The sequence below is a fragment of the Podarcis filfolensis genome, assembly GCF_964270895.1.
Source record: "Podarcis filfolensis genome assembly, chromosome: 8".
NCBI lineage: Eukaryota > Metazoa > Chordata > Lepidosauria > Squamata > Lacertidae > Podarcis > Podarcis filfolensis.
In genome coordinates, this window is record NC_139611.1 from 72,757,539 (window position 1) to 72,887,993 (window position 130,455).

At 44.8% G+C, this 130,455-nt stretch overlaps 7 protein-coding genes across 12 annotated transcripts; 5 read left to right on the forward strand and 2 right to left on the reverse strand.

The window, feature by feature from the left end:
* The first annotated feature begins 1,180 nt into the window (after nucleotides 1-1,180).
* Nucleotides 1,181-17,819, forward strand: LOC310768834 (neural cell adhesion molecule 2-like). Of its 2 annotated transcripts, none has more exons than XM_083627681.1 (9): nucleotides 1,181-1,306; nucleotides 3,260-3,349; nucleotides 7,314-7,526; nucleotides 8,634-8,780; nucleotides 9,306-9,446; nucleotides 10,067-10,257; nucleotides 13,705-13,798; nucleotides 15,089-15,263; nucleotides 16,590-17,819. In XM_083627681.1, the coding sequence occupies exons 1-9, from the start codon at nucleotides 1,267-1,269 to the stop codon at nucleotides 16,648-16,650; spliced, it is 1,152 nt and encodes a 383-aa protein (XP_083483807.1). In that variant the 5' UTR covers nucleotides 1,181-1,266; the 3' UTR covers nucleotides 16,651-17,819. The 2 variants fall into 2 exon arrangements, 1 of the variants encoding a protein (XP_083483807.1); XR_014551376.1 differs by having other exon boundaries at nucleotides 1,196-1,306; nucleotides 15,089-15,681; nucleotides 15,927-17,819.
* A 2,820-nt stretch (nucleotides 17,820-20,639) lies between these two features.
* Nucleotides 20,640-35,489, forward strand: LOC310768624 (B-cell receptor CD22-like). 2 transcript variants are annotated; one of them, XM_083627107.1, is made up of 10 exons: nucleotides 20,640-20,931; nucleotides 22,877-22,934; nucleotides 24,936-25,349; nucleotides 26,449-26,721; nucleotides 27,638-27,907; nucleotides 28,086-28,493; nucleotides 30,888-31,181; nucleotides 31,631-31,903; nucleotides 33,159-33,428; nucleotides 35,335-35,489. In XM_083627107.1, exons 2-10 carry the CDS (start codon nucleotides 22,901-22,903, stop codon nucleotides 35,337-35,339), a joined length of 2,241 nt encoding a protein of 746 aa, XP_083483233.1. In that variant the 5' UTR covers nucleotides 20,640-20,931; nucleotides 22,877-22,900; the 3' UTR covers nucleotides 35,340-35,489. The 2 variants fall into 2 exon arrangements, with proteins under 2 accessions (XP_083483233.1, XP_083483234.1); XM_083627108.1 differs by lacking the exon at nucleotides 26,449-26,721.
* A 2,727-nt stretch (nucleotides 35,490-38,216) lies between these two features.
* Nucleotides 38,217-52,331, forward strand: LOC310768677 (B-cell receptor CD22-like). Its single transcript, XM_083627292.1, has 10 exons — nucleotides 38,217-38,506; nucleotides 40,946-41,003; nucleotides 41,485-41,898; nucleotides 45,358-45,654; nucleotides 45,996-46,256; nucleotides 47,767-48,027; nucleotides 48,917-49,177; nucleotides 50,146-50,205; nucleotides 50,308-50,499; nucleotides 51,512-52,331. Exons 2-10 carry the CDS (start codon nucleotides 40,970-40,972, stop codon nucleotides 51,613-51,615), a joined length of 1,884 nt encoding a protein of 627 aa, XP_083483418.1. The 5' UTR covers nucleotides 38,217-38,506; nucleotides 40,946-40,969; the 3' UTR covers nucleotides 51,616-52,331.
* A 1,329-nt stretch (nucleotides 52,332-53,660) lies between these two features.
* Nucleotides 53,661-77,699, forward strand: LOC310768585 (B-cell receptor CD22-like). Of its 4 annotated transcripts, none has more exons than XM_083626956.1 (14): nucleotides 53,661-53,912; nucleotides 58,572-58,629; nucleotides 58,915-59,328; nucleotides 60,910-61,206; nucleotides 61,549-61,809; nucleotides 63,475-63,735; nucleotides 65,280-65,540; nucleotides 66,150-66,410; nucleotides 66,978-67,238; nucleotides 67,974-68,073; nucleotides 68,859-68,922; nucleotides 69,509-69,666; nucleotides 70,699-70,771; nucleotides 74,754-77,699. In XM_083626956.1, exons 2-14 carry the CDS (start codon nucleotides 58,596-58,598, stop codon nucleotides 74,916-74,918), a joined length of 2,610 nt encoding a protein of 869 aa, XP_083483082.1. In that variant the 5' UTR covers nucleotides 53,661-53,912; nucleotides 58,572-58,595; the 3' UTR covers nucleotides 74,919-77,699. The 4 variants fall into 4 exon arrangements, with proteins under 4 accessions (XP_083483082.1, XP_083483084.1, XP_083483083.1 ...); XM_083626957.1 differs by lacking the exon at nucleotides 53,661-53,912 and adding an exon at nucleotides 55,627-55,727; XM_083626955.1 differs by lacking the exon at nucleotides 53,661-53,912 and adding an exon at nucleotides 58,056-58,109.
* Nucleotides 77,700-87,863: 10,164 nt separating this feature from the next.
* On the forward strand, nucleotides 87,864-88,814 carry LOC310768101 (G-protein coupled receptor 42-like; the record flags this gene model as incomplete). The annotated part of the gene is made up of 1 exon (XM_083625811.1): nucleotides 87,864-88,814. One exon carries the CDS (start codon nucleotides 87,864-87,866, stop codon nucleotides 88,812-88,814), a length of 951 nt encoding a protein of 316 aa, XP_083481937.1.
* Nucleotides 88,815-96,352: 7,538 nt separating this feature from the next.
* LOC310768868 (free fatty acid receptor 2-like) lies at nucleotides 96,353-99,744 on the reverse strand. Its single transcript, XM_083627748.1, has 2 exons — nucleotides 99,598-99,744; nucleotides 96,353-98,245 (listed from the first exon to the last, which is right to left on the reverse strand). Exon 2 carries the CDS (start codon nucleotides 98,235-98,237, stop codon nucleotides 97,197-97,199), a length of 1,041 nt encoding a protein of 346 aa, XP_083483874.1. The 5' UTR covers nucleotides 98,238-98,245; nucleotides 99,598-99,744; the 3' UTR covers nucleotides 96,353-97,196.
* Nucleotides 99,745-108,616: 8,872 nt separating this feature from the next.
* On the reverse strand, nucleotides 108,617-121,310 carry LOC310768102 (uncharacterized protein). The gene is made up of 5 exons (XM_083625812.1): nucleotides 121,184-121,310; nucleotides 118,809-118,890; nucleotides 116,154-117,475; nucleotides 111,784-111,875; nucleotides 108,617-110,778 (listed from the first exon to the last, which is right to left on the reverse strand). Exons 3-5 carry the CDS (start codon nucleotides 117,266-117,268, stop codon nucleotides 109,721-109,723), a joined length of 2,265 nt encoding a protein of 754 aa, XP_083481938.1. The 5' UTR covers nucleotides 117,269-117,475; nucleotides 118,809-118,890; nucleotides 121,184-121,310; the 3' UTR covers nucleotides 108,617-109,720.
* Between the last annotated feature and the right edge of the window lie 9,145 nt (nucleotides 121,311-130,455).

Genomic DNA, 130,455 nt, shown 5'->3' on the forward strand with positions numbered 1-130,455 from the left:
GGAGAGGAATTTCCCACAGGTATCTGGTTGGCTGCATTGAAAACAGGGTGCTGGGCTGGATGGACCAATGGCCTGATCCAGGACGGGCTGGGTGAGTGATCTCCATAGCGGGTGGCTCTTGAGGAGCAGCACCCCACAAGATTGAATCCTCTGGCTGCTGCTACAGAGTACTGCTCCTCAAGAGTATTCCGTGTATGGCAGGGTCTTGTGATGCAGCGCTTCTTCACCTGATCAGAGCCCCTCTGCTCTCCATCAGGTGGAAGGCTGTATGTTTAACTAGGGTTTAAAAAGCTCTCATTAAACATCAGTCCTTCACCCGACTTGTTTCAGGGATGGATCTGGGGCTGGGCAGGTGTTCCCTGGGGCAACTCGGATTGGGTGCCTGGATTGGGGCCTTGGGATGGATCAAGGTGTGTGTGTGTGTGTGTGTTCACATCCCTACTAGGACTTGTCCTTCCTATTGTATTATTGAATGAGCTTTTAAATGAATTTTGTATTGTACATTTGGCTTTCCTTTTTTTTTTAAAAAATGGTTTTTAATTGATTTTATCTGTCTGCATTTTGTTATTAAGTTGCATCGACACTATTTATTTTTATAAAGCGACTAACAAATGTAACACTTCGCTAGCTAAATAGCAAGTGTGGAGTGCAACAAAATGTTTCAGTGTGTAGTGCTGCTGTTGAGAATTCCAGCTAGGCCACACAGCCCAAGTTTCCTTCGAGTTTATCCCATTCCATTCTGCCACCCCTAATTCCGCCTCCCTCTAGCAAACACCCAGCATTCTGTGGCGATGGATTATGCTCAATCCTCATTGAGATATTCTATTTTGAATTTTTTCTTTCTCTTTCTCCTCCAAATCTTGGAGTTCTGCCACTTGAGCATGCTGGTGCTACCCTCTTGCATCTTAATGGTACTGTTTTGACTAGGTAGCCATCGTAGCTGAGCACCTGAGTTTGCTGAAATATAGGCAAATGCACACTTGGAAATGCATATCCACATGCCTGCACAAGCGTGCATGTACACAAATCTTCCTATTTTCTTTCTCGCCTCCCACCCTGACTTCCTGCTCCAGCCGTTTTCCTCCCCCCCCCCCCATGCCACAGGGGCACACAGCAGGGAGGAAAGAAAAAGGTGGGAGGGAGAGGGAGGGAGGGTGGTGGGTGGGCGAAAAAGCCTTATAAATATCCCAGGACCCAGGAGTCCCTGTTCCAAACTGCTGGTGCTGAAAGGCAAAGGAGCCTAATTCCTATCCCCACCTTTTAAAGATGGAACCAGGGAGATTCCTCATTTTCATGTTTGCAGCAGGTAAGATGAATGAATGAATGAAAGGGCTCCTGTTCCATGAAGGGAGTTTGTGGGTGTCTAGACTGCACCCCCCACAGTCCCTTAGTATTAGCTCTTTGGCTATTTTGTTCCTTCCTCTTTTTCTTTAAGGGAGCAAGTGAGACCTGCAACAAAATATTGCAGTGCGATGTGCCCCTCTTCAAGGTCCTAGCCAGTCTGGCATACCCTCTCCCAGAATACTGCATCCCATTATCCTTCCTCCAATTTTCCTCAGTGCTTTGTGGCCACTGACCACGCATGGTCCTAATCAGATGTCTCTTGCCTTTTAATCTATGATATATTTCCTACCTCTCCAACCCCCTCTCTGCCCCAATGGTACTTCTGCAAACTTTGGGGGATCTCTGAAGCCCAGCAATGCTTCCTTCTTGCATGGGGATATTGTGGGCTGCCTGGGCATTTGGGCTACAAAAGCACAGAGGATGAGTTCGTGATGGGCTGAAGTGCCTCTAGATCAGAAGGCTTCTGCAAGTAATCTCAAATCTAGAAAATCTAGGAATGTACCAAGCCAGCCAGTTTGTCCATCTCACCCAGCAATATCTGCTCTGACTGGCAGAAACTCTCCAGAATCTAAGGCAGAAAAAGGTCTTTCCCCGTTACTTGCTCTCCCTATCCTGCTAACTGGAGATGCCAGCTGAACTGCCATTTGCCCTAGCTCAAACCTGCAAGCAAATGTTTTGCTTAGTTTTTCTAACGGCAAATTACTGCTGCTGCTGCTGCTGCTGTTTTCTGAATGCCTAACAGGATAGTTTTGAACGAGTCAACACCTATTTTGGGTTCTAGTTCATGCTAGACCTATTCAGGGTAAAGTAAAGGGACCCCTGACCATTAGGTCCAGTCGTGACCGACTCTGGGGTTGTGGCGCTCATCTCGCTTTATTGGCTGAGGGAGCCGGCGTACAGCTTCTGGATCATGTGGCCAGCATGACTAAGCCACTTCTGGCGAACCAGAGCAGCACACGGAAACGCCGTTTACCTTCCCGCCAGAGTGGTACCTATTTATCTATTTGCACTTTGACGTGCTTTCGAACTGCTAGGTTGGCAGAGCAGGGACCAAGCAACGGGAGCTCACCCTGTCGCGGGGATTCAAACCACCAACCTTCTGATCAGCAAGTCCTAGGCTCTGTGGTTTAACCCACAGCGCCACCCGCGTCGAAAACCATGACTATGATAAGGGGCATGATACTGTTTTGATTGTATAGTGCAGTTGGAACCACTGAAATTAATAGCCATGACTTAGGTTCCAACTGCACTATACAATCAAAACAATAGTCATGGTTTTCCCCAGCTCCAGATTCCTGGAAAGCATACTTGGTTGAGGATTGTTAAGAGACTCCCCAGAACTACAATTCCCAGATGCCCCTGGGAAGAGGGATTGATAAACCACTCTGAGAAATGTAACTCTGGGGGTGGGGGTGGGGATTGGGAGCCTTTCCTAACAACTCAGCACCTTAACAAACAACAGCTCCTAGAATTCTTTGGGGGAATGTTTATAGTGGTATCATAATGCTTTAAACGTATGGTGTGAGTGGGGTCAAAGAAAGGACACTTTCTCCCCCTTTTGAGTGATTTCCCCTGTATTTACATTTAGCTGACTCACCGGTGTAGTGACTGAAATGTGGATAATCAACCCATTAATTTTACTGGACTCCAAAGTGGTCCAGGGCATGTTTTGTTGTTGTTGCACCATGCAATTATACAGCTGCACCCTGGCGTCACTGTGAGGTTGCTGAGGATCATGAGGGGATGCCTCTTCAATAATCTGCTGCTTAAGTGGTGCCCTGAGCACTATTGCCACTGGCTGTGGCTGCTTGGAGTGCTTGCTTGTGCTGGTTGGCCAGCCCTGACTAGATGCTCTGAGCTAAAAGGACTTTGCCTTGTGCTTGGACCAAACAATGTGCTTCTTTCCTCTTCCTAGGGGCTGTTCACTCCGCCAAGACGTCTCTGGAGATCATTCCTGGCAATGGGGACGTGCAGCTGGGCGAGAAAGCGTACTTCTTGTGCAAAGGTGAAAGCGGATAATGGAGAGCTTGTGCATGAATATGCATCAAAGCAGGAGCCAGCACAGTATTTGGGGACCCTGCAGGGTGATCTGAGTGGCAGAGCACCTGCTTGCATATAGAAGGCCCCAGGTTCAAAACCCCAGCATCTCTTCCCTGTCTGAAACCTGAGAGATTTGCTGCTGCCAGTCAATAGAGACCAGCAGTGGGGAACTGGTTGATTCCCCTTACCCAGACTGTCTGGGATAGCTCAGCCGGTAGAGAATGAGACTCTTCATCTCAAGGTCATGGGTTTGAGGCCCCCCCCCCCGTTGCTTTTTTAAATTGTATTTATGCTTTTCAGATTTATGCTTTTCACTAGTTTTACAATCATTTTAACATTTCAGAACTTGACTTCCTTTCCTCTCTTTCTGCGGTTCCTTAAATTTATTTTTAATACCTTCTTCAAATTAACTTAATTTCCTCATTTAGTCATCTACTTTAAATATATACTCTTATATAAAACTGCAGGTTATTACAACAATACTGCCAGTGTTCTTATTTGTTTACAATTTATCTGTAAATATTCAATAGAACATTTCTTTTATTTAAAAAGTTTGTTATCTTCCGGTAAGTTTCACCATTTCTGTATATTCTGTAAGTTTTTGTATCCATTCTTCCTTTGCTGGGACTTCTGCTTCTTTCCATTTCTGGGAGAGTAACATTCTTGCCGCTGTAGTAGCATACAGGTTTCTATACAGTTTAGGTAGTTCTGTCCCCTATAATTCCCAGCACATTGGGCAAATGATTCCTGCATTTGAAGGGGTTGGACTAGATGACCCCCGGGTTCCCTTCCAACTCTACAATTCTATGATTCTAAAAATATTGTTAGGGGAATTTGCTTACCCAGCCTGCACTAAGGAGGTGTGTCAAGGACGTTTGTGCAGGAAAAGCTCAGCCTTGACCCAGCCTGATAAGAGTGAGCATCCTCTTCTTCCAGCTGGATCAGGCATCCAGCTGTGATGGCGCAGGGTGACTTTCCCTCCGTGAACAGGACTTGGGGCACATCCACAGTCCTGTTTGCCCCGTGATTATCATAGAATTGTAGAGTTGGAAGGGGAAGGAGAGGTTCTTTTTTTTTGTCCCCGGCAAAACCGGCTGCATACTGCTCAATGAGAACAAAGGGTTTGTGGCAGAAGATCAGCATTTGTTTCATTTCAGTGGTAAACAGCAGGTTTTTCCAGGGAAAACAGTGGGACAAAAAACATGAACCTTTTGGACCCATGCCTAGGAATCACGGGACAAATGGAAGGAATTGCTGGAAAAACAGAAGTGTGGGTGAGCCCTTAATTTCTATACATGTGTAAAGCTAAGGTGAGAGAATGCCTCTGTATATACCTATGGGTCTGTGGGACTCACCATGGTGGCTTCTCCAATGCCTTTGCCAAATAAACGTGCACCAGTTCTCACCAGAGTGGTGCATGCTCTAGTTACTGGTATCTCTCGCCTGGACTACTGCAATGCACTCTATGTGGGGCTACCTTTGAAGGTGACCCGGAAACTACAACTAATTCAGAATCCAGCAGCTAGACTGGTGACTGGGAGTGGCCGCCGAGACCACATTAACACCAGTCTTGAAAGACCTACACTGGCTCCCAGTACATTTCCAAGCACAATTCAAAGTGATGGTGCTGATCTTTAAAGCCCTAAACGGCCTCGGTCCAGTATACCTGAAGGAGCGTCTCCACCCCCATCGTTCTGCCCGGACACTGAGGTCCAGAGCCGAGGGCCTTCTGGCAGTTCCCTTGCTGCGAGAAGCAAAGCAACGGGAACCAGGCAGAGGGCCTTCTCGGTAGTGGCACCCGCCCTGTGGAATGCCCTCCCACCAGATGTCAAAGAGAAAAACAACTACCAGACTTTTAGAAGACATCTGAAGGCAGCCCTGTTTAGGGAAGCTTTTAATGTTTAATAGACTATTGTATTTTAATATTTTGTTGGAAGCCGCCCAGAGTGACTGGGGAAACCCAGCCAGATGGGCGGGGTATAAATATTTGTTATGTACTGAGTTGAATAGGATCCAAACTGCAGCAGTCTGATTGGTCCTAGAACAATAGGATCCAAAAGGCAGCAGTCTGATTGGTCCTAGAACAATAGGATTCAGAATGCAGCAGTCTGATTGGTCCTAGAACAATTCAGCAGTATGATTGGTTGGCAGGAACCACCCAATCATGCTCCAGATAGAAGTGAATCCACAACCTGATTGACTTACAGTAGAATTCCGGAATTAGCCAATCATGTACAGCCCATTGTGTAAATAATGTATATAAAGCAGATACCTTGAGGGGACTTTCATTCATTCCTCCTCACCACTATGAGCTGAATAAAGAGCATGAAATCACTTTGCGACTCTGAGTATATTTCATTATTATTATTATTATTATTGGACTCTAGTTCCCATTATCCACAGCCAGCATGGCCAGTAGTCAAGAGATGATGGGCACTGTAGTTCAACAGCATCTGCAAGACCTCAGGCTCCCATTCCCTGAGCTAGACAGTGAAGAGCGAGATAAACCAATGGTCTGTCTCGGTATAAGGAAGCTTCCTGTTGGAAAGGTCCACAGCACAGCGACAGAGCACATCTTTTGCAAACAGGTTCAACCCCCAGCATCTCGAGATAGGGCAGGGAAAGCTCACCCCACATCTGAGTCTCCAGAGAGCTGCTGCCGGTCAGTGTAGGCAGCACTGAGCTAAATAGAGCAATGGTCTGACATGCTCCTTCAGAGGACACACCTGCTTTCCTCCACAGTGGACGTTGCTTGCGTTGCCAGTTTGGCCTCTCTCCCACCCTGCTTCTGGGGGTGTGTGTGGTCTGCCTTTAAAAAACTTGTTTAAAATTATATTTGCTGCTTATGCATTTAAATAACCATGCGGCATCTGGTTTGTTTGTTTTTTAAATTTCAATTGTTTGTGGCGACAGGAAGAGGGCTCAGAGGTGGGACAGGCTCCCAGCCGCTCGCTGTTCTATCTGCACATTTCCTTTTGTTTAAAAGTCACAGAACCTCTTCCTTCCCCACCTGCACTCAAGTTGTGTACACAGCATACATTTAAATCATATTCCCACCCACCTCAAAGAATAATGGGAACTGTTAAGGCAGCTGGGAATTATAGCTCTGTAAGGGGTAATCTCTGTTGCTTCCCGGGATCCTTGGTGGGATTTGTCCAGACTTTAATTGTACATAGCTTCGGTCTTCAAGAGATGATTGGATATGTTTGACAACTATATAGTCACTGCCCTTTCCAGAGCGGAGTGGCTCCTGTTTTTGCGAAAATCTGAGCTTTCTTTAAAACAACAACCCACCCATTCATCTAAGATAGTCTGTATGTGTGTGTACAACCTTTCTCTTATACAACTCTCCACTCATTTGATGGAAGGGTTGCCAACTGGGGGGTGGGGGTGCGCTGTGGACATGTTTGCAAAACAGAGAAACTGCTGTATACACTCCACTCTTCTCTTCTCTTCTCTTCTCTTCTCTTCTCTTCTCTTCTCTTCTCTTCTCTTCTCTTCTCTCTCTCTCTCTCTCTCTCTCTCTCTCTCTCTCTCTCTCTCTCTCTCCTGTGACGGGGGTGAGCTCCTGTTGCCCGGTCCCTGCTCCTGCCAACCTAGCAGTTCGAAAGCACGTCAAAGTGCAAGTAGATAAATAGGTACCGCTCCGGCAGGAAGGTAAACGGTGTTTCCATGCGCTGCTCTGGTTTCGCCAGAAGCGACTTAGTCATGCTGGCCACATGACCCAGAAGCTGTACGCCGGCTCCCTCGGCCAATAAAGCGAGATGAGCACCGCAACCCCAGAGTCATCCGCGACTGGACTTAATGGTCAGGGGTCCCTTTGCCTTTACCTATCAATCAGGTCAGGTTTCTCATCATCCCTCCTTCCCTTGCTACCACCCCACCTGGGTGATCTATTAATTGTGCATTTCAATTCCTCCGCATGTCAGTGAGAGCTGGTGGTGAAGCTACCTTGACCTGGACTGACCCAGAGGATACTGACATCGAGGATTCAGAGCTGTACACATTGCGGCATATCGACGAGCAGTCTAAGGGGCTGGAGATGACTCTTCCTGATCCACAGGCGGGAGGGATCTTCACCTGCAAAGGCGACTTTGAGTCTGGAGACACGGCAACTGCCCAGATCAAAATCCGTGTGGTCCGTAAGTGACATTCTATTGACATTCCTGCAATATGCTAGGGCAGGGACCGAGAAGCTCAGATCCAGGGAGGAGGGGATGGATGCGGCCTCCCAGGCCTCTCGACCTGGCCCTTGGGACCCCCAAGGCCACGCAACCTCAAGGGCTCTCTCCTTACTGAAACGTTCCCTTTAATGATGACAATGTCTCTTGGTTGACTGGCTCATCTACATTTGCCCCATTTCTTGCCTCTGGCCTCGCTTGCCGTGTGGCCCCTGAAAACTTGCCCATTAGGGAATGCATCCCTCATATTGAAAAGGGTCCCCCAGTCCTGGTCTAGAGTGACAATAAATTGGGAGTGTTAGGTGAAACTAACCCACCGTAGGTCACATTTACACCATACGTTTACAGTGCTACGATACCACTTTGAACAGTTCATGGCTTCCCACAAAGAAATCTGGGAGCTGTAGTTTCTTAAGGGTGCAGAGGACTGTTAAGAGGCTCCATTCCCCCCACAGAGCTACAGTTCCCAGATTTTCTTGTGAAGAAGAAGAAGAAGAAGAGTTTGGATTTGATATCCCGCTTTATCACTACCCGACGGAGTCTCAAAGCGGCTAACATTCTCCTTTCCCTTCCTCCCCCACAACAAACACTCTGTGAGGTGAGTGGGGCTGACAGACTTCAGAGAAGTGTGACTAGCCCAAGGTCACCCAGCAGCTGCATGTGGAGGAGCGGAGACGCGAACCCAGTTCCCCAGATTATGAGTCTGTCGCTCTTAACCACTACACCACACTGGCTCTCAAGACGGATGAACTGTTAAACCACTCTCTGTGTCCCCCCATCATATCCTTATAAACAGCAGGCAATTAGGTCAACGCAAAAGATAAGGTTAGGCTCCCTCTGCCCCCTGGTTTGAACACCGTGTACATAGCTCATCATACCATGATGTCACCAAGTGCAGTCCAGTCCACCTGACCCTGACTTTTTACCCCAAGTTGTGATTTGCCTGTGGAAGGTCCCAGGTTCAATTGTTATTGTCTTCAGTTGGGGCCAGAAATCCTGGAGAAGTACTGCCAGTCAGCTAGATGGCTTGGCTCGGTACAAATCAACTTCCCATGTTCCTATCCATAGAGAGACCGAAGTTTGTGACCCCCATGGAGCCCACGAAGGAAGTTGTTGAGGGCACAAGTGTAGCCTTTGATTGTCAAGCCACTGGAATCCCACCACCGACTGTACGATGGACCTTTGGCAACCAGGAAATCAGTAAGATCGGAGATGGTGAGTAGGATATTCTGTTCAGAGGTGCCCCTAGATAGAAAACCCACTCGCACCTCTGCTATTTTGCTTCTCCTGTACTATTAGAGGACAAGGGGTTAATACAACATCTCTTGACCGCTGCCTAAATTATTATTTGACAAAACTTGGGTGGGGGGAAGAGAATGGATGACTAAAATCTTGACCATTGTATGCAGGGTTAAGCTCACACATATGGTTAGAACCAGACAGAGCATAGACAATGTCTTTATGGAGAAATGAAGTCTCTTTCTAATTTATTTTGAAGCAATAAGGTACAGGATAATGCAAACCCATTTGTGTTACTTTGAAATGTGTTATACTGATCTGTCATTGGTTATTTGTTATTGGCTGATCTTGATTTAGGTGCAGGTATTTGTCTTGCTCAATGTTCAGTTCTCGGAATCCCTTTTGCTTTTGGCATTTGTTATGATATTTTGCTAGTATGTACCTGCAAAAAATATATATCCCACTATCACCACTGCTAATTTGCTTCTCCTTTCTGGGCAGGAGGACGAGTCTCCGTGCTTGCAAATGGGACGTTGGTGGTAAAGGACTCCCAACCCTCAGATGCTGGTGTCCACACCTGCGAGGCCAGCATTAAAGAGCGGAATGAAACTGTTGTCATGGACGTCTCCCTCAATATTAAATGTAAGAGATGTTTGGGGTCTCTTAGCACAGGGCTGGGAGATAGGAGCCTTGGTCTCTGTTGGGCTGCCAGGGTTGTAAATTTGGTTGTATGCAGAGTGGATGGACCTAACCATAGGTAAAGTTTAGGAAGCAAGAAGTGGATGGGTCTTTTGATTTGGAAAGAGAAGGGTAGGGCTGAGAGAGATTCCTGCCTGAGGCCTTGGAGAGCTGCTGCCAGTCAGTACAGTGGTACCTCAGGTTACAGATGCTTCAGTTTACAGACTCCACTAACCCAGAATTAGTACCTCGGGTTAAGAACTTTATGTCAGGATGAGAACAGAAATTGCACGGCAGCAGCGGGAAGCCCCATTAGCTAAAGTGGTACCTCAGGTTAAGAACAGTTTCAGGTTAAGAATGGACCTCCAGAACGAATTAAGTTCTTAACCCGAGGTACCACTGTATAGATAATACCCACATTCTTTATTGCGGTCCAAAGACCAGCAAACAATTTTTCAAAAGCAAAGTACATCAGAAATACAGAAAATATATTACTTGGCAGTCACTATGTTTTACCCAGAGGTAAAATAATGGCAAAAGCTAGCTTCCTATGTAACAAATGTCAATCTGCTTTGCTTTCCCAGTCACTCCAAGGATAGAGCTCCTCACAGGTGACTCATTTGCCACCCCGATTGGGACACCTGCCCAATACAACTTCAGCATCTTGGCTTACCCTCCCCCCTCTGTCTCCATTGCTTGGAAGGGGAAGGTTTTCAAAGGTGATGATATCAAGAAAGTGGTGCAGGACCAAGACAGACATACGTATTCCTTTGAGGTAAGGCTGTTTTGAATTACAACTTGCATCGTCCCTGAGCATTGGTCAACAGCCAACTCATTCCCGACAAATTGGTCAGTTTCAGTTTCAGTTTCTCTCAGTTCCTCATCCCCACTTCTCCAATCTTAAATTCAGTTCTGCACTTTCCCTTATCAGTTTGCATTTTTTTAAAAAAAAAATCTTCATGAAAATTCAGCAGCATTTTAGGGAGCAGTTGTCAGAATATATATGAATTTTGGAGTGTTATTTTGCCTAACATAGTATGGGGTGTTAGGGGAGGGGTAGTTCTTCTGGTTGGGGGCACATTGTGCTCCTTCTGGGGTTGTTTGTTCACCTTTGGTCCCCACCTTGCACTCAGCTCTCACATGTGGCTGCTAGAATCTGTCGGCATGCAACAACGGCCAAACCCCAGGAAAGGCTTTGACTGGTCAACTAAACCAGGTGCGGGTAGCCAATGAATCCTTGCTGAGTTAAGATGCTTCCTCTGCATGTGAAGACAGGCTCTGGCAGATTGAGCGGACAAGAGCAATTCTGGGTCCAACAATTAAGCAGGCAATTTCTGCATGTGCTGTAGAGGGAAGTGAGGGGCAGATGGGGCTCCTCAACCTGGAAAGATAGCCCATCTAGAAGAAGGAAAACGCTGATCCTAAACCTCCACTGCTTTGTATGACATCTATGGGAGAAGGAAAGGCTAAGGAGTGAACCCTACACAAATCTGGAGTGGACTCCCTAAGGTGGTTTGATGGCGTCTTGTACGTCTCCTTCCAGCAACTCCTGCAGCCAGGCTGGTGCCAAAGGTATTGCTCTGCTTTCCTTTGGACCACATCAGCAATGGCCAGAGTGGGGCCCAGGACCTGCATACACACAGGACTCAGCTACATTAGTAAAGAAACAGCGATTTGACTGCACTATAGACATGCAACAACAGATGGCGCAAGAGAGCAGGAAATTTTAAAACCCCATTTTCCATAGAGATTTATTTTCTTTTGTTATAACGATCTAATTTCTGACTTAATTATAGTCCCCCCCCCCCCGTGTCTAGATCCACCCACAGTCCAGGCTTGCATCCTAGGGAGGTCACTTTGGTGCTGCTAACTAGCAGTTTGACTCCCCCCCCCCGAGGCACACTCCATTGTCTCTTGAGACAGATGGATGCCAACAGTATATTTTTAACACGGTCATTTCTGCAAACATATGCACATCTATGCATGTTCCCCCCTATTATGGAAGTGTATGCTTTTCATTTGGAGGATTGCATCACAAAATTAGCAGAAGTTTCAGCTCTGAGGGAGAGCTATGCTTCATTTTATATCAAAATAGTCCGGCATGAAAATCCCCAAACTAGGTTCCATGGGTGACTCTGAGTCAACTCCCTGGGATAGTTTATTGTTGCACATTGTTTCTAAATTTCTTGTTGTACATTGTTTTAATTGTCTGTTTTAACCATATTTGCACACCAGTTTCTAATGCTGTGAGTGTCCTCTGTTTCAGAGGCTTCTACTCTGCAGCCTCTTACAGTTGTTTTAACTGCATGTTTTTATTTATTTTTAGTTTTTATCTGTTTTAATTATCAGTTTTTATCCATCCATTATCCGTGTTTAATCTTGTATTTTATTCAGATGTTTTATCCTATGCTTGTTCCTTTGTCCTTATTTGCTCCAACATTTATCAGTTTAAAAAAATCTTAACTGCTATTTTATTTATATGTGGTTTTTTTATCCTGGTCTGTGACCGTAATAAAGTTCATTCATTCATTCATTCATTCATTCATTCATTCAAACTGAACTGGATTTCTCCTCCATCCCTAATGAGGACTGAACATGTTCAGTGGCCATGGAAGACCAACCAATTGTTTCATATGTGTGTGTGTTTGTGTGTGTTGGGATCTAAAACTGGCGGTGGTAGCAAATGGAACATCTTGGAAAGGGATATGACTGACTAGAATGGAATCCTGAACAGGAGCACTCCTCAGTGAAACATTTGTCTTAGGATCCACTTATAAGGACTGACTCATAAGATATAAGCCAGGAAAGCATGTCTGCCATTAATGATTTTTAAATAAATATCTTCATTCAATTCTCTTTTCCAAAATGTGCAACCATAGCAACACCATTATAGAATCATAGAATCATAGAATAGAATCATAGAATCATAGAGTTGGAAGAGACCACAAGGGCCATCGAGTCCAACCCCCTGCCAAGCAGGAAAAACAGCAACATTTTTTTTTACATTGGAACACCCAGAGATGTGGCTAGATCATTTCATACTCTGGACTGAGTGAGCTTACAGGGGTCCCCCTTCAAAGGAACCCCCAAATCCCACTAAACACTTCTTGAAAACTCAGTGATGATCTCAGATGGCCTTTTCTGTAAGTTGGGGAAGCTGTCTACTGTGCCTGGTTTTTTGTTTTTAAAAAAATGAAAATCAAATGAAAATTTTAATGTAAACTTTATGGAGATCAGTGAGTGGGTTTTTTTTTATAAAAAAAGTAAGGTAAAAGGAAGAACTTCATTCAAAAACAAAATAAGTGAGCCCACCAATTGCAGGTGCATAGTAGCCAGCGTTTTCAGTTTCCCATGCTGATATGTTATGCTAACTGCTTCTTCATACACTGCCTTTCAGGCAAGAAGGCCCCCAAGACAGCTCACAAAACATACAGGCAAATACAATAATGTAAAAACAAACACTATAGATTATACCAATTCAAGACATTTCTAAAGTCTTAAAAACCAAACACATCCAAAAGGCAAAGAACATTCCCTGTAAAAATGCAAAGAGATGGCAAGAATGCTTAAGCAGCGCCTCCACCTTATAAGGACCCAGACAGGGAACGTGGGGCAAGGCAGATGGACAAATTGCCCTTGGTGGTTCTAGCAGCTTAACGTTTCCCTTGAGGCATTTGCAGATAAGGAAGTGCTGGCAGCTAGGGAGGCTGAAGAGCATTTGAAGAACATTTAATGAAAGATCTCTCTCTCTCTCTCTCTCTCTCTCTCTCTCTCTCTCTCTCTCACACACACACACACACCAGTTGTTCACTTCACAATGAAAGGGTAAACTCAACCCCACAAGAGTTGGGTGAGGGGCTACTCCATGAAATCACCCCTCCTTGAATTGTTGGGTTAAGTTCATGAATTTTAGACTGGATCACTGTTTCTGCTCAGCCCTAGTAAATGAACAATATCAAGCCACCAATGGTTGCTGAGGACACCTGCAGTGTAAGCCACTCTGCAACCTGGTGCCCTCCAGATGTTTCAGACTATAACCCCATGGTCAGGAATGCTGGGAGTTGTAGTCTAGCAGCATCTGGAGGGCAGCAGGCTCGAGAAGGCAGGTGCAAGTTTTGGAAAAAGAAAACCTCCTAAGTGTTCCTTCACTTGTCATAGCAGAATACTATTCCACTTCACATTTTGATGCATCTTAAATTCTCCTTTTTAATTTTGGTTCTAGTTCACGCCAACATCACAAGAGGATCTCTCAGAACTGCTAATAACAGCTGCCAATGATCAGGGTAGCAGCAAGAAGAAGGTTACTCTTCAAGGAGGTGAGTTGCAAACAATTGGCTTAATGTCAGAATGTTGACACTAACCTGGAGAAGAGAAGACTGAGAGGTGATATTAGATTCAGGTCGGTAGCCTGGTCTCAATAGAGATATTAGATTCTTGTCTCATTGCATGTGCTAAAGCTAGTTTTGGTCATCTGCATACTATCCCCTGCTTTTTCCTGTAGGACTAATTGCTGTTGTCAACAGGTTTACCATACCCATTGAGTCAATCACCCATCTCCTATTACCACTCTTAGAAAAACCCCACCCCACCCTCCCACTATATATAAGGGTCTGGTGACTTCTGTTTCAGTGTATCTGAAGAAGTGTGGATGCACACAAAAACTTATACCCAGAACAAACTTAGTTGGTCTCTAAGGTGCTACTGGACAATTTTTTAATTTATTTTGAGAGGTGGTATGCCAGCTATCTTCAAATATCTGAAGGGTTGGAGCATGGAGCAAGCTTATTTTCTTCTGCTCCAGAGGGTGGGTAGGTAGGACCTGAGGCAATGGATTCAAATGACAAGAAATGAGATTTCAACTAAAAATTAAGAACTTTCTGGTGGTAAGCAAATTAATTAAGTGGCAGATTTATGAATAATTTTTTCAAAATCAACAATCCTTCTGGTCAGCCTGAACACAAGGGATCTCAACTGGCTTCTCTCTTAACTCTCTCCTAGCCATAAGCCCTTGGTGGCTTTAAATACCTAGGAATAGCTCTCATATTTGACTTTAAATAGGATGAAGGAACCATACAAATGTTTCTGAAAGCATGCAACAGGATCTAAAATAAAATAAAATAGAAGCGTACTAACCTAAGCTGGATCAGTTATTGCGGTAATAAAAATGTCTGTATTACTTAGATTCTCATGTCCCTTTCAGGTACTGCCAGTCCCCTCCCCTTCACTAAAAAATGGCAAAATAAACTCAATTACTTTGTGGCACAAAGCAAAAGATCAAGAGCCAGTCATAAAATCTTATATAGGTCCAAAGGAATTGCAGCTTGAGAAATTGCACTCTATCAAAGGTCCTAGAGAACTTTGAGAACCACAGTATGCCTCACTCCCAGCCAACAATCCTGCTGTTGCTCTCAATGGCTGTCTTTCTTACAGCCACAGTACATGCCAGGAGTCTGGGCTGACTTACCTTCACCTCAGCTTTCCCCCTCCGGCTGGTGCCCTTGCTCACAATGGGGGTCATTCTCTGCTCAAGGCTAGCGAAAGGATTCCTGCATTCTGATGTCCTTCCCATCTGCTCTTGCAAATGGATGTCCTTCTCCCCTTTCCAGACACTCAAGGTTTGGGAACTGGCATCCTTGTGCTCATTGTGTTGATCATCCTCTTGGTGGCTTTGCTGGTGATGGATGTCTTCTGCTACTACAAGCGCCAGCGTGGCTTGCTGATGTATTGTAGGAACAATATCCTGGGCAAAAACTCATCCGGAACAGGCACAGAAAACAATGGGTGAGTTCATATGGGGAAGAGAAGAATAGTCATGGTAGGAAACGAGGACCAAATATTGGCATAGCGATGATGGGAATCTCTTCTTAACCTTCTCCAGTGGTGATCTTCCTCCACCAGTCTTTCATCTACTGATCCCATTCCATGTTTCAGTTGACACCCACAGCAGCCTGATTGGGATGGTGGTGATAGTTCGTAGTGATTTCCGTGGTCCATCAGTTATAGACATGTTTTGACCGTTAAGACTTTCTCAGATATGTCCCAATTGGTCCTGAGTCCTTGGCTTAGAAAACCTTCTCCATCTGCTTTGGGGAAGGTGTCCAAATAATTCCACTAGTGTGTCTGTGGCTGAAAAAAGTCTTTTAGCTGAGCACTTTTCCTTTTGTCGAGAGCCTGTTCTCTACAAACACAACCTTATGTTGTATATCACAAATTCTTCGAATCTAGTACAGTGGTACCTCAGGTTACATACGCTTCAGGTTACAGACTCTGTTAACCCAGAAATAGTGCTTCAGGTTAAGCACTTTGCTTCAGGATGAGAACAGAAATTGTGCTCCGGTGGTGCGGCAGCAGCGGGAGACCCCATTAGCTAAAGTGGTGCTTCAGGTTAAGAACAGTTTCAGGTTAAGTACGGACCTCCGGAGTGAATTAAGTAATTAACCTGAGGTACCACTGTAGTTCAGTTAGTCCAAGGACACCGGGCTAATTGGGACATATCTGAAAAAGATTGGCTGGATCTATAACTGGTTGTTCCATAACATTATTGCCCTATTTATATTATTGATCACTGTTCTTTATCACATGTTTCTTTCTTTTTTAGCACAAGTATACTTTCATCTATGTCAGACTTTTTAAAAAACAAAAAAACCCACACAACTAATTTTGAATGGCAATTGTGCCTCTCGCCCGATAGAAATTTAATTATTGTCACATTTATATTTCACCTTTCATTCAAGGAGCCCAAGGTGGCACTCATGGTTCTCCTCCCCGTTTTATCATCACAATCACCCTGTGAGGTAGGCCAGGCTGACATATGGTGACTGGTTCAAGGTCACCCAATGAGCCTCATGGCCAAGTGGGGATTTGAAGCCTGGTCTCTCCCAGGACCTAGGCTGACAATCTTAACCACTACGCCATACTGGCTTCCTCAAAGAGGGTAGGTTAACCTGACTTGTCTTATTTTTTCTCTCTGTATGTTGCTCTGGGAGCTTTTTTTCAGCTGAAGATTGGAATAAAAAAGGATTCAAAAATTGGAATAAAAAAATGCATAAACAAGCATTTTTATCTATGCTCACCCATGCTTTAGCTTTCCATTATTTGTTTCCACAGGAAAATGCTCTCTAAGTCGGGGAAAAGCACAGTGGTGAATGTTTCTGGCATTGAGGCCTGATTAGTCGACAGCGATGACCTTAGATTGTGCAGGGATGGAGATGGGACTCCATGGCCAAGCTTGGATGAGCTCTTCATCAAAAATGGAAACACAAAAGGCGACTTCCCATATGGGAGAGCTGAGAAAACAGTGTCTCTCTTTCTCATCTCACTTTTTCCTTAACACCCTCCTGCCTGTGGCCCAGTGACCTAACTCTCCTTTTCAGAATAGCCAGTGGGAGCGAAACACCCTCCTCATGCAGCCTTCCTCAACTCTATGCTCTCTAGATGTTGTTGGATTCCAACTCCCATAATTCCAAGCCACCATGGCCCAAACGGTCAAGGATAGGGCTGGGGGGAGAAATTTGATTCCGTTCTCATTTAAAAGCAAACTTACCTAATTTGCACTTCCCGAAACAAGATGCAGAACGAAAGCCAGGCATCCTTTGAAATCCGCCTGTCTCCACATTTTGGAAATGCCGTGGCTCAGCTGAGTAGTGGGTACTAGTGTAAAGTGCATACTAGTGAAGATAACATGCAGCTATGTCTTATATTAGGAAAAGCCACTTGTCAAAAATGTTCATGTTAGGCCAAATTGTATACAAAAAAATGTGTATGGGAGAAATTTGCACTAAAATGCTAATGATCTTTCGTGAGTCCTTTTTTTTTTTAAAAAAAATCACCAATTGATGTGGAAATATGGAGGAGTGAACTTTGGATAAATTAGATAAACAAGACACTGAGAGAAACTGACATTGATGTATTTCTCCATCCCTAAGTCAGCGGTGATGGGTTCTGTAGTTTAGCGACATCAGGAAGGCACCAAGTTGAGGAAAACTGCTCCAGTGTAGGGATGGTCAACCTCTGACCCTCCAAATGTTACTGGACTACAACTCCCATCATCCTTGATCACTGGCCATACTAGCTGAGGCTGATAGGAATTAGGGTCTAACAACATCTGGAGGGCCACAGACTCCCCAACCCCACCCTCATGGTTTCTCTATACCAGGAGCAGACTAGAAATCCCCCCCACCTCATTTTGTTTCTCAGAGCCCTTGTTTCAAGCAAAAAAGTTCTGGGATTTCTCCTTAGAATTGTATGGCCATTTAGAGAATAAACTTTTATTCCTCTGATGCTACCTCTTCTCCATCATCCCTGATCCTTAATCTCAATAAAGCTTCAAAATTGGAACCTGGGTTTGACTGCATACTTTAGTAGCCCAAGGATCTGCTCCCTGCATGCCTGATTGATTGCTCATTCTGGCTTTATCTGACATGAGGAACACAGGCCAGCTTGCCTAGTGGGGAATAGGAAGGCGTTATTTGTTAGTTAGATGTTAGATGTAAGTAGCAGTCATGTCTGGGGGGAAATTAAGAGGTGGTGACAGCCATAAGAAATGGAAACACACTGCATCCTGGCCAACCCCAGATTTCATTATTACCAAGGCCCTGGATGTGTATGTTAAATTACAGTTGCACTGTATTATGGACTTTGCAGTTAGGCCCATGAATGTTTTCATACATATGAAAACTTCAACCATACCACGCCACATAGGTGGGTTTTGTAGTATACCACAATTATGGTGCACTGTGACCATGAAACACATACATGTCAAAACATCTGGGGGTTGACTACAAAGCCCATAATGCAGTACAATTGTGATGAATGTGCATGTATGCATGAAAAGCATCAATGGCCTGAAAAACAGGGATCATTAATATACAATTATCAATGGGAGTCGTCATACATTTTATGCAGTGGACACTTATGGTTGATTTCTGCAAAAAAAAAAATTAACTGCAATAATCACCTGGGCTATTGTACTTGTGCATTCCATTTCTTTAAGGAGTTCAAGGCAGCATATATGGCTGCCACCCCCAATGTTATTCTCACTACCAACCTGTAAGGTAGGCTATGGCTGAGAGACTGCCCCAAGGTCACCTAGTGAGGTTCATGGCTGAGTGAGGATTTGAAACCTGGTCTTGGTCTTCCAGATCTGAAGTTCAATGCTCTAAACCACTACCCCCACTGGCAGTGGCATCATCCTGGGAGAATAAAGACACCAGGATCCCCAGACACAGGCTGCATTACAGGTGACAAGGCAGGGGAATCCTAGGACAGTGGCATCCATGGGCACATCCTGGCAGAGGAAACATGAACTGAGCACTCCTGTCTATTTGTTCCAGGAGCTGATTGAGAAAATACATTTCAATTCTGGAGAAATAATAGCAACAATGAGCTTAAGATAACAAAATTACACTGGTCCATGCACCACCCATACAGTAACAACAACAATTAACTAAATTTCTATACTGCCCTTCATCTGAGGAGCAGTAGGGTGGTTTACAATATAAAAGCATAAAAATGCATACCATAATAACAAACAAAAACAATACTCCACCCACAGTTTAAAAGGCCACTGATTCCCTCTAACGCCCATTACTAGATGCTGCTACAATGCAGACAGCACCACCTAGTGTGTATAGAAAGGGAGACCAGCGGCAGAGGAAGCAGCCAGAAGTTCATCTATCGGTTCAGGCTTCATATATCTGCAAGGACAGCAGAGCCATGTTAAGCAAGTGAAATGGTTCTGGGAAAACCATTCCCTGCACTGACATAAGAAGGACTGTGGCTCAGGGGCTTTCTATGCAAAAGGTCTCAGGTTTGGTCCCTGGCATTTCCAGGTAGTGCTGATGGGGGGCGGGGAGCCATGTCCAAAACGAGATGGACAAAATGGTGTTCGACTCACTATAAACAAGGCAGCTTCATAGGACATGAAACCAGCTTGGCTCCATCCATTGGTGATGAAGGAGCAGCTCCTTCAGTGCTTGGTTTCCTCTTAGCTTTCATAGTTAGCTGCCTTGGGTTCAGGAAGGAAAGGTGGGTATAAATGTTTTTAAACAAAAACGAACAATTGAGTCCCACTGTGGCTCTACCATTGCACCTGTGGCACCCTGACTTCACTGCCGCCCTGCCCAGGCAAGTGACAATGAGACTACTGCCAGGTCCAAGGCTGTGTGGTCAGTTCTGCCGCACCAACTTGGCAGCTGCCCCTGCACAGGAGGAGGAGTTTTCATGGGTGTGTTCAGAGCAATTATTTGTCCATTTCAAATGTGAAACAAATAGCATTTTGGGAGACTGGACCCAGTGCACAGCGGATATGTGAATGGCCTAATCTTGCAACCTGTAAACAGAAAATGCCATTTCCACTCTCAAGTGGGGTTAATTTTGCCACATACCCCTTTTCTCAAGCCTCAAGTGGTTTCTCCTGGGGGAGGGACATGTGGGGCTTTTGAGACCAATCAGGATGGGGTGGTGATCAAGCTTTTCACGGTCAAATGGTCCCATGTTCAGGTAAGATAAAGGACCCCTGGACGGTTAAGTCCAGTCAAAGGCAACTATGGGGTTGTGGTGCTCATCTGGCTTTCAGACTGAGGGAGCCAGCATTTGTCCACGGACAGCTTTCCGGGTCATGTGGCCAGCATGACTAAACCGTTTCTGGCGCAACGGGATGCCGTGACGGAAACCAGAGCGCACAGAAATGCCATTTACCTTCCCGCTGCAACGGTACCTATTTATCTGCTTGCACTGGTGTGCTTTTGAACTGCTAGGTTGGCAGGAGCTGGGACAGAGCAACAGGAGCTCGCAGGGATTTGAACCGCTGACCTTCTGATTGGCAAGCCCAAGAGGCTCAGTGGTTTAGACCACAGCGCTACCCACACCCCCATGTTCAACCCCCACCATCTCCAGGTAGGGTTCCCTGCCTGAAACCCTTGGAAGCCACTGCCATTCAGTATGGACAGCACTGAGCAAGATGGTCTAACTCATATCCTTATGTCAGGAAGAGGCTCCACATTGTAGTTCTGGTAACTCACCACACAGGATAGTCTCAGAAAGAGCTGGAGATTTACAGTGGCTTCCAATGCAGAGATTAGGAGCAAAACAGAGATACTTGCCACTGGAAGCCAAAACTGTGAAGACGTGGCTCTCCAATTATTTGCAGCACCCCCCAAAAACAAGTCTGGTTGCACCAGTACAGAAGCTGCTTATTGGAGAAGAGGAAAATAAGAATGTTTGGCCATGCAATTATAATGCAAGCCATTGAGATGCCAGCAACCGTCCTTGACTTATTCCTGGACCAGCCCCAACTCTCTCCACATATACAAACATTTGATCTGGGGGAAAACGCACACACCAAAGGGACAAACTGATGCTTGATTCCTCCATGTGACATACCTCAACTTAGCAACTTCTTCATTTCCAGGCAAGAACAGCTGCCAGTTCTCAGCTTACATATTCACAGGTGAGTTTGCCTTTGCTGTTGTTGCTCAGGATAGCTTGGGTTTGCTTTCTTAAGCATAGAAAGGGGTGGGTTTGCTTTCTTAAGCATAGAAAGGGGGAGAGAAACCAGGCTGCCAAGTTCACCTCCCAATCTACAAGGTCACCAACTTTTAAAGAAATTGGGTTCTGCTCCTAGGCCTCAATCAGAAACTTGAACTGTGGACATTAGCAGGTGATGCTGCTGACCTCCATGCTGTGAAAATGTGGCTATCCTGTTTCCTGTATAAACAGCCATTGTTAAAGGTACAGAAGCAGGTTGGACTGGGGTTTTCTGGTCACTTGGGAACCCCCTGTCTGGATGGACAGATAACATTAGGCTAAGCAATGTCACTTTAAGACCCTGAGCTGCAGGAGAAATGGATGGCTTATTTCTAGAGATGATTGACTCTAAAGGGGTTTTGTTTCCCAATGGATTCTATTAATGATTCACTGGAGAATATTGCATTGGCAATAGTGACCCTTGCGTCCTATGGCTTATCTAGCTGCTGGAGCGGCTCCCATCCCTTCATCTCCATTCTAGGAAGAGTTGCACTTTCTGCGTGAGTCACGGGCAGGGGAACGCTCTTCTCTATGCCTGCCAGAGACGGTCAAAGAACAAACCAGGACAGAGGCACAAGTCAGGAGCAACAAATATACAGGACCATACTTGAGTCGAAGAAGACCACATGGCTTGAGCGAGGCTCACTTGACACAGGAAATTCTTCCTAGATCCCAGAGTTTCCAATCCCCAGACTGGGCTGGTGGACTTAGCCCAGTGCCTGACAATGCTTGCAGTACCATCTGCAGTTCAGCGATTCACCACATGGGACAGATTTCCACAAATCTCAACAACTCCTGACAACTCTTGCTTTGCATGCAGCAGGCCTCCCTAGCTCTCAAAACTGGACTCTAACCATCTACCTGGACAATACCTGTATGCTTAGTGTAAGCATACAGAAGGTGACTTGGAAACTACAATTAATTCAGAATGCGGCTGCTAAACTGGTGACTGAGAATGGCCGTCAGGACCATATAACGCCAGTCTTATAGGATCTACATTGGCTCTCAGTACGTTTCCGAGCACAATTCAAAGTGTTGGTGCTGACCTTTAAAGCTCTAAATGACTTTGGCCCTATATACCTGAAGGAGGCCCTATATACCTGAAGGTCTCCACCACCATTGCTCAGCCCAGATACTGAGATCAAGCACTGAGGGCCTTCTGGCAGTTCCTTAACTGCAAGAAGTGAGGTTAGAGGGAATCAGGCAGAGGGCCTTCTTGGTAGTCAATGCCCTCCCATCAGATGTCAAGGAAATAAACAACTATTTGACTTTTAGAAGGCATTTGAAGGCAGCCCTGTTTTTAAGGGAAAGTTTTTAATGTTTGATGTTTCATCATGTTTTTAATATTCTGTTTGGAGCTGCACAGAGTGGCTGGGGCAACTGAGTCAGATGGGCAACATACAAATATAACAACAACAACAACAACAACAACAACAACTAATGGTGTCTCTTGCAGCTCCCTCTCCTTTTAAAAACAAAAAAAGTATATTTTTCCCTGGGCACCCTGCAAATTATAGTGCTGGGAAGACTCTAGTTACTTGGGACTCAGCTATACAGCTGCAAATGTAACATTTTAAGTGCGTTATACAAATGTGACACTAGATGGTGATGGGGAGCTTATGGAAAAATCAATATATTTTTCAAAACTCTCTTTAAAATGCATTTTCACAGCATTTTCATGTGTCTAGATTCCAACCTGCTGTCTTAATTAGCCTATGATCCCTGATCTCCCAGGTCCTAGTCTGACACCTTAACCACTACACCACACTGGTTCCATTCCATCCTCCTCCTCCTCCCTCCTCCCCTACTGAGAAGCATAATGTGAATGAGTGAAGGCTCTAAGTAATAATCCACTTTTCCTTTCCCAGGGTTTGCGCTTGCATGGACTCATAATGAGGCATTTCCTTTGGCTGCTGTTCCTTGCAGGTAATACATGCAGGTTTCGGTATGTGCTAAGGAAAGCAGTCTGGGATGTCTCAAGCCCCGTTGGTCTCCTGGGTCTGTGGGGTAGCATTTGGAGGAAGGATTGAAGAATATATGAGTGGCTCATGAGAGAGTAAGCAACAATACTTGCATGCATTGACTCTGGAGTCATTCAGATCAAAATCAGTGGGACTTACTCCCAAGCAATAGTCTACATACCATGGTTCCAGAATCCAGCAGCAATCCAAAGAGTTGGAGGCTGCAAAAGAACCAGATACCTCCCTGGCTATGAAATAGAGGAGAAGTGTCCTTTAAGACTTTGAAGTTCTCCACAAGCAAAAGGAGCCCAGAGGAGGTAGACTGGAGACAGGGGCTTAAAAGGCCTCAGTGCTCCCAGCCTTTGTTAGAGTAGCTTAACTCACTTTGAGCTATCCATGGTCCTGAAATGGCTGCCTTCCCGCCTTCCCCATGGGACTGGGCACCAGCCATGACACCGACAAAGGAAGACTCGATAAGAAGAAGTAGCACGTGCAGAAAAGAGAAAAGGCTAAACCCCAAGCTAGAAAGTCACTTTCGGGACTTGAACACACTTAATACGACATTTTTGCTTTGCACAGCAGATGCCCTCCTTTCAAAACTCCTCTCAGATTCCTAAATATCTGGCCATGCAACCATGGGTGGTGGAGAGATGGATGTTTTGCACAGTGGGCATCCAGAGCCTCCTTGCACAGATTAAAATCATGGGGTTCTTTGCATTCTGGCCACTGCATTTAAAAACAATAGAGAGGCATTTATCAGGGAAACAGTGGCCTATGAGCTGGATGGAGCCCATGGCCCCTCTTCATCTGGCCCATAGCACCCTCTTGCCCTGCCCGCCCAGCTCCAGCAATTAGATTTGGGGGAAGTGACGCGCAGCATAAATTAATAACACAGCCTTCTTCAGTAAAAGAATAAAAGCTTTACTGAGTTAAAAATAAACTTGTTTGCAAATAACTGCATAGTGAACAGAAGATTAAACTAGCTTCAGAGCATACACAGAGTTACTGAGTCACACAGAGGCTCCATTGAGCACAGGCTTCACAGAGCACAGGCTCCACCATACTCTGACTCTCTCTCTCTCTCTCTCTCTCTCTCTCTCTCTCTCTCTCTCTCTCTCTCTCTCTCACACACACACACACACACACACACACACACACACACAGACAGAGACAGAGAGAGACTGGGACTGAGACACTGCCTGCAAGCAGATACAATACTTATACAAATAATGAGTCATCCTCAAGATGAGTCACAGTGATTCAGCATGCTGAGTGATTGTGCAGCTTTTCAGCATTTCACAGCATTTCTAGACTCCTTTACTGCTTCTGCTCTCAAATACCTTTGTCACATGACAGGAAGGCCATCTATTAAAGCCTATAGAAGACTTTTTGGGAAGCTTTATTGTACAGGGAGCATGGGGGGGGGAGAGGAAGGCTCACAGCTCTGAAGAGAAGGGTTAATTCTCTCTCTCTGCTGCAACATCTCTGGCAAAAACTACTCCCCTTGACTAGAAGGCATTTTTCCAGCCTGACTACAGCAGGGTAAGAAGGGTAGAACATGAGACTCAAAGTATATGTTTGTGAGAGAATAATGAGTATGGGTATGCGCCTGTATACACGCACAGTGTGAATGGATTTGTGCAGTGTGAGCTAGTGGGTGGTGGCCCCACTCACTGCTCTCTCTGGCCATGGCCACTTTGGTTTTGGCTCCACCCAGTGCTAGAATGTGGCCCTCAGAAAGTTGGCCGTGGGAGAATGCAGCCAGCTACATTTTGTACTTTTGCATAATCTGATGCAAACTTATCCATTGTCTTCATGGGGGATGATAAAAACATTAAGAGGTATTGGTTAATTTCTCAGTTCTTGGAGACAAATTCAGTTTATGGGTGACATCAAGGAGCTGGAAGCGAATTTTCATAGTAAGTGAGTAACTGACCAACCTTTCACATCCGCTTTCCCGTTTCAGGTTATATATATTGCGATTACCCCCTAAGAATAAGCCCTGATACTTTGGTTGCTTGGAAAGGCTCCTGCGTGGTGATTCCATGCCAGATCAGTGAAACACATCATTCTGCTAAGGTCCGTGCCACAGCTGTGGCTTGGTTTTTCCAGCCTGTTTGGGATAACAGTTCATTTGACTATGATGGCAGTCTGTTGTATGACAGTTCCAAAAGGAGGAAAGGCAACGCAATGGCAGTAAGTCCTGCCTTTCAGGACCGGGTGAAGTTCATAGGCAATTTGGGCAACAGAGACTGCAGCCTGATGATTACTCAGCTCCAGACAAAGGACAGTGGCACGTACGGGGCAAGAGTTGTTGCTTCCGTTGGAAACTACAATTGGAGAAACAAATGGTTTCGTAACGCTACGGTCAATGTTATAGGTAAGAGTTTTGTAGAGCAGTTCTAATTTGCCTTCATCACTTATGAAGGATGTGGGACCCAAGCCCTTCTCTTTCAAAGTGTTGACAGCAGCGTTTAATATGGCAAGTTTCAGCCCAGAAATGATGCCTGGAGGTTGCAAACTAGTTAAAGGATATGTGTAGGCTTGTGGCTGTAGGACACCCAAAGATTCTCTTCCTCTTATACAGTGGTACCTTGGGTTACAGACGCTTCAGGTTACAGATGCTTCAGGTTACAGACTCCGCTAACCCAGAAATAGTACCTCGGGTTAAGAACTTTGCTTCAGAATGAGAACAGGAATTGTGCAGCAGCAGTGCGGCAGCAGCGGGAGACCCCATTAGCTAAAGTGGTACCTCAGGTTAAGAACAGTTTCAGGTTAAGAACGGACCTCCAGAATGAATTAAGTTCTTAACCCGAGGTACCACTGCACTTAAGAACTTAAGAAGAGCCTGCTGGGTCAGACCAATGGCCCATCTAGTCCAGCACCCTGTTCTCATAGTGACTTGTGAGAAATCCATCCCAGGATCTGAGCAAAAGAGCACTCTCCCCTCCTGTGGTCCCAGCAGTTGGTATTAGGATGCATTACTGCTTACTCCTAATCCCCTCCCAGAGCTACGGTTCCCAGAGTAGATTAACAATCAATCCCTCTTTGCAGGGAATCCTAGGAATTGTAGCTCTGGGAGGCAAATGGGGTCTCCTAACAACTCTCAGCGCCCGTAATAAACCACAGCTCCCAGAATTCTTTGGGGGAAGCCATGACTGCTCAAAAATGCATAGTGTGAACGTTGCCTTAGATATGTCCATTAGTTTCAGTGGGCCTACTCTGAGTAGGAGTTAGGTGGATATAAGCCTCGACATTGATGTAGGAAAGACGCCAACATTTAGATAATTAAAGATGCACATTAATTGATTGCCCAATGTGCTCAGTCCCTATTTCTAACAGGTAGTTACTTATATGAGTCTCTTTTTTGTTGACTGGTTTTTAGCCACATTCTCCTGTTACCCTGAGTATGCAGGTGCACTGTAATAATGTTGTGATATGTATCATCCAGAAAGAAACATTTTGATCTGATTTTCCAGACAGCCCCAAGGGTGTCCATGTTGGCATTATGAATGACCTGCCCATAAAAGAAGGAGACACGGTTGTGCTGTGCTGCTCTTCAGGCAGAAATTACTCCAGAGACAACTGGTACAATTGGGTCAAGTCAGATCACCATTCAGTTGAGCATAAGTATAGTGCTTCAGAGCTCTTAATCTTCCCTGCGACCTCTGAACCGGTCACATCTTATGAATGTGAAGCATGCAACAATGCTGGCTGTACTTTATCCCAAATGGTCACCGTGGATGTACACTGTGAGTAGCACCACTTTATTTACTAGTTGGGACCCTAAGGCATTCTGCACCGACAAATCCACAAGGACAGGGAGAGCAGCATGTTTGGTCCATCCAAGGTACATAGCATAAATGCACAGTCTACCTATTTGTGCAGCCAATTCAGGGATTGCAGGTTGAATACAAATGGATGAAGTCCAGGTTCCTGCAGACAGAGCTTTCTTCTTCCAGCATCAGGTCCAGCTCTGAGGGCCTTCTGGCAGTTCCCTCACTGTGAGAAGCGAAGTTACAGGGAACCAGGCAGAGGGCCTTCTCGGGAGTGGTGCCCACCCTGTGGAATGCCCTCCCATCAGATGTCAAGGAAATAAACAACTATCTGACTTTTAGAAGACATCTGTAAGACAGCCCTGTTTAGGAAAGTTTCTAATGTTTGATCTTTATTGCCTATTATTATTATTATTATTATTATTATTATTATTATTCTGTTGGGAGCCACCCAGAGTGGCTGGGGAAACTGAGTCAGATGGGCGGGGTATAAATAATAATTTATTTATTATTATTAGCTAGATAATACACTGTGGATGTCAAATATTTGATAGTGTTGTGTTTTATGAAAGTGTGGACCTTTACCCATAGAAACTGTGGACTATTTTTAGTTGTCAGATAGATCCACTGAGGCAAAAACAATTTGGTGATCTTTTTCCATGCTCCTAGAAACTGAGAGCAATGTAAACTGTGAGCATTCACAGTTGGCCCAAGAAAAAAATATGAGTGCCAAGAGTTGCAGGGTTGGTAAATTATGTTGTTTTCCTGACTTCAATGCTGTTTACTTGATATGCAACAGATCCTTAGATGACATGACTTTCCCGGGTTCAGTTGACCAGTTGTGGGGTGTCTTCATATGATGGTTTCTCTTTGTCCTCCTCTCTTCCTGAAGTTGCCCCCAAAGATGTAAAAATAAAAATGACGCCAGCAGGCAAGATCCAGGAAGGGAAGTCTGTTCAGCTGAAGTGTGAAGTCGGAAAGGCCAAACCCCAGAATCTCACATACGCATGGTACAAAGATGGCGAATGGCTGGAGATGGACTCTGCGACTGAAGAGTTGTCCATTCCAGAAGTTACTTTAGCACACTCTGGCAGATACAGGTGTGAAGCCGGGAATAGTGTAGGCACATCGCGGTCCTCACCAGTCACACTCAGTGTTATTGGTGAGTAAGACAAAGAGAGAGAGACATTGAAATTGTACTAATGATAAAATCTTAGAGCTTGACTTCTGTGTTGTAACCTCTTAAATATGACTATTATTACAAATACATCATTCTGTGATATAATGAGGTGGACAGGCGCAAGGTGATGACCATCTTCCTTGAACTTTTCCCATTTCAGGTTTCTTGTCTGATGAAAGTGGACTGAGGAAACATGCTAACTCTTTGGTGGCCTGGAAAGGATCCTGTGTGCTGATTCCATGCGAGATCAGCGGAACATTTAACTTTGCCACCGTCAACGCCACAGCTGTGGCTTGGTACTTTGAGCCTTTTTGGGACCACAATTTGCCAGATTATAATGGTACCTTGTTGTACAACAGCTTCAAATTCACAGAAGGCAATGCAAGAAGTGCTGCCTTTCAGGGTCGGGTGAAATTTTCAGGGGACCTAGGTAATAGAGATTGCAGCTTGATGATCACTCAGCTCCAGAAAAGTGACAGTGGCAGGTATGGGGCAAGAGTCGTTGCTTCTGTTGGAAACTATCCTTGGAGACTCAAGTGGTTCCTTGATGCCACAGTTAATGTTACAGGTAAGAGCTTGGCAGAACAGCTGTGATTTTTTTGCTCCATCCCATATAAAAGCGGTCTTTTAGTTGAGATGCAGAACCCTCCCTTTCAAAGTATCATCAACAGTGTTTGAGTGGTCAACTTTCAGGCCAGAAATCATGCTATATATATATATATATATATATATATATATATATATATATATATATATATATATATATATATATACACACACACACACACATATATATATATAAAATTTCAACATACCAATTATTATACATTCCACAGAACTTCACATCTTATACAATCTTTTTGGACTTCCATCAGCACCTCTGATGATCCACCATTTTTATCATTTCTTCTGCATTTCTTAAATTCCTATTGCCTTTAATTATCTTAACTCACAATCCACCTCTTTAACCATTTTTGCAATAATTCAAATAATTTACCTCACAAAACTTCTTGCAAACCTACAAACGTAATCTGCCCATCAGAATTACTTTTCAAATAGTCCGTAAATTTACACCAGTCTTCTGTGAATCTCTGGGATTCACAGAGAGGCACGAGTGCTGAGTATTAGCAGGCTCGGGGTCAGTTCAAGGTTGGCATAAGTACAAGTGATCTCTAGAAAAAAATACTAAGACAGATTTAGGGAACCTGTGAAGTGAAGGCCCAAGACAGGTGTTGATCATTATGTGAGCTGCGCACAGGTGGTCTGAAGCGAGCGAGCGAGCTACCACCATCCCTGTGGAGCCTCTTTTTATTGAGACAAATATGCAAGCCAGGCAGATACATTTTTGGGCTGTGACCTTTACACATCTTCTGTCCCGAAATCGTGGGGTGGTACAAAGCTATTTTGGCACCTGTTCCACAGCGTCATTTTCCCCTTGCGCAGTGTATGACGTAGGAGACAAACGTCTCATGGAAAAGGGTTACAGACAGGACACCGCAAACTGCTGAGATCGCGAAAGGTCAGGCAGAGGTGGAACGATGTACAGACAGCTGTGGCTTGTCTGGGGGGGGGGTTTCCCTGCACCCCAAGGTCACGCGTGCAGGCAGATTGTGGCTGCCTGCTGGTGGGGAAGTGTGCTCCCTCTGGACCCCACTCCCCACTCCGCGATATCCCTACAAACCTGTGTGACCCCTACCCCCGCAGATGTTGCTGGGCTTGCAGGTGAGAATCCAAAGAGAACTGAGCATGCTCAGTGGCCGTGGAATGCTGATGGAATGTTGATGTCACCTGTTGAATTTCTTCACATCAAACTACTGAAGATGTAATGATAATTCTTCGATTGCATACATTATTTTTTTTTTTAATGAGATGGACTGCCTTAATTTTTCTTTAGCAGTTTCTAGCCATCTGGAGCACCTAGAACATGATGCTGAAAATGGAAGTGGTGGTACATTATGACATGCCGTCCTTTCCTAGATAGTTGTATCAAGAAAGTATGAGTGCAATCTTGTTGGTACAACTGACTGGGCCCCAAGAAAGAGACAAGCAGGTGGGCCCACAGTGTATTGTGTCCAACAGCCCCCCAAGGCCTGAAACTGTGCTAAAACACAGGTGGATACTGATGTTTTGGAGAAACTCTGTAGCTCAGTGGTAGAGCAGCTGCTTTGCATGCAGAAGGTCTCAGCCTCAGTTCCCAGCATCTCCAGTCACAAAAAGCTGTTGGCAATGTGGTGTAGTGGTTAACAGCGGTAGTCTCGTAATCTGGGGAACCGGGTTCGCGTCTCCGCTCCTCCACATGCAGCTGCTGGGTGACCTTGGGCCAGTCACACTTCTCTGAAGTCTCTCAGCCTCACTCACCTCACAGAGTGTTTGTTGGGGGGGAGGAAGGGAAAGGAGGATGTTAGCCGCTTTGAGACTCCTTAAAAGGAGTGAAAGGCGGGATATCAAATCCAAACTCTTCTTCTTCTTCTTGTTACCAGGGCTTTCCCCCCTAGCTGGAACTCACCAGAACTGAGTTCCAGCATCTCTCAGGTGAGCACCATTGCCATTATAAGAGAACAAAGGAGGCGTTCATGGTGGGTTCCGCCAACTCCCCCCACCCTAGAAAAATAGCACTGCTTGTTATGGTTTTGGAAGTAATATCTCCATGAGGTCAGCACCTTTAACAAACCATAGCTCCTATGATTCTCCATGACTGTTAAAGTGGTATAAGGGTGTTTTAAACACATTGTAGGACTGGGTGAGACTCCTGACTCAAATCCTGGAGAGAGCAGCAGCTGTTCAGTGTAGAAAATATTGAGTAGATGGACCAATGGTTTGGCTCAGTAAATGACAGCTTCCTATGTATTGGTGGCCAAGGCATCAGGTTCTCAGCAGTATCAATCAGTTTATCCAGTAACTCTTTATCATCACTTTGCCCTAACTACTGCTATTTTTCTTTTCTTTCCTTCTGTGGATTCAGAGTCACCTCCAGAACCCAGGTTGGAAATAGTCCCTGCGATAGTCCATCAAGGGAGGACTACAGAAGTGGTCTGCTCGGTGCCTTACCATTGCACTGATGTGCTCATACTCTTGACTCTCAGTGGCTTAGAGAAGCATCACTTGTCTCCACAAATAACCATGCTTGAAAATCGAATCATGAAGAAGGTGACGTTTGAACCCACATGGGAGGACAACGGGAAAATGGTGGGCTGCTCGCTGAGCAATCTGGACGGGTCAGAGATATCCCACAGTACCATGAAACTGGATGTGAGATGTGAGTGCACAGTGGGAAAGGATGGGTCTTTTTGTGGATTGAGAAGATGCTGCCTGGTGGGAGCAAAATTCAACTAATGCAGTTAGCCACGTCATCACAAAGGCTGCAATAATATGCACCAGGGGTAGTGAAAAAGGGAATCCTTTCCACGCGAAGGGCTATCTAAGCTCTGCATTTAAACCTCCAAGGAAGGAGAGTCCACTTCCTGATGTTTAGTCAGAATCTCCTTTCTTGTAAGTTGAATCCACTGGTTTGGGTCTTAGCCTCCAGAAAAGCCCTTTAGATATTTGAAGATGGCTGTCATATCTTCTCTCATTCTCCTCTTTACCAGGCTAAACATGCCCAACTGTTCCCCCAACTCATAAGGCTTTGTTTCCAGACCCTTTATCACCTCGGTTTGTTATTATGTATGCAATCCTCAAAAAGGGAAAATTGACCTGATTTTCCAGATCGTCCCGAGGATGTCCAGCTTACCATTATGAATGATTTGCCAATAAAGGAAGGAGATGCCGTCATGCTGAACTGCTCTGTGGGCAGAAGTAACCCTGGAAACAACTGGTACAACTGGGTTAAATCAGATTCACATACAGTTGAACATAAGTATAGTGGCTCAAATGTATTGGCTTTCCCTGCGACACCTGGATCTGAAACGTCTTACACATGTGAAGTGTGCAACTATGTTGGCTGTACCTCATCCCAAGCAGTCACTGTGGATGTTCATTGTAAGTAATGCTACTTAATTTGCTTTCTAGAAGTCCTGGAGCACTCATCATTGACTAATGTACTTGCTCACAGGGAGAGGAAAAGCTTTTGGAGGCAAGTGTATTCATTTAACACATTTAACATGTCCAAGACAGGCACAGCCACTGCACAGCCCATGGAGCAAATTCAGGGGTTACAGCCTGAATGCTCAAGGAACTAAATCCTCTGTCCATTTGTGGACGGCTGGTACACTGTGGATTCCAGGTGCTTTGTAGCCTTGCTTTGAAACATGTCAATGGAAACTGTGGGCCACTGTCAGTTACAATTTATACATAAAGACCAACCAGAGGGGGGAGAATTTGCTTTGGAGAGTTTGAGGATGATGTGAGCAGCAAGCTCTCGCTGATTGCACAAGAAGGTAGTGTGTGCCTGGGGTAGGGCTGCCACATTCTGTATGCATGTGTCTTTGGGGACAGTACAGGAAATTCCTCTCTTGTGCAACTGGCTTTCATGCATGCCATGGCACTGCCAGGCAAGGAATGTCCAGCGTGAGGAATTAACTCTTTATTAGAAGTACACTTGCAAGCTAGGAAAAGGCATGTCCACCAGTTCTACGTCTCTCAGCTACTCCTAGGTGTGCACCTGATGAGGCAGTTGCAGCGACAGAGAGGCCTCAACCTCAGCTTATGTATCTCCCCAGTGCTCCCCCCCTAAAAAAATGTTTAGGGGTACTCTCATTTTGATTCAAGCAAATCACCATTTTATAGTTCAAATCGGGGAAAATAAAAACAATAAATGGACAAAAGTACAAAGGTTCACAAAATGTTTAGGGGTATGCATACCCCCATGTCCCCCCAGAAAAAAAGCACTCTAGCTGTGTGCAAGCAGGCGAGGACTATGTCCGTGTGTAACCTGTTTCTGTGTCTCCCATTTCAGTTCTCTTCTGATCCTGGGAGACAGTGGAGCAGGAGAGGTGGGGGCAGGAGGTGGTGGCAGCGTGGGGGTCCTTGACTTTACACCAGCCTGACCTATCTCTTTCTCCTCCTGCACCTGTTCTTCACTCTCCAACGCTGCAGTTTCTCCTGCCTCTGACTTCAACCCCCCTTTTCCTGGGTCCTCTCCTCAGCATCTAACACCCATTCCTCAGTGTCCAGCCAGTCTCTGACAGTGCAGCAGAACCCTTGGTGCTGCAGTGATGATGATGATGATGATGATTTTGCATTCATTTGCTTGTGTCTTTGTGTGATGCTTTGTATTTGTTCTCCCTTCCTGCAGTTGCTCCCAAGGAAGTATACATTTTGGGAATGACAGAAAAGGTGGTCCATCAGTATAGCCGTTTTCAGGTGACGTGCGAAGTGAGAGCAGCTAACCCTCGAGAACTGAAATACGCATGGTACAAAGATGAGCAGCAGCTGCTGCAGGACTCTGCAGATAATGTGTTGACCATCCGTGAAGTGAAACCAGAGGATTCTGGGACCTACCATTGTGAAGCAAGCAACAGTGCAGGCCCATCACGCTCCCCAGCCATTCTTATAGATGTCCGTTGTGAGTAAGATTGATTGAGCTTATTTATATGTCACCTTTCCACAGTGGGCTGGGCCCAAGGTGTCTTGCAACAAACATCCCTTTATTACCAGAATACAAAGAATTGCAGTGGTGGTTGTGGCTAGGACTGCCTTTTTTCCATTATGGCTGGTTCTCCAGCTACGAACCCTTTCGGATAGAGATGACTCGGTCACTGTACTCCATGGTCTGGTATCTTCCAGATTGGATTACTGCAACACACTCAACATGGGGCTGCCCTTGAAGGCGATTCGGAAGCTGCAGCTGGTCCAAAATGCAGCAGCCAGATTACTGGCTGGTGTTCCATTTAGATATGATACAACCTCTATTTGAAATAGCTGCATTGGGTTGCCAGTTCATTTCTGGGCCCAATTCAAGGTGTTCACACTGGCGTTTAAAACCCTTAAACATCTCAGGCCTCAAATATCTGAAAGACTGCCTCCTTCTCTACAGCCTCACTTGGGTGCTGAGATTGGCCCTATTCGTAGTTCCTCTGCCCTCAGAGGCTGAATGTGGTGAAGGCCTTGGACAGGGCATTCTTTGTGGTGGCCCCTAAACTGTGGAACTCCCTCTCAACAGTGGTACACCTGGCACCTTCATTATACAACTTTCAGAGGATGCTGAAGATGAGCCTCTTTGCCCTCGCATTTAACAGTTGAGGTGTACGCTTTTAGGATCTGCTTTGTTCTTATGGCTTAAAGTTGTTCTAAATTGTTTTTAATACTGTTTTAGTGATGTAGCTTACCCCTGGATCTTAAGGTGAAGGATGGGTAATAATTGACTGACTGATTAATAATAATAATCTCTCCTCCAGAGGAGGTTGAGGGCAGCAAAATGGAAATGCTGTAGAGGATGATGGTGGTAATTCCTCTTCTTCCTGGAAGTTCCAGTTGCTGGTGCTGGTTTTATTGAAATGATGGGTTGTTTGAAGCCTTCACGCTTGATTCCTTTGTTCTAATACCTAGGCACTAATCTTATTGCACCCCACAGCTGAGCACAGAATCCCAACATCTCAGACTCTGAATCTCTGTTGTAGGTACCAGTGGCCTTTTTCTTATGTCATATTTTCAAGCAGAGGTCATGGATGCTCACTCCACCCCAGCTGATAGAAACCAAGTCATTGCTAGTAGAAGGTCACACATCCTTCAGGCAAAAAGCCAGCTTCATTTGCTAATAGGATTGTGGGGCCAAAATGAAATGTTGCCTACATTAAGCATTCCCATATTCAGATTCTGAATTTTGCATCTAGCAATGTTTTCCATTTTGCTTTCCAAAATTTGTCTTGGGGTTTTGAAAGGCATAGAACCTCAAATAACCTAGGAATTAGGTTTGGGGCTGAGTAAACTGCAGAGCTCACCTTCATGTCCACCACATGCAGCACTGTTCCCATGCTGCTGCAGTTCTTCCTCCAAAAACTACATTATTTGTCTTCCTCTCCACTGTGGGAAATTTATGTAGCTTATGCAATATATGTAATTAACTATGGTGTCATTACATTATTCCATCTCATTTATTTCAAAATAAAGGAAACACAGTGCAAATGGGAGCAAAAACAAAACATACGTCATAATAATAATAATAATAATAATAATAATAATAATAATAATAATAATAATTTATTATTTATACCCGCCCATCTGGCTGGGTTTCCAACAAAATATTAAAATACAATAGTCTGTCAAACATTTAAAGCTTCCCTAAACATTTGCAGTCTGAAAGCAACAACAACAACAGCAAAGCAATCATATTCATTGGACTGGGTTATTCAGAATGGCATGGGATGATTAAGTGGACGTAGACAATTTCTTCTCCTGTTTCTGTTTTTGTCAGAATTCTCTGACATCTCCGGAATATGATGCTGAGTATGTTTTCTTTCTTTGCCCCAAAGCCTGATTTGTAGGGATTTCAAAGAACTGAAACAAGCAGTCATCAATATTGTGACCACCTTTTGAGAACAAAGAAGCAGAGCAAAGCCTCAGAGGATATGTCTGGATAAGAGAACCTAGAAGAAACCACAAAAGAGGAGAGGCAAACAAGATCCCATTCCCCAAATCGATGTAAAAATCATTGATGTAAAAAAACAACAAAAAAACCAAAACAAATTGATGTGAAAACTTAACGACTGAAAAACATGAGAAAGAGAGGGAAACCAAAATGGGCAGATTTATCTTACCCTCATGAACATGACTTGCAAAAATGGAACTCACTTTTCAAACTCCCACCATCCCCCCTGGCTATTGATCATCTTTGCTGGGGCTAAAGGGAGCTGTAGTTTAGCAACGTCTGGAGGGCAAAAGGTTACACACTTGTACTATCAAGACAAGGGATGGAGGTCAGGAGATAAAGATGGTAGAATGGCCAGTACCAATGCTTTGTGGACAATATAAATGTATCCCCATGAATTGGTAGGGAGCGCTTCTTCTGTTGATGTCCTGAAGCCATGGCCTACCATGTGGGAAGTCAGGAGGCAAGTCCCTAGTCCAGGGTCAATCCACATGTCCACATGTGTGCTGCATCATGTGACTGATTATGTGTGGTGAGGCTTACCTGGGCCCCCACAGTATTTTATTCAATTTGGCGCCCCTGCACTGTTGTGTTTTCTGAACAGCTGTTGTCTTGATTCTAATGAGTGTGTGTGAAAACCAGCCGACTGTTTGAAACTGAAATTTACATTCATTGCTCCTCCCACTTAATCTCTGGCCCCACCCACCACTGGCGCTCAGAACAGAATGCAGTCCTTGGGATGAGTAAGATTGACCACATCTGTTCTAATCCAACTTTAACCCTCATTTGGTAATTCTGTTCTTAGCTGTTAGTTTCCTCCTGGAGCTTGCTGAGCTGATCAAAGTGTCTTTCAATTACATATTAAACATTAGTGTTGGCATTGCTAACTAAACATGAATACTGCTGTACAAAGCAATTGCTAGTCTGCACGATTTGACTTGTTTTTTGTTTTGCTTTTGTTTTTTAACGGACTGTTGTATTCATCCTTTGGGTTGCTCTGTATGTTTTGTTCTGTTTTCTGAAAAATAATAAAAATTTCAGTTTTAAGAAAGAATTCTTTGGCTAAGTACTGGTAGATTAAGTCTGGACTCTAGGTGCTGACATGGAACTGTAGCGAGAAGTACATCATTTTGAGCCCCTCATTCTATCGCTTTGATAGTCAGTAGGAGGAGCTGTTGCTTTTTCATCAGGCTAGTTTTGGCCAGAGTCACACCACTGCTTTGTCCACATCAGCAACTAGAGTCCCCTTGTTCACAAGAGGTTATTAGGCAAACACACAGAGCTTCCAAGGTAATCTGGGTCACCTGCTGGCTCTGGGAAGGAACTGTAAGTCTCCGTTGCTCAGCAGCATTGAGACACTGTGCGTGAGCCTATAAGTGAGGGGGGTGGCAGATGCAAGAAGATGACCAGGTCACACAAGCAATATGCTGACCCCTCTTCTACAAATCTTTTGAAATTGCAGGAGCCTCATTAGCCTCAATTGCACTTTCATCTGGCCACTCCACAACCTTGTCTTCCAATTGAACTCTGCTCCAAACAAGCCTCAAGGAACAATTGTTCACTCAGGCAGACCTGCAATTCCAAGGGGCACCATCTCCCTGTCTATTGCTCACCCTTCACTCCTGCTGAAGGTGTTTTTCCTTTCAGCTTAGATCGCCTTTAGTATTAGAGCCCAAATGGAGTTGGGGAAGAGAATTGGGGGTGGGAGTTGTGTTTGACCAGCAGTAAAGGGAGGAGGGCTAGGGCAAAGGGTCCAGTATACCCTGTGCTTGCATCCCTCTGGTGTCCTCAATTGTACTTAAATTGTAGACTTGCTTTTGAAGACATGGGTCTGCCGCTGTGGTCTTTAACTAGGATGTGGAACGTCAGGCCTGGAGGCTGAATGCAGCCTTCCTGGGTGTTTTTATCTCTCTCTCAGAGCTCTCTCCAGCCACAAACACACTTTGCCCTCTGAGTGTTGTTGCTTGGCTGGAATGTGTCCTTGAACTCTGATCATGTGTCTTGGAGAATACAGAGAGTACAGAAAGGTGAGGGAGTGTTCGGCTACTATACAAAGGTATAATTTACATTCCTTGCTCCACCCATTTTTGCCTCTGGCCCACCCACCAGTCACTCTGGGTCTCTTCTAAGATATATGAAAACAAAATATGTCACTAAACATTTAACAACTTCCCTATACATGGCTGCCTTCGGATGTCATCTAAGGTTGTAAAGTTACTCAGCTCCTTGGCTTTGGTTTCACATAACTCCATGCCTTCCAATATTTCTCCCATGAAAATAGGGACATTCTAAAGAAAAGTGGGACAACCTGGGATTAAATCAATAACTTGGATGGCTTTCATAAATCCAGGACTGTCCCTGGAAAATAGGGACACTTGGAGGGTATGGAATTCTGGAGGCTCCAAAATTGTTATATTGGTCACATCAGTTTTAAAATACTGTAAAAAGAAAGCATTTAAACTATGACATACAGCTTGAGGATTAAGCCAGTTAACACACAAACAGTTTAATCTTAACTGGAGTTCAAATAATATTAGCTAAAACACAAAATATTATGCAAAGCAGCATACAAATGTTATGTTGGTCACTATGGAGTTACGTTTGCTACCCTCTCTCTGCTACCCTGTTTTTCCTTCTTCCACCCCCCCTTCTTGCCACCCACATGAAATCCGGCAAATGCCTGCAGTTGATGTTTGGGCCCACCCCTTCCTTAAATGAAACATTGGATGGTCCTCTGCTGTCAGGGGTTCCTGCTGACCAGCCATGCATTGCTCCGGTCTCAAACTCACAGCAACATGGGTAGGCTACTCTTCTAACAAAAATACCTCACCCTGAACCGCAGAGACTCAGCCAAGCTTGAAGCAGCAGAACCAGATGCCCCAGATCTTCTGCTCAGGGCAGAAAAGGGGAAGTTCTTGTCACAGATGCACAGCTTTAGTTGCTGCTGGGTTTATTGTTATTTTGGGCCATCACAGCTTGGCTGAATCGGACCCTGGCAAAGTGTTGCACTCAGCTAAGCTGAGCTCCTCAGCCTTCGTCTGCATCTTCACTATCAGGTAAGAATACAAATGAATGATTTCCAGGGAAATAACTTTTACTTGAGAGCTTTCATCTCCTAAGGGGTTTTTAATGAATGCTCCATAAGCGGATGTCTCACAAGGGGTGTTCACAGGTGACACACAGCAAGGGTACATTCTGTGTACCTGTGTAGCTAGGCAGCTGAGCTGTACACATGCACAGTTATTCACATCTAATGTTCAAGGGGAGTCAGGTCTGTGTACACAAGAGTTGAGCTTTGCAAATCAACGCATGCAAACTGTTTCATGCAAACCCTTGTACTGTGTAGAGGCAGCTGGCACCTCTGTTCAGTCTATTGTGTGAAAAAGGCAACTAGCAGTTGTGATCCATGTAGGGCTGGCTGTAGGTTTGGCAGGTCCCTGGGCAAACTGTCTCCTCCAGACAGCAGCCCAATGTACAGGGTTTAGTTGGGGAAACATTTCCCATCTCTTCCCTACTGGGAGAAACTCTGTAAAGGAGATGTAAATGTTACATAGCTGTGCCTTTCAATGCAGGTGTGTTTGTTTACAGATTGTCACTGTGGGGGACCCAATCAGGAAACAAGGCAGTGTTAACCCTTCATCCCCCACTGTGGCCTCTTTTCATCTGCAATTTGCAAAGTAAAATAAGATTTTGTTTATCTCAGTTGCGCAGGTGTGGGGCTCTCAATTCAGAGTGAGAATTGAAGCAAACAGTTAAAGCCTTCTAACAGGCACTCCTCCCTGCCTCTTGGGTCCCGATCTGGATCCAGTATCATGCTGTCTATATATGTAGTGGGGTGTGGTGTGGTGGGGGAAACCCTTCCATTCCATTCACTTAAAGATACAGCTACACAGGTAATACAAATTGTTCTTTGGCCCATGTGTTAGAAGGATTGGTAGGAGGGCATGCCGTTTGTTTCCTCTGATAACTTTTGATCAGGAGGAAATGCTTCAGCAATGATACTGATGTAGAATAGAAGGTCCCTGTTTCCATCTGAGGAATGTTGGAGGGTATGGCTGCGCTTCCTATTTACTCTGTAAGGGATGTGGTGTAGTGGTTAAGAGGGGTAGTCTCGTAATCTGGTGAACCGGGTTCGATTCCCCGCTCCTCCACATGCAGCTGCTGGGTGACCTTGGGCTAGTCACACTTCTCTGAAGTCTCTCAGCCCCACTCACCTCACAGGGTGTTTGTTGTGTGGGAGAAATGGAAAGGAGATTGTTAGCCACTTTGAAACTCCTTTGGGTAGTGATAAAGTGGGATCAAATCAAACTCTTCTTCTTCTTCTTCTTTCCAATACAACTGTGGTGGGCAAGCATACCGGTTGCAAAGTCTATTTATTGCAAGGGGAGGATGAACTTAGTAGAACAGCTCAGTCTGCTGAGTCTTGCCTCTGCAAAAAAGAGGAGATAGACAGGAGCAGCTGATGGGGCAGCCTGAGACCCCTGCACTACCTTGCACATAGGGCAGATATCACAGGGCCTGCCATGTCTAAGTCTTCTGATCCAAGCTTCACTGTACTTCATGCAGCATCTCAGCATGGCGGAGAAGAAGTAGCTGTCAGTGGCCAGATCGAAACAGGCAGGAGTTTGAAAAGGGGCTTTCAATTTTGCAAGGCAAATTCAGTGCATGTTCACTATGGTTGGTGAAATTGGTCCATTTTGGTTTCTCCTTATTTAGAGTCATAAGTTCTGTTTGCAATATAGCTGCATTGTTTTGGAAATGTTCTTAAGAAGTCTCCTTGCTCTCATGCTGTTCAAGCTAGTATTTCTGAGCTCTGAGGGTGAAGTAGACAGGTTGGTGTCTCCTATTTATATCCTACTTCTGATCATTGATATGGGCTCTGCAGAAGGCCTGAAATGGATGTGGGAGTCAGAGTGGAATATTTTGATTGAAGACAATGGTTGGACTTCTATGTGGTTAAGGTTCCCATTGACATCCGTTTTATCTACCATGAGAGAACATGCATTGAAAATAACGCAAAAATGGTATACGACTCCTATGAGACTGTTTCAAAGAAGGTGTCCAATTAGAGACCATGTTGGAGAGGATATAAGGAGCCTAGGTAATTTCAGGTCAGGCAGAGGACTTGTGACAAAGTGTCAGAGTTTTGGACTGTGGTCTTTGCAGAAATTTCTATAACGATTGGACAACAAGTATTGAAATCTCTGGAATGACTCCTGTTAAATAGGAAGGGCACTACATTGTAGTAGTAAAATGAATTAAAATCAATTTTAAAAAAAGTTTCTTTTGTACTGGTTTGGTGATTTTTATTGTTTATGAAAGCGAAGAGGAATTTCAAAGACATCTCTCAGCAGTTTGCAAAACTTTCTGGCTGATGTGAACATAATGGATTAGAATTGTCCATACACATTCTTATGACTCGTGGAATATATTTCTGATGGTAAATAACTGTTACTGAATGAATCAATAATCCATTTCCACCCCCTTGCTTCCAGATTTGGCCCTTGCATGAATCCACAATGAGGTGCTTCTTTTGTCTGCTCTTCCTTCCAGGTAATGCATGATGTGTGATGCAGGTTTGATTTGTGCCAACAAAAGCAAATAGGGCTTCTGGTCTCATTTAAGCACCACTGCTCTCTTTGGTCTTTAGAAAAGAATGAGGAGAAGGCAGTGGTGGATGTTGGGCTCTCAGATTTCAGCAGTGCCCTTTGCAACACTAAAATTCCACGAGCCCCCCCCCCCCCGTAGCTCCATTCTGAAACTGTGTCTTGAAGCACCCTGCAGTGTAGTGCTCAGTGGGACCACACCACTCCTGCCACCCTAAAAGTGCCTCTGATGATATGACGATGGTCCAGTTTAAACCCCAACTAATGCACTGCTATTGACATGTTTCAGAATATTCCTGCTAAAAAGCCACCAGTCAGAAGTTTAGTTTAGTTTTGATTAGAGAGCACTGCCTTCAGATCATTTTCACCATCCTTCTGAATGCATGGTGGCAGCTGAGCAAAATATCACATGTTGTTCTCCGATTTAGGTATCTTGGGTTATGAAAATATGTTGACTATTGCACCGAATAATCTGGCTGCGTGGGAAGGATCCTGTATTCTGATTCCATGCAAGATCAGCCTAACAAATAAGAGGCTTCGGGTTGACAACTTCTTCCTGATTTGGTATTTTGACCCTGAGTATGAAGACACTCTGAAAGATTATACTGGTATCATGTTATACAATGGCTCTTCGACCTCAGAGAACTACCTGACTCCAACAAGTCCCCACTTTCTGGATCGGGTGAGGTTTGTTGGGAATTTAAACAGCAGAAACTGCAGCCTGAAGATCTCTCATCTCCAGAAAAGTGACAGTGGCACATATGGAGCAAGATTTTATGGCTTCGTTGGAAACATGCGTCATCTAGACAAGTGGTTTGCTACTGCTTCTGTTAATGTTAACGGTAAGAAACTTTCAGAGATGATTTGTCCTCCATTCATGCCAAAGTGGTCAAGTAGTCTTGAAACCAAGGGCACCTCCAGGCTGTCACTGTTTTGTGGGAGACATTCAAGTGCATACTACAAATATAGATTTATGCTTTTTTAATTATGCACTGAAATGTGTGGGGTGAGCAAATGACTAATGTGGGAAGATGAGTAAATACCTCATAAAGAAATCAATATGAATAACAGATGCATAACTGCCCTGTGATCAAATCAGAACAAATGCTCAACAAGGATATACTCTGCGTAAGTTTCATGCAAGCAAATAAAGATGAACGCTCAAGAAATAGATCTTCGGGTGGAGTCCTAAACTTTCAATTTTCTAAGGCTGTAATTGTAATCCTATAGGAATAATAGAATCGCAGAATTATGGAACTGGAAGGGATCTCAGGAGTAGACTAACAGTAATGGGTAGACTGGTAACTGAAGAACATTTCTGGAATCCCCTCCTATAAGGGTTTGTTCAATGACACAAATAATGTATTTGCTAGGAGGCCTTGCCACATCTTTGTGTGAAAACTAATGTGCCATTCATCAGCCAGCCCCCTACATTGTGTTGCATCAAATGTTAGTCCACTCAGAGCAGACCCATTGAAAATAATGGACCTAAGTAGATTAACTATAGATACAATGCACTGTGTTATTATTTGCCTTGCCAGTATCTAGTGCTGAGTTTTTCTTTTTCTTTTTAAATAATATTTATTACTTTTAAAGTTTACAGAAAAGGGAAAGAAAAAGAAAAAAAAAACAAAAGAGAAAAAACAAAGAAAGAAAGCAAAACCAATACAATATATAAACAATACAAAACACAACCTAAACACATTAAACTAAACTAAACGTAACCCTATCCCACCTTAACCCTAAACAAAACAAAACAATAACCATTTAAAAACATACAACACACCTTTTCCATACTCTATCTTTCATTCCCTTGTTTCCCCGACTTCCTCTCACCTCCCTTTTTGTATTCTACTTCTATTAATTGTTTCAGCAGATCGTTTCCATCTTTATCTATTTTCTGTCATATTATAAATATCTTGACATATTTTTTATCATTAAAACTAAAATACTTATATATGCTTAACTCCTTATAACATTTCTGCTAAGGCCATAAAATTTCTTTTCACCATTTTTCTATCATTCATTAATTTTACAGTATTTCTATATATAAACTTTAAATTCTCTAATCTTCTTCCACCATCTCCTCCCCCTGGTTTCGGATTCTGCCAGTCCTTTCCGTCAATTCCATATAGTCCATCAACCTGGAGATCTTATGTCTGAGGCTCTTAACTCTTTTCCAGGTCCCTTCTGCAGGTTTACTTCATATTCTTTAATGCCAAAGAGCAGATCTTGGGAAGACTCCAACCTAACAATGCTTTTATTCCTTCCAGGCAGGTCAGCCCAATTTCCATGGTTGAAGCTGAGGTCTATAAGATGTTTCATGACATGTTTCAAAATTCCTCGAAATCCCAAGGCCCCCAGAACTCCAATCTCCTCCAGACCCAAGTCCATGTCCCAAAAGTCAGTTAATCCCTGCATAGAGGGATCTTTCCAACTTTCTTTCTTCCGCCCAAGCCGGGATCCAATCCTCAAAATCTGGCTTTTTCTAGATTCAATCATAGAAGGCCTCAACTTATAATCCTCAATTTGCTTCTGTAAGACTGAGGATCCCGCTTGTATTACTTTAGGCTCAACAACCACAGCTTTCTCTTTCTCCTCCACAATTTGTCTTGCCAAAGTAAATTCTTGTACCAAGTCCTGAATTATTTCTGTGTTAGTGCTCACTTTTTGACTCCAATTAGTCACTTTTTGATCCAATTTGTCAATTTTAAAAGACATGTCATCCGTCTTCTTATGAAGCTGTTCCAGCGAGTCGCTTATCTTGCATAATACCGTCACAATGGCTTCTCCTGTCAACATTTTGAGTGGTCCAAGGTCGATCTCTGGTTCTCACAATAACTTATCTTGCAGCTGGTGATTCCCCAGTTGCACTCCTGTGACAGTTTCAAAAACTCCCTCTAGAGGGAAACAGTCTCCACTTGTATCATTCCTTTCAGACACAATTCAAGCCATAGAAATAGTTTCAATTTCCAGTTACTTTTCCTCCTTTTTAAACGCAGAAGAGGACAATGGAAACAGTATCTTTCTCTTATTTAACTAGCTGTCAAAAATGTTTTGTTCGCAGTCAATGAACTCTCCCAAAACTTCACTCTTTCTGGCAGCCCTTTCCAGGTTCGGAGCAGTGGTAATTTGGTTTTTCACTCTCTCCTGCAGGCTCACTAAGTCCAAAATACCCCCCTCTTCTCCTGCTTCTAAGGGGGGTTTTGTAGTTTTAACCGATGAAAATTTAATCTTTTGCCAAAAGCTTTCAAAGGCTTTAGCTTATAACGTCTTTGCTTCAATCTATTTACAAAGGGGGAAGGCGGACTTCCTGTTTAAGACCTTCCCCATTTCGGTGCCAAATTAAGGTATTTAAAAATCCAATTTTCCGTTCTACTCACGGGTAGTTCTTTAAAATCCAATTGTCCACAGGAAAAAGTCAGCGCTCTCCGGCAACAGCAATGCGGCTTCACTCCGTGAAAGAAGCGGTCGATTCAAAGCACCGCGCCACTCACCCCACGTCGCTCCGGATCCCCAAAACCGGGTTTCCCCGTGAGTAGGGGAGGCGCAAAAGGTGCCAGCCGAATCCCAGGTTCACAAGCTTCTCCCGCTTGTGATTTCAATGGGTCTCCGCCTTCGCCGTGGCGGTCAGACCCTGCTTTTCACAGAGCAACTTCCTCCCGATTGGAGGAGCTCCGCCATTGCCGGAGGCGCCAACCCGGAAGTCTGCCTAGTGCTGAGTTTTTCACAGCACTTTGTTATGCAAAAAGAATCAAATATTTATTTATTTATTTTACTACGTAACAAATTTATAATCTGCTTTATAGCCTGATGGCCCTGAATTGGTGTGCAAGTTAAATATGGGGATACTGTATACACAAGTGCAGCTTTAAAAAATAAAATAAAAAATTCATATGAACTTCAGATCAAGAAAACCACCTCTGCAAGTTCTACAAAAAAAGAATAAAATCATTTCTGCAAATGTCCATTTGACAAATATCAACTCAGAGGCAGGTATAACTATGCTAACATGCAGCATCACAGAAGGGGTTCAAAATAGGCCTGGATGTTTCTTGCCATTTTTGGATAGATGATCAAGGCTCTTATTTGCTCAACAGCTTCCTTTTAGATCAGGGAGGGGAACCTTTAAACTTCCAGAAGTTGCAGGATTAGAACCCCCATCCCCCTGACCATGCTGGCTGAGGCTGATGGGAGTTGGGGTCCAAGGACATGTGGAGAATCACAAGTTCTCCATCTCTGGTCTACAGCTTTGCCTGACCAATGACTTGGAATTTCCCTTTTTAATTTTCTGCATGCAGTGTCACCACCCAAACCCAAGATAGAAAGCAGAATGGCACAAATCCAAGAACGGATGCCAGTGACAGTGACCTGCTGGGTATTTTACCACTGCCCCGATGAGCCAATTATATTGACTTTCAGCGGCTTGGAGGAGAGTCGTATGTCTTCCCAAAAAACAACCAATAGAGGTGGAAAAGTTCAGACTGTTCTGAGTTTTACTCCAACTTGGGAGGATCACGGGAAAACGCTGACATGCACTCTAAAAAGCCACAATGGGACAGAGATATCCAGGAGCACCATGACATTGGATGTGAAATGTGAGTATTCAGGGGAGATGAAACTGGGCTATGTGGGGGAAATCTGGAAAAAAATATTCCGTCTGAACCGCACAAGATTCTGTTCCTCTGAAAAGCCATCTTCTGAACTCTGAACCTTGTGAGGGATGGTGGGCTTTGGCTTAGGCATTTACAATAGCAAGAAGCATGTGATTGTCACATTTGAAAGGATGTCTGTTATTGAGTACAAAATGTGAGGGGATCCTTGCAAGATGGGAGGGGGTTATAATTAAGGGTCCCTGATTATATTCTAGGACCTCCAGCCTTGCAGCTTGTGTCAGTGTCTGATGGTACTTATGACTTCCCAATTTTATTTATTTCAGATGGTCCCCAAAGAGTTAAGCTGAGCGCTATGCCTGGAATCACAGTCCGAGAAGGGGAGAAACTCTCTCTTGCATGTACAGTCAACAGTAGCAACCCTGAAGTTACATACCAATGGTACTGGAAGGATATGCGGAAATATGAATGGACGAGCCCAATAAAGGATTTTGAATCTGTAGGAGAGCAAGATTCTGGTGTCTATCGCTGTACAGCTGAAAACACAGTTGGATCTGGTAGTTCAGAACTGACCATCAATGTCCAGTGTGAGTTTCTTTTTTGGGCTGGTGAATGATGATCATCAGGATTTACAGACATTGCTTGCCTCTTCTTTCCTCTTCTGGGGTCTTTTTGTATTTCAGAAGAGAACTACTTTCCCCTTCTTATTTTCATGCATTGTGTGACTATTGGGATGGAAGCAGGAAAAAGCTTCTTTATCTCCAATTCTACACACACACCAATATAGTTTTTAAACCTGCATTGTTGGTCTTGCACTTTTAGAATACAATCTTAAGTCCGGTCACCTTCAAAGATGGGCAGGGTTGCATCCAGGCCATGCTAGTGATCTGGTGGCTGGCTGGGTCTGGAGGGGGCATAGACATTGCCTCACTTAACCCTGTAGGTGCTGAACTGCAGTATTTGAGCATGTTTCTTTATATATGGACTTTCTCAGCACCCCCAAATGAGAAATAACAGATATGATTAGAAAATAATGCTATCCGAAAATCTCCCTCCTGGGGTTGGGTTGGCTCACCCTGATTAATGTGGCATGCTGGACCAGGATCTTCAGCAGCAGGATTATAATCCCCACTCAGACATGCAGTTCACTGGGAATTCCTGGACCAGTCACCATTTCTCAGCCTAACCTACTTCACAGGATTGATGTGAGGATGAAATGGGGAGGTGGAGAACCACATGCAGCAGCCTGAGCTCCTGGGAGGAAAGGTGGGATGAAAATATATACTGTACATAAATAATGGTTGGCCAAATTAATACCACAGCAGTAAACATCATAATCACCACCAATTAATTGACTGATGATGATGATGATATAGTAGAGGTGGCAGTAGTGATTCTGTTGACACAGTGGTAGCAGAGGTGGTGGTGAATGATGATGATAAAAGTGTAGTCATACTCTGACTTCCCCTGTGTGTGAAGACAGGCTGTGGCAGATTGAACAGATGAGACCAAAGTGGGTTCAATGGTGGAGAAGACAGTTTCTGCATTTGCTGTAGAGGGGAGTGAGGGGCAGATGGGCTCATCAACTCTGAGAAGGAAAACTCTGGTTCGGAGTGGTCTCTCTATGATGGTTAGATGGTGCCTTGTATTCCTCCTTCTGGCAACTCCTGCAGCCAAGCTGGTGCCAAACATATTGCTCTGCTTTCTTGTGGACCACATTAGCAAGTCGGAGAAGGGGGTCTTGTAATCTGAGCAGCCCAGGACCTCCATACACACTGCCCAGGCTCGCGCCATATGGAGTTCACTTTGATGCTGCTAACGCAGTGATTTGACCAAACCCCCGGAAGCAGAGGTGGATGCCAACAGCAGTCATTGTCTGCATAGTAATGATCTGTCTTCTAACAGTATCTCAAAATGTCCCTGCTGGAGTGGGCTGGCTGACCCTTCCATATGGTGGGGCCAGTTTTGCTGCCTTCACCAATCCCTGAATACACACGTTACTCTCTCACAGTTCTCTTGTCCCCCAAGGCAGCACACACATTTTCTTGCCCTGAAACAAGAGTCCTGATTTCAGTGTCCATAATATCTCTACCCCAGATCCACCAAAGGATGTGAAGATTGACGTGCCACCGGGGATAATCAAAGAAGGGGGCAACGTGGTTTTGCGGTGCTCTTCCCGAGGGAATCCTGCCACCAACCGCCATGGCTGGTATAAAGATGGGGAGTCTGGCATAATTGGAACTGACAAGGAGCTGCGTTTTGAGGCGATCCAATCCAGAGACTCCAGTACCTATTACTGCATAGCCTGGAACACCATTGGAAATTCAACATCCTCATCCGTCACCCTGGACGTTCAGTGTAAGTAACCTCAGTTTCAGGAAGTGAAGGGTCTATAGGAACACAGGAAGTTGCCTTCCAGCAGCTCAGACTTTGACTGGCAGGATCACAGATGTGCTCCGCATCAGCTACCACCTGATTCTTTTAAAAATTAAAACCCTGGAGGTACCAGGAAAATTGACCACTTGCATGCGAAGTGCAACATAATATACAAATTTAAGGGAGAGTTAGACGTAATCACTGGAAAAGGTTATCTATGGCAGATATGTTGTATCTGCATCCGTCCCCGAGACAACACTCTGTAAGTAATGTTACCGGAAGTCCTGGAGCACATGCACCAGTCAAGCAGAGGTTATGGGAAGGCAGGTGCAGTCATTTCACAAACTTGATCCACACAGGCTATGTGACTCCACTACCTGTTTGGAGAATTGGAGGTTGAACTTAAATAACTTAGCCAAATCACGAGAAGTGTGTACTCTTTGGCATATAGAGCCTCTTAGCGTAGACTGATCTTACACCTTAGATCCCAACTTGTTAGCAGCCTTATATATGACAGAAGCCAGGATGCTTGCCTATAGAAATTGTGAACCATTATTAGTCGCAACTTACACAGGCAGACCCGCTATGGCAGAAATATTTTGGAGAATGTTTTTTTCTGATGCTCCTCAAGGGGTGAGCACCCACTGTTGGCAACATTTAATAAAACTTCAGTGCCAAAAGCAGGGCTGTTGAGTGCAGCAGGCATGTGCTTTTCAAGCTGAAAATTGAGGTTGTTAACTTAGATTTACTACAGAGGAATCTGTATTCAGCGGTTGTTGTGTGTGTGTGGCGGGTTTTGCATGTGTGTCCAGGTGCTGGGACAGGTGGGGCATGTCATGTGATACATTGCCTTTGGTCTCTCCTCCTGCAGTTGGTCCCAAGGATGTGAAAGTTGTGCGAGAACCCCAGGGGCTGATCACTGAAGGCAGCTTTGTTAAGCTGAGATGCGAAGTGAGAGAGGCCAACCCCCAGGAGCTCACCTACATATGGTACAAAGACGGGCAACAGCTGCAGCTGGACTCTACGGTGACCATCCTGAAAGTGACCCCTGAGCATTCTGGCAGTTACTATTGTGAAGCAAGCAACCAAGTAGGCTCAGCACAGTCCTCACCAGTTTGGCTGAGTGTCCGTTGTGAGTATGGAAAGGAGAGACTCCTGAAGATGGCTGATGAGGACCCCACCCCGAGTATCTTATTCCCTGACTCTGTCCTCAGGGAAGGCCCATCCATTCTCGGTGCTTGAGCCAAAATGGGAAGTGCCACTCTGTCCTGCCGTTGGCACCGCTGCCTCCGCCACCCACCCTGCCATTTCCTTCACTGGTGGAGAAGTGCTGATTTCAGGCGAGATCTCCCCGATTTTGGGTGAGATCTAGCCTGACCCATGCAAGATATTGTGCACTTCACAAGATCTTGCGCAATTTCAGTGAGAATTCTCCTGAAATCGGGGTCAACACCAACCCCACCTCACCCCTGTAAATGGGGGCAGTGGGGCAGGTGGGGTCTGCTTAGGCAGCTTCTGCTGAGGCAGCATCCTCACCCTGCCAAATGGCATGTCAGCCCTGCCTGTCCTCTAAGCTTCGCTTCTAGCTAAGCTTTGAAGAGTCTTCCAAGGGTCTTCAGCCCTTGCCTTTTAATCAGAATCAGTGCTGTCTGATTCATTCTCCTTAGTCTTATTGTTTCCTTTCTAGAACACAGCAGGGAAAAGGGATGGGGACAAAATTAAAGTTAAAAAGTTGGATCTGCCTCTCAACGGCTCTGGCTTCACCTGCTGTTGGTCTCTCTGTCTTCTGCCCTACAAGCCCTGAAGGGCACCAGCAATCCCTGAGTCGTAGTGAGAGCCTTAAGATAAATACTATGGTGGACATTTGCCTTTGAGACCCAGCTTGGCAGGCCACCATCCCAGGAAGCGCAGCCCAGCTGCGAAGGCTGGCAAAGCACGATCACACACCTGCTCTCAGTGGGTTTGCTGTGTTGTAAGCCAGAAGTAGATGGCTGCCTACAATCAAAATCAAAGAAAAGAATCAAATCTAAATGGTCATGAGTCATAATAGTGGGATGAGCCATAGGCCAAATAACTCATTGGATCATTTTCTTTTTCTAGCTACCTGCCTGGACGTGCTACCCCATGCCACCTCTGGGCCCAAACCCAAGACAAAAGATGGTAAGCCGACATCACAGGTTTGAACAGATTTCATTATTTGACTTCATACTTGGAGGGGTGTATGTGCACACTTGTCCTAGATACTTCTCCTTCCCTTCTCAGATGAGACACAGGGCTCCTCGTTACCAGGCTGCACCCTGGAACAGATCCGCTCCTTGTGTCCGACGACTCAGGCTTCTCCCCAGCCTCAACCATCCTCTCCAACCCCTCTTGCTCTTCCTTCCTCTTCTCAGACACCCTGCAAGTGCAATGCTTTCTGGGAAGAGTTCTGCTCCACCAGGAAATTGCAGGGTAGTAAGTATGACCTCCACCATTCACCATGGAAGGCATCCATTAATGTTAGCATTTTCCTCATCTTTTCGTGGAGTTTATGCATCCACTTTGTATGCAGACAGTCCTATGTTTAATCCTTGGCATCTCCAGGGACGCAGGTGGCACTGTGCTCAACAGCCCCAAAATATGCCATCTGAGGTGTGGTGCCTTTCCCTCTCTGATGTTAGGGCAATTGTAGAAGAGCTAAATGGGACCTCCTCAGAACATTTCCAAAAAATAGTGGGTAAAATACAACCATCAAAATAATGAACAATTAGTTGCCCTTTGATGGTACCTCAAAATAAACCACCCCAGGTGGGCTTCCTTGCCCTTGTTGCTTTTGTTTTAACACCCACACACCCCTCGCCACAGTGTGACATTGTTTGGACACCATGCTAAGCCGAATTTGGGTTAAGTGAGAAGCATCAAGTGTACCCAGAAAATCCTAGGCACTTTGTTCCTCACCCAGCTACGCTACCCAGAGTGAAGCCACAGCATGTTTTAGTATTGCATCCAAACTCAGGCTCATAGATTGCCTTTATCTCAGCAAGCCAAAAGCGATAAACCAAGAACAAGGCCTGGATACAGCTCATGTTTTCTTGGAACTGAGACAAACCACCGCAAGCCTGGGTTTGCACACAATGTGAAAGCAAACTATGGCTTAGCTTTAGGTAGTGCTTTGGCAGCAGGACGTGGGGAGGAATGAAGAGCATGAGACATTTAATTTTTGGGTCATGGGTTTGAGCCCCACCTGGGCAAAAGATCCCTGCTTTGCCGGGGTTTGGACTAGATGACCCTTGTGATTCCTTCAAACTCTACAATTCTACGATTCTAAGATTTAGGCAACTGAAGCAGAGGCTTTCACATCACCACTCAGATGGTTGTCTTTTAACAGCACTCCAAAAGAAGCCACCTCAGACACGTTTCCTTGCTCTGTCCAATATTATGGCTGGCTCTGACTACTTACCATAGTGTTTTTCTTTCTCTCCCCCAGAAAACAAGATCCTTAGCATGATCAATGAATTAAGATCTGCAATTGACAAACTCATAAATGAGCTGCAGCAAGCAAGGCGCTGGATCCAGGACCTTGAATCTTAGGCCATTGGTGTCAGGTGGACGGAGTCAGATGAAGCAGTAGAAGAGAATGATTCAAACACCTTTCTCATGTGTTTTGATTTTTCTGCCTTATGTTCAATTCCTATTTCTAATTTTGCCTTGTGTTAACACCCATTTAAAAAGCTGGCTGAGGGCTGCAATCAAGATTCACATTTTTATTTTTATTGTTTTTTGCCTTGCAGAATAAACTAATGATGGGGAACACCAGTTAAATGAACAGAACTCTGATTCTACCCCTGCACTGTTGTGTTTTCTGAACAGCTGGTGTCTTGATTCTAATGAGTGTGTGTGAAAACAAGCCGGCTGTTTGAAACTGAAATTAACATCCATTGCTCCTCCTACTTAATCTCTGGCCCTGCCCACCACTGGCGCACAGTTGATAGAAGGTTGCCCAGGACAGAGTGCAGTCCTTGGGATGAGTAAGGTTGACCACATCTGTTCTAATCCAAATTTAACCCTCATTTGGCAATTCTGTTCTTAGCTGTTAGTTTCCTCCTGTAGCTTGCTGAGCTGATCAAAGTGTCTTTAAATAACATATTAAACATTAGTGTTGGCATTGCTAACTAAAAATGAATACTGCTGTACAAAGCAATGGCTAGTCTGCATGATTTGGTGTGTGTTTTTGGTTTTTTACAGAATGCTGTATTCTTCCTTTGGGTTGCTCTGTATGTTTCCTGAAAAATAATAAAAATTTCAAGTTAAAAAAAAGAAGAGAAGAATTCTTTGGATAAGTAGGTTAAGTCTGGATTCCAGGGTGCTCTTATGGAACTGAAGCGAAGAGTACATCATTTTAAGCCCCTCATGCAATCGCTTTGATAGTCAGTAGGCGGAGCTCTTTCTTTTTCATCAGGTTAGTTTTGGCCAGAGTCACATAAGTAGCTGGAATCCCCTTATTCACGAGAGGTTATTAGGCAAACACACAGAGCTTCCAAGGTATTCTGGGCCACCTGCTGGCTCTGGGAAGGAATTGTAAATCTCTCTTGCTCAGCAGCATTGAGACACTGTGAGTGAGTCTATAAGAGGGGGGGGCGAGGGGGGGCGGCAGATGCAAGAAGATGACCAGGTCACACAAGCAACATGCTGACACTTATTCTACAAAGCTTTAAAATTGCAGGAGCCTCATTAGCCTCAATTGCACTTTCATCTGGCCACTCCACAACCTTGTCTTCCAATTGAACTCTGCTCCAAACAAGCCTCAAGGAATAATTGTTCATTCAGGCAGACCTGCAATTCCAAGGGGCACCATCTCCCTGTCTATTGCTCACCCTTCACTCCTGCTGAAGGTGTTTTTCCTTTCAGCTTAGATCGCCTTTAGTATTAGAGCCCAAATGGAGTTGGGGAAGAGAATTGGGGGTGGGAGTTGTGTTTGACCAGCAGTAAAGGGAGGAGGGCTAGGGCAAAGGGTCCAGTATACCCTGTGCTTGCATCCCTCTGGTGTCCTCAATTGTACTCAAATTGTAGACTTGTCTTTGGGGAAATGGGTTCTAAAGAAAAGCGGGACAATCCGGGATTAAATCAATAACTGGGACAGCTTCCGTAAATCGAGGACTGTCCCTGGAAAATAGGGACACTTGGAGGGTATGGAATTCTGGAGGCTCCAAAATTGTTATATTGGTCACATCAGTTTTAAAATACTGTAAAAAGAAAGCATTTAAACTATGACATACAGCTTGAGGATTAAGCCAGTTAACACAGAAACAGTTTAATCTTAACTGGAGTTCAAATAATATTAGCTAAAACACAAAATGTTATGTAAAGCAGCTTACAAATGTTATATTGGTCACTACGGAGTTACGTTTGCTACCCTCTCTCTGCTACCCTGTTTTTCCTTCTTCCACCCCCCCTTTCTTGCCACCCACATGAAATCCGGCAGATGCCTGCAGCTGATGTTTGGGTCCACCCCTTCCTTAAATGAGACATTGGATGGTCCTCTGCTGTCAGGGGTTCCTGCTGACCAGCCATGCATTGCTCCGGTCTCAAACTCACAGCAACATGGGTAGGCTACTCTTCTAACAAAAATACCTCACCCTGAACCGCAGAGACTCAGCCAAGCTTGAAGCAGCAGAACCAGATGCCCCCAGATCTTCTGCTCAGGGTAGAAAGAGGGAAGTTCTTGTGACAGATGCACAGCCTTAGTTGCTGCTGGGTTTATTGTTATTTTGGGCCATCACAGCTTGGCTGAATCGGACCCTGGCAAACAGCTGCACTCAGCCCTGAAAGGGCACTCTTAACACAGCTAAGCTGAGCTCCTCAGCCTTCGCCTGCACCTTCACTATCAGGTAGGAATACAAATGAATCATTCCTAGGGAAATAACTCTTACTTGAGAGCTTTGATCTTCTAAGGGTTTTTTGATGAATAACCCATAAGGGGATGTCTCACCAGGGGTGTTCGCAGGTGACACACAGCAAGGGTACAATCTGTGTACCTGTGTAGCTAGGCAGTTGAGCTGCACACGCTCGCAGATATTCACATCTAATGTTCAATGGGAGTCGGGTCTGTGTACACAACAGTGGAGCTTTGCAAATCAACGCATGCAAACTGTTTCATGCAAACCCTTGTACTGTGTAGAGGCAGCTGGCACCTCTGTTCAGTCTATTGTGTGAACAAGGCAACTAGCAGTTGTGATCCATGTAGGGCTGGCTGTAGGTTTGGCAGGTCCCTGGGCAAACTGTCTCCTCCAGACAGCAGCCCAATGTACAGGGTTTAGTTGGGGAAACATTTCCCATCACTTCCCTGCTGGGAGAAACTCTGTAAAGGAGATGTAAATGTTACATAGCTGTGCCTTTCAATGCAGGTGTGTTTGTTTACACAGATTGTCACTGTGGGGGACCCAATCAGGAAACAAGGCAGTGTTAACCCTTCACCCCCCACTGTGGCTTCTCTTCACCTGCAATTGGCAAAGTAAAACAAGATTTTGTTTATCTCAGTTGCGTAGGTTTGGGACTCTCAATTCTGATTGAGATTTGAAGCAAACAGTTAAAGCCTTCTAACAGGCACTCCTCCCTGCCTCTTGGGTTCCGATCTGGATCCAGTATCATGCTGTCAAAATGTGTAGCAGGGTGGGGAAACCCTTCCATTCTCTTCACTTAAAGATACAGCTACACAGGTAATACAAACTGTTCTTTGGCCCATGTGTTAGAAAGATTGGTAGGAGGTCACGCGGTAGTCGGATTTGCTGAAGTTGGCTTCGCTCCATTTCTCATGTATCCTATCTTAATTTTTGGTTTGCCACATTTCCACATTCGTTTGCTTTTTTCCTTTAAAGTATCTTTTTTAAAAATTGCACACCTTTGTATGCCATTTTGCCTTATAGATACATTTTTTCCAAGCAAATTTACCTAACAGAAAGCATTTTTAATGTGGTCGTTCCTACCAATATATGCATTTTAATGCATACTTCCCCCTCCATGTGCATTTTAAATGGGCGTTTTGATGGAAGACTTGTGCATTTGGAGAACGGCCAAAGGATAGCTGAGTTTTGGTCAACACTTTATTTCAGGAAATGAGAAGTAGGTAGTTGAACATTAAAATATAGACTGAACCAAACTTCGCTCCCAACCCTAGGGAGGTCTAACCACAAGCAGCCTTTGAATTCGGTTCAGAACTCTTTTCACCCATGTGTCTGTCTGTCTGTCTGTGATCAACTCCGGCCCAAGAAACCAATGTCCGCACTGTGGAAGGACATGTGGGTCCGGAATTGGCCTCCACAGTCACTTACCAACTCATTGTTAAAACTGTGTCTATGGAAGACAATCTTACTCGGCTACGAGTGATCGCCAAAGAAGAAGAAGATTTATTTTTACAATGTTGCATTTATTGTTCATGTTGTGTGTGTATATGCACACACAGTTAGTTGTATTTATTGATTTGGGGTTTTAATTTTTTCCCCCTCTGGCTTTCCCAAATGCAATACATAAATTCAAAGTTTTCTGTGCTTAAAATACTTCAATTTTGTTTGCTTCCTCTAATAACTTTTGAACTTGATCAGGAGGAAAGGCTCAAGCAAAGAAACTGATGTGAAATAGAATGTCCCTGTTTTCATCTGAGGAATGTCGGAGGGTATAGCTGCACATCCTATTGATGGCCTGACTCTGTAAGGGATGCTACAACTGGGGTGGGCAGGCATACAGGTTGCAAAGTCTATTTATTGCAAGGGGAGGATGAACTCTAGTAGAGCAGCTCAGTCTGCTGAGTCTTGCTTCTGCGAAAAAGAGGAGATAGAGACAGGAGCAGCTGATGGGGCAGCCTGAGACCCCTGCACTGCCCTGCACTCATGGGGGGGGGGATGTCACAGGGCCTTCCATGTCTTAGTCTTCTGATCCAAGCTTCACTGTACTTCCTGCAGCATCTCAGCATGGCGGAGAAGCAGTAGCTGTCAGTGGCCAGATCGAAACAGGCAGGAGTTTGAAAAGGGGCTTTCAATTTTGCAAGGCAAATTCAGTGCATGTTCACTATGGTTGGTGAAATTGGTCCCTTTTGGTTTCTCCTTATTTAGAATCACAATTTCTGTTTGCAATATAGCTGCATTGTTTTGGAAATGTTCTTAAGAAATCTCCTTGCTCTCATGCCATTCAAGCTAGTATTTCTGAGCTCTGAGGGGGAAGTGGAGAGGTTGGTGTCTCCTATTTACTGGTATATCCTACTTCTGAGCACTGATGTGGGCTCTGCAGAAGGCCTGAAATGAATGTGGGAGTCAGACTGGAATATTTTGATTGAAGACAATGTTTGGACTTCTATGTGGTTAAGGTTCCCATTGACATCCATTTTATCTACCATGAGAGAACATGCATTGAAAATAATGCAAAAATGGTATAAGACTGCTATGAGACTGTTTCAAACGAAGGTGTCTAATTAGAGATCCTGTTGGAGAGGATATAAGGAGCCGAGGTAATTTAAGGTCAGGTGGAGGACAAAGTGTCAGAGTTTTGGACTGTGGTCTTTGCAGAAATTTCTATAGTGATTGGACAACAAGTACCGTATTTTTCGCTCCATTGGACGCACCGGACCATAGGAGGGGGGGAACAGGGAAATTTTTTTTTCTTGTTCTCCCGCTCTAAAACAAGGTGCCTTCAAGGTACATTCACCAGAGCTTGTGGGGCTGGTGGTGGGGGGAAGCGCTGCTTTCCCCCACCGCCAGCCTCAAAGATCCCTGAAGCCTTTGGAGCGCAGCGCCCCGCTGCCTTGCAGAAGCTTTGCGCGCAGCCGTCCCCAAGCTAGAGCAGCAAGACGGAGCCCTCCGTCTCGCTGTTCTGGCTTGGGAACAGCCTTGCTAGCCTCTGCAGGACAGCAGGGTGAAGGCACCCCGCAGCCCTGGAGAGGCTGTGCGCGCAGCCATCCCCAAGCTAGAGCAGCAAGACGGAGCCCTCCGTCTCGCTGTTCTGGCTTGGGAACAGCCTTGCTAGCCCCTGCAGGACAGCAGGGTGAAGGCACCCCGCTGCCCTGGAGAGGCTGTGCGCGCAGCCATCCCCAAGCTAGAGCAGCAAGATGGAGCTCTCCGCCTCGCTATTCTGGCTTGGGAACAGCCTTGCTAGCCTCTGCAGGACAGCAGGGTGAAGGCACCCCGCTGCCCTGGAGAGGCTGTGCGCGCAGCCATCCCCAAGCTAGAGCAGCAAGACGGAGCCCTCCGTCTCGCTGTTCTGGCTTGGGAACAGCCTTGCTAGCCTCTGCAGGACAGCAGGGTGAAGGCACCCCGCTGCCCTGGAGAGGCTGTGTGCGCAGCCGTCCCCAAGCTAGAGCAGCAAGACGGAGCTCTCCGCCTCGCTGTTCTGGCTTGAGAACAGCCTTGCTAGCCTCTGCAGGACAGCAGGGTGAAGGCACCCCGCTGCCCTGGAGAGGCTGTGCGCGCAGCCATCCCCGAGCTAGAACAGCGAGACGGAGCGCTCCGCAGTGCTCCGTCTTCCTGTTCTGGCTTTGGGCTTAGCGGCGCAGCCTGCATTCGCTCTATAGGACGCACACACATTTCCCCTTAATTTTTGGAGGGGAAAATGTGCGTCCTATAGAACGAAAAATACGGTATTGAAATCTCTGGAAACACTACTGTTAAATAGGAAGGGCACTACATTAGCTGATTGGCAGAAAGCGGTTTGGGGAGTCGCTTTGGTGACCCCTCCCCCAATAATCTGCTTAAAGAAACAAAATATTAATTTTCTTTTGTACTGGTTTGGTGATTTTTATTGTTTATGAAAGCAAGGATGAAATTCAAAGACAACTCCCAGCAGCATGCAAAACTTTCTGGCTCCTGTGAACATAATGGATTTGAATTTGTATTCCTCCCCCACACACATTCTTTATGCTTACTGGAGATGGCTGTCTTCCTGGTAGTTAGGGACATTGAAAAGTGCATACACAGAGTCAGCCCATTGGTATTATTTATTGTTTACTTATTACATTTATATACCACCTTTCTTTTTCTAAGGCGCTCAAGGTGGTGCACATGGTTCCCTCCTCCCTTTCATCCTCACTACAACCATGTGAGGTAGGTAAGGCGAAGAGATGGTGACTGGCCCAAGGTCACCCTGTGAGTTTCAGGGCAGAGTGGGGATTTGAACCCCGGTCTCCCAAGTCATAGTCCAGCACTCTAACCATTACACCACACGGGCTCATTGGTCCATTCAAGTCAATATTGCCTACTGACTGGCAGCAAATCTCCAGGACTTGAGGTAGGAATCTCTCCATGCCTTGCGATGACAAGCATTGGATCTGGGACTTTTGCATGCAAATCATGTGCTCTGTCTCTGAGCTACGGCCCTTCCCATAGGAGTACTATGGGAGAAGAAGCTCAATAGACAGGAATAGAGCTTGTGACAGGTTCTCCTTCCACCAAGGTGCATAAAAGCACATTTCCATACACATTCTTATGACTCTGGGAATATATTTTTGATGGTAAATAACTGTTACTGAATGAATCAATAATCCATTTCCACCCCCTTGCTTCCAGATTTGGCCCTTGCATGAATTCACAATGAGGAGCTTCTTTTGTCTGCTCTTCCTTCCAGGTAATGCAAGTGTGATGCAGGTTTGATTTGTGCCAACAAAAGCAAATTGGGCTTCTGGTCTCATTTAAGCACCACTGCTCTCTTTGGTCTTTAGAAAAGAATGAGGAGAAGGCAGTAGTGGATGTTGGGCTCTCAGATTTCAGCAGTGCCCTTTGCGACACTAAAATTCCACGAGAAGTTTAGTTTAGTTTTGATTAGAGAGCACTGCCTTCAGATCATTTTCACCATCCTTCTGAATGCATTGTGGCAGCTGAGCAAAATATCACATGTTGTTCTCCGATTTAGGTATCTTGGGTACGGAAAATATGTTGACTATTGCACCGAATAATCTGGCTGCGTGGGAAGGATCCTGTATTCTGATTCCATGCAAGATCAGCCTAACATATAAGAAGCTTCGGGTTGACAACTTCTTCCTGATTTGGTATTTTGACCCTGAGTATGAAGAAACTCTGAAAGATTATACTGGTATCATGTTATACAATGGCTCTTCGACCTCAGAGAACTACCTGACTCCAACAAGTCCCCACTTTCTGGATCGGGTGAGGTTTGTTGGGAATTTAAACAGCAGAAACTGCAGCCTGAAGATCTCTCATCTCCAGAAAAATGACAGTGGCACATATGGAGGAAGACTTTATGGCATTGTTGGAAACAATCGTCATCTAGAAAAGTGGTTTGCTGCTGCTTCTGTTAATGTTAACGGTAAGAAACTTTCAGAGATGATTTGTCCTCCATTCATGCCAAAGTGGTCAAGTAGTCTTGAAACCAAGGGCACCTCCAGGTTGTCACTGTTTTGTGGGAGACATTCAAGTGCATACTACAAATGTAGATTTATGCTTTTTTAAGTGCTCTGTTGCCCTAGCGCAAGAAATCACTTTTAAAAAGAATCAGCCTTTCTGTAGCTTGGCAAGTGACCGAGTCATGCACTGAAATGTGTGGGGTGAGCAAATGACTAATGTGGGAAGATGAGTAAATACCTCATAAAGAAATCAATATGAATAACAGATGCATAACTGCCCTGTGATTAAATCAGAACAAATGGTCAACAAGGAAATACTCTGCGTAGGTTTAATGCAAGGAAATACAGTGGTACCTCGGGTTAAGTACTTAATTCGTTCCGGAGGTCCATTCTTAACCTGAAACTGTTCTTAACCTGAAGCACCACTTTAGCTAATGGGGCCTCCTGCTGCTGCCATGCCGCCGCGGCGCGATTTCTGTTCTCATCCTGAAGCAAAGTTCTTAACCTGAGGTAATATTTCTGGGTTAGCGGAGTCTGTAACCTGAAGCGTATGTAACCCGAGATACCACTATAAAGATGAACGTTCAATAAATAGGTCTTCGGGTGGAGTCCTAAACTTTCACTTTTCTAATGCTGTAATTATAATCCTATAGGAGTCATAGAATCAAAGAATTATGGAACTGGAAGGGATCTCAAGAGTAGACTAACAGTAATGGGTAGACTGGTAACTGAAGAACATTTCTGGAATCCCCTCCTAAGGGTTTGTTCAATGACACTAATAATGTATTGGCTAGGCAGCCATGCCATATCTTTGTGTGAAACTAATGTGTCATTCATCAGCTACATTGTGTTGCATCAAACGTTAGTCCACTCAGAGTAGACCCAATGAAAATAATGGACCTAAGTAGATTAACTACTATAGATACAATGCACTGTGTTCTTATTTGCCTTGCCAGATCTAGTGCTGAGTTTTTCACAGCACTTTGTTATGCAAAAAGAATCAAATATTTATTTATTTTACTACGTAACAAATTTATAATCTGCTTTATAGCCTGAAGGCCCTGAATTGGCGTGCAAGTTAAATATAGGGATACTATATACACAAGTTCAGCTTTAAAAAATAAAATAAAAAATTCAGATGAACTTCAAATCAAGAAAACCACCTCTGCAAGTTCTACAAAAAAAGAATAAAATCATTTCTGCAAATGTCCATTTGACAAATATCAACTCAGAGGCAGGTATAACTATGCTAACATGCTGCATCACAGAAGGGGTAAAAGGTAGGCATGGATACTTCTTGCCATTTTTGGATAGATGATCAAGGCTCTTATTTGCTCCACAGCTTCCTTTTAGATCAGGGAGGGGAACCTTTAAACTTCCAGAAGTTGCAGGATTAGAACCCCCATCACCCCTGACCATGCTGGCTGAGGCTGATGGGAGTTGGGGTCCAAGAACATGTGGAGAGTCACAAGTTCTCCATCTCTGGTCTACAGCTTTGCCTGACCAATGACTTGGAATTTCCCTTTTTAATTTTCTGCATGCAGTGTCACCACCCAAACCCAAGATAGAAAGCAGAATGGCACAAATCCAAGAACAGATGCCAGCGACAGTGACCTGCTGGGTATTTTACCACTGCCCCGATGAGCCAATTATGTTGATTTTCAGCGGCTTGGAGGAGAGGCGTATGTCTTCCCCAAAAACTACCAATAGAGATGGAAAACTCCAGACTGTTCTGAGTTTTACTCCAACTTGGGAGGATCATGGGAAAACACTGACATGCACTCTAAAAAGCCACAATGGGACAGAGATATCCAGGAGCACCATGACATTGGATGTGAAATGTGAGTATTCAGGGGAGATGAAACTGGGCTATGTGGGGGAAATCTGGAAAAAAGATATTCCGCCTGAACTGCACAAGATTCTGTTCCTCTGAAAAGCCATTGTCTGAATTCTGAATCTTGTGAGGGATGGTGGGCTTTGGCTTAGGCATTTACAATAGCAAGAAGCATGTGATTGTCACATTTGAAAGGATGTCTGTTATTGAGTACAAAATGTGAGGGGATCCTTGCAAGATGGGAGGGGGTTATAATTAAGGGTCCCTGATTATATTCTAGGACCTCCAGCCTTGCAGCTTGTGTCAGTTTGTGATGGTACTTATGACTTCCCAATTTTATTTATTTCAGATGGTCCCCAAAGAGTTAAGCTGAGCGCTATGCCTGGAATCACAGTCCGAGAAGGGGAGAAACTCTCTCTTGCATGTACAGTCAACAGTAGCAACCCTGAAGTTACATACCAATGGTACTGGAAGGATATGCGGAAATATGAATGGACGAGCCCAATAAAGGAATTTGAATCTGTAGGAGAGCAAGATTCTGGTGTCTATCGCTGTACAGCTGAAAACACAGTTGGATCTGGTAGCTCAGAACTGACCATCAATGTCCAGTGTGAGTTTCTTTGTTGGGCTGGTGAATGATGACCATCAAGATTTACAGACATTACTCGCCTCTTCCTTCCTCTTCTGAGGGACTTTTCTTATTTCAGAAGAGAACTACTTTCTCCTTCTGATTTTCATGCATTGTGTGACTATCAGGACAGGAAACAGGAAAAAGCTTCTTTATCTCCAATTCTATACACACACCAATATAGTTTGTAAACCTGCATCATTGGTCTTGCATAAAATGTACCTTTAGAATACAATCTTAAGTCCGATCACCTTCAGCCTCACTCACCTCACAGAGTGTTTGTTGTGGGGGAGGAAGGGAAAGGAGAATGTTAGCCGCTTTGAGACTCCTTCAGGTAGTGATAAAGCGGGATATCAAATCCAAACTCTTCTCTTCTTCAAAGATGGGCAGGGTTGCATCCAGGGCTGGCTGGTGGCTGGCTGGGTCTGGAGGAAGCATAGACATGGCCTCATTTAACCCCATAGGTGCCGAACTGCAGTATCTGAACACCTTTCTGTGGACTTTCCCAGCACCCCCAAATGAGAAATAACAGATATGATGATAAAATTATTTAATGCTATCCCAAAATCTCCCTCCTGGGGTTGGGTTGACTCAGCCTGATTAATGTGGCATGCTGGACCAGGATCTTCAGCAGCAGGATTATAATCCCCACTCAGACATGCAGTTCACTGGGAGTTGCTGGATCCCAGTCACCATTTCTCAGCCTAGCTTACTTCACAGGATTGATGTGAGGATGAAATGGGGAGGTGGAGAACCACACTCAGCAGCTTGAGCTCCTGGGAGGAAAGGTGGAATGAAAATATATACTGTACATAAATAATGGTTGGCCAAATTAATACCACAGCAGTAAACATCATAATCACCATCAATTAATTAACTGATGATGATAGAGGGGGCAGTAGTGATTCTGTTGACACGGTGGTAGCAGATGTGGCAGTCAATGGTGATGATAAAAGGGAAGTCTTACTCTGACTTCCCCAGTGTGTGAAGACAGGCTCTTGCAGACTGTACAGATGAGACCAAAGTGGGTCCAATGGTTAAGCAGACGGTTTCTGCACTTGCTGTAGAGGGGAGTGAGGGGCAGATGGGCTCATTAACACTGGGAAGGTAGCCCATCTAGGAGAAGGAAAACTCTGATCTAGAGTGGAGTCTCTATGATGGTTAGATGGTGCCATGTATGCCTCCTTCCAGCAATTCCTGCAGCCAAGCTGGTGCCAAACATATTGCTCTGTTTTTTTGTGGACCACACAAGCAAATCGGAGAATGGGGTCTTCTCATCTGGGCAGCCCAGGACCTCCATACACACTGCCCAGGCTCGCGCCATATGGAGGTCACTTGGATGCTGCTAACGCAGCAGTTTGACTAAACCCCTGGAAACACGGTCTGTTGTCTCTCAAGACAGGTGGATGCCAAAAACAGTCACCATCAGCATAGTAATGATCTGTCTTCTAACAGTATCCCAAAATGTCCCTGCTGGAGTGGGCTGACTCACCCTTCCATATGGTGGGGCCAGTTTTGCTACCTTCACCAATCCCTGAATACACACGTTACTCTCTCACAGTTCTCTTGTCCCCCAAGGCAGCACACACATTTTCTTGCCCTGAAACAAGAGTCCTGATTTCAGTGTCCATAATATCTCTACCCCAGATCCCCCAAAGGATGTGAAGATTGACGTGCCACCGGGGATAATCAAAGAAGGGAACAACGTGGTTTTGCGGTGCTCTTCCCGAGGGAATCCTGCCACCAACCGCCATGGCTGGTATAAAGATGGGGAGTCTGGCATAATTGGAACTGACAAGGAGCTGCGTTTTGAGGCGATCCAGGCCAGAGACTCCAGTACCTATTACTGCATAGCCAGCAACACCATTGGAAATTCAACATCCTCATCCGTCACCCTGGACGTTCAGTGTAAGTAACCTCAGTTTCAGGAAGTGAAGGGTCTGTAGCTTGGACTTTGACTGGCAGGGTCATAGCTGTGCTCTGCATCAGCTGCCACCTGATCCTTATAAAAACCCTGGAGGTACCAGGAATATTGACCACTTGCATGCAAAGTATATGGCACATCATATACAAATTTAAAAGACAGTTGGGCGTATTAGCTGGAGAAGATTATCAATGGCAGCTGGACATGACAGCTTTGTTGTACCTCCACCATCAGAGGCTATGTGCTGGAAATCTCAAGTGGGGACAGTGTTCTTGTGTTCATGTCCTGCTTAAGGACTTCCCATAAGCATCTTGGTTATTGACCACTGTGAGATGGGCCTTTGGCCTGATTCCTATGGGCTGTCCTGAAGCTCTTATCTTGGGATGCAATGAGAGGTCAAGCAAGGCTGTTTGTATAAACGAGCAGCTCTGCTTGATTTCTGCAAGCTGAATTGGGATAGTAGCACCAGCCACCTTGAGTGAATCTTGTCCCAATCCTGCTTGTGCACAGCCCTTGAATACCATGCTGGCGGAGGTGGAGGGTGAATCCTTTACTCTCTGGTTAGAGCTTATGGAGAGAGTTGGGCACCACCAACCTTCCTCTATTGATGTTCTCCATGTTCATGATCCTCCTTTGCTGGCTAGTGTAGAGTGAATTAAGGCCATTGAATCCTTCAGTTAAGAACAGAGGTGGCTGCCTTATACAGAGTCAGACCACTGGTCCCATCTAGTTCTATGTTGTCTAAACTGGCCATGGCTCTGCAAAGTTCCATGCAGGAGACTCTCCTAACCCTGTGTGGAGATACTGGGGATTGAACCTGGTACCTTCCACATGCAAGACAGATGCCCTACCACTGAGCTATGGCCCTTCCTTTTAAAGGCTGTAAATCTGAATGTGCAAGGCCACCACTGCATTTTCAGTATAAGCAATTTCTTGCTCACCTGCTCCTACATAATTTCTACTTGGGGGCGTCCACAGTGCGGCAAACTAGCAGCCCATGTGTGTTGACTGCTCCCATGCTTCTGCTGGTGATATTTGAATGATGCTGATCATGCTAGTGGGACTGGGAAATTGGGTAGCCATTCTGTCAGGGCAGGTGCCAGGAGCTGGTCAGTAATAACTCACATGATGTCAGTGAAGTTAACTCTTTATTCAAAGAAACAAACAGCTCAGGATTCCAGGCCTAGGGGACACAGTAACTCTTCCCAGTAGATTGTGGGAGACGTCAGAGATTGAACTACAATCTTTAAGCTGCAACCTTTCCCATGTTATTGTGAATATAACTCTTAACTTTTGGAAAGTGGGTATAAATGCAGAAATACTTCTGGAAAATGACCAGCACCCGTGCACATGAACAGCTTGGAGATTATCAATATTAACTTGTCAATGTGCAACATTTGTATTTATAGGTATTTATGCTCATTCTTTGCTATTTTGTGTGTGACTGATTATTGTGCACATCTCCCAACTACGCACATCATGGATGATGTTTCTCAGAAATAAAAAAAGCATTGATTTGATTTTCCAGATGCTCCCAAGAATGTCCAGCTTATCCTTAATAGTCGTCAGCCCATCACAGAAGGAGACACTGTCCCACTGAACTGCTCTGTGGGCAGCAGTAACCCCAGTCACAAACGGTATTACTGGTACAAGTCAGGGAAAAGTATAACTCATACTCAGGAACTGTACACCTTTACTGCACCACCTGAAAAGGTCAGCATTTACAAATGTCAAGTTTGCAACGAGATCAGCTGTACAGCATCTGCACCCATCTCTGTGACAACACTCTGTAAGTAATGCTACTGGAAGACCTGGAACACATGCACCAGTCAAGCAGAGGTTATGGGAAGGCAGGTGCAGTCATTCCGCAAACTTGAGCCACACAGGCTATGTGGCTCCACTACGTGTTTGGAGAATTGCAGGTTGAACTTAAATAACTTAGCCAAATCACGAGAAGTGTGTACTCTTTGGCATATAGAGCCTCTTGGCGTAGACTGATCTTACACCTGAGATCTCAACTTGTTAGCAGCCTTATACATGACAAAAGCCAGGATGCTTGCCTATAGAAATTGTGAGCCATTATCAGTCACGACTTACACAGGCAGACCCGCTATGGCAGAAAGATTTTGGAGAATGTTTTTTTCTGATGCTCCTCAAGGGGTGAGCACCCACTGTTTGCAACATTTAATAAAACTTCAGTGCCAAAAGCAGGGCTGTTGAGTGCAGCAGGCATGTGCTTTTCAAGCTGAAAATTGAGGTTGATCACTCAGATTTACTGCAGAGGAATCTGTATTCAGCGGTTGTTGTGTGTGTGTGGCGGGTTTTGTGTGTGTGTTCAGGTGCGAGGGCAGGTGAGGCACCTCATGTGATACATTGCCTTTGGTCTCTCCACCTGCAGTTGGTCCCAAGGATGTGAAAGCTGTGCGAGAACCCCTGGGGCTGATCAAAGAAGGCAGCTTTGTTAAGCTGAGATGCGAAGTGAGAGAAGCCAACCCCCAGGAGCTCACCTACATATGGTACAAAGACGGGCAACAGCTGCAGCTGGACTCTACGGTGACCATCCTGAAAGTGACCCCTGAGCATTCTGGCAGTTACTATTGTGAAGCAAGCAACCAAGTAGGCTCAGCACAGTCCTCACCAGTTTGGCTGAGTGTCCGTTGTGAGTATGGAAAGGAGAGAGTGCTGGAGATGGCTGATGAGGACCCCACCCCGAGTATCTGATTCCCTTACTCTGTCCTCAGGGGTGGCCCGTCCATTCTCGCTGCTTGAGCCAAAATGGGAAGTGCCACTCTGCCCTGCCGTTGGCACCGCTGCCTCCACCACCCTCCCTGCCGTTTCCTTCACTGGTGGAGGTGTGCTGATTTCAGGCGAGATCTCCCCAATTTCAGGCGAGATCTAGCCTGAAACCATGCAAGATATTGTGCACTTCACAAGAGCTTGTCCAATTTCAGTGAGATTTCAGCTGAAATCGGGGTCAATACCAGCCCCACTTCACCCCTATAAATGGGGGCAGTGGGGCAGGTGGGGTCTGCTTAGGTAGCTATTGCTACCTGAGGCAGCATCCCCACCCCACCAAATGGCACATCACCCTGCTTGTCCTCCAAGCATTGCTTCTAGCGGAGGACAAGCTTCCAAGATCTTTTCTTCAACCTTGAGTCATATTGAGAGCCTTAAGACAAATACTGGACAGTGCTGAATGTATCTTCCCTGCCTTTCTTCTTGGCAGATGGGCCTCGCAATGTCCATTTACTCCTGAGCACCCAGGATGCTATCATTGAGGGAATGAGTATCTCATTGAGATGCGATAATGATGCCTCCCCACCAGCTGATGTTTACACATGGTACTGGAACAAACAGAGGCTCCAGGAAACTTCCAAGATACTTCAGCTTAAGAAAATCCAGGTCGACCAGTCAGGATCCTATCACTGCAAAACTTCCAATAGCATCTCTGAGCAGGAGTCACCGCCCATGGGCATCACTGTGTCCTGTAAGTAGTTTAAGGTTACCAGATTTTTTCCAATGAATCCGGGGACACTTTTCAACTTCAATAGGAATGATAGGATTTTGTATGCGGACTGATTTGTAAATCCGGGGACTGTCCCTGGGAAACGGGGGACCTTAGAGTAGTTATTAATGGCAGGTCAAGAATTCTACCTTGCAAATTGTTGTTTTAGTAGCTGCATGACCATCCTTTGTCAAGAATTGCATGTTGATAATTATTGTGGAAGGACGATCCATGGATATAATGGCCAATGCATTTCCAACAGCCTATGATTTTGGGAGAGTATTGTGACCTGACCAAGGAGCATGGACAAAGGAGAATCTTGAGAGCTAGACAGATAGTTCTGGAGGGCTGTATTTGAGCCCAGGACCAGAGGTTCCCCACTGCTAATCTATACAGATCTGCTGTAGTGTCAGAGTTATTGTGGGAAATAAACATGGCAGCAAACCCAGCCACTCAGAGCATTAGATGGTGGTGGTCGGGTGCAGAAAGTGGGTATACACAGCCCTGCCTGGGACCTTCTGCATGCAAAGCCAATGTTCTGCAGCTGAGCTCAGGCCCTTCTCACTGCTTGCAAGGCAGATGGATGCCAAGGAGAGGAACCTGGTGGACTTCAGTGTGCAACTGAACAAAAGCCTGCTTGGGATCAGGCAACAATCTTTTTGCCGTTACAGCCAGGTGTTGCAAATTCTGCTCTTTCTCCCTTTCTGTGTCATGTAGACAGCAGAGCTACTGTGTTGAAGCGTGCCCTGATTGGCCTGGGCAGTGTCCTACTTGCGGTTTTCCTCCTGGGGTTGCTGTCGCACTTGGTGCAGAGATGGTAAGTGGTTGTGGGGAGAGCCTCTTTGACCCAGGTAGGTCATTAACTGGTGGTGTTTCTGAAGGAGGTAGGCTTCCCTGTTCTGCTGGCATTGTATTATTGTGCATTTAATTATGTATGGATTTTATAATCGAGTTAATGCTTGTAAACTGCTTAGAAGCCATTTTGGCACGTAAGCAGTATGTAACTGTAAATAACTAGTGGGTAATGTCTGGTATTGCCCAGGTATTTGTAAAAAAAAAAGTGTTTTTTAAATAGATAGTGTAGTGGCCCATCACACCCAAAACCAGACAAAGTCACATTTGGGCCTGCCATCCTGCTACACAATGGCTCCTGCACCCAAACTTTGATGAAGCCTCCTTCCCTCACTTCTTGACACCTCATGCTAAGTTTTGTGATGAAATCTGGAGAGGTGGCCAAACCTATGGCAAAAAATGATCAAAGTCATACCCATGTCCAGCTTCAGTCTGTCATCTTGATTCAGAAGGGCATTTGGCATCCCAACAATGACAAAAACCACTACCCCACCTTGAGAATTCTCATGCTGAATTTAGCAACGATAGCTTGATAGCTGGGAAAACCTGTAGAGAACAAACAGACAGACAGACCAGTTTCCAAAATATGTAGCAGAAGAGATTGACCAATGATCTGACAGTTTAAATAATGCCTATCAACTTTCTATAAATCACACACACCTTCTGTTTGGTGAAGGGGTTTGGAAGTGGTGGTAGTCTTCTGGTGAACTGCCCCAGTGGGACAGAACTGTATCTTTTCTACCATTGCAGGAAGAAAACATTAGACCCCGGCACTGGAAGGGCACGGAGATCAGGCTCATTTTTTGTGAAGAAGGTTAAGTCTTATTTTCCACTGGCATCAGTACATTGTGGGAGGGTGAGGGTATTGAATCTGTTTGCAAATAACAAGTGACATGGCTGCTTCTGTGACCAGCCAATGACCTCTAGATGTTGTTGGCAGTCGTGACGATCAGCATGAATTAATAGGACAAATTAGAAGAAGCTGCACCACAGTCCCAAGTATGATGACAGTGGTTGCTTCTTCTCCCTTGTGGCAAGTAGCAACCTCTGGAAGTCATCCCCCCAGCCTTGCAATTGGGACTGTGGTGCAGTGGGAATTGGTTGCCGTCCCCTTGCTTTGAAAGAGAATTGGACAAGTTTGTGGGAGATATCAGTGGGTACTAGCCACAATGACTATGTTCCACCTTTACAGTCAGAGGCAGGGTAGCTCTGAATTTCAGGAGCTGGTGGCTTTTCTCAGCCCTGAGTGACACGTGGGGCACCCCATGAAATACATCTCAAAAGGCACAGGAGCCTCTCATCCTTTGCATGGAGGGGTGGGTGGGCAGGTGGAATATATGTCCCTGCAGAGAAAATGAAGGTGTCCTAGGCAAGAGAGTAAACACTGCTTTGTTTCTTAGGCCAAGAGAGAAAAACTGTGTAATGGTAACAACAGGCTGAGAGAAAATGGAGCAGATGGCTCCATTGGATTCCTGAACCAGGGTGCAGAAACTTCAATTTCTTATGCGGTGCTCAGGTTCCCTCCAAGTTTGTCTGAGGAACGCACTGTTTATGCCAGGTATGATGGGGAGCAGACTAGAGGGTTGCGGGAAGCTGTGGTAGATACGTTGCCTTTTTTGGAAGAAGGGGGAGTCAGACAAGTGATGGGTTTAGATGAACTGCAGTAGGAAGGGGCTTCCACATGCAAGGAGCCACCACTGAATAGGCCCTTCCTATACACTGCCTGTAAGGGACACGGGTGGCGCTCTGGGTTAAACCACAGAGCCTAGGATTTGCCGACCAGAACGTTGGCAGTTCGAATCCCCGCGACGACGGGGTGAGCTCCCGTTGCTCGGTCCCTGCTCCTGCCAACCTAGCAGTTCGAAAGCACGTCAAAGTGCAAGTAGATAAATAGGTACTGCTCCAGTGGGAAGGTAAACAGCGTTTCCGTCCGCTGCTCTGATTTGCCAGAAGTGGCTTAGTCATGCTGGCCACATGACCTGGAAGCTGTACGCCGGCTCCCTTGGTCAATAAAGCGAGATGAGCACCGCAACCCCAGAGTCGGCCACGACTGGACCTAATGGTCAGGGATCCCTTTACCTTTATACACTGCCAGTGCCCATATTTTCTCTCTCCTTCCTTCCCTATGATGGACCAGATACAAAGGAGGTCACCAGAGCTCCTGTGAGTTTATCACTGGTGTAGAAGAGGGGATTTCAGTTGGTACAGCTTCTCATGTGGTGGGTGGGGAAAATGTGCCCATCCTGAAACCACATCGTTTGCATGATGATTAAAGACTCAGCAACCCCGGTTCTTCTTTGCATCTGGTACTTCTGTTGCTCATCTCCTGTGAATGGGAAAGTGTATAAAGTCAGTAAGGGACCCACCCACTGACAATCAACAAAATGCAACATGGTGCATTCTGGATGTAGATTACAACTCCAACCATCCTTCACCATTGACCATGCTGGCTGGGGATGATGGGAGTTGTGGTCTAATGGAGGGCATAAAGTTGACAAAGGCTGCTATATTGCATTCAGACAGCCTAAGCACTAAATTCCTCTTCCATACTCCGAATGCTTTTCTAACTGGAATCTTCAATTCTTTACAGTGTCAAAGCACCGCAACCTTTGGATGATGCCGTGATCTACAGTGTGGTAAAGAAACCCCAGCTCCCCACAAAGGTACATCTTCATTGTAAGACAGAATCCCATGGGATGTGTGAATGACTTGGCTTCTCCAGTATTGTAGCCCATGATCTCCTATGGTTGGCATGTCTGGACATATGGTTGGAAGTATGCCAGGGGCCCACATCCTAGCAGGTTCTCCACTGACCAGAGAACCCTGGAGATGCTGCAGTGAGGAGGTAGACTCACAGAGGGAAAGAGGACCACGGAGGGTGTCCTCTCAAGGTATCCCCCATAACTCCAAAACGCTGTGAGGTCTGGTCCATGCAAGGTGGAGGTAGGGGCTTCAAAGGGGTCTGGTCCCAACACAAGCATGACCAATGTTTCAGGTAATGTACTAAATTTGGTTGTCATTCAGGCTGCAAATGGCAGTTTGACTCACACTGTAGAGAAACAGATTTAAGAGCAATATGTCTTTTAAAGCATCACAGAGAGTTGCGGCTTTCAATAAATGTGTATTGAATATACGGGAAATAACTGTGTACAGCTGAAAACGCTGTCAGCATTAAGATAAATTTAACAGTGTAAATAAGTTTTGATGAACGCAATAACGGAACACAGATAGGTATAGTTTTTGTAAAATGTGCAGGGATTTATTATATGCAAAATCAACCACGGAAAGAGAAGAATGGAAGTCATGGATATCTCAAGGGTGTAAAATGAGTATTTTAAATTGTAAAACAGAAAATTAAATATATATTAAAGAGAGGGGGGGGAGAGAGAGAGAGAGAGAGAGAGAGAGAGAGAGAGAGAATTGCGGCTTTCAGTTTAGTACAGGGAATTCAAGCTGTCACTAGAATATTTTTCTCAACTTTGTGGTCAGCTGTAGAATAGGTGTGTGGTGAGAAGAACAGAACAGGGGAAGCCCTGATGCAATTTCCCCCAACCTGGTACCCTCCACCTGTTTTGGACTAAAACTCCCATCATGCCTGATGATTGGCCATGCTGACTAGGAATGATGGGAGTTGTAGTCAAAAGCAGCTGGAGAACATCAGATTAGGGAAGTTGCCTTAGTAGCACCCTCCTTTGGAGTCAATGAAAAAGTCAGGTTTAATTCCACCCTGTTTTTGTAAAGCAACTTGAGAAGGTGGTTTTTGTTTTAAAGGACCTTCAAAAACAAAGAGCACCCGAATCTGGCAAAATAAAATGCCAGATACCTTTAATTAGCTGGGCTAATGTCACAACCATGAGAGAAAGGTAAACCATCCCTAACCTTCCCAGGTAATCCACTTCTGGATAGATAATGAACTGCCTTCATAGTGATTTGTTGCTCATGGCATTTGTTTTAGGACAAGTGAAAACTGAACTGAGTGGGTACCATTTATTTTTTTAATTTTAATTTGCTTTGAAACTCATATCATCAGGCTTGCTAATGCACAGGGCCATGCTGTCCTGATTCAGCTTCTGGTTTCTTATGCTGTCCCACCCCCTTGTTGGCAATTTACAAGAAATCGTCACCCTTGAAGTGAGAACCATTTTTCTTAAAAAAGACGAGCATGTGTTTCCTTTGTAAGGCCCAGATAGAATCTCTGCAGAGCGTAACATGGCCCCAGGGATATGCACTGTCAACAGCATCTCCTCCTAGCTGTGCTACTTTTTAAAATCATTACAGTATGCCAGTGCCTTCTGCTATCTGCATGAGAAGCAGAAATTCAATAGGTAAAGGAGGCTTTCCTTGCCATAGTGGTGAGACGGGAGAGAGGAGAGAAATCTCTTGAGGTCTGGTCAAGCAACTGTTTAATAAAAGTTTTGGGGCAGAAAACCTGCCCTAAAGATGGGGGGGGGGACGACAACAAACCTAGATCTGTATTAATTGGCACTTCTAATGAAGCTACAAATCCATAGCTGTCAACTTGCAGATTTGAAAATAAGGGACCAGCAGCCTCGAAAATAAGGGATCAGCAGCCAAAATAAGGGATCAACAATTACTTTGATAAAATACATATTTTGTTGTGTGGAAATGGCTTTAGATACCTGTTAGGTCCATAAATTACCATATAGCATATATTCAACACAAAAAACAGCAACAATTTGTTGTTGACAAAGCACTGCTGGACATAGAAAGGGCTCCATTACCTTCAGTAGCTTATTTAAGGGACATCATCAATAAGGGACAGCAGCGGGACATGGTGCTGGGATAAGGGACTGTCCCGCCAAATAAGGGACGCTTGACAGCTATGTACACATCTCACCACCCCTGAATGTTGGCCATTCTGGCTGGGACTGGTGGGAGTTACAGTCCAATGATGTCTGGAAGGCACTGAGGTGGGGAACGATGCTCTGTTGCATCCAGGAAGCTTAACCACTAAATCCAAAATGTGAAAGTTTTATCAACTTCATAGGGATACCTGTTGTAGCTTGGCTGGGTGGGAGTGCAGATGTAGTATCATGAAAAACTGTGGTCCTTAAAAAACACACGAAAAAACCAAGCTGTTAGTCCTTAAGTTTGCAGCGAGCACCCTGAAAAATGTGTAGGTGGTTTCTACTAAATATTCCAAGGCTTTGGGTGGAAGCTGTCTTAAACCTAGCCAAACCATTGGCCTTTTTAGCTCTGTATTGTCTATTCCAGCAACCTTTTTCAGCCATGGGCCGGTCCACCGTCCCTCAGACCTTGTGGGGGCCGAACTATATTTTGGGAAAAAAATATGAACAAATTCCTATGCCCCACAAATAACCCAGAGATGCATTTAAAATAAAAGCACACATTCTACTCATGTAAAAACATGCTGATTCCCGGGCCGTCCATGGGCCAGATTGAGAAGGCGATTGGGCTGCATCCGGTCCACGGGCCTTAGGTTGCCTACCCCTGGTATATTCTGATTGGTAGAAGCTCCCCAGGATTTCAGACAGGAGTCTCTTCCAGCCCTGGAGATGCTGGGAATTGAATCTGCCATGCAAGGCAGATTCTATGCTACTGAGCTTTGATGAAGGGCCAGGGAGGGCTGGGGAGGATTCTTAGTCTGAAACCCTGGAAAGACAGTACTTGCAGACAGCACTGAAGTACAGAAAATGGACCAATGATCTGACTCAGTAGAAGGCAGCTTGCTATGTGTGCGCTGCAAACATCAAACAAACACCACCCTTGTTGTCAGCATTTCTTCTCCACAGATTTTGATAATGGACATTCTCTGCAGCTGTTGGGATTCTGACAGCATCTGGCATGCAGAAGATAGTACCTGACAATGCAAAGCTGCAGCAGCGGACACTGTTTGATATTAGGCATGATTTTAACAGCTATAATCTAGCAGCAGCTAATATTTGACCATTTGTGATATTCTATAAGTATTAGAGCAAGGATGCAGAGCTCCCATCAGCCCCAGCCAGAACACCCAATGGTCAAGGATGATGGGAGCTGTAGTCCAACAGAATTGGAAGGACTACAGGTTCCTCAGCTGTGCAATAGAGGTCACTATTTGACAGCATCTCACAGGACAGTTGTTATGCAGCCGCCACCAGTTTTGCTTCTGCAATATACTAGCCAACAATTGATGTATGAAAGTTGGTAGATGGCATGCAATGAAATGTACTCCAGTTTATATAATAATTTAGTCAGTCAGCCAGTTATCCAATCAAAACAGGCAAGTTGTAATATTTTGAGATCCCCCCCCCCATACAACTCAATCCAAATATCGCATTTTGAAAAATGGGCATTTATTGACCTTCTTTGGACTTTCATTTCAGTGTAACCCTGCGTCTCTCTAACACAGTAGAGCAGTCTTCACTGACTGAGTGCCTTCCAGATGCTGTTGGACTACAGCTCCCATCATCCCTGACCAATGGTCCTGCATGCTTGGGCTGATGAGAATTGCCTACCCATGGTCTACTGGCAGCAGCTCTCTGGAATTTGAAGCCAGGGTTCTTTCTCAGCCCTGCATGATGCCAGGGGTTGTATCTGAGACCTTTTGCCTTTAGAGTAGACCCTCTGCTCCACCACTAAGCTACACTCCTTCCCCTCAACTTGTATCTCCTTCTGCTTTAGGGAGACACCAAACCTGACTACGAGAACGTGGTGAACAAGAGTGAAGAGGAACTGCATTACTCATCCTTGGTGAACCTGGGCCCACGGCCTCCCCCCACCTATGTAGACTCTGAAACAGACTCTGAATCGGAGGAGAGCATCCAGTATGCATCCTTGAAGCACTGATCCTCTTGGAACTAGCAGAGATCAGGAACTACTCCTAGACTCTTTCCCATCTGTGTTGAGGTGGTGCCAGCGGCTGGGCCTGTATTATAGCTTGCTGTTTGCAATCAAATGCAGCAGAACTTGAGCGGGTAGCGCAGATGATCTGACTGTACTGGGAGACAAGCAAGGCTGAGGTTTAGATAGATATGGTGCATCACTGCCAGCACAGTGCTCCACCTATCAACACATTTCATTGGTGATCGAGATCAGTATCCCCAAGTCTTGTCTTTCCCATCAGATCATATGGGAAAGATCTGCTATTCCTTCCTTCCTTCCTTCCTTCCTTCCTTCCTTCCTTCCTTCCTTCCAACAAGTCAATTCATACTTGCAACATAGAAAACTGCTCTCTGTATATTCCAGGTGAGGCTATTCATTCATCCAGTCCGGTATCATCAATCTTGGCTAGAAGCAGCTCTGCAGGCTCAGAGGTCTTTCCTATCATCTGCTGCCTGATCCTTTGAACTGGACATGTCACAGATCAAACCTCTGCGTGGATCCTTCCACTCAGCTATGGTTGCATTTGGCTCAGGGATTCCCAAACTGGGTGGGGTCCCGCTGTGCCTTGAAACGGATGGGGAAGATATTTGATTCAGATCATGTTTTACGGTAAACTTAAAGAATTCTCATTTCCCAAAGCCGCACACAAACCGAAACACAGTTGTCCCTCAAAATTCTCACTTCTGCAAATTTTGCAATGTAGTTCTCCAACCATGCGACGCATATAAAAAGGTATATGCAAAGTGGGCATATATACCTCTTTGTGTGTGTCCCAACTTTTCATATCAAGTGGGCCACAAGGGTACTTTGACATGAAGCCCGTGAGCCTCACACTGCCTTGTCGTGCAAATGGGGGGGGGGGATGACAAGGCCAACTTTTGACCCCCTGTCAGCCCTCATTCTACCTTCCCAAAGCTGTGTAAGCAAGGTGCTGACTTTGGGAAGGAGGTGGCAAGACTCTAGGACGCCATGAGAGCCCTTGTGCCTCCTTCTCAAAGCCCAGTGCCTTGCTTACCTGGCTTTGGGAAGGCAGTGCAAGAGCTGTGGGGGAACATCAAATGTTGTTGAGGGCTGCCATAAAAGACCATGAAACCTTGAGAGAAAGACCACAGTGGACCACCCAGGTGTGCGCGTGCGTGCGTGCATCTATTAGTGAAAACAACATGGGAAAATGTAGTGTATAAAGGGAAGTTGTTTTGCAAAATGTGCATTAGGCAAAATTGCAGACAAATATGTGCATTTTGGAGAGATTCACACTAAAATGGGTTATGAATTTTCATGAGGACTGATGTAAAAAATGTGAAGAACTGAGCTTGGAAAGAATGAGAAACTGAGAGAAATTAAAACTGACACATTCACCTATACTGCCAGGATCATCTTGCAGAGGCAAGAGGGCCAGAGGCTGACCCAGGGGAGGGGATGGGTGATATATGAGCTTTTATGCTACCCAAGGGGCATGAGCTAGGGCTGGAGGAAGAGGGAGAGTCCAAGCAGTTGGTGATGAGGTAGGAGGTGTCAGAAGTGGAGGAGGAGACTGTTGCTGCCCCCTTCCCCACAGTCTCCAAGGACCAGGAGGGCTGGAAGAGGCAGGCATCTTGTGTAGGTCGCAAGATGCTTGTGCATGCCCTATCAGGCAAGGGGTACTTGAGTCTGAAGGCGGGCATGGTCACACCATTGCACCAACAGCCTAGTTTGGGTCACAAGTGTGGGGCGGCGATGCCAGCTATTTCTTTGCCAAAACTGTGTGTCCGGGTGCCGTGCCCATTAGGAGCTACATTAAGTGTGTGCTTTATCAATAAATGATTAAACTACTGGTCATTTGTCCTCCTTAGGCCAGAAGATACATATGTACTGAAGAGATCATAGGACATACTGCATACCAACCAAGCATATATACTCTTGCTGAGCCGCAGCCATTACTAAGCTCGTAGTCACATTTGTGGACCTACGAGCCCTATATGGTCAGTGACAAGGCATCTGGTTCTGAATGGTATTGCTACAGCCTTGCCTTCCTTCTGTCACTCAGATGTAATCCATCAGTTTTGACATGCAAGTGTATCCATGGAGTTTGCTTTTGAATCTGTCTATTGATTGAACAAACAGTTGTCTCCAATGTTTTGCAAAACTTTCTCCTAGCAGCACTGATTGTATCTGAAAGAAGTTTATGGCAGTCCGCTTATATATCCTTTGTATCACATGGTGGAAATACTAATGGTTCCCAGAACAGCTTGAATCCAGGTATCATATCTCAATAACCCCATTCATTTTGTTCTAAAATGTCAAGGCTAGTGGACAGGTCCACCGCAAATGTACGCAATATCAATAACCACCTCCTTCCTTATGATGCTTCCAGCAAATGGGGAGTGCATATATCTGATACCTGGCATACATTCCTCAGTGTCGTATGCCATCCTGCAATTCATTTAAAACACATTACTGTTTGAGTAGTACGTAATGGAAATCCACACACTGTTCTATATATATAATCCCCTGTATCAAAATGGAAAACAGGTTTTTGTCTTCAGCTACTGTCCTTCCCTGCAGCAGCCAACACAGAAGGTTGAGTGACAGCCTGATCAGTTTGGCAGCAAATTGGGACCAGCAAAAACTAAGGGAGTTGTTTCTAAGTACTTGAGAGGTTCCCATGGTATGCACATGTACATACCGATGGAAGTTGTTCTACAAAAGGAAGGGCGATACAATACAATAAATAGTGACAGATAATTAAAACCCTCTTAGCAATATGGCAAGGACTATGACTCTTTGGGATCTACAAAATATTGAGGTGACAGTTGAAAGGGCGATACCAACAACTAGGTTGGCTTTAAAAGAAGATTGGACAAATTCATTGCAGATAAGGCTATCCTTGGCTACCATGTTCTACCTCCATAGATGGGGGTGGTAATGATTCTGAATACTGGATGTGTGCTGGTCCCGTGGGTTACCCGAGAGGCGAGGTCCAAGTCCAGTCCGTGGTCAAAGGTGCAACGTGGAGGCAGTCCGTAGTAGCTGAAGCTGGGTGCAGGGCAGGGAGCCGGGTGAAGTCAGGAACAGGCATGCAAGCAGGGAGCCAGGGCAGGTCAGGCGCTCAGGCAGGAAAGCAAGACAGGGTTCAGGCAGGAACTAGCAACCAACAATGTTGCTCCTGCAACTTGGGACTGGGGCTGGCCAGCTTTTATCTGCCCTGAGGCATAGGGTGGCCCCGATCCTCTGGTGACTCGCCTCTCCTGGCCTGGAGGCGAGCACTCCTCCTGCAGGAACTTAGTTCCTTCCGCCTCTCTGCCCTGAGCCTCTGCATCTCAGGAGAGGCTGGAGGGTTACGGGACCCAGAGGCAACCTCAGCTTCCTCTGACGGGGCTGAGAGCGGAACACCTGCAGGCAATGGGTCCTCCATCACCTCAGGAGCCAGAGCAGACTCAGCTGGTGCCTGCACCTGAGGATCCAGCACGGGTGAGGACCCTTCAGGCTCATGCCCCAGCCCAGCTGGTTCTGGAGGTGGGGAATCCTGTGCAGGCTGGGATCCCTCAGGTTCAGCATCTGAGTCCGAATCCCAGGCCATCATAGGATGTCTGAAAATGCAGGAGAGGGTAGTGTTGTTGCACTTAGGTCCTGCTTATGGGTTTCTCATGGGCGTCTGGCTGTCCAGTGTGAGAACAGGATGCTGGACTAGATGGGCCATTGGCCTGATCCAGCAGGCTTTTCTTACATATGGGGAAGGAAACTGGGTGAATTGATGGGGGGAAGAGAGAACTGACCTACTCAAACCCCTAACAAGCTACAGTAAGCATCATGGACTGGAGGGGGTTAAAAACAAACACCTATGCTGCACAAGTATGCGATTTGTTTTATTTATTTTTTTGCTACAAATACTGTATTGCGGTGCAATACTTTGCATGTATACATGGAATTTTACAAAATGACAAGAAAAGGAACGGAACAGATTTTCTCCCCTCTTTTACAGTCCTTCCCCCAGTGTGTGTTTGTGTGTTACCGAACATTGCTCTCACTTCTAGGAACTTACTTCCCCAACTGCACCTATTTAGCTATGTCGCAATATCACAATGCCTGTCTTCCTCAGTAAACAGACCATCTTTCACAACTTTGCTGGCCTGTACAGTTAGGAGCTTGACACTGTTTTGTGTTTTGAAAGCAAGAGGTTATGAAACAATAAAAATAAGTAAATCTGTGACGTCTGGGTTCCAGGGAAATCAAGTGGAAGATGACTTCAGCCTTTTCCAAGACTATGTATCCAGACTGCTACCTTTGTTGACTCAGGCCTGCCACTCCCCCACCCCACCCCAGGTAGAGGTTTTAGATCTTAACAGCTAGGGATGTCACTGAGCAGGGACCCCATCACCACCCATGGTCTTCTTCCAAACTTGAGTGGACCATCACCTACACCTGGGAACTATAACATGATGCTCATGAATATTACAGCATCCCCAGAGACTTTCTTGGCACCTGCCAGTGCCTCTTGCCCCTCTTAATGATGGCTTCCATTCTAGGGCCTCTGTGGGCTGACCTGGGAGCAGAAATACTTTGATCAGAGCTAGGTAGGGGCCCAAAATTTATTCTACCACAGTCCCCTGGAGGAAGCTCTGAGGCACTGGGTGTCAGTGGCTGTGGGACCTGCTAAAAGATGCTGGATATGATGAAGAGCCTGCCTTCTGTCACTTTTATAGAATCTAACATACAAAAATCAGACTGTGAAACTTTTCACTGTATGGATCTAAACATCAACTTAATCTACACATTAGGGTGGTTGTGTACCTTTCTTTACAGACAGATGCCAGTTTAAAGACTGAGACCATAATAAGAAACACAGCCATCATTTGAAATTCTGAATTTTGCAATGCAGTTCTCTGACCAAGTATTGTGTACACAAATTCATATGTCTGTGACAATCACACAAACACACAGAGAATCTACTGGGGAATATTGCTCTGCAAAAATGTGTGTGTTTGGCAAAGCACGGTTAAAAATGCTTTTCATTGGGAGAAATATGCACTCTAAACACTAAAGGGTTTTCAGGAGGACTGTTAAAACCATCACCATCACCATCACGCTGCTGTGGAGAACTGAACATAAGAAAGGACAAAATGAGAAACTGAAATTGGCAAATTTGCTGATGCCTAATCAGGATGTAAGGGACGCGGGTGGCGCTGTGGGTTAAACCACAGAGCCTAGGACTTGCCGATCAGAAGGTCGGCAGTTCAAATCCCTGCGACGGAGTGAGCTCCCATTGTTCGGTCCCTGCTCCTGCCAACCTAGCAGTTCGAAAGCACGTCAAAATGCAAGTAGATAAATAGGTACCGCTTAGGTAAATGGCGTTTCCGTGCACTGCTCTGGTTCGCCAGAAGTGGCTTAGTCATGCTGGTCACATGACCCGAAAGCTGTACGCCGGCTCCCTTGGCCAATAAAGTGAGATGAATGCCGCAACCCCAGAGTCGGCCACGACTGGACCTAATGGTCAGGGGTCCCTTTACATTTACCTTTAATCAGGATGTAGCTCTCAGCAAAGCTCACCTGCTTGTTCCTTCCCATCTACCTCTTGTGGCCTTAGTGTTGGGTGTGCAAACAGGGACATGCATGTTGGGAGCAGTTCTCATACCCTTCCTGCATGGGGAAGCAGGAGGCCCTATCAAAGGAAGCATTTTATAGGCTATTAACAGGGACAGGAGTGAGCAAACCAACAAACACTCTAGAAGTGGGCTAGATCTCCTCTGCAACAAGCTGGAGGGAATACAAACAACAGCTGTGAGCAGGAGAGCCATGAAACGCTACCAAGTCAATATTCCTGTTTCATTGGCTGTGCATGTGTCAGACACTTCATTAAGAGGCCCTCTTTCCCTTCCAACCAATCCTGATCTTCAGACACTTTTATCGGTTAATGTGATTGTGTTTGCGTTTTTCTTTTTAAATGCCATGCAATCGTTCAGCACGATGACCTGCTGTAAATGTGTTACTGGTTTAAAGAAGCTGTTTTGTTGACAGGGTGGAAAACACACACACACACACAGTTAAATGTAGTGTAGCAAAGTACATAGTTATCTGTGGACCACACTCTTTGGGGATTAGCCTGGAAGCTTCCAGAAGCTGTGAAGACTCCTAACCCCTGTGGGTTGCTAGCTTTTATAATGGTCTTGCTGCTGTGCTGTTTAACACACACAAAATTAAATGAGAAGGCTTTACCTCATATGGGGATAATATTGTTGAAAAGGCAACATATGCTAAATTTGAATGGATAATGTCGGTATTAAAAGAAGCAGCAGCAACAGCTGAAACTTAATCCAGATAAGACAGAGACACTGTTGATGTAGGGGATCATCTAAATTGGGTTAGGGCTAATACCTGTCATCTGGAGATGGTCTTTAATCCAGAAACTTGCTTTACATGGTCTGGTGGTGGTGGTAGCTCACTTTGACAAGCATACCCCCCTAACCTTACTTTACTAAGGGAAGAAGGAATGAATAGATTTTTTTGCAAACATTATTTTTTTGGTAAATTCATACCATACATTTAAAACGCTCTTAGACCACTTTAACAGTCATGGCGTTTCCTGAAGAATCATGGGAACTGCAGTTTGTTAAGTGTGCTGGGAGTTATTAGTGTCACAACTAAAGTCTTTGAGGGCAGAAACTGGAAAGTGCTGGAAAATTCTGGAAGCTTCTAGAAGGTTCAGTTCCTATGCGAATGACTACTTCAAGGTCATGCTGAGCCAGCAGAGATAAATTTCTGCACTCAGTGAGCTACTCTGTATCTCTCTCTTACTTTCATTTGTACTTCGTGTGTCTGAAGTTTTTTTCTGAAGTTTTTGTAACAAGCTTTTGCCTTTTTAGTAAAAGTTTTTTCTTTTGGACCTTTGACTCTGCATGGTCTTTTTTATTTACAGTGGTACCTTGGGATGCAAACAGGATCCATTCCGGAGCCCCGTTTGCATCCCGAAGCGAACGCAACCCGTGTCTGCGCATGCACGGTCATGTTTTGGCACTTCTGCGCATGTGCGTGACGAAACAAGGAAGTAATGCACTCCGTTACTTCCAGGTTGCCGTGGAGCACAACCCGAATTTGCCTAACCCGAAGCGTATTCATCCCGAGATATGACTGTACTGCAATACACTGTCCATCAATTAGGAGATCCCTCAAAGAGCTACAATTTCCAAAGTTGTTTTTGTTGTTAGAATTAGTATGCTGCCCTTCATTTGAATATCTCAGGGCAGTTCACAACATAAAAATACAGTGGTACCTCAGGTTAAGTACTTAATTCATTCTGGAGGTGCGTTCCTAACCTGAAACTGTTCTTGACCTGAGGTACCACTTTAGCTAATGGAGCCTCCCACTGCCACCGTGCCACCGGAGCATGATTTCTGTTCTCATCCTGAAGCAAAGTTCTTAACCTGAGGTACTATTACTGGGTTAGCGGAGTCTGTAACCTGAAGCGTATGTAACCTGAAGCGTATGTAACCCGAGGTACCATTGTACAGAATGAAAACACAGAATACATAATAAAACAAAAGCAAAACAAACCCCTCTTAGAGACCCATTTAAAAGGCCAAAGAATGTTAATAAGCCAAATGCCTAGTTGAAGACAAACTTTTTTGCCTGGCGCCTAAAGATATGTAAAGAAGGCACCAGGTCAGCCTCTCTGGGGAAAGCATTCCACAAACAGGAAACCACCACAAAAAGACCCGTTCTTGTGTTGCCACCCCTGGACTTCTTGAGGAGGCACATGAATTGTGATCACAGGGTAAAGGTTAGTTCATATGGGGATAGGTGTTGCTGTCCTGAGCTTCAATACCTCACTCTCCTGTACCTTTTCTGCACATCCGTGCTTTTGTTCCCCCTTGATTCCCCCATGAAAATAGCAGGAAAGAACTGTAAGCTGGTATACAAACCCAAGTTTAGTTACTTTACTTCCAGGGGATTTTTTTTTGGTTAAGGGGGCTGCAAACAGCTTGTTTCATTTGTTTTCAGGAAGTGGCTACTATGTTATGGGAAATCTCAAATACAATGCGGAAATTAACAGTTGGGGGAATAAACTGCTGCGTCACTGCAGCCACAGCTTATGGTAAGGCCCATAGCTCAGTGGCAGAGCTGTTGCTTTGTGTGTTAAAGATTCCAAGTTCAAGCACAGGCATCTCCTGGTTTGGGTGGGAGACAAACACTGAAAAGTAGAAACTGCTGGTTCCCCCCAGCCCTAAATCAGAAGAATACTGCCTGTACCTTTTGTCCCATATCTCAGGTTTTGGAAATGCTAGAAACTCACTTTTAAAAAAGGAAGAAAGCTGGGTATCTGGGGATTCTGGTCTGTTTCAAGGGGCTGCCTCTTGCCTAACCACCACCCCACCCCTGCATAGATGCCCATGTTTGGGACAGACATATGATTGAAATCTTGGAGATCTGCTCCCATCCTGGGCACACAGTACCGAGTTAGCTCTGAGCTGGCATGGGGCAGCTTTTTAGGTTTCTGTGAGAACCGTTTCCCACAGTGGCATCTTGACTGAATCACGTAGGCTGGTGATTATTCAAACTCGAAGGGGGAAAAAAATAACAGGGAAATGTCATCTCCGGGGTGGGGACATTTCCCCGGCTTGTGCTTCTCTGATTGGCTCTCTTTGGAGAGTAAACTTTCCATCAGTCAGCAGAGCATGCTTCCTCACTGAGTCACTGAATCTGTTTTCTCACCCTGGTGGAAATAATGCCATGTGATATGTCACTAAAATAAACATTATTTGAAATGCTTTTTTTTTTAAAAAAATGATGGCCCATAAAGACTAAAATAGCGGAAGGGTGAGCGGTATAGTTAACAATCGCAGAGAGTCAATAAACCAAAGAATAATGTATGAAATGGGGCAAAGAGAAGCTGAGGAATCAGACTGTATATTCATTAGGAAATAACTTATTTTTTATTTTAATCAGTGATTGGTTACTCACTTAGAAAAAACACTTCAAAACTGGCACACAAGGGAAGAATCACAGCCATAAAACAGGGATGGGGGGAACTTAAACAGGCCCAGGAGGAAATGCAGCCCCCAAGCCTCTTGGAAGCCAAATCTCACCTCAACCCCAAGCCACACCCCTTCTCCCCAGGCATCATCCTTCCTTGTCTCCCTTCTTGACAGTTTTTACCAGGCTGTAATATGTCTTTGCACCCTGATAATGCCATTTGCTTGCTAAGATGCAGGATAGATAGGAATGTGTGAGTGCGTGTAGAAACTAGCCTACTTCATAAAGGTAGATTTTATATTTAGTGTTCTGACCACTTTTGCCTTTGGGGAATCTTTGGCTCTCCAGATGTTGCTGGACTACAGCCCCCCCCCCCGTGATTGGCCATGTTTGCTGGGGCTGATGAGAGGTGCAGTTCAGCAATGCCAAAGCTTTCCCATACCTGCTCTTAAAAGATGTTTTTTGGCTTTAGAGAAGCGGAATAATTCCCTACTGGCATCAAAGACTCATTTGATATAATGTCTAGTTTGGTAAAGCTCCCAAAACAATTCTCCCCCCCTTTTTTATAAAAAAGGTAAATAAATGACAACAACAATGATGATGCAATAAATAGCAAAAGCAGAATGGCAAAAGAAAGCAATGGCAAATCAAAACAATGAAAAACAGGCATTCACCTGGTGTTAAAAAGAAACTGTGGGTGATGACAGGCAAGCTTCCTTGGGGAAGAATTCCAGAGATGAGATAACAGAGCAGGCTGGTCCAGGTCATCAGGCCCTTAGGAGCTAATCGCGGGACCCACAGAATGGTCTCCAATGTGGTTCTTCATACCTGACAGGTACCTTACAAAGTTTGAAATGTATCAAATCTCTTCACATATACAGTAATGGGAAAAAGAAACAAAATAAAAAAAATTCCATCCATTAGCACCTTAGAGACCAACTAAGTTTGTTATGGAAAGACACGGGTGGCACTGTGGGCACTTTTGGCATTGGTGCTCTTGAAGATTGGGACAGTGGTGCCTTCACCTCCTCCTTCTTCTTCATCAAGTGTCAGCCTAAAAGGCTCCTCAAGGGGATCCTTGATATTGGATTCAGGGGGCTCTTGTCTTCTGATTCATTCTCTCAGGTTTCTGTGTTTGGCACCACCTCAGAGTGACGCTATGGGTTAAACCACTGAGCCTAGGACTTGTCAATCAGAAGGTTGGCGGTTCGAATCCCAGTGACGGGGTGAGCTCCCGTTACTCGGTCCCTGCTCCTGCCAACCTAGCAGTTCGAAAGCACCTCAAAGTGCAAATAGATAAATAGGTACCGCTCCAGTGGGAAGGTAAACGGCTTTTTCGTGCAGTGCTCTGGTTCTCCAGAAGCGGCTTAGTCATGCTGGCCACATGACCCGGAAGCTGTACGCCGGCTCCCTCAGCCAATAAAGCAAAATGAGTGCCACAACCCCAGAGTCGGCCATGACTAGTCCTAATGGTCAGGGGTCCTTTTACCTTTACCTTTAAGTTTGTTATTGGTATGAGCTTTTGTGTGCATGCACACTTCTTCAGATTCACACGAAAGCTCATACCAATAACAAACTTATTTGGTCTCTAAGGTGCTACTGGACGGAATTTTTTTATTTTGTTTCAACTACGGCAGACTAACACAGCTACCTACCTGTAATGGGAAAAAGAAAGTGCACTTGCTTTGAATTCTGTGGTTTTACATATCAGGACATAATAGCAATCATTGTTTCCTTAGTAGGTCTTACAATTAGGTAAATGCAACCTCAGATGAACAAGAACCATGACATATTACTGTGTGTCATGATTTATTTCGCAGAAATAAAGCCAAGATGGAGAAATCATGTGTGGAAAAACTAAGTACACCCATACTGCTTCTATAGGAATTCAGCAGCTAAGTAGCAGACAGGAACTGATAATCAAATGCCCTTGCTTAATTGATCATCAGCTAGTGTGCCCACCTCTATAAAAGCTGAAGTTTTGGCAGTTTGTTGGTCTGGAGCATTCAGGTGTGCTTTAACACAATGCCAAGGAGGAAAGATGACACAATGTTCTTAGAGAAGCAAGTGCTGCTGCCCATGAAACTGGGAAGGGTTCTATGGTCATCTCCAACCAATTTTAAGTCCATCATTCTACAGTGAGAAAGATTAGGCAAAAGTGGAAAACATTCAAGACAATTGCCAATCTTCTCAGGAGTGGACGTCCCAACAAATTCACTCCAAGGTGAATGCAATGCTCAGAGAAGCTGCAAAACAATGTCCTTTGGACACATGAGGCCAAAGTGGAGATGTTTGGCCATAATGCATAGCGGCATGTTTAGCAAAAACCAGACACAGCATATCAGCACAAGGACCTCATACCAACTATCAAGCACAGTGGTGGAAGGGTGATAATTTGGGCTTGTTTTGCAGCCACAGGACCTGAGAACCTGGCAGTCATTGAGTCAACTAAGAGCTCCTCTGTATACCAAAGTATTCTACAGTCAAATGTGAGACCATCTGCACGATGGCTGAAGCTTGGCTGAAATTGGGTCAACAGGACAAGGATCCCAAGCACACCAGGGAATCTAGAACAGAATGGCTGAAGAAGAACAGAACCAAAGTGTTGCAATGGCCCAGTCAAAATCCAGATTTCAACCCAATTGAAATGCTGTGAGACTTTAAGAGAGCTGTGAATAAACAAATGCCAGCAAGCCTCAATGAGCTGAAGCAACTTTGTAAAGAAGAGTGGGCCAAAATTCCTCCACAATGATGTGAGAGAAGGATGAAGTCCTACAGAAAGCAATTGCTTCATGTTATTGCTTCTAAAAGTGATTCTATTGACTCTGTTGAGGCTATTGTATCATAAGGTGCACTTAGTTTTTCACACATGGGTTTTCCATTTTGGCTTTATTTCTGTTAAATAAATCATGACACAGTATAATATGTCATGTGTTATTCATCTGAAGTTGTATTTACCTAATTTTAAGACGTGCTAAGGAACAGATGATTGTTATTATGTCTTCATATGTAAAAGAGGGGACACGGGTGGCGCTGTGGGTTAAACCACAGAGCCTAGGACTTGCTGATCAGAAGGTCGGTGGTTCGAATCCCCGCGACAGGGTGAGTTCCCGTTGCTCTGTCCCTGCTCCTGCCAACCTAGCAGTTCAAAAGCACGTCAAAGTGCAAGTAGATAAATAGGTACCGCTCTGACGGGAAGGTAAACGGCGTTTCCGTGCACTGCTCTGGTTTGCCAGAAGCGGCTTAGTCATGGTGGCCACATGACCCGGAAGCTGTACGCTGGCTCCCTTGGCCAGTAAAGCGAGATGAGTGCCACAACCCCAGAGTCGGCCACGACTGGACCTAATGGTCAGGGGTCCCTTTACCTTTACCTATGTAAAAGAGGGTGCACTTTATTTTCCCCATGACTGTATATATTTGAGCTTTATCTCTAAAACCCCAGGGGCTGGTAGCTTGGTTTATGTCAAATGTTAGTTGAGATTTTCAGGGATGCAAAATTTTGTAGAAGGCAACAAAGCCCCACAGTCTTGAGCCCAGCTGATGCTCCCAACACTTTCCCTAAATGTAACTCCAAATGTTCAAGGAGGTCTCTTCCTGCTTCTGAGTCACTTGTTCTCCCCACCCCACCCCCACCATTCAATCCAGGTGTATTTAAAAGCCCAATGGGCCATTAACAATTCCTGCTCTTGCCTACCTTTCCGGGAGTTTATGGCTTTATTGCCTCGGCTCATGGTCACCTGCACCGAACAATCTCTCACAGTCCATTTCACCTTAAGCGCGGTTTGCTCCCTGTGTCTCGACTCTCTCTCTTTCTCTCTTTGACGCACACACAGAGCTACTCAGCACTCAGTTTGGGACCCCTCCGGTACGACTCGAGAAGTTGCTGGAGAATGGACAAGCAGGTAGGCAAGCAGTGATTAAAGGAAATGCCTTTGGCTCAGCCTGCCCTCTGATCCCGATGCTATGGAAGAGTGGGAGACATTGGTCTCTTTGGTTGTCTATGGGGTTACCATCCTCCTGGGACTGCCCTCCAATCTTCTGGCCCTCTATGTCTTCTGTTGCCGGGCCAAGGCTCGCCTGACCCCCAACCTCATCTACATGATGAACCTTTGCCTGTCGGACTTGGTCTTTGTCCTTTTCCTACCGCTCAAGATGCTGGAGATAAGCAAGGTGAACTGGGTCAAGCCAGACTTTGTCTGTCCCCTTTACAACCTGATCCACTTTGGCACCATCTACACCAGTGCCTGCTTCCTGACTGTGGTCAGCGTGGGGCGCTTCCTAGGAGCTGCATATCCCATCCATTATCAGGCTTACAAAAAGCCGTGCTACTCATGCCTGGTCTCCTTGGGGATATGGAGTCTCGTCGGATTCCATGGGCTTCTCATCTTTGCCCTGGAGACCAACAGGGACATCCCGTCCAGGGTCTTTGAGAGCAATGGGTCCTCTTGCTACAGCAACTTCAGCAAAGAGCAGCTGGCCGTGTTGGCACCTGTGAGGCTGGAGCTGTCCATGGTCCTGTTCTTCCTTCCTTTGGTCATCACCTCTTTCTGCTACGCCGGCAGCATCCGTGTCCTGGTTGGGTCGCATCTCCACATGAGAAAGAAACGCCGTGCGGTGCGGGTGGCCACAGCCACACTCTCCTTCTTTGTTCTCTGCTTTGGTCCTTACAATGTGTCCCACGTGGTGGGCTTCATCGTGATGGATAATGTCTGGTGGCGCAGTGTGGCTGTGCTGCCCAGTGTATGCAATGCTTTCCTGGACCCCTTCATCTTCTTCTTCCTCTCCTCCGCCATGGATGATGGGATCACGAAAGTATGGCGCTCCATGATGGAGAAGTGTAATTCCATCCGGCTGAAGATTGCTGTGGCCCATGGGAAAGGAGATAGCAGCCAGGGAGTACTTGCCATTGCCTGAGTTGTGGGGGGGTTCCTTCTGGAGCTCAAGCCTCCGTGGCCTCCAAAACCTTAGGAGAAATGCAGGCTTCAGTCTGGGACGGGACAGTACATTAGCCAGGATGTTGCCAATTCAGAAAGGCATGAGGAGAGCAAATGTTCTCAGCAGCCATGAACAGGAGCACAGATAAGGTGCACGGAACATGGGTGTAGCTTGTTTGAATGTCTTCATCCTGATTGTTTGACGGTCTGAGTCAAAGAATTTTATCTTCAGCATCCAGCTGTTCTAGGTAACGATAAACTAGTTTATTAGATTAACCTGCAATTCAGGTGGGACCAGCAAACGTAACAATGTTCTCATTTTTAAAGACACTACATGAAAATAGAGATGTGAGTCATGGAATGGGGGTCGATGAATGGAGGGAGGCGAGTTGTGGATTGCATATGACTTAAGGGCTAATTAGGGTAAAATGTCACATTACACTGTGATTGATCTGATGTCTTTTTTTAAAAAAAAACTTTTTGAAATGGTTGGGCCACAGCTCATTGGCAGAGCATATGCTTTGCATGCAGAAGGTCCCAGGTTTAATCCCCAGCAACTCTAGATAGGGTTGGGAGAGACAATGAACATCATTAGGCAATATTGCTATTTCCTGCTTTTCTGCATATGTGTTCTTTTGTTCCTGTCAGGGCTGGATTTAGGTTTGATTTAGGTTTAAGTTACTAAAGGTAATGGGGCCCTTTATATGTCCAGCTGTCCTTTGTCAATAACAAATTGTCACTGTTTTTTTGTGTTGAATATATGCTATATGGTAATTTATGGACCTAATCGGTATCTAAAGCCATTTGCACATAACAAAATATGTATTTTATCAAAGCAATTGTTGAACTGAAATACAATTAAAAAGAAGTTTATTAATAGTGAAATAATTATTAAGCTCCAATTTAAAATGATTGGGGACCCATTACTTACATCATAGGAGCCTATACAACACAAAACACTATTGCTATATGTAGGTTTTATTTTATTTGTTTCTTATCATATATTTTGGAAATGTACATTCATCCTGTTTCCCCCCCTTTAAATTCTTCTTGGGTCCCCAAGAGAGTGGGGCCCTAAGCTATAGCTTGTTTAGCTTATACATAAATGCAGCACTGGTTCCCCTATGGTTCCCCGATGAAGACAGCAGGGGGGGAAATTATGCTGGTATAACAACCCAAATTTTGTCACTTTACCCCTGTGATTTTTCCAGGTTAAGGAAATGATCTCTCTACCCCACACCCAGAATCAAAGAATACAGAAACAAGCATTTACATTGTACAAAAACTCAAATATAATGTTGAAAATAACAGTTAGGGGAACGTCAGGAAAAACGAGATAAGTTGCCATGTGAATGCAACCCTAAACAACTTTGCTCCCAAATAGCTGGAAGATTGGTAGATATTTCCACTGTCCTTGGAAGTCCATTGGGTGGGAGACTTGCAGAGGGCATTCTCTGGGGCAGCCCCTAAACTGCAGAATTTTGATCTTCCCCACAGAGGTGTGCCTGGCACTTTCGTTGTATATGATATAGTTTCATTACATGCTGATGTCACACCTCTTTACTCTGAACTTTAGCATCTAAAATATACCAGTATCAGAACCCACCCTATTTCCTTGATTGTAAATTGCTTTAACTGATTTTAATATTATAAACTTAGGAGGCTGCCTTATACAGAGGCAGACCATTGGGATATCTAGCTCAGTATTCTCCAACACTGACTGGCAGTGGCTCTCCAGAGTTTCAGACAGGAGGTCTCTCCCAGCCCTACCTGGGATTTAACCTGGGACCTTCTGCATGGCGAGCGGAACCTCAAGTGCTGAGCTACAGCCCTCCCCCATTCTCGTGTACAGCATTTTCATATTGTTGTAACCTGCCCTGGGGTCCGAAGGTGAAGGGCGGGTAAGAACACCTGTCAATGAATATTGTAAAAAAAATGCCACGAAGACGTATTCTTCATCCAGAAAGTCTGCTTTGCATTGGGGGAAGAGTTGAAAGTCACAATTCCATACTTGCAGGTAGAAGTGGGATAGTCTTCACATTAAGCGACAGCACGTGATTTTCCTGGCTGTGTGGCTCAACTCTCAGAATAACTCCATCTGAAGATAATGGCTCATCTGCATCTCAATTCATGTACGTCACTTAATTTTTACAGCTAAACTGATTTATTTGTAAAACAAATAACTAACACACACATGAACGACAAATTTAGGAAAGGATGCAACCAACGCTGTATTCTATCTGGGGAAATTTATATTTCTTTGACGTGGTTGGAAATCGGGGATGTGGCACTTTTGTGCAAATTCTGCAATGTAAAGTGCACCTTTTGCCCCAGCGCTGTTAAACAAGGTGAATTTGCTGCCATAAATGTCAGCCTTGGCTTCCCCTGATTCTCCATTTTCTCACTGTTAACACCTACTTAGGGGAAATGTGTAGCAGCATGATGTCATCATTTTGTCTCCCTGTCACCATTCCAATGCATTAGTTGAAACCGGGTAGGGAGGGGAGAGAACTGAAAATACACTCTGTAGTGATGCAAACGCTTAGGTTTCAGCTTAACTAGACATCACAGGAAGTGGAAGGGGAAGTAGCTGTGTGTGGCTGCTGATTCCAGCACGTCGACCATGAGATCTACCAAGCTCGTGGCCCAGTTCATATGGGAAAAAAATTCTGCACTGGTTTTTCCCCGAGTGTGCTGGTGAATTTCCAGAATAAGAGTGACTGAAATACTGAGAGCTGGCATAGCATAGTAATTTAGGGCACTGGGCTAGGACTGTGGAGACCAGAGTTCAAATTCCCACTCAATTATGAAGCTCTTAGCCTAACCTACCCTACAGGGCCATCGTGAAGGTAAATCGAAGACAGGGAGAAACCATGTAGGCCCCTTTGGGCTTCTTGGAGGAAAGGTGGGAGAGGTATGTCTTAATAATACCACTAATTTATTAATCACGTTATAAACCGCAATCTCAAGACATAAAATAATAAAAATGGTTAAAAACACAAAACCAACAAATATTGTTAAAACAAAACTGAAACCCCCACTGGGAAAGCCCGGGGGAGCAAAAATATATTCAGGGTAGTGTTGTGTTGTGGTTAGAGAGGTTAGAGACCAGGGTTCAAATCGCCACTTGGCCATTAAGCTCACTGGGTGACCTTGGGTCAGTCACTGGCTTTTAGCAGAACCTCCCCCACAGAATTGTTGTGAGGGTTAAATAAGGAGGGGGGGGGAATCATGTACATTACCTTGAGGTCCTTGGGAAAAAAAAGGGATATAAATGCAGCAATCAATCAATCAATCAATCAATCAATGAAGCAAACATAACAATATTTCAGCATTATTGTTGTTGTTGTCTTTAAAAATTCCTTCTGCTGGTTGCTGATGTCTTGACTGGGGACTTCCTGTAGCCGCTCAAGAGTTGAAACAATAGGTAAAAAGGTAAAGGACCCCTGGATGGTTAAGTCCAGTCAAAGGGAACTCTGGGGTTGCAGCGCTCATCTCGCTTTCAAGCCGAGGGAGCCGATGTTTGTCCACAACTTTCTGGGCCATGTAGCCAGCATGACTAAACCACTTCTGGCGCAATGGAACACCATGACACCGTTTACCTTCCCGCTGTAATGGTACCTATTTATCTACTTGCACTGGAGCACTTTCGAACTGCTAGGTTAGCAGCCGCTGGGACAGAGCAATGGGAGCTCACCCTGTTGTGGGGATTTGAACCCCCAACCTTTTAATTGGCAAGCCCAAGAGGCTCAGTGGTGTAGACCACAGTGCCATCCGCGTTACCGTTGAAACAATGCACTCTGCTTCTTTCCAAAGGAGCTGTCCAAATTCTTATCTGGCATTATCTAGGGTTGAAACTTGGCATGGAAAAGACATGTCCAGGGCAAAGCTGTGGCCAGCCATGGCACAAACAAAGCCCTGGAGCAGTGCTGGGAATGTGATGTACCCCCATGTGTTCATCAAACAACGACATGTAGCGCACATGTCCGAAGAGTAGATGTGTGCCCATTTCGATGTACCTTCCTTGCTAGCTCCATCAGAGGAGGAAGAATTAAGGAGGGCTGCGTGACAAATCTTACCTCTTCAGTAAGCATGTGACGTAGAAATTAGCACAAAAACAACATCTGATAGGGGGGAAAGGAATAAAAACTCCACTGTTTTAAGTACTGCTAGTCATCTGTAGCACAGCAACACAGCAACACTCTCTCGCCTATAAGCTATTTTGTGTGTTTTTTACAAACATTTTACTGTCTAGTGACCTAGAGTCAATCTTTGCTCACCACAGGCAACCTGGTAAATGGTAATTTGCAAATTTGCTTTTGCATGTTTGTCTGGCAAGTCCTAATTCAATGTCAGGATGTTCGCGACTCTGTGCATAGACGAATATCACACACACAGTGAACAAACATAGATGTAAATCTGAAGTCAACGGTTTGGGAAATATGAATTGCGTAGGTTTATAATAAAACTAGAACAATGCGAATTTCTTCTCTTACCTCTAGCCCTTGCAGCTGGTTGACTTCTCTTCCCCATTCTCACGGTCAGCTCCTGTACCTCCTCTCCTTGCCTTGGAATAGCTAGATTTTGTAACTATCTTCAAAGAAGCAAATGATGGGAGGGTGCCTATATCATGCCCAGGTCTAATACTAGCCATACTTCAAGGTCTTTGAATTAATTTACAAAACTTTGACCAACAGAAATGCAGGGTACCTAAGGACTGCCTGGACCCTTATATCCCAGTGTGATCCAATGACCCAAGTACAAGAATCTGACTGAACATCAGGAAGAACTTTATGACAGTAAGAGCTGTTTGATGGTAGAACGATCTCCCTCAGGAGCTGGTGAACTCTCCTTCATTTGAGGTTTTTAAGCAGAGGTTAGATGGCCACCTTTCATCAATGCATTGCAGGAGTTTGGACTACATAACTCCCAGGACCCCTTCCAACTCTACGATTCTTTGATTCTATGATCACTAAGATCATCTGCAGGAGTTTCGGTCATTCCCTGAGTTGGTGAGGATAATTTGATATTGACACAAAACCAAACCTTTAGCGCCATCAACTCCAGTTCTGTGGAATGCTTTCCACCATGTAATGAAAACTTTTCTATGCAGACAAAGACTTATGCAGACAATTAAGAAAACATATTCTGTGCAAGTTAGCTGACAATTTGAATGTTTAGGTGGTTTTCACCACACACACAAATACACACGCTGTAAACCACCTTGCTATCTTATAAAATGAAATTGCAGTATACAATAATTTTTATAAATAAAATGAACGCAACATTCTTATTCCTTTATTTTATTTCATATGCTTCTATGTGACTTAACACCAAAACAGTCTCCTATTGGTTTACAGAAAGGTAAAAAATATAACAGAAGCTAAAAAAATAATAATACAAAATACAATACTGGGTCAAATAATAAAATCCCTTCTATACAAAAATATCACAACATAGCAGCACATATAGAAAACATCTTAAGAGTGAAAGGCAGCATACCTGACTACCCCACTCCATGCGATTCTCACAACAACCCTGTGTATTGGTTATCCTGAGAGATAGCAACTGGTGCAAAGTCACTCAGTGAGTAGGATTTGAACCTTCTCTCCTGATCTCTTGCTTGGCACTGTAATCACTGCACCACATATGCCAGCCCAATTCTGACTTAGGCCCAGGAACAATAGAGTGGAAAGGATGTGCAATTTGATCAAGCAACCCCTTGTTCTGGGAAGATTTCCAGGGTTTGCCTGAAAGAAAACAGACAAACCTTTCTGAAATGTGAAGTGCCCACTGCAGTCTTGCACTGGGCAGTCAGAGGAGAAGGTAGGTGCAATCACTGGCTGCCCTCCTAAATTGGTCAAATTGGCTGTTGTGCTTTTAACAGTGGTAGACTGTCTGCAGACTGTTTCCAGCACACGGAGGTGTATATTATCACCTGCTAAAGCTTCTATTTTAGAAAAGCCAGGAGCAGAGGTAGCTTTTAAAAGGGGGCAGTGGCGTAGCGTGGGTTGTCAGCACCCGGGGCAAGGCAAGTAATTTGCGCCCCCTAACCCATGGATTTGCGCCCCCTAACCCGTGGATTTGCGCCCCCTAACCCGTGGATTTGCCCTAACCCCAGATGTTGCGCCCGGTGCGGCCAGCCCCCCCTGCACCCCCCACGCTACGCCACTGAAAGGGGGAAGAGAGAACCCTTTGTGTTTTGGGATGTTCTCTGGCACACACTCTGTTTATATGGGGCAATGATGAGGCCCTATGGGATAGCTCAGGTAGTAGAGCATGAGACTCTTAATCTCAGGCTGGTGGGTTCAAGCCCCACATTGAGCAAAACGATTTTGCATTGCCAGGGTTGGACTAGATGACCCTCACAGTCCCCTCCAACTCTACAATTCTATGATTCTAAGGAGGTCTGGTAGGTGCCCATGTGAATTAATCTTCCACCTGCCATCATGTCCCAAGGGATTGAATTTTCTGGAAATATTGATGTTGAGTTTAGCCACACACTCCCACCCCCCCAATTCCTGTCTTCCTCCTTGATCCTTTTGAGAAACAAGGGTGTTTTTGTTTACAACGTCCACTAAAAATACAATCAATTCTTTCTGAGAATTTTTTTTTAATCACTTTCATAAAAAAAAAAATCCCCACATGCACATTCACTGCAGGTTTCCTCAAGCAACCAGCACATAAACAAATGCATACAACACTGCATAGAACTATATGCATAATGAATGTTAATATTTAGAAAAACCCCGCTGCAGAAATATAATGCCACTTGTGGCTTGACATTTCATACATGTATCTTTTAAATTTATTTTTTAAATTTTATCCATATAACTTATATGGTACATATTAAAGGGACAAGAATGGTACACCATTAAAACAACCATACAAAAATATAAAACATGAAATCATCAAAAAGCAACATTATTATCAGGGTAGCAATAACTAATACTGGTAGGAAAGCAGGAAAAGAAAAGAAAAAGAGTTCAAAGGGCATGGGGAGGAGACAAAGGGCCAAATAAATTCTGTGATTCTTCCAAATAAGATCATACTTGGCTGGAACAAGGTGGTCCATCGCATTCATTTAAATAAAAAAAAATCCACCATTTGGTCACAAAGTCTCTCGGTGCAGCAGAGACCTTGGTGATTTTGAGTTCATGATTAAGCTTCTCCAAGTAAACAATGTACAGACCCCTTTTATGCCACACCTCCTGTGTAAAAGCCAAGGCATCCTTCCAGCTCTGAATTATAGCCAGATGGGCTGCAAGCAGGAGGAATGTAATCAAAGGTGAGAACAATTGGGGTGCTATTTATTGTCTAACTTTGGGTTGCCAGCTATCAGCTTACCAATTATGGATGCAATTGCGGATGGTCCCAGCACATATGCCTATAAGTGCCCTTATCTGGACAGCCCCACCAACAGGTAAAGTAAAGGTAAAGGGATCCCTGACCATTAGGTCCAGTCGTGGCTGACTCTGGGGTTGTGGCGCTCATCTCGCTTTATTGGCCAAGGCATGACTAAGCCACTTCTGACGAACCAGAGCAGCTTCTGGCAAACCAGAGCAGCGCACGGAAACGCCATTTACCTTCCCGCTGGAGCTGTACCTGTTTATCTACTTGCACTTTGACGTGCTTTCGAACTGCTAGGTTGGCAGGAGCAGGGACCGAGCAACAGGAGCTCACCCCGTCACGGGGATTCAAACCGCCGACCTTCTGATCGGCAAGTCCTAGGCTCTGTGGTTTAACCCACAGCACCACTTGCGTCCCTTCCACCAGCAGGTATTAGACCGTAAACCCAAGGTGGGGGCAAATGTGGCCAGTGGGTGGAGAGAGTTCTCCCAAGTACTGGCAGAGACTGATGTCTGTACCCCTGCATACCATTTGCATATAACCAGGCTTTTTAAAAAAAGAAAACTGACACCACATAAGCAGCTCAGACATGTGAGTTCTCAGTGCAAGAGGCAGTCTGACACAGGAAAAGTTCAGTCATGTCAGAACTACCAAGTCCACCTATAAATCCATTTAAAACGGATTTCCCTCCATCCCTACTCTGGAGGTAGAACACCTGGAAATCACTGGAAGATGCCGTCTCATCCTTGATGTTTGCAAACGACGACAACTGAGACATTCCTGCCAGCCAAAAGCCACCAAGTTTCCCCATTTTCAAGGTGATGTTAATTTCCAGTTCAAAATGCAGGTTGAAATGGTAAGTTCATGGCTTCAGATGGAAAACTTGCGTTGGGAAACTAGAACAACTGGCAGATTATGGATGGGGATACTGTTTGGATTTGAATGTTCTCTGCTTCCTGTGAGCTTAAGCACCAGGTTTGCTTCCTTGTGTGGCGTGCTTGCTCCAGACTGCTCAGTCATCTGATGACCCAGATCTTTGCTGAGTCGTAAAAGGAGTAGGGGTGGGAGCCCCTGCCAGTCCACTGGGGAGATCTGAAGCAGTTACATGTCCAGCTTCTGCTTTGTTGTCTTCAGGAGTCTTGCAGCAACACAAACAGCAGGGCGACACAACAGCCTGGATCTTGCTACACATGCCAAACCAGCAGTTGCCGAAGGTTCGTCGGATGGTGTGGGAGGAGAAGAAGAAGATGATAGGGTCCAAGGTGGTGTTCAGGGAGGTGAGGAAGAAAGTCTCTACTCTCCAGGAAGGACTCTCCTTATTAATGAAGCCCACAATGTGGGAGATGTTGTATGGTGCAAAAGCAATGGCGAAATTGAGCAACGTGGCCACCGCCAGGCACACCGCCCGTTTCTTTTTGTGGGGAGGGATGTTGGGCATGGTGCTCAAGATGCAGATCACGTTGACATAGCAGAAAAGGGTGATGGCGAGAGGCAGGCAGAAGAGGAGGAGGCAGAGCTCCAGCCGGAAAGGGAGAAGGATGCGGAGCTGGTCTGGGGAGAAGCTGTAGTAACACGTGGTGATGTTAAGGTCTGACGGGGTCCTGTTGTGGTATTCGACAGCATAGACAATGCTGGCACAGTGGGAGCAGGCCAGGAACCAGAAGAAGATGCTGGCTGCTCTTGCCGAGGTTGGCTTGCGGTTCAGCTTGTGCTTGACCGGATGGGCAACACAGAGATAGCGTTCCACACTGACCGCCATGAGGAAAAGGGTGCTGAGGTAGATGCTGCTGTAGAAGAAGAAGTTGGTGAGTGGGCAAAGGAAACCAGGAAGAGGCCAAGTCATGTCACTGGCAACCTCCACCATTTTAAAGGGCAGGAAGCACAGCAGGAAAAGGTCGGAGATGGTCAAGTTGCACAAGAAGATGTCGATGGGCACTGGCTTCTGCCTCACTTTCTTCAGGAATGCGTAGCCAGCCAGTAGATTGGAAGGCAAGCCTGTCAGGAAGGAGAAGGTATAGATTGCAAGGACAAGAGCCTTCTTCATGGGTGTCATCTCAGCTTCTGCAAAAGAAGGGTGAGATTATGAGATAAGAACGTTAAGTGAGGAAAGCTGTCTCTAATGCTTAAAGTATCATTCAGAGATGACTGTCCTCTCTCTTGGAACGCACTCAGTCTCCTGCATAGTATGAACTATAATGGTTCCCCAGTGGATAGATCCGGGGTGGTCAATGTGGTACCCTCTGGATGTCATCAGATCACAACCCCCATCATCCATTACCACTGGCCAAAGGGCTGGGTCTGTTGGGAGTTGGAGTGCAAAGCATCAGGCAAGTACAACGGAGGGATGAAATGGACAAATCCTTCCATTGCCATCACGGAACAGGCATGAGCTAAGCAGGCGTGAGCTCTGTGAGTCTTAAAGTAAGCTGGAAATACCACTTCTTTTTTTGTGGGTTGGTAGGTAAACTGCTGTTTTGTCAGCCCCTTCAGTGAAATCTTTCAACAGCAGCTTGATGTGTGATGCAATGTTGAAGATTTTGCAGCTCAAGCTGTTGCCAAAGCACAAGAACAGTCTAGAGTTTCCTTTTTTATTTGTAATAAAAAAAGAGAATGCGTATCAGTTCCCAACTCTAACTGTGCATTGCAGTGCTGTGTTGTGTTGGCTGTCGCTTCATGTTGGGTTGGATCTTAATTCATTCATAAATTCAGTGGCCATGATTTGCATTGCACCAAGGAGGTGGCCCAGCTGCGTGTTGTGAATGGAGAGCAGATGTCTCAACAAGGTAAAATATACTGGTTCATGAATGAGGCTCAGCTAGTCTCCCAGCTTAAACAGATGTGCTTCATAAACCCCAACCCCATTATTCCTTCTCAGCGCAAGGTCTGCCTTTGAGTTTTCCCAGTTTGGGTTTTCCACCTGCCTGAGGCCACGGTCACACCATACATTTAAAGCAGTAGGATACCACATTAAACAGGCAAGGCTTCCCCACATCCTTGTAGAAATTCATAGCCTTATCTACTGTGCATTTGTCTCGTTCACTTTTAAAGCTACCCAAATTGGTGGCTGTCACCACATTTTGCGGTAGGAAATTTCTTGGCTTGACTACGTGCAGCATGAAGAAATACTTTTTGTTATCTGCCCTAAATCTTCTCAGGCTCCAGCACTTATGAGTTCTAGTATTATGAGAAAGGAGAACAGTTCCTCTCTAGCGTTTTCTCCATACAGCACAAAATTTCCTACACCTTGATCATTCCCCGTTTACATCTAAAAACCAACTTAAAAGCCCCCAAACATTGTAATTTTCCTAATATGGGAGTTGCTTCAACTTCTGGATTCATGTCTACCAATAATCATAATTCTAACTATTTCACTATATTAAGCGTTTCAAAAAATTTTTTTCTTCTAAACTTACTTGTGTTCTAGGGGATCAATCACTCTGCTCTGTCTCCACGGAGGACTAGAACCACAACCTTCCAGAGATGACTCAAAGACCAGATTGAATTCTTTCTTTCAAAAAGATGCCAGTGGGCATATTCACATGTGCCTTGAGAAAGTTGGAGCATCTGTCCAACAGACAAAAGTGCAAGTCCTTATGAGACAATCTGGAGGAAGTGAGGTCATTTGCAGAAAAAGGAACCCATCATAAATAGCAACAAATAAACTGGAAACCCTGCGGCAGAGGGGGAGGAAACTGATTTCAACGTCACTATGAAAGTCAACCATTGTGCAAACCTTTAATGAAACCCTCTCCAATCTTCTTTTTAACTAAGTTTTTCCATTTCCCTCCCCACTCCCCAACATGGCAGAATTAGATGAGCTCCTGTGTTCTGGAGCAGTCTAGCTGAAAATCCCACAAGACCCATAATCGTCCATAATGAAATGTAGCCTTCCAGTCCTTGCATCTAGTTTCTTTCTCTTCCCCACCTATGCTATTTGATTCCTTCATCACAATGTTTTGGACAAGATGATCCTCAGGATCACTTCCAACTCTACAATTCTATTATTCACTCTCAAAGCCAGCTTCTGCATCTCCCATCCCTGCTTGCAAGAACTGCCTTGGCAAGAGGTGTGTTTTGAAACCAGGTTCAATTAAGGAAATGAAGGAGGATGTTCTGAGCAAATTACAGGGAAATTGCTAGGAAAGGACACACTTTGTGGCTTTAAGTTGCTGCTACTAGGACTTTTTTCTGCCTAACCACAGATAGATCAGAAAAGTAGCATCCTTCTTCTTCCACACCTTCAAAGCCATGTCAACAGTCCTGTAATGAGAGCCAACACCCCTTCACAGAGGCATGCTTTTGCTACACTACGCATCCTAACAAATTAACTTCTGTGACTACCCCAATCAGAAATGGCTGAGAAGTTGCAGATGGGAAAAAGTTGTATGTACCCCTTTCACAAAATTTCCCCTTTGGAAACGATTAAAAATATATTTTTTAAGAGATGGAGGTGGAAGGACTGCTCAGTTTTGGTGCTCTTGGTTTAAAATTGAAAAATGAGTGTTCCATATTTCCGCAGCAATTTGTGGTTTAGAAAAAAAAATCATGAAAATACATCAGCATGTTTGCATGTTGTTTTCTATAATATATTCATTTTTGTGCACTTTCCCCTAATGTGTGTGTGTGTGTGTATAGACAGAGTGGATATTTGCTAGTCATCTTCAAATATGTAACGTGCTGTTACAGGGAAGATGGAGCAAACTTGTTTTCTACTGTTCTAGAGCTTGGACTACCATATTTTTCACTCCATAAGATGCACCAGACCATAACGTGCACCTAGTTTTGGGAGGAGGAAAACAAGAAAAAAAATATTCTGAACCCCATAAGCCAGAACAGCAAGCGGGATTGCTGTGCAGTGATCCGTCTTGCTGTCTTACCTCATGGGATAGCCGTGCGCAGCCTCTCCTGGGCAGCGGGATGAAGGCTCCCTCTGCCCGAAGAGGCTGCACACAGCTAAGGCAGAAGTCAGGAGATGCCCCTTTAGCGAAGCGGGAGGAGGAACAGAAGGAGCCCCCATGTTCCTCCTCCGGCTTTGCAGGACAGGCACATCGCTGAAGGGGCGCTGCGCTGTTCTCCCTCTCTGCGCAGCACCATTCGCTCCATAAGACGCACTCACATTTCCCCTTACAGTGGTACCTCGCAAGACAAAATTAATTTGTTCTGCGAGTTTTTTCGTCTTGCAAATTTTTCATCTTGCGAAGCACGGATTCCCTGGGTATTAACGGTTTTAAGAAAAAGGAAACAAACTCGCAAGACATTTTCGTCTTGCGAAGCAAGCCCATAGGGAAATTCATCTTGCGAAGCAACTCAAAAAACGAAAAACTCTTTCGTCTTGCGAGTTTTTCGTCTTACGAGGCATTCGTCTTGCGAGGTACCACTGTACTTTTTTTGTTTATGGAGCAAAAAATATGGTAGATGTTCCTCTGGGTCCCTTTCAATTCTACAATTCTACGATTCTATTATTCTATGTACAGAGCATCCTTCTCCCCAGGTTCTGTCTTTCAGGTTGTGCCACCACAAAACCACTTCCTGAAGCTCGATCTGTCTGCTGGCTGGAGACAGAAAATCACCTAAGCTCCATGGCAGACATCTCAGGAAGCTGAAACTTACACCTCTTTCTAACACAGAGAAAACAAACAGAGAAGGAACTTGCAGTGCTGGGGAAATTCAAAACTCCTTTTAAAGCTATGAAGGGATCCTCATTAACTGCTCTTAAAGGTTCAGGGTCTTACATACAAGAGATACCTCAGTGTGGCTAAGACGAGGCCTGCTAACTGTCCATTATGGTGGCTGCTCTCTGCTTCAGCTGTCTTACTCAGCATGTACAGAGTCATTAAACAATACATACCAGTGGGTTACACAATGCTACTGTATAACAAATGATGCATAGGATAATAACAAACAGATGGCGTGCTGATTTGATCACTTAGATCTGTGCAATGTTCACTTGCTGCAAGTGCAGCAAGCTGGCTGTTCGGCATTAGCATGGAGCTGCTTATTTCCTTTACATCTGAAGGGAGGGCATTCCACAGGGTGGGGGCCACTACCAAGAAGGCCCTCTGTCTGGTTCCCTGTAAGCTCACTTCTCGCAATGAGGTAACCACCAGAAGGCCCTCAGTGCTGGATCTCAGTGTCCGGGCTGAACAATGGGGGTGGAGACGCTCCTTCAGGTACACAGGACTGAGGCCTTTTAGGGCTTTAAAGGTCAACACCTACACTTTGAACTGTGCTCGGAAACATACTGGGAGCCAATGCAGATCTCTCAGGACCGGTGTCATGTAGCCCTGGCGGCCACTCCCAGTCACCAGTCTAGCTGCCATATTTGGATTAACTGCAGTTTTCCTGGTCATCTTAAAAGGTAGCCCCATGTAGAGCGCATTGCAGTAGTCCAAGCGGGAGATAACTAGAGCATGTACCACTCTGGCGAGACAGTCCACGGGCAGGTAGGGTTTCAGCCTGCGTACCAGGTGGAGCTGGTAGACAGCTGCCCTGGATGCCCTTTAATGTAGCTTTGGAACTCCGCAACTATTGACATTACAGAAACCCCCTCACTGTATCATTTTAGATACCCACTGAGCAATTTTCTGTTTTTGCAAGCCGACCCAGCCACATGATTTAGTTACCTGTTGGGTGAGCTATATTTAAGGGGACAATGTGTAGTCATTTTGTTTTGACATCCTTCTGGACCGTCTTGAGGGGCTGGGAGCTGGGGGCACTGTCATACAGTAGTTCCGCTCCTTCCTCCTGGGCCGTGTTCAGAAAGTGGTGGTGGGGGATGAGTGTTCAGACCCCTGGGCTCTCACTTGTGGGGTGCCTCAGGGTTCTGTTCTCTCCCCCATGCTTTTCAACATCTACATGCAGCCGCTGGGAGAGATCATCAGGGGGTTTGGGCTGGGTGTTCATCAGTATGCGGATGATACCCAGCTCTACCTCTCTTTTAAATCAGAACCAGTGAAGGCGGTGAAGGTCCTGTGTGAGTGTCTGGAGGCGGTTGGAGAATGGATGGCGGCTAACAGATTGAGGTTGAATCCTGACAAGACAGAAGTACTGTTTTTGGGGGACAGGAGGCGGGCAGGTGTGGAGGATTCCCTGGTCCTGAATGGGGTAACTGTGCCCCTGAAGGACCAGGTGCGCAGCCTGGGAGTCACTTTGGACTCACAGCTGTCCATGGAGGCACAGGTCAAATCTGTGTCCAGGGCAGCTGTTTACCAGCTCCATCTGGTACGTAGGCTGAGACCCTATCTACCTGCGGGCTGTCTCGCCAGAGTGGTGCATGCTCTGGTTATCTCCCGCCTGGACTACTGCAATGCGCTCTACGTGGGGCTACCTTTGAAGGTGACCCGGAAACTACAACTAATCCAGAATGCGGCAGCTAGACTGGTGACTGGGAGCAGCCACCGAGACCATATAACACTGGTCTTGAAAGACCTACATTGGCTCCCAGTACGTTTCCGAGCACAATTCAAAGTGTTGGTGCTGACCTTTAAAGCCCTAAACGGCCTCGGTCCAGTATATCTGAAGGAGCGTCTCCACCCCCATCGTTCTACCCAGACACTGAGGTCCAGCACCGAGGGCCTTCTGGCGGTTCCCTCACTGCGAGAAGCCAAGTTACAGGGAACCAGGCAGAGAGCCTTCTCAGTAGTGGCGTCCTCCCTGTGGAACGCCCTCCCACCAGATGTCAAAGAGAACAACTACCAGACTTTTAGAAGACACCTGTTTAGGGAAGCTTTTAATGTTTGATGTATTACAATATTTTAATATTTTTTTGGAAGCCGCCCAGAGTGGCTGGGGAGGCCCAAGCCAGATGGGCGGGGTATAGATAATAATTTTTTTTTATTATTATTATTATTATTATTATTATTATTATTATTATTATTATTGCCTGAATCTAACACAGGTACACACAGGTACTTACACAGGTTCTTACACACAGTAAGAATCTGTAGCCGAGTCATACAGTGAAGCCTATCCAGCCTCCAAATAAGAAGCAGCCTTTGAAGAATGATGCAGACAGAAAGTGAGAGACCTTGTGCTGCGGTTATCCAACAAACAAAAAAAAGTTGAAACCAGAAAAAAAGTTAAAAAGAATGAAAAACAGTGTCGTATATACAATACTGAAAAACAATTCCATATAAAAAAACAATATGACCATTAAAAATTAATTCCATATAAAAGCAGTTGAAAATAGTTCCCACATACGTACATTCAGACAGAGGAAGGTCTGCTGAAAGAGGAAGGTCACTATTTCATGTCACTATTTGTATCAGAGACTTTTTCTCATAGTTCCCGTGACACTTATTCCATAGTTGCACAACAAGTGATGTTGCACAACCATAAGAATAGGCACAAGGAAAAGAGTATTGTTCTCTGTTTTCTGGAGGAAGCCCTATAAATATGTATGCACGTCTGTCTTTAATTACTTTCAGTTTCAGTTGTACAGTGGATGCTCGGGTTGCAAACATGATCCGTGCAGGATGCACGTTCGCAACCCGCAGCATTTGCAACCTGCGTCTGCGCACCTGCGCACGTGCGGGTTGCGATTCGGCACTTCCAAACACGTGCAAAGCACGATTTAGTGCTTCTGCGCATGTGTGACCACCGAAACCCAGAAGTAACCCGTTCCGGTACTTCCGGGTTTTGGCGGTCCGTAACCCAAAAAACCGCAACCTGACACAGCTGTAACCCGAGGTATGACTGTATTTAGAGGAAGCTGGACTCCCTGGTGCTTTTATGACAGACTTTAGATTTCTGTATTGCATTTTCCTAGGGATCCTCCTCTTTTGCTGTGTGGGTGATCTAGCCTGCCTACCTACTAGACCTACTTGGATCAGCTGACGAACCTCAAGCCTGGGAGCTGAAAGCAGCCCTCCAGATCTCCCTGCCTGGTCCCTAAGATTCTTTCCCAGGACACCCCCCTTCCTCAACCATGACCCTTCTCCTAAGGACACACCACTCAGAAACTTTGTTTCACATCCTCATTGAGTGTTTTTGCCTGTCTGGACTGCTTCCTTCAATTGTGATAATCACTCTTGCTGCCTGGAGGAATCTTAGAGTGTGATTCTGGGTAGAAATTATCTGGCTGTAAAATCAAAAACATAGATAGTGAAAATGCAGAAATTTGAAATGAAAGATAGAAACTCACAAGGAAGGTTTGAAGGAAGTCAGGGCCCTAAAAAGCCGAAATGTATAATATAAGATAAGAGGAGATATTGTAATGGGAAGTATTAATGTAAAACTAATAAAAATGATATGCAAAAAAAGAAAAAGAAATTATCTGGCTGTATAAAGGCAAGAATTACATTCATTTTTCCATCCCCCTTTGCCTCTGGACCTGCTCACCACTGTCATGTGGCCCCCAGAAGGCAAAGTGGCCCTCGGGATGAAAAAGATTCCGCACTCCTGAGGCAGAGCAAGTCCTAGAAGTTAGCACCAAAAACATTGTCTCGGTTTTGCTTGACCGCATTCTGCTTTGTACATTTCTGTTAGTGAATCTTAGCGAATTTTGTGAGTTCTTATCCAAGAGTGTTCTGGGTCATTTGTTCTTGCCTCTTGTCTGGACCTCTCAGCCAAGATAGTGCAAAATAGTTTGCTAATCCCCTGCATGACTTAAGCAAGCGAATATTATAAGCTGGCAGAGTTGTAACTTGGCATTCCAGCTGGTGCTCTCTCTCTCTCTTGTGCTGGAAGAACCCTACTAGCCTTGTAGCTCAGTAGGCTGGGACAGCTATTGATTTTGGTGGGTATTTTAGGGTAGCCTTAGCGATATACTTCGGCAACTGGACATCCTTCCAATGGAACTTACTTAGTGCAGAGAGGAGTGAGAGGCAGGTGGGGCTCATCAACCTGGGAAGGTAGCCTATCCAGGAGAAGGAAAACTCTAACCCTAAACTTCTGCTGCCTTGCAGGATAACTTCAGGAGAAGAAAAGGCTAAAGCCTGCACGTATCCAGAGTGTAGTCCTTAAGATGGTTGGATGGTGGCTTGTGTGTCTCCTTCCGACAACTTCTTCAGCCAAGTTAGTGCCAAATATATTGCTTTGCTTTCATTTGGATAAATCAGTGAGGTCAAGAGGAGGGTCTTGTCGTCTGGGCAGCCAGGGACCTCCATATGCACTGCCCAGGTTTGCAGCTTGGGGAGGCCACTTTGGTGCTGCTATCCCAGAGGTTTGCCTTTGCCCCCCAGAGGTGCCCTCCAATGCCTCTTGAGACAGACGGATGTCAGCAACAAATATATAGCCTGGCCCATTCTTGTGGTTTAACAGCAACTCGAGCTGCAAAAACTTTAATATTGCTTCATGCATCAAGTTGCGGTTAAAAGAGCTGAATGCCAGGGCTGGCAGAACAGCTACCGACCTTAACTCCAACCACCAGACCACAAGAAAGAAGTGGTATTTCCAGTTTGCCAGGAAAGAGCTCACATCTGCAAAACTCATGCCTGTTCCCTGATAGAAATAGAAGGACACATCAGTTTAAGTTCTCTCAGTTTCTCATTTTTCCCAACCTTAAATTCAGTTCTTCATGTTTTGCAACAATATGCATTTATTTTCTTAAAAATTTCCCCAAATTCACCAGCATTTTAGTGAAAATATCCCCAGATAAATCACACTTTCTATGCAGCTTTGACTATGCAGTACATTTGATGAATGTACAAATTTTTGTAAGCAGTTTCCCCTAATAAAGACATTTTTGTAAACATGGTTTGGTTGGCGAACTGCAGTGCAAAATTCAGAGAAGTGTGAATTTTGAAGGATGGTTGTGTGAATTTAATAGAGTCAGTTTTAAATCAGACCTGAATTGAATTTTCTCCCGCCCCTATTATTTGATCCCCTCTTTCTGGAGCAAGCACAAGGACTGCAAAACAAACATTAAGCTGGAAGTGCAACAGGGGCGAGCCTGCTCTGTTCCTACATGGAAGATGCATTCAGTGCATCCCTCTGAGATTTGTCTGTGAACATGGAGGGAGGGAGACTCCTCCCAACTGCTTTGCAGCTAATTGCAGAGCATTCTGTGCTGCCCTATTTAATGGTGGCACTGCCCCCACCCTTGGCTTATTTTGTGAGCCTACCCATCTGCCATTGTATAGTATGGAGGAGTGGGGGTGGGAGGGATTTGGTTCAGTTGGTGTTTAAATGTGAACTTACTCAATGATTTGCACTTCCTGGCACAATACACAAAGCAGAATTCTTTGAAATCCTGCAAAATTGGCACTTTGCTGAATTTTGCAGTGTAGTTTTCCAGCCAAGTAGCATTTACAAAAAATGCATATACTACAGTGACGTGTTCATAAAAATGTTAGTGAAAATAACACACAAACTTGCATTATATTACAGGAAAGTGCAGGCAAAGGTGTACATATTAGGATAGATTTGCTGGTGAGTTTTTAAGTGAGGTTTTAAAATAAGTGAGGTTTTAAAATTTAAGTGAGGTTTTAAAATCACAAACTGATACGGAAAATAAATAAATTATAAACTGATACGGAAATCTGAATTTAGGACTGGGAAAAGGAGAATCCAAAATTGACAGAATGTCCATCCCTATTAGTATGCTGCTTCACAAGTCAGGGCCATGTCACCTACCTGAGGAAGAGAAGGGATTCTCCCTTCTACCTCTTCATTACGTTTAGGCCCACAAATGCTGGGGTTCTGTATTAAGAAGATTAGAAGAGGCTGCTGGATCAGATCAACAGCCCATCTAGTCCAGCATCTGGTTCTCACAGTGGACAACCAGATGTCTCTGGGAACTCCCAAAGTAGGATCTGAGTACCAGAGCATTCTCCTCACTTCTGATTCTCAGCAACTGGCCTTTGAAACATGCTGCCTCCAACATTGGTTGTAGAACATATGCATTCTGGCTAGTAGCCATTGAGTTGGTGGCTGCATGTCTTCTCAGATTACAGGTAGGTAGCCATGTTGCTCTGCCATAGTCAAAACAAACAAACAAAAATCCTTCCAGTAGCACCTTAGATACGAATCTGAAGAACTGTGCATGCACACGAAAGCTCATACCAATAACAAACTTAGTTGGTCTCTAAGGTGCTACTGGAAGGATTTGTTTTATTTTGTTTTGTCTTCTCAGAGTTCTCATTAGTAAAGTTGTGGCCTTTAACATGGTCTTCCATCTTCCTTCCAGGTATGGGGACAATATTAAATTGCAGAAAACATTTCATATGCAATTTATTTTATTTAAGATTTCTAACATGCTAGGTAAAAAAGCCAAACACTCCCAAATGCAGACACATCAGACTTTAACATACAAGGAAACAACCAAGCCATAAAAAACACTAAGTTCAATACAATAAATAGTATTCAACGTATGGATTTAATTAATGCAGGCCACATGTGCCCAAGATTGAGAGGGCCCAGTGTGCATTGCACACTCAGTGTGCATTGCATGTGGTACACACATCCAGTGTCCATTGCATGCACAAAGCCACATCATGGAGAGGAGACAAAGTGCAGAGTCCAGCATGGTGTGCCTTCAATGGCCAGCAGCTCCTCCTTTATCACACTCAGGAGGAGCTGGCCACTGAAGCTGCACCACATTTGGCTCCTTGCACTGCCTCCTCCACCCACTCAACATTGAGGGTCCCCAGCTCCTCCCAGTAGATATTAGGGCCCCCAAATACACCTTGGTCCCATAGAATAGGCACTCTTAATGCAGGCTAACCTCTTCCCCAGGTTTGTTTGCTTTTTGGAGGGGGAGGGTCTGATTCAGCTCTCAAGCATTTTTTTCTGCCCACCACAAGACACTACTGATTTGGATGGTGCCAGCAGATAAGAGAAAAATAAATAAAGTAGACACAGAGCTAGAGTGTAGCACCTTAGTGGGGAAACAAATTGTTCCCTTCATGACCATCAGATTGATCATTTGAAGAGTGGAGTTGAAGTGATAACCCCGTCCTTAGCACAGAATAGCTGGGGGGCAGAGCTGTCTGTCTCTTGTGTGTGCCGAGACGAATCAGTTGTCCTCAGCCAACTGACCAAAAATGACCTGAACTGCTCTTGTACTTTTAAAGGTAGGAATTTGATTTGGAGAAATCAGCCTGTTTACGATTTCAGAGAGAGGACTTGACACTAATGCCAATAAAGGTAAGGCTGGGGAGAAGGGGATGAAAACAAATTGGCAACCCTGAATGTTTTGGACTGTTATCGGGTGCATACAGGGACATTAGATAACTCAATTGACATAGCTGGTGATCCATATGAATGTGCCATGTATTCTAGGTAATCCCTCTGAAATAAGTAGAAAGGTTTCTTTGAAGGCAGAATGTCTGGAAGCATCTGGCTGATGTGATCTCATAGTTGATACCTTCAGAAGCAAATGGACAAACAAACTGGAAGATCCAAGGAGTTCGAGAATGTTGGGTCAATAATTTCTCTTTCAAAATGCAAGCTGGAAATGTTTGAATTCATGGTTTCAAAGTCAAAATCTGCTTGGGGTTATTCAAAACTTTTGAAGGTGTGTAAAGGTTCATTTCAGTTGGCATGTTTTAGAGTCACATGTCTTGTTATGTGCAGGGAACATCTTTCAGTATGTGCTCAGTGCTCAGATATCCCTGACCTCTGCCGGCTAGTACAAAGAGTGGAATCCCTGGCTTGTGCCAATCCACTTGGGAGATTTGGAACAGTTTGACCTGCTCCTGCATCTTCTTCACCACCACCATCATCTCCAGGAACTTTACAGCAAGGAGAGCAGCAGGCTGACACCATGGTCCAGAGACTCTTGGACATACCAACCCAGCAACTAGAAAAAGTCCGCCGTATGGCAGTAGAGGAGAATAAAAAGAGAACCGGGTCCAAAGTGGTGTTGAGGGCACTGAGGAGGAAAGCATCCACTCTCCAGGAAGGGCTTTGCTTCTGAATGAAGCCAAAAATATGGGATGTATTGTAGGGAGCGAAGCAGATGGTGAAATTGAGCAGAGTCACCAGAGCCAGGCCCATGGCTCGTTTCTTTTTATGGGATGGGATGTTGGGCAGGGAGGCCAGGATGCGGATAACATTGATATAGCAAAACAAGGTGATGGCGAAAGGTAGCCAGAAGAGGAGAAGGCTGATTTCCAGCCGGACAGGAAGGAGGATTTGGAGCTGGCTGGAGGAGAACTTCTCATAGCATGAGAAGTTTTTGTCAGAAGGCAGCATGGTGGTGTTGCGGTTTTGGACAATGTAGACAATACTGCAGTGGGAATAGGCCAACAACCAGAAGAAGAGGCTGGCTGCTATTGCGTAAATTGGCCTGCGATTCAACTTGTACTTGACAGGGTAGAGGACACACAGGTAGCGCTCCACGCTGACCCCCATCAGAAAAAGGGTGCTGATGTAGATGCTGCTGTAGAAACAGAAGTTGGTGAGGGGGCATAGGAAGACAGGGAGATGCCAAGTCATGTCCCAGGTGGCTTCCACCATCTTGAAGGGAAGGAAAAGCAAAAGGGTGATATCAGACACGGTCAAGTTGAGCAAGAGGATGTCCATGGGGACAGGCTTCTGGGACACTTTTCTGAAGAACGTGTAGCAGGCCAGGAGGTTGGAAGGGAGACCAGTCAGAAAGGTGAAGATGTAGAAAGCAAGGACCACACCCTTATGTGCCATCTTCTCGGAGTCTGTAACAAAAGGGAGAGATGGTAAGTCCCTACCAGGAACTGTATACCAGTGTGAGCAGAGGAGGCTGGTCAATTAAGGTGAATGGGGTATTGGGCCACCAGTCTTGGTCTGCCCACAACCACCTTAATCATGTAGTGCTTTATATCCTGCCCATCAAGTTTGATTTAGGAATGGAAGTTGGCACACAAAATTGTTGTCTTCAAATTAAGAAGTAAGCTGAAGGATTTAAGTTGTCTTTGATTAACTTTCACAATCGAACATCAAACCTGAATCTTATAAATGTCTGATGTATTTGAACTTGAGTTCCTAATAATGCCGAATTTCAGATATGTGCCAAATGTAATCTGAGAACTACCTTGCATGATACGAATGGAAGCTAGCGCTTGGAAAAACAAATGGAGGAGATGGAAATAGAGGTCTGCTAATCATGAGCAGTATCTAGGACCTCCAATATCCATGGCACCATACGTATTTTGAATACTAGTTGCTAGGTATAGTGGCATCATGGAACTATTCTCTGCTTGTCCTCTGTGAGAAATAAGATGTTAAATAAGACAAATCTTTGGTCTATCCCAGCATGTGTCTTCTCAGGTTCTTCCTTCATTTGACAGCATTGTTCAGAAAAGGTACAAATCCTGCCCAACAAGTTCTGGGCAGTTTCTCTTTTTTAAAAACTTTCAAATTTTCAGAAGTATAAGTTAATTCCCATTAAAGAACTTGATTGTGACTCCTTAGTTTACTGCAAGAGTACCCAACGTGGTGCTCTACAGAGCCTGCTGGACTGCTATATACCCATCAATCCCAGCCAACATGGCCAATGATCTGAACAAGATAAGATGAGGCTGCTGAATCAAGCCAGTGGGCCAGCATTATATTCTCACAGTGGCCAAGAGACGATGGGATTTGTAGTCCAATGGCATCCATCCATAGTATGCATTTGTGAATAATTTTAAAAGAGGTATACCCAATTCTGGTTGCATTAAAGCAAGGAAGGAAACACTTACCTGTGTTGTCACTCAGGAACCCCTCTGTATGATCGCCAAGGAAAAGATGAGGCACTTTCCAGAGATAATCCAGCGAACAGTCTGAAGCCTGCCTTGCAAAACCAAAGAGACAAGATTTTTACATTCACTGAAGCATCTGTCCAGGGGAAGAAAGTCTGTGGTATTATGGAGGATTTGGAGAATCAACCTACTCCTTAAAGTTGATAAAGAAAAAAACCTCACTAGCAGGCAGTTTCCGGCTAGATGGTGGCCAGAGAGTTTGTTCTGAGTTCTGTGGTTTGTTTTAGCTTGATTAATGTTTCTTTTTTTTTGGTGGTGCGATTTGCTCATCAGTGCTAACTGCTGTATCTGGGTAATGGGCATATTTGACTCATATTCTTTTTTGCAGACTCCAAAGTTTTTACTGTATTAATTGCAGCGTATTTTGAGTCTTTAGGAGTTTGCAGTTCTGAAATCAATATAATATGAGGCCCTGAGGAGTACAATATATCCAAGAGGATTTTCCATCATCATATTGACTGCTCTGGATTACCCCAAGGATGAGCAAAGCACATGAACCCTGGTTAAAACAGGTAAAGGTTCACTCCACCCCACCCTGAAGTAAGAGGACCTTGAAGGATGGAGCAGAGGATGCTGCAAGCCAAACGCTCAGAGAAGACCTGGGAGGACATTTTATTTGCACGTCTGCTCATTTGCCTCGCCAGCCTTGTGGGTGCATAACCTGGAATAATGGTTCTTATGAGGCAAGGATACAAGAAACAGGGGGCACTACCTGTATCTGAGAATGCTGCACATGTAAGAGAAAGGAGACAAAATAAAATGACCAACTTCTTCCCCCCAAGGGATAAGATAAAGGGACAGGACCCCTGACAGTTAAGTCCAGCCACAGATGACTCTGGGGTTGAGGTGCTCATCTTGCTTTACAGGTCGAGGGAGCCGGCGTTTGTCCGCAGACAGATTTCCGGGTCATGTGGCCAGCATGACTAAGCCGCTTCTGGCGCAACGAAACACCAACACCAGAGCAGTGCACGGAAACGCCATTTACCTTCCCACCGGAGCGGTACCTATTTATCTACTTGCACTTTTTGGGGTGCTTTCAAACTGCTAGGTTGGCAGGAGCTGGGACCAAGCAGCGGGAGCTCACCCCATCGTGGGGATTTGAACCGCCAACCTTTTGATTGGCAAGCCCAAGGCTCAGTGGTTTAGACCACAGCGCCACCCGCTGTCAATAAATGCATATCTCCATCTCTTTCTGCCTGCAATTTGGACTGGTCTATTGACTACAGGTATATAGTAAAAGAGGCTAAATGGGAAGAATATGCCATTAGCTTGGCTATGGAGATGGCATTGACTGAAACAGCACGTGCTACTGGTAGGATGAAATGGGTGGTATGAGGGAAGCTAGTGGGTGATTTCATGTTAAAGCAGGTGAATGAGCAGGCAAAGTGCCATATTAAATCAGAGAATTAGGTTCCCCTATCTAGAGAGGAGCAGGGGGAGGAAAAAGACATTAACTCACAATTTCAATTGGCCAAAGACATCTTGGAAAATATGAAGCTGATAAAATAATTTCTTTATGAGTGTCATGAATTGCTACCAGGGCTGGATTTAGGTTTGATGAGGCCCTAAGCTACTGAAAGTAATGGGGCTCTTTATATGTTCAACTGTTCTTTGTCAACAACAACGTTTCCGTGCGCAGCTCTGGTTCGCCAGAAGCGGCTTAGTCATGCTGGCCACATGACCTGGAAGCTGTACGCCGGCTCCCTCGGCCAATAAAGCGAGATGAGCGCCACAACCTCAGAGTCGGCCACGACTGGACCTAATGGTCAGGGGTCCCTTTACCTTTACCTTATTCCTTTTACCTTTTACAAAAACTTTCAGCAGTGATTTCATTAAGGGTAATATATATATGATGATGCTATGGGGTTTTCAGGAAGCGTTGGCACTTGGGAAGGATACAGAATTCAGACCCTTGGAGATACTGTTTTTGTAAATTGAAATAAAAGACTCTCAGTCCCTTTGTCTGGTTCAAAAGTAAGGTGAGCTCCACCTATGACAATTTCACTGAAATGTTTTCTCCTATTTGCTTATTTTCAAATACAGTGGTACCTCAGGTTACAGATGCTTCAGGTTACATACGCTTCAGGTTACAGACTCCGTTAACCCAGAAATAGTACCTCGGGTTAAGAACTTTGCTTCAGGATGAGAACAGAAATCGCGCTGCGGCAGTGGGAGGCCCCATTAGCTAAAGTGGTACCTCAGGTTAAAAACAGTTTCAATTTAAGAACGGACCTCCAGAACTAATTAAGTACTTAACCTGAGGTACATTTCTTCCCACATCCCTTTAGTGTTGCAGAATAGTTGAAAACACACACATACACATACACTTTTTATTTTTTTACAGCATAGCACAAGTGATATCTTATGATCTGATACCTAGACCATAGTTTATAAACATTACACACTCTGAGTTTCTGTAGATTTGATAAAACATGTTAGCTTTTGCCTGGGTCAGATCTACCAGACTCAGAGCAGCCTGTTCCTCAGAGTGAAGTTCCTCCCATTCCTTTTTCTTGGACCATAACTGAGAAATCCTGACTTGTGGTCCTTGCAAATGGTTTTCTTCAAAGCCAGTGTCTGTATTTTCTGACCCTGTATGTCCTAGGTACTAGGAAGCACTGTGATTGGTTACTATCTTCAGAAAGGCATAAGATGGGAGGTGGTGCATCATTATATGAAAAATTGGCACTTAGACGTAGTACATTGCTCCTGATATACCTGATGTGGTTCCAGCTATGCTCCTGCTCAGCCGTGCTCTAAGATCTAATGCCCTGCCAGTATCAGCAAATACATCCCTACTTCAATAAGTAATGATCACCTGTGGTACTTGTGTCCCTTCAAGTCATATATATTTTATTAGTCCACCAATGCAATTGGCTCATTTCAATTTTGGCCTGGGCTGCAGACCCCATAGACCCATCAAACCAATCACAACCATGGACAGTGACCTACCACAACTTGGATAAATGTCACTGTTTCTGCAGTTGTAGACAGGTATGAGAAAAAGGAGTTTTTTTGAGTCTGTGGTGGACCATGTTGCAGGGATGGCGGGCAGCACTTAAATTAGTTGATCCTTCCCGACATGTGGAACTACCTGTTGCCAATTAGAGCCAGAAAGTTTTCAGAAGGCTGAGGAAATGGGAAATCTAATAAAAACCCAAGTGTTTGCACTATAAGAGAGTCTGCAAATGCGATCGTTCCTGTACTGGAGTGGTGTTTCCAAACGATGGATGCATATCAGACATCTTCTGTGTTGCAAGCCTTCAGCTTCAAGAGCTTCATCTTGACCTTCATCTAAACCCAGGCATAGGTGAGATAGAGAGGTTGCAGATCCTCTTTATCTCTTTGAGAGCCGAGTTCTGACATAGGTCACAGGGAAAGATGCATTAGTAAGAAGGATGTGGAACTGTGGTCTAAAGAAACCTGGGATTTCGGGGAAACTTATCATGTCCCCCCCCCCGAAATCAGTCATGGTGGACAAATGTCTGTAAAATGTAATGTGTTCACTGCTGCCAACCCCACCCCCAACGGCCTACTCCAAAGAGTGTTGGATTGTTTGCCAGAGGACCCCAAAATACTTGGACTGCTCTTCTGCGTTCCCCCCTTCCTTTTTTCTTTTCCCCCTCACCCATGTTGTCTTCTATCATATACACTCCAGTGTTGTTGTTGTGGTGGTGGTTAACTATTTCTGCTTCAATGTATTTATTTTAATACACCTCTATTAACTTTCCAATTTGTGTGTGTATTTCCTTATGCAAACGTAAGTTAAAATCAGCATTTCCAAGTGTGATCAGGAGGAAGTTGATGTTCAAGAGAGGAAATAAGTTTGACAAGCAAACTGGCACGGAAAGAGGTCATTTGAAGTTGGAAGTATGAAAAACCACAGACAAGGGTTGGTCTTGAGGCAGCTGCCTCAGATGACAAATCCTGGGTGGTAGGGAGTGGTGCCAAAGTGTTGGTGGAGAGAGCTGAGTGCCATATATGGCCTGCTCTAAGTTACCCTTTCACCCCCAGATGTTGTGGAAGTCTCTGTCTGTTGCCAGTCTTGAGGTAAGCTCCAAACGCCAGACCAACTGCCTTCTGTACATGGATTTGGAAGGAGGCAGCAAAGCGCGTGGGGCTGGTCCTGCTAACCACTTACACGATCACATATTTGATGCTGGTGAAGATGATCTGGACCACAGCAACCTCCCAAGGTCTCAGATTTCAAATGTCAAGGTTCACACTCACGATTTCAGGTTAAAGTTCCCATTTAGGAAAGATCTGATCCATCTGGAAGATTTGTATCTGCGCCGTTCTGTTCTTTATACTCTTGCAGCTCTGGGCAATGTAGGATGGCTTCTGTGTAGCCTCGTAGTCCTGCGCGAAGCACTTGTACTTGCTGGGGGCTCAAGGCTCTGATCTCACAGGCCCTTGCAGTTTGGACAAAGGAGGCTTCCGTAGGGATGGCAGCCCCTGCCAGTTCACCAGATGTCGATATACCACCTGCTCCTGCTTCTTTGTCGGGTTCTCCAGCAGTCCTGCAGCAAGGCAAAGACCACTGGGATGCAACAGTCAGCAGCTTGCAGTGCATTGCCTGCCAGCAGTGAGCAAAGGTTTGTTGGATGGCAGTGGAGGAGAAGTAGAAGATGACAGGGTCCAAAGTGCTGTTGAAAGAGCTGAGGAGGAAGCCATACACCCTCCATTCAGGGCTCCAGAACTGAATGTAGCCCACAAGGTGAGAGATGTTAAAGGGCCCAAAGCAAACAGCAAAATTGAGCAGAGTGGCCACTGCCAGGCCCACAGCCCTTTTCTTCCTCTGGGGTTTGATGTGGGGCAAGGAGGTCAGGATGCAAATGATCCTAATGTAGCAGAAAAGGGTGATGATGAAAGGGAGGAAGAAGAGGAGAATGCAGAGTTGCAGTCGGACAGGGAGGAGGATTTTAAGCTGGCCATTGGAGAATGACTCATAACACGTGGAGTTGTGAGACATGGGTTGGGACTCGGGGTGGTATTGAACAGTGTAGATGATGGTGCAGTGGAAACAAGCCAGAAACCAGAAGAAGAGACTGGCCACTATTACATAGGTCGGTCTACGTTCCGACTTGAACTTGATGGGGTAGGCGATGCACAGGTAGCGCTCTATGCTGACCCCTGTAAGGAAGAGGGTGCTGCTGTAAATGCTGCTGAAGAAACAGAAGTTGGTGAGGGGGCAAAGGAAGGCAGGGAGAGGCCAGGGGACATCTGAAGAGGCCTCTGCCATCTTGAAAGGCAAAATCAGCAGAAGGATAAGATCAGAGATGGTCAAGTTGAGCAAGAAGACATCCATGGGGGTTGCCTTCTGGCGCACTTTCCTCAGGAAGGTGTAGCCAGCCAGCAGGTTGGAAGGGAGGCCAGTCAGGAAGGTGACGATGTAGATGGCAAGGATAAGAGGCTTTGTGGCCATTCTGCTGTAAAAGGAAGGATATTAAAATATCAGGAAGCCTGATTCCTATCCCTCAAGGAAATCACCAGGGGGCAGAATATGCTTGCAGCCTCTCCCGGTGTCACTCAGAGGCTGAGGTCACTTCTTCCAGCATGTTCTGAGTCAGAATAATTTCTGTAGCATCAGTCCTTAGACGCAGCAGCACAGAGAGAAAGAGCAAAATATAAACTGGAGAACAAAATGTAGATGAACTTGCATGAAAACATCACTATTTACCATTTGAAATTTATCCTTAGTAAAATTAGGATTAGTAAAATTAAAACATATGCACCTCAAAACACCATTATGTACACCATTTAGAAATGTTAATGACTGAGCAGTGTATGAACACCTCAAATAAACATAAAGTAAATAACAATAATCATTGTGAAACTTTTCGTTTCTCTCTCTCTCTCTCGCATCTCTTCTCTAGTTAGGAGAATTAGAGTGCTTTAAATGTATGAGATAGATGTGACCTCTTTCTGCACCCTGTCCTTCCAGAGACATGGAGATGGCAATATATCTCTATCTTGGATTGGTACCAACTGTAAAATTCGACTTGTATCCAGAGTTCTAGGAAGCCATCTGATCTGTTTTGGAGCACCATGGTATCTTTTAGTCCTGCCTCCTCCCCATTCACTATACAGTTGTCCCTCAGCTCCCGAACTCCTTGGGATTCGAATGTTCCGGCTCCCAAACAATCAAAAATCGGAAGTGAGTGTTCCGGTTTTTGAATGTTCTTTCGGAAGCTGAACATCTGACGGGGCTTCTGCGCCTTCGAGTTGGCTCCAGGAAGTTTTAAATCCTTCTCCAAAATAATTGTGTTTGGAGGGTGCCATTCTTAGCCCTGAGGTAGTGCCAAACATGGAAACCTGAGAGGATGAATCAGAAGACAAAGACCTAGAGGAGCAGGCAGAGACCCCTGAATCCAATATCAAGGATCCTCTTGCGAAACCCTCTAGGCTGACACTTGATGAAGAACTGGAACCTTCAGAGAAGGAGTGAAGACACCACCAGCAGTTTACTGCAAGAGTACCCAATATGATGCTCTGCAGAGCCTGCTGGACTGCTATATACCCATCAATCCCAGCCAACATGGCCAATGATCTGAACAAGATAAGATGAGGCTGCTAAATCAAGCCAGTGGGCCAGCATTATACTCTCACAGTAGCCAAGAGATGATGGGATTTGTAGTCCAATGACATCCCTCCAGGGTACCTCGGGTTAAGAACTTAATTCGTTCTGGAGGTCCGTTCTTAACCTGAAACTGTTCTTAACCTGAGGTACCACTTTAGCTAATGGGGCCTCCCGCTGCTGCTGCGCCGCTGGCCCGTGATTACTGTTCTCATCCTGAGGAAACGTTCTTAACCCGAGGTACGATTTCTGGGTTAGTGGAGTTTGTAACCTGAAGGGTCTCTAACCTGAAGCATCTGTAACCCAAGGTACCACTGTATTTTGTGAATAATTTAAAAAGAAGTATACCCAATTCTGACTGCGTTAAATAAAGGAAGGAAACACTTACACCTGCGTTTCCACTCAGGAACCCCTGTCTGTTCGCCGAGATGACGCACTTTCCAGAGATAATCCAGTGAACAGTGTGAAGCCTGTATTGCAAAACCAAAGAGACAAGATTTTTACATTCACTGAAGCATCTGTCCAGGGGAAGAAAGTCTGTGGTATTTTGGAGGATATGGAGAATCAACCTACTCCTTAAAGTTGATAAAGAAAAAAACCCTCACTAGCAAGCAATTTCCGGCTAGATGGTGGCCAGAGAGTTTGTTTTGAGCTCTGTGGTTTGTTTTAGCTTGATTAATGTTTCTTTTTTTGGTGGTGCAATTTGCTCATCAGTGCTAACTGCTGTATATGGGTAATGGCCATAATACAGTTTTTACTGTATTAATTGCAGCGTATTTTGAGTCTTTAGGAGTTTGCAGTTCTGAAATCAATATAATATGAGGCCCTGAGGAGTACAACATGTCCAAGAGGAGTTTCCATCATCATAATGACGTCTCTGGATTACCCCAAGGATGAGCAAAGCACATGAACCCAGGTTAAAAGACGTAAGGGTTCACTCCACCAGCCGCGCTTTGGAAGTCGAATGTTTCAGAAGTCAAGTGGAATTCTGAAACAGATTCTGTTTGACTTCCGAGATACAACTGCAATGGGAGATCTAAAAACAGCTATAACATTTCTTTTCAAAGAAGTGAGTAGAATTTGTAGGCACGGCAGTCCTCCAGAGTGGTTCAAGCCTTTACCATGCTGGAGTAATTAAAATAGGAATTATGAAGGGCTGGGGGGTGGTGTTTGTGTGGGGAATGTATTCCCAAGAAAGATTGGAGTGAAATAAATGCTCCCCCCCCCACCAGCAGTGTCCCTATTTCCCCGAGGTCATTGGTGGTGGGTGGGATCAAGCTTTTCCCATAGATTTTTTTTTTTGGGGGGGGGGTTGGAAATACAATGGATAGCTCTCCATTGACTTGCATAGGGAAAGGCACAAACCCATGTGGAAATCAAACACAGTTTTTAATCCTTCTCCAAAATAATTGTGTTTGGAGGGTTCCATTCCCAGCACTGAGGTGGTGCCAAACACAGAAACCTGAGAGGATGAATCAAAAGACAAGGACCTTGAGGAGCAGGCAGAGCCCCCTGAATCGAATATCAAGGATCTCCTTGAGGGGCCCTCTAGGCTGACACCTGATGAAGAACTGGAACCTTCAGAGAATATGCACCAATATGCACCAATGGGCTCAGAGTTGTCAGTCTACTTGTGACACTACTAAGGAATAACCTATCCTTGATATTCCTTCACTGCCAGCAGCTGTGATCATTGTGTGGTGGATGGAAACAACACATTTCTCTGGCTCCTTGTCAACTCACCTCTTTTGGTGAATCCCATGTGACATTAACCTTGGACTGTGTCTTGACTTTACTTCCAGATCATTTTTGGGACCTAGCCTGATTCTGTGTGGTTGGTCTTGGCTAGTTGAGACTAAACTGCACTTAGAATCCTGATTACTGAGACCCTAGTCCCTGAGGGTGACCACACTGGAGACCAATCAGTGCCTTGAGAAAGACCGCTCACCTTTTCGGGTGGGTGGCATTGCGGCCAGGCATCTGGGCCCTGCAGTGTCTCTTTTCAATGATTTAGCTCTATAATTCAGCACCACCTCTCTGACAGTTCTACATTTTGCTGCAGCTAAATTGAAATAAATCACTGCCTTCGAAATGGAGGATTCCAAATTCAAATGCATGCTCTTTCAGTCCTTCTTAAATGTTTTGGGTTCAGGGACTTTTGCCATTGAAATTATACCACCCTTATTTTGAATCCAGAATTGGTTACAGCATATGTATTAAAACAGCTGCATAATATAATCATAAAAATGCAAATAAAGCAATTCATAACAAAATAAGATTTTTAAAAATCCATAAAATAACACAATCTTTAAAAATAATAGCACACCAGCTCATAACAAATCACTAAATAACTATAAAGCAGCTGCATTCCATCTATTTGCCTCGTTGGGTCTCTCTTCCTACTAAAACTCCCACCCAAAATTCGTAAATCTTAACCAAACATAGCCTAAATTATAAAGAGATAATGCAGGGCATAACTCAGTAGGGACACAGGTTTTCTTATTTGCATGCAGGTCTACTTCTACAGTCAAATTTCAAATGTCAATGCTTTGCAAAATGCCCTTGTAGCTCTATCTTGGAACCTGTTCAGGGGAAAAAAATCTTCCCTATGACATCTGAGCAAATACTTCTCATCCATGAGGAATATCAATTAATTCCTGTTCTATTAATGAACCAAACTATCTCTCTCTGTCTTTCTTTCTTTTACTATATGTCTTTTTTAAAAAAAGCAATATAAATCCCAGTAACAGTTTCAAATCTTACTTGTGTTCTTGTTGAGAAAAATACCACTTTGTTGAGAAAGAACCTCAGGCTTCTGCAGTGACTTCTCCAGTGGCTGGTCTGTGCTCCCACCTGTGTAAGCAAGTGGATGGACATGCATGTAACCCCCATCTGGAAGCCTAAAAGCTGCCTGGTACAGTTTTATGTGGTGTTTGGGAGCGGGCGTGGTGGAAGCAGATGTATTGGGCAACTGAGTTAACCAGTAGAAAAAGGAACTAGATTGTCTTTACAATGGAACCAATTTAGGTAGAAATCACTTGGCAGAGTGGGAGGAACTCTATTTTGACTACAGTGGAAAAGTTCTGCATTTTTTTAAAAGTGCCACCGGGCTCCATCTCCTTCTGAACTTAATAGGTCTTTCATACAGACCCTCCTGGATATTAAGATTGTCAGAAGTTTTGGCTAGTTACGTTGCCCTTAGAAATTTAGGGTGGTGGTGGCAACCAGAGAGAGAAGATTCTTTGTAGCAGCCCCTAAGCTGTGGAATTCCCTCTCCAAAGAGGTGCACCCAACACCTTCATTATGTCATTTTCATTGGATGCAGAAGACAGTGGTAGAGCACCTGATTTGCTTTGTTCAATCTCTGGCATCTCCAGATAGGGTTAGGGAAAGAATCCTACCCAAAACCCTGGAGAATCTCTGCCAGTCTAGGTAGACAGTACTGAGCTACGTGGACCAAAGATCTAACTCAATCCATCTCTCTATGCCCATGCCAGATGCTTGAGTTGTCTAGTTCAGGACCCACCCTATTATAATTTGTTTTGTCTTGATTTTTAATTTGTTTTAACCAGTACCAATCTTTTATTCCTTGGTCAGACCGCACCTCAAGTACTGTGTCCAGTTCTGGACAATTTAAGAAGGATATTGACAAGCTGGAACATGTGCGGAGGAGGGCAACCAAGATGATCTGGAAGCCAAGCCTTATGAGAAATGGTTGAAGGTGCTGGGTATGTTTAGCTTGGAAAATAGGAGACTGAGAAGAGATATCATAGCCATCTTCAAATAGTATATCAAGGGCTGTTGCATGGTAGATGGAGCAAGCTTGCTTTCTCCTGTTCTGATGGCTAGGACCTGAACCAATGGCTTCAAGTTACAAGATAGGAGATTTTGATGAAACATAAGGAGGAACTTTCTGTCAATAAAAGCAGTTTGACATTGGAACGGTCTCTCTCAGGAGGTTGTGAACTCTCCTTCCTTGGAGGTTTTTAAGCAGAGGTTGGATGGCCATCTGTCATGGACACTTTAGATGAGATTCCTGCATTGCAGGGGGTTGGACTAGATGACGCTTTAGGCTTCCCATAGGCATCTGGTTGGTTGGTTGGTTGGTTGGTTGGTCACTGTGGGAGATAGACCAGGGATAGCCAATGGGGTAACCACTAGATGCTGCTGGACTCCAACTCCCATCAGCCTCAGCCAATATGACCAATAATCAAGGATGATGGGAGTTGTAGTCAGGTAACATGCAGATGGCACCACATTGGCTATCCCTGCCTTGGTGATGTTGGAATCAAAGAAGTTCAGTAATTGGTCTTTCTTGCATGACTAAAAAGGCAGAGAAACCAAGTGCAAAAAGTGATTTTGAGGAACAACACAAGGTGGTAAAAACATCCCATTACGTTGAATGAGATGCTTGGTCCAACTGACTTGCAAGACACATTCCAGGGTTTCAGACAGGGGTCTTTCCCAGTCACTTGTGAAGAAACCAAGGATTGAATTTTGCACCTTCTGCATTGACAACTTGTGTTGTTCCCCTAAGCTGAGGGACTTCTCTGTGTCTGGGGCTACAGAGAATGAACCAAGAAGCTGAAATGTGTTACGAGTTACTTAACATAGCAGATTAAAAGCAGGGGATCTTTTGAGCACACTTAATTCACAGTCTCGAGCTGCAACAAGATGTTTTATATTTCTCATTGCCATTTTTGGTAATCATGCAGTATCCCTCTCATTCCCCTTTCATGCACTGATGACTAGTTAAGGGGCATGTGATATATGACTTCAGTTCCACAAAGTCAGGTGCCCGATGGAAGAGCTGTAACAGGAGACCTTATGACATGGACATTGCCACCTGCTCTGCTCCTGAATCTGCTTTATTTTTTTGAGAGATCTGTGTGTTCTTCTGAGCAGAGACTGCTCTTATTCAAGGGCAAGGCAGCCAGAACCACCAGCGACAATGGAGAGGCATTGCTTCCCTTCTAGACAGCAAGGGTCCTCATAGACACAGCTAAATGACTGTTATAAGACCGGCAACTTTAAAACCTTTGCATTGAGATTGCTTCTACCTACACACTTCCATTCTCTCCCCCCCCCCCCCGTTATGTATCATGTCTAGGGAAGGATGGATTGGAAACACACAAAATGTGGATCCCAAAGCAGACTTGTCCATTTTGATCCTGGCAGATTATGACTTGGATCAGTTCAGGAGCCCCCTTTAGAATTTACAATCTAGTGGATTCCTTTACAAAGTGGCCTGAATGCCTCAGTTTTGCCATTGCCCTCATTTCATTCCACCCTCCTTTTTTTTTTAATAAAGGTCTAGCCTCCAAGACTCTTTCAGACTGGATTGACTAGCATGTGTGGGCTTCTTTTTGCCATCACACGCTTTTCATAGAATCAAGGAGCTAGTCCCCATGGAGAAGCAGGACTTGATGAATCTTTGTTGTTGTTTTTTTATAATAAATTTTTATTGGTTTTACAACATATATTAACACACAAGACAACTAACAATTCACAACATAACACATTAACAAACAAACATATAAACACATATAATTTCTTAACCTCTCTTTCTTAAACCCTGTTTCAACGACTTCCCCATACCTCCCTTTTCTGCATCCCTGTTTTAAATTTTCCCAGCAACCCCTAATTTCAATACTTGTAATACAATTTCTGATCTTTTTTCTCTTATCCAATTACTTATCACTGCAATTCTATTTTACATTACCCATAACATTTTAGCACTCAATAATTTTACAACAGTTCTTAAGATAAACTTTAAATTTCTTCCAATCTTCTTCCACCGTCTCTTTCCCTTGGTCACGGATTCTGCCAGTCATCTCAGCCAGTCCCATATAGTCAATCACCTTCGTCTGCCACTCTTCCAGCATGGGTAGTTCTTGTGTCTTCCAATACTTTGCTAAAAGAACTCTTGCTGCTGTTGTAGCATACATAAAGAACGTCCTATCTTTCCTTGACACCAATTGGCCTACCATGCCCAGGAGGAAGGCCTCTGGTTTCTTATGAAAAGTACACTTAAGTACCTTCTTAATTTCATTATAGATCATTTCCCAGAAGGCCTTGATCCTTGGGCACGTCCACCAAAGGTGGTAGAAAGTACCTTCAGTTTCCTTACATTTCCAGCATTTATTATTGGGCGTGTGATAGATTTTTGCAAGCTTGACTGGGGTCATGTACTACCTATAAATCATTTTCATAATGTTCTCTCTTAAGGCATTACATGCCGTAAACTTTATACCGGTAGTCCATAACTGTTCCCAGTCAGCAAACATAATGTCATGACCAATGTCTTGTGGACTTAGTCCTATTTAGGGATGGTGGAAAAATTCAATTCACTTCACATTTAAAGGTGAGTTGGCTTAATTCACAAAACAACATGAAAATGCAAACACTGCCAGCTTTCAAAATGTGCATGTCTTTGAATTTTGCAGTGCAGTTCTCCAGTCTAACAACAACAACAACAACAACAACAACAACAACAACAGTTTGGATTTGATATCCCGCTTTATCACTACCCTAAGGAGTCTCAAAGTGGCTCACAATCTCCTTTCCCTTCCTCCCCCACAGCAAACACTCTGTGAGGTGAGTGGGGCTGAGAGACTTCAGAGAAGTGTGACTAGCCCAAGGTCACCCAGCAGCTGCATGTGGAGGAGCGGGGAAGCGAACCCGGTTCACCAGATTACGAGTCCACCGCTCTTAACCACCACACCACACTGGCTCTTTTGTACAAAAAAAGCATGCACTAGGATAAAATCTGTATAAAATGTGAATATTAGTGAAAGTAACATACAGTGGTACCTCAGGTTACATATGCTTCAGGTTACATACGCTTCAGGTTACAGACTCCGCTAACCCAGAAATACTGCTTCAGGTTAAACTTTGCTTCAGGATGAGAACAGAAATCGTGCTTCGGCGGCGTGGCAGCAGCAGGAGGCCCCATTAGCTAAATTGGTGCTTCAGGTTGAGAACAGTTTCAGGTTAAGTACGGACTTCCGGAACGAATTAAATACTTAACCTGAGGTACCACTGTACAAGAATGCATTAATTTAGAAGAAATTGCTTTGCAAAAATATCTATATTGGGCAAAATGGCATGCAAACACATACACACATTTTAGTTTTACAAATTAAAATTTACATACAAACTCATGAATATATATATATATATTAAAAAATAAGCAAACAAAGATTTTACTGAATCTCTGGACTTCCTCCCACCCCTCCATGGGTTCCATTGCCAGTCTTTTTCCACTGCATATTTTAAGTCAGTTCAATTTTTATATATCCATTGCATCCCTAGTTCTTGTTACATTACAAGTGTTATTCAAAACCTGCTTAAGAGCTCAGCTGTTTACAGTGGTCTCCAAGGTAAGTTATAAATTTTCCCCATTCTTAATTGAAATTCTGTTCTTCCTGGTTTCTGATTTTCCCAGTCATTTTCACCATCTCCGCATAGTCCATCAGTTTGGTCTGCCATTCCCATCCTGTGGGAACTTTTTCATCCTTCCATCTCTGGGCTGAGAGCATCCACGCAGCTGGTGTTGCGTACATTAAAAGTCTTTTGTACTCCTTTGTTATTTCTGCACCTATAATTCCTAACAAAAAAGCTTCTGGTTTTTTAAACAAAAGTTATTTTAAACATTTTTTTTCCAATTTATTATATATCATTTCCCAGAATTCTTTTTATAACCTTACATTTCCTCAAACGTTATTTTAGGGGGAAAGTCACACTAAAATGGTGATCAATTTCCACAAGGACTTCTTTAAAAAAATGGCAAATGAATGTGGAGAACAGAACTTAAGATTACAAAAAGAAACTGAAACTGACTGACTCATGCATGTCTAGTCTCAACCCCATGTAGAACTGAGATGGGTCAGACTTTGATAGGTCCATCCACAACCTAATCAAGTCTATTTCGATTATGACCTTGACCCCCATACGCACAGCCCAGGCTTATACCCCAAAGTGGTCACTTACACCCTGGAGAGGTGCTGCTAACATAGTGGTTTAACTTTGCCCCTGGAGACATACTCCACTGTCTCTTGAGACAGACAGATGCCAACAACCCTTCATTATGGCCAATGGGCAGAATATACAGTGGTACCTTGGGTTACAGACGCTTCAGATTACAGACGCTTCAGGTTACAGAACCAGAAATAGTACCTCGGGTTAAGAACTTTGTTTCAGGATGAGCACAGAAATCGCGTGGTGGCAGCAGGAGGCCCCATTAGCTAAAGTGGTACCTCAGGTTAAGAACAGTTTCAGGTTAAGAACGGACCTCCGGAACGAATTAAGTTCTTAACCTGAGGTACCACTGTATATGCCTCAAAGAAATGTATACAGTGGTGACTGGTGCCCATAGGGGCTGGTGGGCAGAAGGCAGAGAGGCCCACAGTAGGCAGAGCTAGAGCCAGTGATAGGCAGAGCCAACTAATTCTACTTCTGTCCCTGTCCTCCTTACTCATGAGTTCCAGAAGTGCAACATTACAACCAAGGAAGAAACAAACAGCCAGTGCCCCTGAGGGTGAGGGCTCACTGAGGGTACGTTCCAGTGGACCAGTTTTCTCTGAATCTATGTGACTGCATGCCCCTGTTCCACATTACTGATGATAGATATCACAAAACACAATTCCCTAACTAGAATCTGTAGTTAGATGAGAGGGAACTAGTGATGCGGCTTCCATTTTAGAAGAGAATGTGCCCTTTTAATGAAGTGTAGTTGAAGCCTGTTTGAGTTCACATGTGACATATTTTCTATAAGGCTTGTTGCAGCATTGAGTTTCTGGAAAAGCAGACGCTGGGACTTGTATACATCTGGCAACAACAGCAACTCATCCGGAGTCCTTCTGCCAATTAATTTTTTTTTTTTGGGGGGGGGATAGTCTCTGGAGTAACTTGGAGACTAAGGAAAATGCAATCCACAGCTGCTCAGAGGAACTGTTGCAGACCATCCACCGTGGTGGCTTGAAGATCTTGCCACTTATAAGGTATGGTTTATAATTGTCAATTTCATTTGGAGACCTGTTTGGACAACTTGCATTAACATACATGTTTAATGCAGGATTGATGGGAAAGTCTTCTTGCCAATGGCAGCTAGGAATGGATTTTTGTTGGTATATCACACCTGTGAAACTAGCTAAAATGTATAAGACAAGTAATAAATGTTGGAAATGTAAAGAAAAAGAAGTATCATTTTATCATATGTGGTGGGAATGTAAGAAAGTAAAAAACTTCTGGGAAATGATATATAATGAGATGAAAAAGATGTTGAAATATACATTTTTAAAAAGACCAGAAGCATTTTTACTTGGTATTATAAGTGAGGACATTAATAGACAGGATATTAAACTGTTTTTATACGCAACAACAGCAGCAAGTGTTGGCCCAGAAATGGAAACAAGAAGAAATCCTGATGAAAGAAGAATCGCAGACAAAATTAATGGACTACGCAGAAGTGGATAAAATGACAGGAAGCTTTCAAAACCTGTGGGACCAGAGATTCACAGAAGATTGGAAGAAATATACGAATTATTTGAAGGGCAACTGTAATCAACAAATTACACTAGTAGGACTACAAGAAGTTTTGTAAGGAGAAATATATGAAATATTGCAAAGAAGAGAAAGAAGAGATATTAGTTATGATATTTCTGTAATAGTGAAAGTAAGAAATGTAAATTAAGTGAAAAGATTGGAAAATTTTCAGATGTTATTGATGGAAGTCAAAAAAAATGTATAAGATATGAAAGTATGTTTAATAATTGTTTAAAATGATATGTTCAAACACACACACACGTATGAATGGATTTTTGTTTTTTCTGTCCTTATAATCACCACCACCATTGTTTATTTTTCCTTTTACCTTTACAGTTGAAAATTTTAAAAATTGGTGGTTGTGGGGAGACAAGACAAGCACACCTGTAACTCCTTCTTCATGCCTGCAGCGTTGCTGCCATCAGAGGAGGAAGACAGCATTTGCTTGTAGGACAAAGGAGAACTTGTAAATAAGGATGTGGCATGGGATGTATTGCACTGAGATTCATCTGTGTTTGAAGAAAGAAGATCATGAAAACTCAGTTGTCAAAACACCCCCCCAACTGTATTGTTGGAAGGGACTTCAAAGGTCTTCTAGACCAACCACTTGCTGATGTCAGAAATCCCAACTACAGCATCCCTGATAGGTGGCCATACAGCCTCTGCTTAACAGCCAGAGTCCACTGCTATTAGCCAGGGGTAGCCCATTGACACCCTGAAAGAACCAGCTGTTTTCCACTTTACAAAGCTTCCCTGCTTGGTGGCTCAGAGGTGATCCTTATCCACCACTGCTGGTCAGGCAACGAGCCAGGGATCACATGGTGAACTGTGCAGCCAGTCAGCGATGCACCTGACGAAAGCCAATTTGGGAAGCACTGCAAAGAAGCAAGAAACTGGAGTTGACTTCCCCTAAATTAGTTAACTTTTAGGTTAGGCTAAAAGAGGAAATACCTTAAAATAGCCCACATCCTGAAAGCGGACTGGATTTGACTGAGTGGCTCCAATGCATTTTGAGGAAATTGTGTTTTTCCTAGTAACTCGCTGTGTCCTTGTGAAGCCAGGGTTTCTCAGGCTCTGGAACTTGATCTATTCCACTCCCTCATGATGGGTCACCAACACCCACAGGTGCCAGTGTGTCCTCCAGAACCGCGCCCCCCCCTCAGAAATCCAAATTGTGAGATGAACCAAATCTGGGTGCCCCCACCAAGTGAGGTGCGGTGGGTGGTTTCATCAGAGGCAGATTTAAGGCAGTGCTACCGGTCCCCGCCCCACAGGACATAGGAGTCAAGAGAGCACTTTCCTGCCTCCTTCCTGAAGCCTAGTAAGAGCTGTGCTTTGGGAAGGAGGCGTGAGGGATCTGGCAGGGTCTAGAGTCCTCCTCCTCCCCCCTTGCTTTTCCAGGTTTGGGAAGGAAGAGGAGGGCTCTAGGACCCTGTCAGAGCCCTCATGTCTCCTTACCAAAGACCAGTGCCTCCCTTACCCAGCTTTGGGAAGGTATTGCAAGGGCTTGGAGAGGGGTACCAAATTTTGGCCTTGCACAGGGCACTCACCATATTACCAACGTCCACCCCTGGGTTTAACAATAGTGGCTGGTGGTATTGGAACTGGTGGGGTATCAGGCAGAGAGACCAACAGTAAATGGACCCAGAGCCAATGACAGGCAGAGTCAACTCATTCTAGTTATCTAGAACCAGCTTTTCTCTCTTTTATTCCAATGGGAGAGAAATAAACAATGCACAGAGCTGGTCAGGTCCTCCCAACATTTCTGAAGGAAGGAGTGATGGCTACCAACATGGATGGCCTTAAAAAAGGATGGGACAAATTAATGGAGAATACAGCTATCAATTAACTACGACTGCTGTGTTCTACCTCCACTGTGAGAGGCACTATGGGAATCAGAGGTGGGCAGAGTGATGTCACGCTCATGTCCATCTTGCAGACTTCTCACATGCATCTGGTCAGCCACACTGAGATAGGATGCTGGACTAGATGGGCTCTTGGCTTGATCCAGTAGGATTGTCTTAATTCTTGTGATGTGCCATGGGAATGGGATGCTTCTGGCACAGCCCTCTCCTTCCTTTTTCCTTTATGCAGAAAGGACACATTATTCAGAGTGCTCAGTGGCATTTTGGGTGAGGCTGTACATCCACAATAAAGCTCATGCTTTGTGTGCAGATGATCTGGCATCTGAAGAAATCTCAGGTAGCAGGTCTGGAAAAGACCTTTGATTGGACCTTGGAAGAATGGTTGCCAGTTAAAGTAGTCAACATCTGACTAGGTGGCCCAATAGTATGACTCTGTATACAGCAGAGAAGGGGAACTCATGGCTCTCCAGATGTTGTTGGCGCTAATGATTGAACCTGGGATCTTCTGCATGCAAGGCATGTGCTCAGCTGCTGAGCTAGAGCTCCTCTTTCATTTCATTGGAAAAGGAAAAGGGAGCTCTGCACATGCCCAGAGGTAGCAGGGGTTTCCAGTAGGCCTTATTC

Excerpts from the sequence above, each read along its gene's own strand:
- LOC310768834 (XM_083627681.1), top strand. The coding sequence starts at position 1,267 with ATGGAACCAGGGAGATTCCTCATTTTCATGTTTGCAGCAG. Across the intron at positions 9,447-10,066 it reads CGTCTCCCTCAATATTAAAT|TCACTCCAAGGATAGAGCTC; the intron begins GTAAGAGATGTT and ends TTGCTTTCCCAG. Across the intron at positions 15,264-16,589 it reads ACAGGCACAGAAAACAATGG|GAAAATGCTCTCTAAGTCGG; the intron begins GTGAGTTCATAT and ends TTGTTTCCACAG.
- LOC310768624 (XM_083627107.1), top strand. The coding sequence starts at position 22,901 with ATGAGGCATTTCCTTTGGCTGCTGTTCCTTGCAG. Across the intron at positions 27,908-28,085 it reads AGTCACACTCAGTGTTATTG|GTTTCTTGTCTGATGAAAGT; the intron begins GTGAGTAAGACA and ends TTCCCATTTCAG. Across the intron at positions 31,904-33,158 it reads AGTCACTGTGGATGTTCATT|TTGCTCCCAAGGAAGTATAC; the intron begins GTAAGTAATGCT and ends CCCTTCCTGCAG.
- LOC310768677 (XM_083627292.1), top strand. The coding sequence starts at position 40,970 with ATGAGGTGCTTCTTTTGTCTGCTCTTCCTTCCAG. Across the intron at positions 41,899-45,357 it reads TGCTTCTGTTAATGTTAACG|TGTCACCACCCAAACCCAAG; the intron begins GTAAGAAACTTT and ends TTCTGCATGCAG. Across the intron at positions 46,257-47,766 it reads ACTGACCATCAATGTCCAGT|ATCCACCAAAGGATGTGAAG; the intron begins GTGAGTTTCTTT and ends TCTCTACCCCAG.
- LOC310768585 (XM_083626955.1), top strand. The coding sequence starts at position 58,068 with ATGGTTCCCTCCTCCCTTTCATCCTCACTACAACCATGTGAG. Across the intron at positions 58,110-58,571 it reads CCTCACTACAACCATGTGAG|ATTTGGCCCTTGCATGAATT; the intron begins GTAGGTAAGGCG and ends CCTTGCTTCCAG. Across the intron at positions 65,541-66,149 it reads CATCTCTGTGACAACACTCT|TTGGTCCCAAGGATGTGAAA; the intron begins GTAAGTAATGCT and ends CTCCACCTGCAG.
- LOC310768868 (XM_083627748.1), bottom strand. The coding sequence starts at position 98,237 with ATGACACCCATGAAGAAGGCTCTTGTCCTTGCAATCTATACCTTCTCC.
- LOC310768102 (XM_083625812.1), bottom strand. The coding sequence starts at position 117,268 with ATGGCCACAAAGCCTCTTATCCTTGCCATCTACATCGTCACCTTCCTG. Across the intron at positions 111,876-116,153 it reads CATTGCCCAGAGCTGCAAGA|GCAGGCTTCAGACTGTTCGC; the intron begins GTATAAAGAACA and ends TGGTTTTGCAAG. Across the intron at positions 110,779-111,783 it reads GTTCCTGAGTGACAACACAG|ACTCCGAGAAGATGGCACAT; the intron begins GTAAGTGTTTCC and ends CTTTTGTTACAG.